Source organism: Osmerus eperlanus, chromosome 17 (genome assembly GCF_963692335.1).
Source record: "Osmerus eperlanus chromosome 17, fOsmEpe2.1, whole genome shotgun sequence".
NCBI lineage: Eukaryota > Metazoa > Chordata > Actinopteri > Osmeriformes > Osmeridae > Osmerus > Osmerus eperlanus.
Genome location: NC_085034.1, coordinates 14,574,866 through 14,719,044, shown reverse-complemented (window position 1 = coordinate 14,719,044; position 144,179 = coordinate 14,574,866). Strand labels below are relative to the sequence as shown.

General features: G+C 41.7%; 1 protein-coding gene across 1 annotated transcript; it reads right to left on the bottom strand.

Annotated features, from left to right (window-relative positions):
* Positions 1–30,429: 30,429 nt before the first annotated feature.
* On the bottom strand, positions 30,430–129,783 carry stk38l (serine/threonine kinase 38 like). Its single transcript, XM_062482875.1, has 14 exons — positions 129,515–129,783; positions 125,440–125,579; positions 115,575–115,626; positions 91,039–91,161; positions 90,656–90,739; positions 90,142–90,265; positions 74,860–75,014; positions 74,277–74,379; positions 57,566–57,627; positions 42,297–42,414; positions 41,244–41,367; positions 40,772–40,867; positions 31,197–31,288; positions 30,430–31,020 (listed from the first exon to the last, which is right to left on the bottom strand). The coding sequence occupies exons 2-14, from the start codon at positions 125,571–125,573 to the stop codon at positions 30,893–30,895; spliced, it is 1,395 nt and encodes a 464-aa protein (XP_062338859.1). The 5' UTR covers positions 125,574–125,579; positions 129,515–129,783; the 3' UTR covers positions 30,430–30,892.
* Between the last annotated feature and the right edge of the window lie 14,396 nt (positions 129,784–144,179).

Genomic DNA, 144,179 nt, shown 5'->3' with positions numbered 1-144,179 from the left:
GAAAGCAAACAATAGTCATTCACAGAGCTAGAAAGTAACAGGGTTACTTGCTAAGTATCGTAACAGGGTTAGGCACAACAGGATGTATAACACAGGCATTACCTGCTTATAAACCCATAATAAACTTCCAAGTATTTTATTAGCATTAAAGGATCAAATTGACCTAAAGTCTACCTATGACTCCTTGTTTCAACAAAGCATTAATAACTGGGACAATACCTTTCCCTACTTCTCTATTACTAGCATACTGAGGTACGGTTCTCAAGAGTCGTACTACAAACAATGATAACAACTGGGGTAGCATTCTTAATGCGCCCAATATGATAAGCGTGTGTGGACCACAGTAGCTCAGGCCCAGCTTCTAGCAAGGCCACATCTGCGGTCGCTAAAATCTCTGCATTCCACTGCTGGGGGATGTGTATGGGATTGCTAGGCCAAGTGTTCTTTATCCTAAGGAATAGATAAGAAAAAGTCAGTAGTGCATTTCATTTCGGTTCAGTTTGAACAACAAATTCCTTTCCAACAGATTTACTTGTTACTTACTTTTACATAGTTGAAAGAAATACATGTTCATCTTTCAAAGATCCATCTATCCACCCATAAGAGCTAACTGACAGTTGTGTCCACAGGAACCCCAGAAACTACCACTATCATCTCATTGATTTGGGTACTGTATACTGTTGAACTGGCTAACCTAGTAGCTCTGGGTCTTACTTGAAAAAGAGAAGCTCTCTGCCTCCCGTATTCTTGATTATTATTATTTTTGATGGTGGCTGTTTACTGTCTGAGTGTCCTTGAGCAGGCCACAGCAAGCTCTTCGTTCTGAAGAAAACGGGAGGGGTTGAGTGCAGTAGTATGGAGTATATGACTGAAGGGTACCGACTATTTCTGTATACTGTGACAATAGCCTGCCCTGTGGCGTATCTGTTTACAGAGTATGCACATATCCCTGTCTATCTCTTACTCCCCTTGCTGCCTGCCCCTGGCTCTCCTTTTTCCTTTAAACATATTATTTTCTTTCTGTAAGACATTCATTTGCAATGTCATTAATTTCTCAACTTTCTTTTCTGCATTCTCCTGCATCAATGTACAATTATGTTTGACATAATCCATAATCATATCAACAGTTTTGTTCTCCCAATGTAGAACCTGTTTCTTAACTTCTACCTGGAGTTCAGAAAGCAATCCACATATGAACACATGACAAAGTGGCATGGGGATGCAGCTGCTGTAAAACCAGAATGTTTTTCAAAAATCCTAGTAAGTCTTTCCAGATAATCTGTAGGATCCTCATCTTTTCTGTTTGCGATCATACACTTTGCTCCAGTCAAGCAACACCCTTCCAGTATTACTGCCATTAAACACCATCAGAAACCTATGCTTTAAGTTTTCTCAACATACCGGTCTGGAGTTCACCCTCTAAGCCTTGATTCAAATCAATAAAAGTAGGTATGTTGGCATTGATAGCTATATTTGCAAATCTCTTAGAAATGTTGCTGAGTCCTCTCATGTCAGGAAATCCCTTTCCTAGCTCCCTCAGCTCAGTCACTGACCATGGGCGATAAAGGTACATAGGCTGTCATACATCAGGACCTGGATATGCACACATAGGGTTCATTGATACCTGGGGGTTCAACTGACAGGCCTTCCTGGTTAACCTCACCCATCATGTTTTGCAGTGATATAAACCTTCTCTTGTAGGTTCTGTTCTGGCTGCACCTGACCCGCTGCTTCCCCTAATAATGCATTTTCCCTGTCTCTGGCTCTCCTCTGCATAGCCACAGCTATAGCAACAACATCATCTTCATTGTAGGTAAATAGGCTACAAATCTTTGGTAGACTCTCTTGTTTCCCTTGAGAATTAGCGCTACCTTCAGCCTGTTTCACAACTACTGACTTCTCACAATTAGTTTTGGCACTGTTAGTCTGTTCAAGCAACTTCATGTTAACATGTTCGAGCAATGTCTTGAGTTCCCTCACTTTATGACTTTGTTCAGTCTGATCATCTTTTCTCTGTCTCAAGACGCTCCGGGTCATTTCTTGCTTCTCTATCAGAATCCGTTTTAGCTTGATCTGATTGTATTTTCTCAAGATAGACAATGCCACGTCGTCTCGTAGCTTCAGTTAACCATATCATAAACATTGGCCAGCTGACAAATTGTTTACACGTCCGACTTGTTTCCTTGTCTTTCAAAACCGCTTTTAAACTCTCCTATATATATATATTTTTTTTACATCAAACGTTCACTCCAGCGGAAAACAATGTCTCAGGTCATGATTAATCCACGCATGCCATCTCTCAATGCTTGACACTGCTTGAATTCCATGTAAATCAAATCATATATCGGGCTGGACTAACAACGTCTCTATCGCTCCTGTACTGGAAGCTAGACCATACTGAATTACAAAGTATCTGTAACAAATCTCATAACGGTAGGCTCTTATGATTTACTGCAGCAAGAATCACACAGCACTTTAGAATATAGTCACAAAATCACATGGCACTATAAAACAGTCGCACAATCTCATAGCACTGTAAAACGGTCACAATATTGAAGAATAAAAGAACTACAATATCATGTGGTAGTGAACTACAAATATGGCCTTTTTCAAGCCAAACTATCCTCGCCCTCCGGCGCTCGATCATGGGACGCGCCTACAAAGACCCAACTCTTTGGGAACGCGCATACAATAATTTCCTCAACTCCATAAGTAACAAAATAACCACAATTCGTGCTTAAAAGGGACGAGTTAATTCATAAACTGCCAGTCTATATCTTTCCCTTAGTATTTGATTGTGTCCCTCGCTGATAATTAAATGCCAAGCTTGTCAGTTAAAAGCCTAACTGCCCCTTTACATTGTCAAAGTATCCCTAACTTGTTTAAAACCACTTTACCCTTAAAAGTTGGTCTCTCGCATAAAGCCTGTGACCCTGATACATTATGACCGCCCACCTACTGTGCTTGGTCTTAAGAAAAGCCCAAAACAAAACTTAATACAGTTACAATTCAAACCAAAATAAAAGTCCCACTAAGATCTCTGTTCAAAAGAGAAAAGCCCAACACAAAACTTAATACAGTTACAATTCAACTTAATACAATTCAAACCAACATAAGATGTCTGTTCAACTAAAGTTTTCAGCTGTAAACGTGCATTTTAAAAGAAAAGAAAGAAACACCTTCCTTGTTTGGTTCACCCCTGGTCTGCATCTGTAAAACCATACTCTCTGTTATCAGATCCTTTTCCCCAGATCAAGAGTATGGGACGTATTCTCTTAACAGATCCTTTGCCTCAGATCAAGAACACAGATTGTTTTACATACTTTTTCAATACTTCACACGACCAGAGTTCTTGTACGCTATCAGAGTTTGCCAACTCTGACCAAGACAAAGTAAAAATAGCAAGTCAATTAATGACCCAAATTTACTAAACCAAAACTCTAATATTATCTTCCTCCTGTTTAGGCCTAGCAGACTCTGGTCTGCTAAGACCAGGCTCCCAACTGAACGTCACAATAAAAGGTTCTTAAATTGTTTACGTTACCAGCATCGCAGAGGGACAGCAGGCGCACCAAGCATAAAGCAGTCCGTGAATGGGGTTTTGGAAAAGGATCCCCTTACCATTTAGTTTTGTGCACCACGGGTTCTGCTTTATACTGGTGCTGCCGTGGGTCTCTCCTGGATCTGGTTCTGCAATCCTGCCGACAACGCCAATTGATGAAGAAAGTGTTTTGTCCGTCTCTTCATAAACGGAGTGACTAAGTTCAGTTGAGTTCTGGATTTTAATAAGTATTATCAATCTGCAGATTGGGAGAGAAAACCAGACCTCTGACAATAAATGACCACACAACACCAGGCTTAGGTCTCAATCATGTCTCTCTCAGCTCTGAAAGCCGGAGGACCATCTTTTATAGGGCACAGGAATGTAAACATAGATAGTGACAGTCAGGCAGTAATGACGTTACAACAGTCTCAGAGGAAGAAATTCACAGCTCCCAACACATGACCACTCAGACTAGAGAGATCATAGTTGGCGCTCTCCTTGTAGTCATGACCAAGGACGTTTACCCAGTACTTTCTCCTGATCACGAACATCTATTAACCCTGACACATAGACACCATCTACTCTTATTAATAGCAAGCTTACATGAGAACATACTAACTAGTATCCAATGACTAGTTATATTGATTAGTGAATAATGTAAGCACACCGGAAATCGCAATTTCTTCCACAGTACCTTGGTTATAATCTGACACAGGAGGGAAAGTGTTTGGATGAAAACCGAAAAACAGCTGTCTTACAAGCACCAAAACCACAAACAAAAAAGCTAATTGTTGTTTTTAGGGGTAACTAATTTCTGTAGAAGTTGGATCTCGAATTATGTAGCTATTACCGCCCCAATAACTGTGCTGATTTATGAGTCACCGATGGCAGCGTCGGACCTTTTAAAATGGACACCAGAAGCGGATAACGCTTTTGTGGAGATAAAACGGGTTTTAGTGGGCTCAGCTGTATTGGGGTTGCCAGACTATACGAAACCATTTACCCAAATTGTTGATTGTAAAGATGGACACATGACTTCTGTCTTGACTTCTGTCAAACACATGGAACAAAGGAGAGACCACTGGCCTACTATTCTACGAAATTAGACTCTAGCAAGAGCACTGCCCCCGTGTGTACAAGCGGTAGTGGCAGCCTCTATGGCGGTTCATGGTAGTGCAACCATAGTACTATTTCACCCACTCACTCTAAGAGTACCTCATGCTGTGTCAGTGATCCTATTACAGAACAAGATTTCCTATCTATCGCCATCTAGACATTTATCTTGTATGACGGTATTATTGTCTCAGCCTCATTTGACAATTGAGAGATGTAACACACTTAATCCCTCCACTCTAGTGCCCGTAGCCACAGATGGAGATTCGCATGATTACCTCGCAAATATTTACGAGAAGGTGCTGCCAAGAGCTGACTTGAAAGACTATGATGATAGTGAAATCACAATGTATGTTGATGGGTCAAGTAGAAAGAAGCCTGATGGAACAAATGCTACTGGATATGCTGTAGTCACTCAAACCAAAGTTTTACAAGCTAAAGCACTTCCTTGAAATTACATTTACATTTATCAGATGCTCTTATCCAGAGCAACTTACAATAAGTACAGGGACATTCCCCCCGAGGCAAGTAGGGTGAAGTGCCTTGCCCAAGGACACAACGTCGTTTTGCACACCCAGGAATCGAACCAACAACCTTCTGATTAATAGCCCGACTCCCTAACCGCTCAGCCATCCGACCCCCCTATTTTTACTCAGCACAAGCTGCTGAATTGATTGCCCTAACAGAAGCGTGTAAACTTGCAAAAGGAAAAGTTGTGACTATTTATACCGATAGCCAGTACGCCTTCTCAACTGTGCATGTGTTTGCACAACAATGGAAAAATAGAGGTATGGTAACGTCAACAGGAAAAGACATAAACCACAAAGATCTAATACTCGCATTACTTGATGCTATCCAACTACCTCTGAAAGTAGCCATATGCAAATGTGCGGCGCATACGGGAAAAACAGACCCAATTTCCATAGGGTAATGCCAAAGCTGACGTCGCAGCTAAGGAAGCAGCTATGCAGGACATATTAACACTATCAGATACGCCGAGCTATGTAGATGAGACAGTGTGGAGAGATATGCAAGATGTGTTAAATGGTTAACAAACGGGGCAACCGTTACAAACGGGTTATACAAATGACAAGATGGCAAATTTATATTACCAAAGAATCTGTTTCGTTATGCGGCTGTATTGAGCCATGGATTGAATCATGTCTCAACAGGGGAGATGGTAGGACTGATAACGAAAGCATTTACAGCCTATGGGTTCATAAACTACAAAAAAAAAAAAAATGTTTAGCCTGCCCTATCTGTGCAAGACACAACACTCAAGGGAATGAGAGACCAAAGCAAGGACAATTTCCAAAACCTCAATATCCATTTCAATACATATGCATGGACTTTATTGAACTAAATAAGTGTGAAGGAAGGAAATATTGTTTAGTTATTATTGACATGTTTACAAAATAGATTGAAGTATTCCCGAGCTCGACACCAGATGCTTTAACAGTGGCTAAAGCATTAGTAAAGGACATTATTCCAAGGTTTGGGATACCGGAAAGAATATGTAGTGACAATGGGAGTCATTTTGTTAACAATAACATCACAATGATAGAAAACATTTAATCATTAACCTAAAAAATCATTGTGCTTATCACCCACAATCAGCAGGTCTAGTGGAAAGACATAATGGTATTTTGAAGAGTAAATTATGGAAGAGACAGGAAAGAATTGGATTTACTGTTTACCATTGGTTGTGTTAAATATGCGCATTACTAAAACATCAGCAGGACTAACACCATTTGAAATTATTTATGGAAGACCATATATAATACCACAACTTAAACCATTTACAAGGAATGATGAGGAGGCAGATCAGACACTTGCAGAATATATGAAGAAAATGCTAATAGGAAAAGAAGTTGCTTCTGCTAATTCTATTCCAGGTGATGCAGTGGATCAAACTTCTGGAGGAGTCAAACCAGGAGACTGGGTGCTGATTAAGGTCATTAACCCTCGTGCTGCCTTCGGGTCACATGACCCAAAGGTTCATAACGAACCATCGTTGTGTTTACCCAATTTTACCCAATACAAAAACAAATTAAAATAACTTTCTTTTAACCTTTGCAATGTGGGGGGTCTGAGACAGCCCAACGGTTAAAAGAAAATGCTTCACTTTGTCTTTGTATGCGGTAAATCTGTCGCAATACGACGGTGGGTCACAATGACTGATGGGTCAGAATGACCCGAAGATAACACAAGGGTTAAGAGAAAGAGCTGGTCAAGCCCCAGGTGGGAGGGACCGTATCAGGTACTACTCACCACACCCACTGCAGTCAAAATAGCAGAGAGGACGTCTTGGATACATTTGTCACATTGTAAGAAAGTAAGGGACATTGATATAGGACAGATGAGTTACTCACCATCGTCTCTTGAGGCACAAGTCTGACTACAAAGGGGAGTCTTTCTTTTATTGAAAGGCCCGTCTCAACCTCAGTGAAGTAACCAACGGCCAACAGAGACTTAGGGTGTGAACTAAAATAGGCTAAAAAGACAGCAGACAGTGAAAGGTAGAATCAAAATGTGGCATCCAGGTCCTTGTCCACAATACTGTGGTGGTCGTGATATATTATGTAGCCTACTCCTATTGTCAATCATAATAGGACTCATTCCATTATTATGGTATGAGATGGAGATTTCTCATAACCAGGAGACTACCATGCAACCCCCACAAACACACTACAATCACAATGTAAAACTATATCCTTATTGTTCCCTCAAGTTAAGAAAATGGATGTCCCACCATCAGTGACAGTATAAGCCAGCTAAGTGGCATGGCAGCTGTGCATTGACTCAACTACTCATGCCGTTTCATCTTTCCCCACACCTGATTTTAAGACCTTATCCAACCAACTCTCAGGGCAGGGTATCACCAGGTGGAGGCGTGCTAAGGTGCCAGGAGGAGCATTTGATCCTCATACTTATATAGATGCTATAAATGTACCACAAGCTGTTCCTAGTGAATATAAGGCAAGAAATCAGGTAGCGGCAGGCTTTGCATCCTTTCTACTCTGGTGGACAACTATTTAAACTATTTAAATGTTGATTGGATTAACTATATTTATTACAACCAACAGAGATTTGTCAACTATACTAGAGATGCTGTTAAAGGTATTGCAGAGTAACTGGGCCCCACTTCTCTGATGGTATGGCAGAACCGGATGGCTCTGCACATGTTGTTATCAGAGAGAGGAGGTGTCTGTAAGATGTTTGGCATACATTGCTGTACTTTTATCCCTAATAACACCTAATATCATCTCCTCACTGATGATCTCCTTTGCTGTAGCAGTGGCTATACTCATTACTTGTGGTTGTTGTTGTATACCATGCATTAGAGGCTTAATAACACGTTTGATTGACACAGCCCTTACCAGGACCATGTATCAGCAATTGCAGGACCGTGCTGATGATGACTATGACAAGATGAATGATCATGCTCATGACACCCATGATGATGCCTATGTATGAAATTCAAAGATGTTGAGTGAATTCACCATGATTCGTTTAATGAAAATCTGATGAAGTGTTAAACGATGATATTGCCGACAGGCTTGAAGAAGTACAAACATTTTTGTTGTATGTTATTGACAGTGATGGGCAGTAGTGTCGCTACTTGTAGCGACGCTACTAGCTTAACTACATTTGTCAGTAGCTTGGCGGTAACGTCGCTATTTACAAAACCAAGTAACTTTTCAGTAGCTAAGCTCTTTTATTGATCAAGTAGCGCAGTAGCGTCCTCGAAAGCTAATTTCTCCTGGACATTTCTGATGTTCATACATTTACATTACATTTAGTCATTTAACAGACGCTCTTATCCAGAGCGACTTACAGTAAGTACAGGGACATTCCCCCTGAGGCAAGTAGGGTGAAGTGCCTTGCCCAAGGACACAACGTCATTGGCACAGCCAGGAATCGAACCGGTAACCTTCAGATTACTAGCCCGACTCCCTAACCGCTCAGCCACCTGACTTCCCTTCAATTCATACAAAAGGTTGGTGGATTATTGACAAAGCACTGAAAAAGCATCTCACATATCCTGTTCTGCAGTTCACGTTACAACCGATTTCACGAGAGCTGAGTATAGCGAGGGCTGTCATCGTCTCATCTCCACTCACACAGCGCCTGCGCGGCCAGTCTGACTAGATAACAGCAATTGTGTATTAGCATTGTGGATTAGGCTATTGTTCAATAAATACATCTAAACATATTTTAGCCTTTATCTGACTGACAATTGTGTTGATCACTAAAATTGCATTGACTATGTATGCAGTTTTTTTTTAACTGAAAGTAGCTACTAATGTATCAAGCTACTTTTGACAGATTTTTGTAACTTAGCTTGCTACATTTTTATGAGTGGTAGCTTCTGTGTAGTGAAGCTGAATTTATTGTAGAGTAGCTAGTAGCTTAGCTCACTACACATATCAAGTAGCTTGCCCATCACTGGTTATTGATATATATCTTTGCATGATTATGTGATTTCTATAGTTTCATACTCTTGTTTTACGTTCTTATATTCTGTTACTTTTCTGTAGTAATTTCTTTGATTAAAGCTTGGCTTCAGGCTGGAATATGTCTGCTATAAAGTGCATAAGACGTCGAATGATCACTAGATTAAGTGATAACGGGTTTCGCCCTGTAGGGTTTTCCTGTTACGTCTGAATGCATTCTTGCCATTTGACTGGATGACTATTTCTTTTATGTTTTACTTCTTATTTACCATGGTTTGATGTTAGCACCTGTATGTTTCAGTATATTCAGGGGGGATCTGTCGGAGAAATTTAGAATGTAACATTATATTCTGAAAATACTGGTGTTTACCATTCCTTGCCAGCAGAGAACCCCTCCCCACATGACCTATAGATGACACTAGGCTTACGTAAACAAACTGACCTAGGTTGACCATTATCATACTAGAGGTGCAATAAATGTGTTTAACCTTACCTGTGTTTAGTGAATCATATGGTCAAGCCTAGGGTTAGGGAACTCTGTAACTTTCAACGGGCACGCGCACTCTACCTCTATAATTGTGTTTTCAATTTTGCACTACAGTGTGCTGTGAATGCTTGGTAGTGTGCAGCAAATGCTTAGTTGTGTGTACTGTTATGAATGGTATGTGTGTGTCATTTGAAAATATGGCTGTGTGAACCAAATGAAAACACAAGTTCCATTTTGTGAACAGGTAAGAGATTTGATGGCAAAGAGTCATCTTGCAAAGGGAGTGTCAGGTTTAGCATTTTGTGTGTGAGGTTTTCAGTTATGTGTGTGTAGTTTTGAGAAAGCCGTTATTGTTTTGAGAAACGTGTGTTAACAATTGTGAAAAACTGTAAAGACTGGTGGACATGGTCTTTCTGCTGGGAATTGTCAAAATGGTTTTGTGAGGATGGCTTACACATACAATTTTTGGGTGTTAGCAATCGAGAAAAACTTTAATTGGCTGCTCCTGATGTTGGTGGTAAGACCTGTGGCTGAATGTAAGTAGAACTGGATGCCACCTTCTCACAGAACCGATAATATCGGAGGGAGTCCAGGGTGTCTGTAGATTTTCCATTGTAGAGAATCACCATAGCTTTCTCTCCTGCTTCTACTACATCATCTGTAGAAGCTGAATGTTCGTAGAACACCTTGGCTTGCTCTCGAAACACGTCACTTTCTTTGAATTTCTTGAGCGATGCTCCCTTCCCGATGCCATGAAGGCGAGATGTAGTGTCACATCCCAGAACTGCGTGAAAGAAAAAGATATGCTTACATATGTCTGGGCCGAGCCGTTCTTTTGTAGCCTTGATGTTCCACATGAGTTGTGTTCTTCCTTTACTCACTACAGAGCAGTGGCGATTTCTTTAAGACGGCAAGGGAAGCTCAGCTTCCCCTAAAATGTAAAAAAATTAATGGTCAAATATTTACTATTGTGTTAACATTTTAAATGCGTTAGAACACGTTCATATCAAAGATGAGTTCTTTCAGTTCAATAACCAGTTCTCTTTGAACTGGCTTATATTGGTTGTGTCATATCATTTGAAACAAGTGAAATCAATTTTGAGTGGTTGTGTTTAGTCAATGACATGTTTTCTCTATTTGTGTTTACCAGTATGGATGACATGTGCATTAGAGTGCAGAATGTGTTTTGAGAATGAGAATGTGTGTAGAGTTTTGCTGAAAAGTCTAAGTGAGATCTGCAAATTGTGTTTTACCATGTGAAATTGTTTAAGGTATTGACAACAGACTGTATCGTATTTAAAGGCACGGGATCCTTGTGATAGGCTGATATCAACGAGGAAGATTTGACAGCGTTGATTGATAGACGGGAGCGCTAAGAAAGCACAACAGAGGATGTACTTCCTTCGGCAGCTGAAGAAATTCAACTTGCCAATGATGGTGCACTTCTACTTAGCCATCATTGAGTCCATCCTCACCTCACCCATCACCATCTGGTACGCTGCTGCCACTGCCAAGGACAAGAGCAGGCTGCAGCGTATCATCCGCACTGCTGAGAAGGTGATTGGCTGCAATCTTCCTCGAGTTGCACACCTCGAGGACCCTGAGGCGGGCGAGGAAGATTGTGGCCGACTCCTCCCACCATGGACACTCCCTGTTTCAGTCACTCCCCTCCGGCAGAAGGCTGCGGTCCATCAGGACCAATACCTCACGCCACAAAAACGGTTTCTTCCCTTCCGCTGTTGGCCTCTTCAATAAGGCCAAGGGTCCACACGGACTTTTATGACTAAATGTCCTTAAACACATAGCTTTTTGCACTGCATCACAAATTGTATCTTGTACCAATTGTATTTTTTGTAATATTTGTATTTTTATATTGTAACAACTTATATTTTATTTTATATTTATTGTACTTTTTACTTTAATACTAATTCCACTTAGTTACTGCTAGTTATGTACCCTTAGAAATAACTAGTCCTCATATTTAAATTTAAGATTCTCATATGTTTAATGTATGCACCTTCCTACCAAAGCAAATTCCTTGCAAACTTTCATGGAGAATAAAACCCATTCTGATTCTAATCGACCTGAAAGCCAGATGACAGCCCAACATAGGAAGAAGTAAGTAAGTAAGTAAGTAAGACTTTATTTATATAGCACATTTCATACAAGAATTGTAGCTCAAGGTGCTTTACATAAAATCAATAAAAACAATGATACAAGTGATAAAAGTAATAATTAAAATAGCAAATTATAAAAACAATAATATAACTAATAAAAGTAGTAAAACCCTTCTGAGATAAAATTACCTAAATGCTTCGGTAAAAAGGTAGGTTTTAAGCTGTCTTTTAAAAATGTCTAGCGTAATTGCTTCCCTAATATTTATGGGTAATTTGTTCCATAGTTTTGGGGCGTAATTGACAAAGGCCGAATCACCAATCTTCTTATGACTGCTTCTGGTGACCTCTAATAGGCCTGCATTTGATGATCGCAGTGTTCTAGCTGGTGTGTAGTTTATAAGGGAGTTAGCAATGTAGTTAGGTCCTTGTACGTGTAGAGCTTTGTATGTGAGGAAAAGGACCTTAAAGTAAATTCTGAAAGTAACGGGAGCCAGTGTAAAGTAGCTAGGACAGGACTATTTTTTGTATTTTTTGTATTTTTTGAAATATTTGTATTTTTATATTGTAAATTACGGCAACTTATATTTTATTGTATATTTTATTTAATTCTAATTCCACTTAGTACTGCTAGTTTATGTACCCTTAGTATAGATAGTCCACATATTTAAATTTTAGGTCCCTATATGTTTATTGTATGCACCTTTCTGCCAAAGCAAATTCCTTGTCTGTGCAAACTTTCATGGCGAATAAATCCCATTCTGATTCTGATTCTAATGTGTTCTCTCCTTTTAGTTTTGGTTAATAATCTAGCTGCAGAATTTTGAATGAGCTGTAGTCTTTCAGTGGTTTTCTTGGGAAGACCAGTGAAAAGTGTGTTACAGTAGTCCAGCCGGCTGGATATAAAAGCATGAATTAACTTCTCTGAATCATTTTGGTTTATGAAGTTCGTACCTTTGCTATATTCCTCAGGTGAAAGAAAGCTGTTTTGGTCACTTTATTAATGTGAGAGTTGAAATTCAGGATTGAGTCCAGGATTACACTGAGACTAGTCACCTCTGGTTTAAGACAGGGGGTTAAGTCTCCTAGATTCTTAGTAAGCATCTCTCTTTTGGATTTGGGGCCACATAGTAGGACTTCGATTTTGTCTTCATTTAATTTAAGAAAGTTATCATTCATCCATTTGTTTATTGCCAACAGGCAGTTGGTAATGGAATTGATGGCCGTTGCATCGTTGAGTTCAGTGGATATATATAGTTGTGTGTCATCCGCATAGCTATGGAAATCTATGTTATGTTCTCTGATTATGTCGCCGAGTGGTGACATATAAAGAGAAAAAAGTAATGGACCTAAGCAGCTTCCTTGAGCAACCCCGTAGCAGTTCTCATGTTTCTTGGACCTATGGTCTCCTAAACTAACATAAAACTTCCTTCCTGTGATATATGATTTCATCCAGTTCAATACACTATCCGTGAACCCAATAAGCTTTTCCAGTCTATTGATTAGGATGTTGTGATCAATGGTATCAAATGCTGCACTGAGATCTAACAGGATAAGGATAGAGACTTTATTTGCATCAGAGTTTAGTCTGAGGTCGCTAATTATTTTGGTGAGAGCAGTTTCAGTACTGTGATATTTCCTGAAACCTGACTGCGAGACTTCCAGGATGTTATTTTCTTCAAGAAAATAATTTAATTGGACTAAAACTGTCTTTTCCAGTACTTTACTAATAAATGGAAGGTTTGATATTGGTCTGTAATTTGCAAGTAGACTGTTATCCAATTTGGGTTTCTTTAATAGAGGCTTTACAACAGCTGTTATGAAGGCATCTGGGAAGACGCCAGTTCTAAGGGATGTTTTTATAATCTCTAGCACCGGACCTGAGACACTATCACACACTCGCTTAAAGAAAGTTGTGGGTATAGGATCAATATCTGAGGTTGTGGAGTTAGATTCGCTGACAATTTTGGAAAGTTCACTAAGTGTGATACAGGTAAATGTGCTCATGGTTATGTTGCAGAATCTACTGATGTCAGTTTCGACCCCGCTATTAATAATACTAGCTCTGATCAAAGTTATTTTGTTCTTGAAGAACAAAGCAAGCTCTTCACATTTAACTGCTGAGGATGGAGGTGGAGCAGGGACAGTTTTTAGCAGCTGGTCAATGGTGGAGAAAAGAACTCTGGAATTTCTGGCATTTTCTGTAATAATGTTGGAGAAATATTCTCTCCTTGCTAGACAGATGGTTTTGTTATAGGTGGTTAGTGTATCTTTGTAGATATTGTAGTGTATAGTGATCTTTGTTTTCCTCCATTTTCTCTCTGCTGCACGGCATTTTCTTTTCGTTTCACTAACATTTTTATTTCTCAGCCATGGGGAGGTTCTGCTTGTGCACTTCTTTTTGGTTTTCAGTGGTGCAACAGAGTCTAACACAGATAATAGTGTATCATTGAGGTTCTCTACCATTTCATTCAGAGAGCAATCATGGTTAGTCGGCTCATATAGAGCAAATTGTTCAGAAAATGTCATCATAGCTGTATCGTCTAAATATCTTCTATGGACTAAGAATTCTTTTTTGTTTTTTGTTAGGATAATTTCCACATTAAAAAGTATATAATGATGGTCTGAGAGGGGTAGATCAGTTATTGAAATATTATTGATATTTAGTCCAGTTGTTATCACTAGATCTAGTGTGTTTCCGTGCCGGTGTGTTGGGTCTGTTATGTGTTGAGTTAGATTGAAACTGTCGAGGAGATTTAAGAGCTCAATAGTTCTTGGGTTTTTTATTTACTTGGATATTTAAGTCTCCGTTTAAAATTACTATGTCATATCTAGTGACACAGTGATAATAGTTCAGAGAATTCTTGTATGAATATTGGCGAGTGCTTGGGTGGCCGATATATAATAACAAAAAGTATTGATTTGGTTTTGAGCTCTATAGCAAGATATTCATATGATGCGAATTCACCGAGCTCAGTGATTTTGAACATTAGTTTAGAGGAGAAAATAGCTGCGACTCCTCCACCTTTTTTTGATGTCCTAGAAACTTGGTGAAAGCTGTAATCGGGCGGACACGCTTCTATTAAAGTTGCTGTTGTCGTGTCATTGTTTAGCCAGGTTTCTGTTAGACAGATGCAGTCTAAGTAGTTTTCTTTGACCAGATCATTAACTAGAAATGTTTTGTTATCTTTGATCATTGAACAAGGACACATCTGCTTGTATGGTGCAGCGGTAATTCGGTTTTTATGTTATTTAGTTATCTATAAATTACAGTTTAACTTTGCAGCATTTTGGAAGAATTGTATTAAAGGGGTCATTTACTGATTTTTAAGTATTTCAAACTGTTCCTTAAGGTCTCTGAATAGAGTATGTAACATTGTTTGGGCTGAAAATGGCCCGGGTGCTGTTCTATGCGCCCTAATGCACCCTGTGCAGGGCTCGACAATACCGATGGCCCGGGGCCAGTAAAAAGTAACGTCGGGACAGTTAAACTAGCAACTCACTGGCCCGATCGGGCAATTCTCTAAATGTAATTCTCTAATCTCCAAGGAGTCAAGTGGCTGAGCGGTTAGGGAATCGGGCTAGTAATCTGAAGGTTGCCAGTTCGATTCCCAGCTGTGTCAAATGACGTTGTGTCCTTGGGCAAGGCACTTCACCCTACTTGCCTCGGGGGAATGTCCCTGTACTTACTGTAAGTCGCTCTGGATAAGAGCGTCTGCTAAATGACTAAAATGTAAATGTCTAAAATGTAATCTCGATACATTTTTTAACAACTGGCGCGAGACTGGCGCGAGACAATAAAGTGAAGATGGCAGCAAAGTAGAGCTACGTGCTCAAACGGAAGCAACTTTTTTATGGAACTAAGATGCACTGTGTCGTCTGTCGTATGTTCCCGTCGAAAGCGGACAAAAGTGGATATTTTTACAGAGGCACCGACAATTTTCGAAAACAATACCTGACCAGTCATGCTAGCAGACATTACCTGGTTTGCGTGACAGCTAAGCGGAAGGTTGACAATCCATCTTCCAGGCCGTTGACCATGCTGGTCAGAAATTTAAATGTAGATGCCCATCGTGTTATTGCACGACTTATAACAACGGCATATCACGTAATTAAGAGAGGCCAGCCGTTCGCCTCGTTCCCCCAGGCTATGAACTGCAGCAGAAGAATGATGTCGACTTGGGTACTTAGTATCATACTGATGAAATGCTATGGAAGCTTTTATATATTAGCATTGAGGGACCAGAGGTTTCAGCCAGACAGAGTTGTGCAGAGATGGCTGTCAGCAGGGAAGAGAGCGCGTCATGTTTGAGGTTAAAAGTCAATTGTTTTGCTGACTATTACCTTTTAATTTTGTATCACTAGAAATTTGATTTCATTCTTTTTATGTCCAGGATGTGTTTAATAAATGGTTAAACATGTTAACAGAATAACACAACTTATAAGTCTTTGGTTTTGTTGTAACAATGATAAATTACAACTTTTGGAGGGGGGGCCAAAAAAATGTAACGTTGAAACCTGCTGTGAAATAGCCCTATAGTAAAACTAGCGTTTTTCTCCCTTTTATGGTATGTTCATGAATATTTAGATGAGCTGCGCGCTGATTGGTTGGTTTACAACGAGTGAAGCTGCGGAGAAAAGACGCAACACGGCCAAGAGCACTCACTGAAACATCGAAGGTGGAGACTTGAAAAAAGAAACGTGCAAATAAATCTATTGTGTCTACACAACACTGTTTTCAACAGATTGACTAGACATTTGAAATTATAAAGTTAGTTGTTTCCAGTTTTGTTGTCGAAGCAAATGGGATCCACTTAGGTGGGCACATTACAGCTTAGCAACCAAACTATCATGATTCAACTCAGCTTCAGTTAGCTCTAGCTATCTTGCGGAAAAATAAAAAATTACCTGACAAAGATCTGGACAAACATGCATCGTGAATTGTAGATTTACATGACAACACAGGTTATTTATTCGAATGAAACAGTCAGGAACATGAAATAACGTTAGCCCCATTGCCAATAAACTAAATCATCAAACATTCTACCTATGCTAGATACAGGCAGGATACGTTAGCATTGCTAATAACTGTCCTCGGTGAAATGTTTCGAGCAAATGTGTAATTGAGGGTCGAACTGCACAGGGATCTTCTCATAAACAAACATCACAGCCCGTCGAGTGTTTGGTTTCTTGGGAAGACTGAAAAGTGTCAGCATTCCCTGTACAGCCTGGAACATTGCATTTACGACCGTAGTCCATTTTCAATATCCTTGAAAAACGTTCTTGTTTGTAATTCCGTGGAAGTACACAGAGCAGCGCGCAGCAAATTTTGGGGCGTGACAAAGGTACAGACCAGATCCAAAAAAGGTGTAGCCCCATTGTGACGTCACAAAGGTGGATTTTTTGAAACCGACTGTTTTACAGCAGCAGTTTCAAATTGTGAGATTTGCATAGGAAAGAGGTATCAATGGATTTTGAGGTTCACTGTATGTCCATTTTACCCACTGAACTGTCGTTATTCAACTATGACATGGTAAACTTGGTTTTGCAGTGAATGACCCATTTAACAAGCCATTGAACAGGCGTAACTAATAAAGTGGCCAGTGTGTGTATATGTTACTATCACGATGAAAGATTTGTTTATTTTACTAAACGAGATTAAAAGAACCCGAGTCAGTAAAATGATCTGAACTTCCCATCACTACTAGCCAGGCTAGCATATAGCAACCAACAACTCCAGTTGCTAGTTAATCTCTGTGGGTGCACACTCACAGTCGAAGTTCCACAAGCCTTATCAGTGCATACACACTTACCAGGGTGTATATACATATTTATTAATATATTTCCCTAGTAGTTTTGCTGCCGCATATGCACACGGTACATATTGCTGTGCCCTCTTCGCCCTCACTAGACAGAGACGGTCCAACATCACCACCAAATTTTGTTCATAGTAATACACTGTAGATTAAGGGGCATACTTTTGGTTGATTAGCCAATAAACCCCTTACATTTAAGGTTGTAAAATGTTTTGGGGTACACATTTATTGTACACAACATTGCAGTAAATAAGATAATACAAAATGAATCATGATTTATAATTTTTATTATTATAAAAAATGCTCCAACTTTGAGAGGTACCCATTTGAAGGATAGAACAGCAATTTAGATCACTTTTGTCACATTGTTCATTAGTTTATAATGACAACAATCCCTGTATTCTTAGGGCTGAAACCATAGTTTCTTGACTATTAAAAAAGCATTACATTGTTCATGCATACGCCACAATGGAGACCTTCAATACTTTATTTCGTATTGGCATTAGAACATACATTTTATTATAATGCCATAAAACACATTTTATTATAATACATGACCACAACACAGTACAATATTACAATGATCTTTGTTTAAAATACTCACAGAAATCACATTTCTTACCCTGATAAATATCATGTGATGGAGACTGGTAAATACAGTGAACATGCAGTGCATGTGAACATGCAGATGTTTTGATAGGTGCCTACAGATTTTACACTTAATTTGATCGATGCATTGGATATGCTTGACTCAACTACTTGCATGATGTTTTCTTAACATTGATTTTCAGGGATGAACTTCCTGCCAAAAGAAATGCCAGGTGGCATCTCAGAGCAGTTTGTTAAGCCAAGGAGCCACACCGGTTCTTTGGAGTTACAGTCGGACCATGAACAGATAATACTGATGCCATTGTATATAATTATACAGAGATTTTACATTAAATATCCAAATCAGTGCAATAATGTCTGTATGTGTGATGAAATGACAAAGAAGAGATCGCTAATTTGTGCCCCGGACTGTGTTCCATGCTCATTGCTGTATAATTGCATTCTGTTGTTGAAAATGGTGCCTGGAAATGCAATGTCTATAAAAAGTATTCACCCCCACCCCCCATGGACTTTATCATGTTTTAGTGTTTTACAAGACTGAATCACAATGGACCTGTTGTCCATTGTGATTCAGTGTTGTCCATTGTGATTCAGTGTTGTAAAACACTAAAAGAAAATACTCTTTAATGTATTTTTGTAATTTTTCAAGATAGATCTAAATTACTGACAAATGTTAATCACCAAAAATAGTATTGTAGCATTTGTGCCCCTTTACTTTGACACACCTAAATCTGCTACCAAGTCTGTTGAGAAGTCAAAATACGTTGAAAGGAGATCGATCACCTGTGTGAAATCAAGGTGTTCCAAGTAACTTAGTAAAAATCTTAAAAACTCCTGTATCTGGAATGTTCATTTTTTGGTCAGTTCGTTTGCTGACAAAAACTACATAATGAAGACAAAAGGAACATTCCAAGGTATCTGCAACAACGTTTTTCAAATGTAGCGATCAGGGAAAGGATACAAGAACATTTAACAAAGGCACTGAATATCCCTTGTAATACAGTTAAGTCAATAATAAACAAATGGAAAGATTATGGCACAACTGTGTATCTGCCTAGAGCAGACCTCACAAACTGAACGTTTGTGCGACAAGGGCATTAGTCAGGTAGCAGGGGTGTGTTCATGGAGTGACCTGGAATCTGATTGGCCACCCCAGGTGCCACCCCGCTATATTAACCTATGATCATTATCTGGCAGGACTTTTAATTCAAAATGTATGACGAGTAACCAACATTTCATTTATAGGTGCATTTCAGTCTTAAACCTGAGTGACAGTAATGCACCACAGTTGTTTCTAGCCTGCCAAAAACCCAGAGAAAGTTTTAGATTTTGAGCGGGGCGGTTATCGTTGAGTAACAGCTGCCAATAAATCAACAGAAGAAGAAAAGCTGTCGGTCAACCACATTTCAAGAAGTCTGTGGGGATTCCGGGCTACATTTGTTATGCCTGGTCTTATTTCGCTAATAGCTAGTAGACTTGATACGCATACTGTGCCAGCGGTTAAAAAGGTTTTAGCTGTAGTAAGCTAAGACGTTTGCCCTGTCTTTTTTGATTTCCATGATGTTTGCTAGCAAGCCTGTCTAACCCAAAGTGTATATCAAGCGTTAGTTTTGCATGTCACAGTCATTCATTTATACATAATTGAATTATTTGTGCAAGCTATACAATGATATGTGTCATGCGACTTTTACAGTATGATAATGAATCAGAACATTCAGGAATTATTCAAAAGAAAGAAATCCAAAACTGCAGAGCAGGACAAACCAGCAAGCAGTGCTAGCTAGTTAGAGGATAATGAGAGCCAGTCTGACACTTTAAGGGATGTACAGCAGTACACATGGATATGTCAGATCCTGGTAGTTCCAGATTTCCAGAATAATAGTGAGTACTTTACATTGTTAAAATCTATGGTTAATTTCCAGATTTGTTTCAAACTAAATTTGAAACAAGGCAATTATATATGTAAAAGTGCAATACTTATTATTTTGTATTACTCATATGGGTTGGGTAACATACCATTTAGCATACTTAGAATAAAGCAGATTTTATTATCATTAGTAGGATTGGGATACCTTTGATCCAAAAAATCAAGATAATTCTGATCCCAGCAGAAGGGTGGATTCAGGGTGGATTTCAGCAACAAAATGTAATAAAACTTGAAATTGGTCAAATAAAACTATATTTGTATCATGTAATTCATATACATGTATTTATATGTAAGAGCAGAAGTACAGATTATTCTGGCAGAAGAACAAATCACTCTTTCCCAACTTCAGCAAACCAAAGCCCAACTTGAAATCCGCCTCCTAAAAGTAGTTTCAAAAAGTTGTTCTCTCCACAACCGAAGAGTAACTTCTTCTTTAATTTAGTTATTTATTGGACATTTAGCCTTTTTCAGATTTTGAAACACATCTTCAAAATATTCACATTGTATTTGTGAAGAATGTATATTTTGTTTGTTTTCAATTGTTTGTGGGTCAGATGATGGCTCTGACTGTTTGGATTGTTTTATTTGACCTTTTTCTGTGTCTTTAAATCAAAACACTTAAAAGTGACCCAATGCTGGCATTGTTATACATAGTCTCATTTACAACACTGGGAATCCGGATTTGGTAATCTTCAAAAGTTTGTATCTGGATCAGGGTGATCCAATCCAATGTTGCTTTGAAAAACCAGTACAAAAGTAAGATGGATTACCTAATCCTGGATAGCAAAACATGGGATTTCAAAATTCAGATCATTCTGATCCAGATTTAACTACTGGCCCCAGAAGAACACCACCTCTTCAATGAAGCATTGTGGTGGCAGCATCATGCTGAGGGGATACGCCTCTGCAGCAGGGCCTGGGAGGCTTGTGAAGGTAGAGAGTAAAATGAATGCAGCAAAGTAAAGCACAGAAATCCAGGGGGAAAACCTGCTGCAGTCTGCAAGATGAACTGCGTCTTGAGAGAAGATTTGTTTTCCAGCAGGACAACAATCTGAAGCTCAAAGCTAAATCCACACAGGAATGGCCGGAGGCCTGTTCCATAAAGGCCGCTCAAAAAAGCTGGACTTAAAGCCCAAACCTGACTTGAATTAGCTTAACAAGTCAAGCGGGGCTAAAACGGTTCCATAAAGGCCAATTTCAGCTCACGCAATCCTACTAATTCAAGTCAGATTTAAGTAGTCAAGCTAATTGCGCGTGCACCCTATTCGTAAGCAGCCCGAGAGGTAGAACATGGATTTCATCGTTCCACCACAGCAAAAAGCAATGCACACGGCCACGTGACTTCGTCCAGAAAGAACCTTCCTTTTAAGCTCCGTCATCCACCACTTCATCAAAATAAAATTACACGCCATGATTGACGTGAACGATAGGCTATGTAGGTCGAGGTCCTTTTTTATAGACCTTACTTCATTGATTTAAAAAACAGACACCCTCTAAACACATTAAATTCAATTGACTTTTTTGACATTGTTTTATAAATAGCCTACTATTAATCAATACATTATCCAGTAGCCTAACTTTTTAACATGGTTTTTGTGTCGGGAAAATTAAGTCGGCTGGTTACGTTATTTTTTGGTCCCCTGGACAACGTTGCCGCGACGTTGTACCTTGGTCGGCTGGTTACGTTATTTTTAGACCCGTGGGCAACGTTGCCGCAACGTTGTACCTTGGTTGGCTGGTTACGTTATTTTTTGGTCCCATGGACAACGTTGCCGCGACGTTGTACCTTGGTCGGCTGGTTACCTTATTTTTACACCCGTGGACAAAGTTGCCGCGACGTCGTACTTTGGTTGGCTGGTTACGTTATTTTTTGGTCCCGTGGACAACGTTGCCGTGACGTTGTACCTTGGTCGGCTGGATACATTAATTTTGGTACCATGGGTTAAGTTGCTGTTAAGTCGCAGGACAACGGATCTTGAGTGCAATATAGTGGTTTATCCAGAGATGGAGAGATCACACTGGACTGCTCTCAGTTCTCACACTTTTGCAATGTAGCCATAGTCTACATGAATTTCAATCACACACAATATTAAATGTTGCAACCAGCACGTATAATTGTAGACAATGCATGTAATTCATGTGCAGCTCAGCCCCAGCATGTCATTGGTCATCAATGTTCTCATATGCAGAAACATAGCTTTAATAAATAAAAGACTGAATTTGGAATATAATTTAGTCTTTCATTCTTTACTATAAACATGTACAAAAGCAATTAATGTGTGATGTGTAACATGATTAAGCAAACATTCTTTGTATAGCACACCAAAGCTGTATGACACACAATGCAAATTTGTGCTCCAATAATTTTTGTAATACAAAATTGTTAAATGTGACCAAAAGGTAAGCGACTCTTAAGAGTTTCTTTTCCAAAGACAAGTCATGACAGAATATTACAATTCTTCCTTAGCAAACCTGCCCCTAAGTCTTCCCCTGAGCAACAACTTTGCGCATGCCCATTTCAACGCATCGCTGAAACTGGGGTTTCAGAAGAGATTTTGCAGGGGTTCAACACCGTCTTGTACGCATTGGATTTCAACTGGAAATGAGCTACTTCAAAGGTGAGTTTCTTTGCAGAAATAGTTTTAAATATATAAACATATTTTCAGAAATTGGATAGGGCATGCTAATAGGTATATGTTTTTAAATTTAGGCTATTTAGCCTGTTTATGTGCTATCAGATTCACATTGTTTATGTTAGGATTTCGCTAGCTACAGTACAGTAGAGGTTAAACCCTCCAGAAAGTTATGTTGAAATACTGAAAATGCATAGGCCTACATGTTATCAAAGTTTAGCGTCTCACAAATCACCCACAAAAGAATCAGTGAAAATAAACGTTCAGAACTGTTAAAAAACCTTGTCCCAAAATAGTTTATTTAGCCCGGAATTTTCAAAGACTGTGGAGCTAGCGTGGCTGATCACGTTTTAATCACAGTCGGTCATGGCATGCACAGCAATGGCGTCTATAAAAGTATCATGTCACTAATTTTTCCAATTTGTACATGACATCTGTTTTTGGATAAGTTTATTCGTTTTAACCTTTAGATGCGTGAGTTCTAAATATTTCCGACGCTTCCACCAGTTATTTTTCCAAAACGGCAGCTAGGTAGCTTTAATTAGCTTCCGTTACCTAGCAACCTAGCATAATACTCGTAGCAATGCTACTACCTGCTAGTGTTACTTGTCATCCTACTAATTGTAAATTTTGAAGCCATACTATAGCGTTTGTCATATAGTTTTTGTCTATCGGAAAATAATCGGTTGGAATGTTCAGAATCACACATGTGCGACGCTACGATGTGGGGCCCTGCTTTCGAACGATCACATATGTGCAATGCTAGCGTCACTGTGTCCAATCCCGACCAGTTTTTAGCTAACATTCTGATAAAATGCCACTTCATCGTATCACGTTTTCAGCTGATTTACTGACTTCACGTTAAGCTTTAACTTCTTACCTTTCAAGCTAAATATTGTTAAAAAAATTACAGTTAGCTTAGCCTTTACTAGAGCCGGTAAAATGACGCTGGCGCCGGTAAATTAGCCGTGCGCTACCCTTGTCCAAACCCGACCGCACTTCTAAACACTGGCCGCTGCTGTTTTTCCGGGGATATTAACTTGATCCAGGGTCACCAAACTGACCACCAATGCTGTCAACATATCCGGGGACGTAGTTATGTCCTCCACAATAAGATATCACGCTTCAACATCTCCAAACTATGCGATAAAATCTCAATTTGACTGTATACCACCACCTGCTGGATGTTTTGTTGAACTCTTCTCAAAGTTTGCTAGCTCCCATCCCTTCCTCCCCTCGACTACAGATCACGTCACACATGATCGTGTATTTTCATTGGCAAGACAAAGTAGTGTTAAGCTAGCGTTGAAATACACTCATATGCTAACCCATAGTAGCAGTACGATGACAACACAGACACACTTGTCAGAGTAAAGATCGTCGCCCAAGCGTCGCCCGAGTGTCGCCGAGTGGTCTTTCGGCCAAAGTAACTTTCCTATATTATTTAGACATGTAAACGTCCATATATGTTCAGCTAATCTAGAAGAACCACAGTGTATGCCAATCATGCTAACTCTCAGACACACTGAAGAGGTGCCAGTGATGGACCTACAGGTGGCCCAAACACAGGCTGAACTCCAAGACCTTGAGGAGCACCTTAAGGTGCTGGAGTTGCGAAAGAGAGTGGTAAGTGTTTGGAGATGCCATGAACTATGGCTTACACGCAGCGTTCAACGTTCACATTGGTGCTAACAATAAGTTCATGACTTCTAATTCCAGACGAGGTGATGAAGTGGAAGACGGGACTGGGAGAGAAAGCTGTGGAGCTCCTCATAGAGGAGACACTCAAACACACCCCGGCAGCCCATTCAAAACAAGCCAGGTGAATGAATCATGATTGCAGCTTCCATATCCAACCTTTCACATGGCTATGCGACAAAAATCTAGAATCACATCTTTTTTTGATGTGATTTTTTAATGACTTGTATAGCGCCTTTTTACACGTGCAATTATGTTGATAGAACACTAACTTATTTTGTGCTTCATTGTCAGGGCCAACAGACAGGACCTGTAGCGGGGACTGGCAGAAGATTTTAATTCACTGTTTGGCACTTTGTTTGAAATAAAATGACAATGTTACATGGAAATGCTGCCTTGTTTATGATTAGCTGGAGTTAGGCTACACATCACACAAACATAGTCCTCCTAAAGTTGGCTACCATGTAGCCTATTATACAAGAACAAGTAGCATTTTGGGCAAATGAGGTCTGCATATGAACCGCCCCAATGTAAGCAGTAGAATTGCGAAATATAGGTTACTTAGTTAACGTTGCAGTTACGGACTGGCAACGTCACAAAAGTACGTTGCTAGGAGGTCGCGGTTACGGACTGGCAACATCGGAAAATGACGTTGCCACGACGTCGCGGTTACGGACTGGCAACGTCAAAAGATTACGTTGCGGTTACATTCTGGCGTCCCACAGATGCACGGTCCCGCAACGTCGCCAAAGACGTTGCGGCAACGTATGTTTGGTCATCGAGTGACGTTGCGGCAACGTAAGGGCAACGTAACTGTGTTAGCTGGGCAAGCTGTACACCACACGGTGCAATGCTTCAAGCTAAAAACTTCCATGGTTCACACACCAGCGACAACAAATAAATAAGAATTCAAATATTAGTTTTACATGTTTACAATGTTTGGTAACTGTTTATTACTATTGTATGTTTGACCAATACACTATTATGTTTCTACTGCTACATTTAATTTATTTTAATACGTTTGATTACATTCTATTTTCGAATTTTGAATGCACAAGTGTTTTTTAAATGACAAATAAATAAGAATTCAGTACATTACATCTGTTATTTTGTCTTAGTTAGGAAAGCAAGAATGGATTAACGAACGGGCCTACCGGGCCCAGGGGCCCATGAGCTCAGGGGGCCCCTAAGCCAGAGCCTCTGCGTGACGTCGCTGTTATTAACTTTGTATTGATATGATATGAAACGATGCGCCGTAGCCGGTATATTCTAGGCTTAAGTCATTCATGTCAGTAGCAGGCTGCAGTTGCTGACGATACATTTATTTAGTTTCACTGCCAGTAACCCCTTAACCAATGGTATGTGCTTTGAGCTTAAGTTGTCATGAGTATCTGGCAGTTTTCAGAAATAAAATCGGTGATTGGACGGCAAAGATATTAAGGCGGGAACCATGGGAATTGTATTTCCCATATTTGAATGGTCCGGCAGGAAAGGGTCGAGTGATATTATAGCAGATACTTTTTAATAGAGGGACTTTGGTGATATGAATTCCCCCCCAAATTATTCGAGTTACTTGAGCAGTTCACAATAAGGTCAATCAATCTTGTGAAGAGCACAAGCAAAATGGACAACAGCCGTACACTAAGTGGAGCAGCTAAACGAAAGCTAAGGAAAGAAAAAGAAGCAAGGCAAGCAGATATTGTCAATCAAGTTCCTCGCATTTCAAGTTTTTTCCAAAACATTCAAAAGGATGAGAACAAGAACATTGCAGCAGATGTTCACAAGCCCAAGATGGGAGGTGGTGGTGAGGAGGAGGAACAGCCTGGTAGCAGCAATGCTAGTGCTGCACCACCGTGGCTACTGTTGGCACCGGCGGGTGATGCTGTACCACCGGCACAGAGGCCACTGTTGGTAGGTGAGGAGGAGGAGACCGGTGCTATAGAAGAGGGTCAACAACGCCAAAATGCGTCGACTCCGCCGACTGTTAGCATCATGGAGGATAAGATACAGCCTTCTGAAGGAGAGGAGGGGCAGGGCGAGGCTTGGTTTGAAGCTGTAACTGACCCAGCTTTGTGGAGGAACACTCACGGTGAGAGGGCCAAAACATTTCTTATAGATAGAGGAGTTAAAGTGTTCCACAATCGGCGTGTACATTATCCAGCCTCTATTAGGGACAGTGGGATTGGTGGCAAGACTCGAGTGTTGACAAATGAGCAGCTTACATGCAGACTGCCCAATGGCAAAGTGGTTGATAGACAGTGGATAACTTATTCCCCATCCACAGGAAATATTTACTGTTTTCCATGCAAGCTGTTTTCCTCAAAAAAATCTCAAGCATTCGTTACTGGCTACTGTGACTGGAAACACCCGTAGCGAATCTGCGAGCACGAGACAAGTGCAGAACATGTAGCCTGCATGCTTGCCCTGCATCAGAGAGCCACAAGTGCCACCGTGGATTCCGACCTTGTTAAGCAAATCAATGGAGAGAAGCAATATTGGAGAGAGGTGCTTAGGAGAGTGGTCTCTGTCATTAAGTTCCTGGGGGAGAGGGGCCTCGCATTTAGGGGTTCACCACTCAATGGCAACTACTTGGGCATCTTGGAATTGTTGTCACAATTTGACCCGTTCTTGGCAGCACATATTAGCAAGTTTGGACAGACGGGTAGGGGCAATGTTTCGTATTTATCCTCAACAATTTGCGAGGAGTTCGTAGAACTTATGGGACAGAAAACGAAACAAGCAATTATAAATGAATTACAAAACGCAAAATATTTCTCTGTAATAGTCGACTCTATTCCTGATCTATCCCATGTAGATCAGCTCACATTTATATTTCGATTTGTGAACCAAACGGGCCATGTAGTGGACCGCTTTCTAGGATTCGAGCCCATCACTAGTCACACTGGGGAAAGTTTAGCAGACTGTGTTGTCTCAATGGTGCACGATCTTGGCCTAGACTTGACAAACTGCCGCGGACAATCGTATGACAATGCCTCCAATATGTCTGGAAAATACAATGGATTGCAGGCGCATCTAAAGAAGAGGAATCCATTGATTCACTATGTCCCCTGCGCTGCCCATTCTTTAAATCTGGTCGGAGTCAACAGTATTGAAGCCTGTAGCAATGTAGTTGGCAAATATTTTGACTTGTTGCAGTCTCTATATACGTTCATCTCCGCCTCCACGCATCGCTGGGGAACAGTATTTGGAGATTCAAATGTGCGCATCAATCTCACTCTTAAATCTCTCTCCACTACACGCTGGAGCTGCCGTGCTGACTCAACAAAAGAACTTTGGGAAAATTACCATAATATACAAGAGAGGCTCAGGACTTTGTCTACGGATGACACAGAAAAATCATATAATTTGCGTCATGTTGTCTGCTCAACTCCGGTGTCGTTGTTTCATACGGACTGTTATTAAGTAGTGTTTTGCAAGCGTTTTTTTGTGTGTGTGTGTGTGGGGGGGGGGGGCCCAGGGGATCGGTATCGGGTATCGACAGATACACAAAGCCCAGGCATCGGTATCGGGACTGAAAAAGTCGGATCGGTGCATCCCAAGAAGAAACCCACCCAAATTAGCTTTGGTTAAACATGCATGGGAGGAAATTGCCACAATTGTTACAAATCAAGTTCACATACATAGACATTTCTCATGAACATCTTTTTAATCATTGACATGAAAGGAATGTAACACAGCCATACAATAAATCAAAACAATGTAACGCTTCACAGGAAGAAGACCCTGGCCTAGCCAGCAGTGTGCACGGGCCAAGCATGCCGCATGCGCCCTTAAAATAGCATCTGAATAATGTGGCGGAATTGTTTTTCTGAAATTGCAAAATAGCACCAAGGAACGTTTGTGCCGGAACACGCCTCCTTTTTTCGTTGAACCGCACCCGGGAGTGCAAAGTCATTCCCTGATTTACAGACGTGCGTCTGTGGAGGGAAAAGTCTGCTTTGCGTCGAGTGCAAACTAGGAATGATACTTGCGTCGTTGACAAAGTCAATTGCACTGGGTGCAAGATAGGGCCCACAGTCCCTATGCAACTTGAAGGTTGCACCAGTTTATAAAGAAAAATGGGGAAAAATTCTGTTTGTAGATCTGCAAAGCTGATACAGACTTAACCAAATAAACTCAAGTCTGTTATTGCTTTCAAAGGTGCCTCTAGTAAATACTGACTTGAAGGGGATGAATACTTATGCAAAATATTATTTTGTGTTTTAAATGTCATTAAATTGCATCAACATGTTGAGATTTATTTTCACTTTAACATTATGAGTCCTTATCTGCTAATCAGTGTAAAAACATCCTAATTAAATCCATTGTGATTCAGTGTTGTAAAACAATAAAACATGATAGAGTCCACGGGGGTGAATACTTTTTATAGGTATTATAAATTGTTAGTCCATTTAATGTTAGCATTCATAACACTGTCAAGACAATGTAGCAAACATGATAATGCCAGAATAGTCTAAATTTGCAGCCATCACTTTTCAACAAACTATTAAACATAAAATGTCTCAGTCTGTATTTTACTCACAGACAAAATTACTATAAATAGAAAAAGAGCCTTCTAAAGGGGCATTTTAAACATGGGATCACTTGCTCTGTGGTCTAATTGGGCTAGGATCGATTAGTTATTTACATATGTTTATTATTATTAATACTTGTTGTCAATGATACTCTCCTGGGGGGTATTCCAGAAAGTGGGTTTAACAAACTGTGAGCCTAACCCTGAACTCTGAGTTGATTTACTCTAAAATGGGAAACTCTGACTTAAATGGCAGGTGAATTCTGTATGTAGAACTGTGGAATTTAAAGTAATATAATGTTTTCCCAGTTACCAGTAAAGGAGCTGTACAAACTGCATCTCATGAAGCAAGTGCAAAAAAAACTGACCAAAAGATGGTGTACTTAGGGCAGATTAAGAAGTCTGATCTTGAAACTGATGTGCTCGAACACCAGTTACAGATGGGTGCATAGTCATAGGTGAATAATGTTAATTGTAGGAACAATATATAAATACTCATTGTTGGATTTCTATTTGTAGGCAATAAAGATTACCAAATAAAATTTCAATGATTTGTCTTCATTTTATTGCCAAAAAGCCTTTGGTCGGTTCTGAGTGCACGTCCACGGTGTGTAACATTAGCGATGTAAGGGCAGAGAATGTTGCGAAATAAGATGATTGAGTGTGACGGAAAACAGTAAAGTTCACTTATGTATTCATCAGGGAATTAAAGCACATCTAATCTCGGGTTTATAATCCTCTCCCAACATAAGGCTAAACAAATAAAATGTTGTTCGAGATCGGTCAACTGAACCAGGAGAGGACACCCCATGTCTGCCAACTGTATCAGGCTCAGAAAGTGGGAGGGGATAGGTAGAAATGCAAAGTTTGTTAAGGAAAACCTGTCAGCAAGTAGGTTAGGCTCACAGAGTCGGTTATCATGGACACTGACCCACAGGTTGCGTTACCTCTCTTTCTGGAATGGAAAACCCAGAGTTTGCCTCATCTCAGGGTTAACCAACTCAGGGTTTTCACTAAACCCGGTTTCTTGAATACCCCAGACCACCTAGTCAGTATCGTTTCAGCAGACAAAGACAAGTAAAGAGGGACTGTCTTAAAATGTCTTAAAAGTTGAGAATTCCGTTTGCAGAGTAAAACCTCTGTATGTTATTGTCACAAGTAAGCAATGAACACCTAAGCCAGGGGTCCCCAAACTTTTTTCTGCAAGGGCCAGATAATTTTTCTTTTCTCTAATGTGGGGTCTGGTCGGTCTGTAACAGAAAAGTACATGGGCCGGAGTGACGACCAGTATTATTGTGAAGATTTTATTATGATTTGAAATGTATTTATTATGCTAGATTAGTTTATTATTTTGTTATGCACCGTACATATCAAGGGATATATAGCCTATTAAAAGAGCAATATTAATATCGTAATGACCTTTTTTCATATTCATTGCTATTGAAATTAAAACATTGACTTACTTATGCATATTAATCAGTGGAAACTATTTATTTATTTTTCTGGCATTGTTCAGAGGGCCGGTCCAAATGCGTTGGGGGACCGTATTCAGCCCGCGGGCCGTAGTTTGGGGACCCCTGACCTAAGCTATATCAGCGTTAAAGCCTCTGCAGTTTACGGTCTAAGCATTCTACCTCTCTATATAGGCTTACACTTGTTGCTACATCCATCACACATCTCATCACATCCTCTCTCAAAGTGAGAACCCTAAAATGAAGTCAGTAACACTAGATAAACAGCCAGGAATAAATCAGTCTATGCAATTCAGACGATATGACTATGCCACTCTTGTGATTGCTGTTTGTTTTTGTTGATGTGTCATTCATATTGTTGTAGTTCTGGCATTGTGACTGCATCAGAGTGAAATTTGTCAACTATCCTTCGTAATAATCAAAAGGGCATTGTCACAGCCTTCTTCCCAAAGATGTCTCAAGTGTCTAACTGTCTACCATTGTCCATTTCAAGCCTTTCCTGAATTCATATAGGTGGGAATGGTGCCTCGTTGAGTCAGCCCTTCAAATCGCTTGTAGGTATAGTTCAGAAACACCCAATCCTTGGACTTGAAGTCTGGCTCCGTAACATTGGCAACTGAAAATACAAAAGTATGGTAAGGGGGCCACAGTGAACTAGGAAGAATGGTATGTACATGTTGATTCACAGATAATTCATACTTTCTGAACGGACAAAAAGTCCGCCTAAATGACAAAAAGGTTCAGAATGGTTATATGTTCCTGAATTTGAGCAATTTGTTGAAAATATCTTACCTGGTTGAAGGATGTCTGACTCTGGGAAGTCATCAAAGTTTGATGTGTCGTCAATGCTTTTGATTTCAATGGAGATGGCCGCTGGTCTTTCCCTGTTGGAGATAGGAGACATAATCTCACTTAATTTACCATATCCAGTTAACTCAAATTATTGGCATCCCTGGTAAAGATGAGCAAAAAGGGTTATAATTGAGCTCACTGTCACACTGAAAAATTGAATTATTCTGAGGTAAATAATTCAGTCATAAAAAAAATATTATATATATAAAAAAGTACCACAATTATTTGCACCATTGCATTTAATGCTTTGTACCTCCCTTTGCTAATAAAACAACCTTCACAGACAAGATGATTCTCCTGTAACATCTAGTAAGGTTGGAAAATATAGAGTAAGGAATCTGAAACCATTCCTCCTTACAGTATATCTCCAGATCATCCAAGTTCCTAGGTCCTCTCTTGTGCACTCTCCTCTTCAGTTCAGCCCACAGGGGTTCAATAGTATGTAGGTCAGGGGACTGAAATGGCCATGCAGAAGCTTGATTTTGTGTTAAGTTAACCATTTGTGACACAGTCCAATGAAAAGGGGCTGTTGTCAGCATTCCGTATTGTCCGGTAGAAGCCGAAAATGCAGAAAGAAGAAGCCAATATAATAAACAACATGCTTAGGATCACTAAATACTCATAATTTGTTCTTGTTTGACTAAGCTTCCAGTTGAGTTGTGGGCACGTCATGCGTGATGTGATTTGCATCACGGTGCAGCCGGTTTTTCCCATGGCTACTTATGCTGGCGCGGTGGTACTAGCTTTAGGCCGAATCCCAATACTCTGTCTTACCCCTAGCCCTTTAGTTTACCTCTAGCCCTTGTGTCTCGAAACTGAGGGTTAAGGGCTACATATACCTATGAAATGAGACACCAGTTGGTTACGTATATCGATGTTTCCAAAGAAAGTGGTGTTATGCACTGATATCAAACGAAATTTGTTTGAAATTCGCTGCTAATGGAGTTTAATTAAAACTGTAGACATTCATGGAGTCCATTCAAGGCTAATCAGAGAAATGCGGGACTGTTGTGCAAATCAGCAATATAACATTAGCGTAGCAAACTAGCGATTTTTAAAAACGTTTCAATTAAGAACATGGTTGCAAATACATATGTACAGGACTGTGTAGAGCACAAAACAAGACTGCCGAAAATATTACATTTATGGGACTCTGTCCGCCATTGGTGCAGGTAGCGCTGTATTCACATACCCCTTGATTTCAATTAAGCTCCCGAGCTCACTTGGTTTTAAGGGGTGTATACACCTTCGTCTTATCCCTAGCCCTCGATCAAAAAGAGTATTGGGACACCACTTACTCTCACGGGAACGCGCAAAACTAAGGGCTAGGGGTAAGGGGTAGGTGTAAGACAGAGTATTGGCATTTGGCCTTAATGTTTCGTATGTAGGCAGTGTTTGTCTGTACAAAGTACAATCCTATCCCCCCTCCTAATCAAGAGGTGAATCGGCAGATTTGGTCTCGAGTCAAGTAACCTTAAATATAATGTTTCACAAGTAGTTGTGTGAACTTTCAAGCATGCCTTCTGTGTGTTCGGCATACATTTTTGTCATAGCCTACGTTCGTTTTAGCCTACATCCACTGACTAAATAGAATGAATAGGCTCATCTCGGATATTGCATTGTGCACAGGATGAATTTTTCTTTGTTTGACCTGGTAAACCGTGAATACATCTTTCAGGCTGTTTTCGGAAGATGCGATTTGCACCAACAAGTTAACACATAACATGAACCATAATCGGGCCAGGCACAGTGCAATGTAGTCAGTAAAAAAATACTGGTTGTTAAAACACACATCTAGGATAAGTCAAGAAAACAGGATCCTGGAATTTGATCGAATGCGAATATTGTTTTCTTTCTTTTTTCTTCACTGCGGTGAAATAACCGGCTCTAGACGCTACTAATGATTAACACAAAACAACCACATTTGTCTTTAGGCGTGAAAAAGTCTATAATCTTTGAAGCTGAATATCTGGAATAGAGCTTTCATGGTTTATCAACATTCGTGTATCTTCTTCAACTATTTTCCGACAACCGCCCCTTTTCACCAGAGTGTTTCACATTTTGTATCGGTTCGGAAAGAAAATGATCCAGCCCTGACTCCATTTTAGTTTCCTGGCAGTGGCAGCAATATTCAGATGAAAGATCATCAATACATGAAAATGTCACTTTAGGAGGTTATTTAACATTAATATGAGTTCCTCTAGCCTGCCTTTGGTCCCCCAGTGGCTAGACATTTTGATAGGTGTAAACCAAGCCCTGGGTATTCTTCCCGCCTTTGAGTAAATGAAAGCTCACACGCTCCGAAAATGTTCCTCTTATGTCGTCATAAGAGGAAAGGTTACCTCCCCTTTCTCTGCTTTGCCTGCCCAGAGAATCTGGCCCGCAATGAGAAAATGAACTACGACCGTGCAAGTGCGATACCGATTTTTCCTCGAGAGACATGGCTTGCAAACGACCGAAGCATGGCAGTTAGCCCCACCTCTCTCCTCCTCATGGCATTTAAAGCTACAGACACAGAAATGTCCTAAGGCAAGCTCATTGTGGGACTGCTCGTAGTGGCTGTAATTCTGCAGCAAGGCTGAATTTCGGGAAACAGGCTTCAGATACAGTATTAGGGTACCACTAAGCCTATATAAAAGCATCCAAAAACAGCATGTCATGGGACCTTTAAGGGTACTTGACTCAAGACCAAATCTGCCGATTTACTACTTGGTGATTAGGAGGGGGGATTTGATATCGCACTTTGTAAAGACAAAGACAGCCTACCTATAAAACATTACAGCAATTATAGGCTGATCGATTCCTATGGGATTTGCACTAGAAAGATAGCCTACTGAATTGAGTTGGGAAATAGGGGTAGAGTTTGCCTCTGTTATGACATAATGTTCACTGTATTAACTGTCTTCCTAGTTGTTGTAGATAGGCCGCCAACTTGATTTATCGAATGCAAAATTTGTTTGCACACAATGCGATACTGCTCATGCGCAACCCAAGATCCACACTGGGGCCTGGGGTCCCAATGTTACAGTAATAAATACATTTCCAATACAAGTTACACCTGCCTCATATTCGCAATGGGCCTACTTGGACCATGCCCTGACAATAAATGAAGAACAATAAATGTTTTGCCAGGATAACTGGATCTATCAGACCTTTAAATGTTTATGATGTCCCTGTGTGTTTATACTTTTGACTCGGGACAACAACGTGATAATTGTCAGCCAACAATAGAATGTTGATCATGTCGGGCTACGCATTAATAGACCAACTGCAATCTAACCCTCAACGTGTGGGACACCCTATGTAATAAATTACATTTTGCTGAATGATTGAAGGGCTAGATAACAATTGTTGTAATGAAATAGTCACCGACTATCACTACCGAAATGAATAGATTGACAAAGGCCACTTCAGTTTACGACCTTGCCTTGGCTGCGTGTAAGAAGCGCCATCTAGCGATCATTAGGGGAAAATTGACCCCCTATCCGCGCTAAAAGTAGCCAGTTGAACCATGATGCAAATGAAATCATATCACATATGACGCGCCCACAACTCAACAGGAAGCTTAGGTAAACAAGAACAAATTAGGAGTATTTTGTGATCCTAAACATGCTGTTCATTATATTGAGTGACTTCTTCAACACTTTAACTTTTCTAATATGCAAGAAAAGGAAAACTGTAATAAAAATAAAAGTTCGTGCCACAAATATTTCTTACTCTTGTGATCAAAACATTGCTCTGAAGCTCAATTAGGAGGTTCTGTAAATATTTTTTTCCCCGGAAGTTTTGCCCCGCCCACTTTTTGTTTAAGCCACACCCATTCCGAGAACGGACACGGATACTGATCATTTAGTTGGTTAACAGATATAAAATCTATATATAAAATGTTTATAGTCGGGCCAGACATTTATAGACCAACAGCAGTCTAACCCGCAACGTGTGTGACATCTTAGGCTATAATAAATTACATTATGCTGAATGATTGAAGAGCTAGATGGGATCAGAAGTAGTGCACACCCAAACAGCGTCTCACAAATTCTGATCTCCATACCGCTCCATCTAACATAACACAAAGACAATTTCATACAGCTCCATCTAGCATTATAGATTGGAACTGGATAATCCAGTAGACACCAGGGGGGTATTCGTCGTAGCTCGCTAAGCGGTTTAGCAAGCTAATTTTCAGGCTAAGATAAAAAACGCCCCTCTTTTTGGTTCGTGGAAGCAACTTTCGATAAATCACCATAGTAACATATCAATTAGCACTAACCTGCTCCAGAGCAGGCTAACGTAAGTGTAGCTGGATAAGCTTGCCACACCCCCGGGAAATAACATGGCAGCTCCCTTTTTGAGAGACCCAGTTGACCAAGGAGCTATATTTTAGTTCGATTAGCTTTCCATACCAATAGAGTTCTTCGCGATTGCCAATATCCTTTATTTCACACGGATGAGTTCTTGTTTGAGCGATATCGATTCAGCCGACAAGGACTCATTTATTTGCAAGACCTTCTCGGGCCGTACATTGCAAATATCACACGCCGCAGCAAGCTTTATGCTTTATTATTTGCTTATGCTGCTGTATGTGAATATGTAACGCTATGGTTTACGAAATGTCTTGTCTTATCTGTTGTGCCTGTGCTTTTTATATGTTTCACTGTGGGAGAGTGGGAAACGTCATATCGATTCCTTTTTATGTCTTGACATGTGAAGAAATTGACAATAAAGCTACTTGACACTTTAACTGTGCTTCAGACTGCATAGCCTTGAGGTTTTTTGCGTCAGGTAGGCTGTAGGCTACATTTTTATACAGTATAGGCGATGCAGAAAACATTGGCAAAGCCGCAGCATGCGTTGCTGTAAGAAAAGTGTACTTGGCGCTTAACCAGCTGATGAATCAATTCATCATATTCCCTGGCCATGTCCCAGTCAATGAAATCAAAGAGGGATTTACACATAGGCCTACATGCATATACACATAGATAGTACATGATATAAGCGCAGTAGCCTACATATATCCTCATTGGCCTTGTTTTTATCTAGCCTACTTATTCTGAAAGAGTTGAGATCGTTATTTTCGCTAGCAAGATCTCATTCGATTATTAATTTCCATTAAGCCTACTGCCAGCAGGCACATTTCTTTAAATGTGATCTGATTGATTGGGGTAATGAGGCACTTAAGATGAGCCTATAAATTTCCCCAAAACTTTCGCATTTAGCTTATCGGCAATTTTTTGCCAAGCTGCTTGTCTTGTTCTGGCAGCGGTGGCGGTGTTTGACTTAGCCATGATAATATGCTTATTGCCTTCGTAGAGACTCATTATAATAGTTTGCTCGGATGGCGAGAATAGCCTATCACCGCTCTCTCTCTTTCGTCTTTTCCACCATTATACCGTTAGAAAATCACGGTTTTGGTGATCGACCTTTCCTGCCTTTTGAAGTAGGACGTGCACGTGCAATTTCCCTGATAAGTTTAGCCTGATTGAAATTAACCACATGATTTGGATGCGGATCAGCCGTTGAAGAACCGATATTTGCTGTTCTCACTCATCTCGCTAATGTTAACGGGCTAAAGGGACAATTGATTAACTTAGCTTCAACCCTTACGACGAACGGGGCCCAGCACTACTCAGCTGATACAACCAGAACTCTCAAGAACATCCTTCAACACACCATTTTATAGCACACAGTTCTAAAATGTCATGGGTCCATCCACAATCATAATACAGATATGCAGCTGTCCCATGACACTTCTGTTATTGGCTCACTCCTTAAAATAGTATCATTTCAGCTGTAACAATAGTTACCCCCAGACCTGGGCCCCGTTCGTCGTAAGGGTTGAAGCTAAGTTAATCAATTGTCCCTTTAGCCCGTTAACATTAGCGAGATGAGTGAGAACAGCAAATATCGGTTCGTCAACGGCTGATTGATCCGCATCCAAATCATGTGGTTAATTTCAATCAGGCTAAACTTATCAGGGAAATTGCACGTGCACGTCCTACTTCAAAAGGCAGGAAAGGTCGATCATCAAAACCGTGATTTTCTAACGGTATGATGGCGGAAAAGACGAAAGAGAGAGCGGTGATAGGCTATTCTCGCCATCCGAGCAAACTATTATAATGAGTCTCTAAGAAGACAATAAGCATATTATCATGGCTAAGTCAAACACCGCCACCGCTGCCAGAGCAAGACAAGCAGCTTAGCAAAAAATTGCCGATAAGCTAAATGCGAAGGTTTTGGGGAAATGTATAGGCTCATCTTAAGTGCCTCATTACCCCAATCAATCAGATCACATTTCTTTAAATGTGCCTGCTGGTATAGGCTTAATGGAAATTAATAATCGAATGAGATCTTGCTAGCGAAAATAATGATCTCAACTCTTTCAGAATAAGTAGGCTATATAAAAACAAGGCCAAAGAGTATCTAATTGATACGAATTCATAGACAACTAGAGAGGGTACAATTTCTGGGGAAATTGTAGGGTGTGCTTGCTTGCGTCGGTTGCACAGGGGTCCATTTTTGAATGACATTTTTACAACTGATATTTCTGTATACTTTATATAAAAATGCATACTTATTATTTATAAAGATTACATAGATTTAAAAGCATTTTTTTTTGCTGCTCATTTACAACTGAAAATACGAGTGAAGTGTAGAATGAAATAGATGTCTTATTTCACCTGCAAGAGGCAGCCTCATCGTTGAATCAAAACGAATAAATTTGGCAGACCGGTGTAAAAATTGACCTAATCTCTATGACTTAAACGTCCTTTTAAGTTTTTCCCTTCTCGTGATATTTTAAGGAATTTAGCCTACTCATATTGCATTCATTCATGAATAAAGAACCCCCTTTGAAGATTATTCTACGACGTTACCGGCAGTAGAAGATGGAATCGCGATTCAAACAGTACCATCTGCTAACTGAAAATATGCCCCCAAAAACGTAAATAAGCTTGACATTTATTTAGTGGAAAATCGCTTTCATAAAAAGCTCACTGGTAGTGATAATTGTCAGTAACAACGCCAAGTGCGATATAGCCCTGTGTGGAGAAGCTGCCCCGGTAAATTGTACTACTACGGTACAGTACTAGACTACTGCTGTGTTCGTCTTGGTAGCGATTGCGTTGGTTGAATTGGATTTAACGTTCCGTTGTACGGTTTAGGCTGAAATTAATTATTTTCATGAACAGATTGACAAAGTTTAGGCTGTGGCAATGAAGTTAAGGTTAGCAGTTAGATAGACTTTTGATTTAAGTAAGGGGAGTGCCGAACATGTTCTGTCGCCGTTTGACTTCCTACAGCTGTGTAGATGTTTTTGTAGTGTCTCGCGTAGGCTACAGAGTTGCAGTGAGCAACACTGGTTTGAAACCACAGGTAATGATAATTTCACCAACAAATTGTTTACTTGTAATGTAATGTCATAATAAATCCTACAACGAAAATGTATTTGTGAGGAATGTTTATTTTAACGATTGAAAACAGATGCATCATAGACCACTGTAGTATGTGTTGCCCGGGCAACAGAGGCTAATGTCATGATGCTAATACTTCAGTGACATAGTAGACTACTGTTTCCGAAAGTAGATGTACTTCCTTAATAAAATCAGCTTATATTGTACATTACACGTCACAATTGTGTGTCATATCAGAAAGTAAAATTAGTAAATAGTTATCACCCTGGCCTCTTTGCTTGTGGCGTTTCTGAAGCTGCCTTGCAGTAAAGCAGTTAGCTTAGCTATCTCCCAGAAGTTAACGAGCTGCTAAACTAATGTTCTGCTAGAGGTAGTCACGCGAGTTTTCGTGACGTTAGTGACGTAAGTAGCGTCATTGACTGTGGCTAGCAAGTTAGCCACCGTTAGCTTCACTTTTCGCCACAAAAACTTAATTTCCACTTAAACCATGCAACGGAACGTAAATCCCAATAGAAGCAACTCAATGGCTACCAAGACGAAACTTTTGACACCTAGGTTGTGTATGTAGGCCAAATATTGACTGAGTTTTAGGGGGGCAAAAAGACATAATAATAATAATATATATGTGAGAGAACAAAGGTTGTGCCCTTGCCGAAGGCAAAGCACACCCAATTATGAGGATATGTAGGCTACTGTGCTTATATCATGTACTATATATGTGTATATGCAAGTAGGCCTATGTGTAAATCCCTCTTTGATTTCATTGACTGGGACATGGCCAGGGAATATGATGAATTGATTCATCAGCTGGTTAAGCGCCAAGTACACTTTTCTTACAGCAACGCATGCTGCGGCTTTGCCAATGTTTTCTGCATCACCTATACTGTATAAAAATGTAGCCTACAGCCTACCTGACGCAAAAAACCTCAAGGCTATGCAGTCTGAAGCACAGTTAAAGTGTCAAGTAGCTTTATTGTCAATTTCTTCACATGTCAAGACATAAAAAGGAATCGATATGACGTTTCCCACTCTCCCACAGTGAAACATATAAAAAGCACAGGCACAACAGATAAGACAAGACATTTCGTAAAACATAGCGTTACATATTCACATACAGCAGCATAAGCTAATAATAAAGCATAAAGCTTGCTGCGGCGTGTGATATTTGCAATGTACGGCCCGAGAAGGTCTTGCAAATAAATTAGTCCTTGTCGGCTGAATCAATATCGCTCAAACAAGAACTCATCCGTGTGAAATAAAGGATATTGGCAATCGCGAAGAACTCTATTGGTATGGAAAGCTAATCGAACTAAAATATAGCTCCTTGGTCAACTGGGTCTCTCAAAAAGGGAGTTGCCATGTTATTTTCCGGGGGTGTGGCAAGCTTATCCAGCTACACTTACGTTAGCCTGCTCTGGAGCAGGTTAGTGCTAATTGATATTTTACTATGGTGATTTATCGAAAGTTGCTTCCACGAACCAAAAAGAGGGGCGTTTTTTATCTTAGCCTGAAAATTAGCTCGCTAAACCGCTTAGCAAGCTACGACGAATAACCCCCTGCTGTCTCTAATCACCTTCCCCAGGTAATATACTCATGCCGCAAGTCTCTCAAAGTCAGGGAGTCAAAACTCCAGATGACCTCTACCCCAAATGGACAGCTGTCCTTTTACAGGCATCAGCAAACTCAAAAGTAATCTACCACAAACAAACCCCCAACTTCTCTAGTCATAAGCAACACTTCAGACTCAACTTAATCATTCCCCCTCCTGTAAGCAACAAAAGTTTTCATAGCATGTGTCTCTTTAACATCAAACATAGAAGCCTAAAAATCAAATCACATTTAAACCACATACATTTTTACATACAGCCGAAATGTCTACATGTGCATGATGTTTGATTTACAGTAGAACAACATAGCTACAATGTTTTAACTGGTGAAAGTGATGTTTGCTAGAACAAAACCTTGTTTGTGCACAGTAGTATTAGGGTTGTAGTGGTCTTTTGAATTTAATATATTATCAAGCTTTTCGCAAACTGTAACTCATCACAGAACTCCTGGAGATACAATTTGAGCACACACAACAAATAAAGCACTTAATACACAAACCTGATGTGCTCCCAGTCTACCGGCTCAAAGAATGCGTGGCTTTTTATCTCCTCAACACTCATCGCACCAATTCGGTTTTCAGCATCATTACAATACCTGTAATGGTAAGGGAATTAAAAATAATACATTGTATTTATGTAGCACCTTTCTCACACTCAGTGATGCTTTACAGAGGCATATACAAAAAGTAAATAATAAAAAGTAAATATAAAATAAAGATGAACTATGTAAAAACACCTCATGCACTACCACATGAAGACAACATTAAAATGCAATTCAGTACACTGAAATACAGCTTGTCAAATAACCCTAAACTATAAATCGCTAATCATTATGGATAGGTTTTTATACACAATAATCTAGAAGAACCCCTATCACTGATATACTTTAGGAACACTCACAAAGACATGATCATTTACAATTACCGTTAAAATGAGCTTCATAAATACAGTCCATTAACTATTTTACAAACCTGAGAATCAAATCCTTAGCCCTCTCTGATATGGGCACCTCAGGTGGGAAGACAAGAGTCTCCTTCCAGTTCATTACCTTCCTATAAGTCTCTTGTGGTGTCTCAGAGCAGAACGGGGGATACCCTATAGAGTCAGGTAAAATAATGTTTGGGTTAAAAAAATACTTATTCAGGAGTTTAGGTGAACAAATCTCCTGAGTAGATTCATGCCACTACAAAACAAAGTAACTGTATGTCAAATTTCAACATCTCACATTAACATATCATGAAAAATATACTTTGTATTGTAAAACAAGAAGCTGGTAGGGGGGAGAATAGGATAAGGGAGGTAGGAGGTCTATAGAATGTTCACCTTTGGAACCAGCAGAGCATGTTAGATGGGAGATACGCTGTCCCCAAATCTCATTCATGTATTCTAAATATCTAATGATTTAGTCATGAGACAATCAAGTAACTGTAACACATTGCAGCCTGCATTCCTTATTGACATCAAGTTCATAACTTTTCATTATCAGCTTTTTACATTAATCAACAAAGGCCAAGAATACTCTGATGCTGTCTCACATACAGAATGCAGATGCAGGGAGATTTAGGGTAATGAGTAAAAGTTGTACATCCCTAAAAACAATGACGATTAAATACATTTAATTCAGCCAAATTCATCCAAAGCCTCTGAGTCCAAGGGTAAAATCTCCACACCAGCATTATCCATGCTCACATTTTACAAATTAAAGCAAAACCATGCATAGGCAGGTGCGTTAACAATGGCAAGATCCTCACATTTTGTATAAAACTGAAAGGCTAATCTCATATTGAGATTTTATCACTAAAAAAGTTGTCTGAGTGATGGAACCGTTTTGAACCTGTTTTTTGATCGTCCACTTGGAGCTTCCCAGTTTACAGTAGGTACAGAATGGGGTTTAAAAATATGCCTATTCAAGTTGACATTGTCCATTGTTATAACTGCAGACACGAAGCTTGCGCTCCAATATGCAGCCAAATGTAAGCAAATGTGTTTTTCTATTAAATTATACAACGCTCACATATATGTACCTATAAGCATTTCATACATAATGACTCCCAGGGACCACCAGTCACACAGTTTATTGTATCCAGTCTGTATGAAGACCTCTGGGGCGATGTAGTCTGGAGTTCCTACAGTAGAGTAAGCCTGGATGAAAGAAATCAATATGAGGTTAAAACAAAAACTTACGAGATTCAAACATTAACTTATCATGTGTCTTATTTGTAGTGTATTCTTGGAACTTAATTCATCCATCTTAACCCTTTGATACACAAGCTATGCAAACACCTTCTAATGCAGAACATGGGTCTAAAATGACCCGCATTCATTTCCTATGATATTTCATGTCTGGCTGAGTGTTTCTTTGCTATATCTTTTGAAATCAATTAATTTCATTATTTAATATTCAAATTATATAAGTATCTTGTTTTTGATTACCACAAATGATTATTTAAATTTTTGTCTTTCTTACTTTCTGAGCATCTTTTTTGTTGTTGTTACTACATCAACTTTACAGACATGGGTCAATTTTTTAAAATAACAAAACAACAGTAGAAACACTTTTTTGTGAATGCTATTTAACCCGTTAAGGAGTAGCGTTGCACATATGTGATCTTTCAAATGCGGGTCTCACAGCGTAACGTCGCATATATGTGATTTCGAACATTCCAACTGGATATTTTCCGATGGACAAAAACTATGCCACAAACGCTTTAGTATGGCTTCAAAATGTACTAATGAGAAGGCTAACAAGTAACACTAGCATGGTAGTAGCATCGCTACAAGTATTATGCTAGCTAACTTATGAAAATCAAATTCCTGTTGTCTTTCTAGGCTAAACAAAATGTCCCTATTTTCCTTTCCTTTAATTATATATATATAACCTTTATTTAACCAGGAAGTCCCATTGAGATTAAAATCTCTTTTTTGAGGGAGACCTGGCCAAGACATGCAGCAGCATAAAAAACACAGAGTTACAGACAGAAAAACACAGAACAAGACAAGTTAAAATAAACTAAAAGCTAAGAGCTAAGAAACAGTGACGTAGAGTTAATTTAAGAAACACTTACATATTAGGGAACCTGCCTCTATTTCTTTCATTCGAGATTTAAAAGTAGTCAGTGATATTAGTTCCCTGAGCTTTAAAACATTCTGCAACATATTCCATGATGAGGGGGCAGAGTACCCAAAAGCCCTTTTTCCCATTTCCGTTCTGGCATTTGGAACAGTGAGCATAAAAAAGTCCAGAGATCGCAAAGAATATTGTCCGACACTTCTCTGGTTGATGCAAACACACAGGTAGTTAGGGAGCAGACCAAGGATTGCCTTATAAATAAGGGTGTACCAATGAGAGAGCCTACGGGTGGCCAAAGCAGGCCATCCTACCCGAGAGTATAACTCACAATGGTGAGTCAGAGCCTTACAGTTTGTAATGAACCGCAGCGAAGCATGGTAAGCTGCGTCCACCCTACGAAGACAGTTAGCAGAGGCGTGCATATAAAGAAGATCACCATAGTCCAACACAGGTAAAAAAGTAGCAGCAACTAATCGCTTTTTTACATTACTGGAAAAGCACAGCTTATTTCGAAAATAAAAACCCAGTTTTAACCTCAACTTTTTCACCAGGTACTGTACATGTGGCTGAAAGGTGAGGGAGTCATCAATCAGAATACCCAGATATTTATAAGAGTCAACGACCTCTATTTCACTCCCTTCAAGAGTGACCACCGAAGGGATATTCTGCGGCCTACTCCAACTGTTTGAAAACAACATAAGTTTAGTCTTATCTGTATTTAAAACAAGTTTCAGTCGAAAAAGGGTATCTTGAACAACATTAAAAGCATTTTGCAGGAGATCGATTGCCTGCACGAGAGTTGACGCACAGCAATATATCACAGTGTCATCCGCATAGAAGTGACAGTTAGCGTCCACCACATTATGGCCCAGATTATTTATATAAATAGTAAATAAAAGTGGACCTAATACCGATCCTTGTGGCACCCCTTTACAGACGGTAGCAATATCAGAGGATAGACCCTCATATCGGATGCACTGAGACCTATTCTCAATGTAACTCGTGAACCAAGCGACCGCTTGTTCCGAGAGTCCTGAGTTGAGGAGCCTCAGCCTTAAAACATCCTGGTAAACTGTGTCAAATGCTTTGGAGAGATCAATAAACAGTGACGCACAATGTTGCTTCTTATCAAGAGCAACACAAATGTCATTGACCACTTTCAATGCAGCTGTAATAGTGCTATGTTTTTTCCTAAAGCCTGACTGGTAGGGTGATAAAATGGCATTGCTGTACAAGAACTCCTTAAGCTGCTTGCTCACAAGAGTTTCACAAATTTTAGCAAGTACAGATAAGTTAGATATTGGCCTATAGTTATTTAAAATAGCTGGGTCACCACCTTTAAACAGTGGAAGAACAAAGGCAGATTTCCATTTCATTGGTATTTCGTTGTTTTTCATTGTCAGATAAAAAATATATGTAAGTGGCTCTGCAACAAAATCAGCAGCCAATTTCAAAAAGTAAGGGTCTATACAATCAGGCCCTGAAGGTTTCCTATGATCTAGGCTTTTTAAGGCTTTATGAACTTCCTGCACAGGAAGTGGTGTAAAATTAAAAGGCTGACCAGTATAAACTGGAACCTCAGTACAAGGTTTCACAGACCTTGGACTACAAGAGTCAAACAGAGAGCCAGAAGAAATGAAGTGCGTGTTGAAACAATTCAGTATCTCCATTTTGTCATGAACAGCGACAGAGTCCTTCATAACAAAAACAGGTAAAACGTGTGAGTTCTTACTCACAGAGAGGGATTTTATAGTTTTCCAGAATCTCCTCGGATCATTTAAATTTTCAGTAGTAATAGACAAATAATATTCAGATTTTGCTTTCTTGATAAAAGAGGAACATGTGTTTTTAGTTTCCTAAACACAAGCCAGTCAGTGGCAGAACCTGTTGTTCTTGCCTTAGCCCAAGCTAGGTTTCGCTCATGAATACTGTCTGCTAGATCAGCGGAGAACCAGGGATTTTCCCGTCCCTGTACTCTGTACTTCCTAAAAGGGGCGTGTATATTTATGATTTGTGTAAAACCATCATTAAAAAAAGACCAGGCAGTTTCCACATCAGGGATTAGCTCTATCCTCCTCCAATTAAAATTAAACAAATCATGATAAAACCCTTGTTCATTAAAATGTTTAAGATTCCTCTTATAAATGATACGTGGTTTTAATTTAGGGACCTTAGTGTTCCTGCTAGCAGCAACAACACAATGATCACTTAAGTCATTACAGAAAACACCAACAGCTGAGAATTTATGAGGAACATTAGTTAAAATCAAGTCAATTAATGTTGACTTGTCAAGGCACTTAGGATTTGGCCGAGTTGGTGAATTTACTAACTGGGTAAGATGAACAGAATCACAAAAAGATTTAAAATCATTAGCCACGGGCATAAGCCAGTCCCAGTTAAGATCTCCAGCTAAAACAATTTCACCATAATTTAGTCGGGATATAAGGTGTATCAGCGACTGTAATGCCTCGTTTGAAGCGGATGGAGGCCTATAACACCCAACAACGGCCATTCAAAGGCCCTTCGAAATTTCAACATCCACTGCAAGAAACTCTAACTGCTTGCAAATCGATTTAGACAGAACCACCTTGACAACAAATTTTGATTTCACATAACAGGCAACTCCTCCACCTTTCTTTGCCCTGTCAGCACGATAAACATTGTAACCATCCAAGTTAATGTCATCATCAATAATTGATTTTGTAAGCCATGTTTCGGATATCACAATGACGTCAGCATCTAATGATTTGACCCATATTCTAAACATATCCATTTTTGGTAACAAGCTTCGCACATTTAATTGCATAATATGTAGACCAGGCAAGGATATGAAGTCAGCTGGCGTCTGAATACACTGCAGCTCAGGGCCAGGGTTAGGCTGCACATTACCAGATATAAGCAATAATAAAACAATCAACAATCTCTGTTTAGCAACATTACATGTCAATTCCTTAGACGTTTCATATCCGAAGTCCGAACTAGCCCTCTCACAGCACACCAAGTAGTTATTTAAAGCCAGAAGGTTTTGGAGGCGGGGTAGGTCTCTGAGCATACTCCTTGAAAAGTTTGTATCCTGCGCTAACTGCTTTGGGGTTTGTACGGTGTGTACTACAGCCATGAAACAAGTGCCTCCATTAGCAATGTCCGACGGGCAGTAGACGTTGTTTGATGCACTCACCCAGGTACGATCGCTTGCTCCCAAGCCCCACAAACACAGCGCACAAAGTAGCGCCATGAGAAGCGCCATTGTCTCTATCCAGAGAAAGAGAGAGAGGCGAATGCGTGTCTGTGTGCTCGCGCACACGCAGCAAGCCGCACGCAGAGGAGCTGGAGCGTAGAGAGGTGAGGAGGAGATGCGGTGGCGTAGTCCGGCGTGAGACGCCAGGCAGGTGACGGTGCAGTAAGCTCTTGAGACCGGGAAAGAGAGATTTTCCGTGGATTGGAGCAGTGTATCCCGATTAGATGATCCAGGAAGCCCCCTATTCCTCAATTAAGGTGTGCAAAAGCGCTACGTATATACTTTGCTTTCAAGTTCGGTATGAAAAGTTTAAGTAAAAATTAAAAGACTTAAAAAAACAAAACAGACAACACTGAGTACTGACGAGGACATGGACTAACATGCTGCCATCTTGGATTCGCCGAATTGCGAATGACTTTGTTAATGGCATTAGTTCATTAACAAAACTAAATTCACTGAAGTGATCATACAGCCTCCTACCTCTAGTGCACATTAGTCCAAGCGGTTAATGAAGATGTTCAGTTCCCTCAAGTGGGAACTGAACATCAGCTCCCTCACCAAAAAAGCACAACAGAGGATGTACTTCCTACGGCAGCTGAAGAAATTCAACCTGCCAAAGACAATGATGGTGCACTTCTACACAGCCATCATTGAGTCCATCCTCACCTCTTCCATCACCATCTGGTACGCTGCTGCCACTGCCAAGGACAAGAGCAGACTGCAGCGTATCATCCGCACTGCTGAGAAGGTGATCGGCTGCAATCTGCCTACCCTCGAGGACCTGCACACCTCGAGGACTGAGGCGTGCGAGGAAGATTGTGGCCGACCCCTCCCACCCTGGTCACTCCCTGTTCCAGCTACTCCCCTCTGGCAGAAGGCTGCGGTCCATCAGGATCAAAACCTCACGCCATAAGAACAGTTTCTTTCCATCTGCTACTGGCCTCTTCAACAAGGCCAAGGACTCCCATTGACATTCATTCACTTATTTAACTATTACAAGTCCATCTAATGGCAATTACAGTATGCACAAGCCACCTTACCTCAGTATCCGTTTGCACTATGTTGACCACTCACGCTGCTCATTCTTATTGTTATTTTTATATATATTTTATTTTATATTTAAATTGTTGTATTCTTAGATTGTTTAGTTCTTAGAAATAGTTAAACTTTTGTACTTAATTTAAGATTCGTATATGTTTAGTGTTTTGCACCTCCCTGCCACAGTAAATTCCGTGTTTGTATAACATACATGGCGAATAAACCGAATTCTGATTCTGATTGTGCAAGCTCAACATGGCTGAAAAAGATCCATTGCAAAACTGGCTGATATTTTTTTGGGGGGAAATGTCGAAATGCTTATCCAAACAACGTCAAACGCGGCACCGCACTCCATTGGATTATAAAATGGACACCTGCAAAATATGAACTTTGCAGAGTGCCCCGTTCTCGAGATAATCAAAATAAAAAAAATACACAGATACACTGTTCCTGGTAGCTCTCCAGGAACAGGGTTGGAGACCCCTGGTGTAAAACTATGATAGATTGGTGTGGTGATTGTTATTTCTCTTTATGTTAACTTTAATGTTGATTTCAGTTACTGTTTTTCCTTCCTGAAAGATAATTGGTAGCTTGGCAGCACCAGAGATCCTGAGCCTCCCAAGCCCTCACATCACCAGGGACAGAAGCCCAAGACGCTGCGTGGCCAGACTGGGCGCTGTCCTTTAAAAAGATTTCACGCTTCCCCCTTAATAAATGAGCCATACGGCTGCAACTGGTTTGACAATCAGTGCCTGGGCCACAAAAGCTGAGCTGGGAGGGAGGCGATCGTCGAGACAACGCCTCGAGAGGGAAGGACAGTTTGGCTGCAACACAAGTATCACCAGCCGACCCGGGTGGAGACTCCCCGGAAGTTTTTATTTTGTTAATCTAAACACGTGAGTGAAATTCACGTCGTTTTTGTCTGAGTCTCCTGAATTGTGTGTGTTCAGCAGTGTCTCCAACAGGATTTAGTGAGACTATGGGAGGGTGAACCTCAGACCATCTAGGGGGTTTTGGGGGCATGCTCCCCCAGGAGAAGATTTGGTACATTTTAAAGTTAAACCCATCAATCTAGTGCACTCTGAGAGCTAAATTGAGAGGCTATCTATGAAGAACTTTGTGCTAGTGTAAAAAATAAGGTCAATCACATTGGTTGAACATGAATAGTGAAGACACAGAAAAAATTATACTACCATTTAGGATTCCATCCTTATTTACAGCGTTTGACATAAACAAAATAATGATTTCCTACATATGCCAACTTTTGAAACTGCTCTGATCTACTTCCCCTTTCTCTGCTTTCGAACTCACTTGCTGTCCCTCTCACAGGGCCAGACTGGGCGCTGTCCTTTAAAAAGATTTCCCGCTTCCCCCTTAATAAATGAACCATACGGCTGCGACTGGTTTGACAAATGAAACATCCGAAAGAAATCTAAAAGGCTAATATTTTGGATATTGATTGGATAGGGTAAACATAGGCATATGGTAATTTTCCCGCTTGTCTTCCTGGCATAACGTTGCCTATTCTTTTCTTTTTTTACAGTAAAATAAAATAAAAAATATACTGCTGTGGACGTTGTTTTCTCAATGTGTTTACTGTGTTAATGGACTGAGGATGGGAGTAGGATATGGTATTCGGTTTCGGATTTGGTAGAATCTTAACCAGTGGATTCGGTATTCGGCCGAACCCCAAAAATCTGGATTCGGTGCATCCCTAGTTTTAGGTGAATCAATTTGATCCATGTTCGATGTGATGCTTGAGAAAAGCGTGCACATGCAAGTATCTCAACTTCTTGAATTTGGATAAAATTATTCTGATTATGGGCAATAGAACTGGGGTCTCATTTATAAAGCTTGCGTACGCACAAAACGGGGCTGAAAATGTGCGTACGCCACTTTCCACGCAAAGGTTGTGACTTATAAAAAACAAACTTGACGGGAGAATGTGCGGTCCTCCACGCAAACTCTGACCCTCCCGTAGGCCTACGCACATTTTGGAAACAGTTGGAATTGGCGACGCAGATGACCGTAGTGTAGTCAGACTGCAGAAAGTAAATGTGGGAAGAACGATTACTCGTAATATTTATATATTTTGTTTTCCTCACACACTTTTTTCACTCGATTTCATCATTATTATGAAGATTTAATCCAGCAGTATTATTTTAGCTTGTACTGAGCGATAATTGTTCCATAAACACCTTGTACAATCAACTCAAATTTTAAATTAAAATTCAGCGCTGTCTCACCATCATATTGTCCACTACTGGAGTGCAGGAGGGGGAAATGCCCGACTGCATGGAATGCAGATAACATCACATATCCTACCTTTAAATAACTGCAGAATACAGTGTATAACTAAATATATTTATTTAATACTGTGCATATATCATCATATGTCAAAAACTGGAAATACAGTCGTTAAGCTCCCGTGCAATCGCTACATTCCACGTCATCAGTCCAGACTTTAATAGATTACTGTTCATAACAAAACGCTTTTGTTTTCAAATTGTATCTCGACTCGCGGTATCACTGGCACAGTTGACGCCACTCGCACAGTTTTTGTAATTGGTGATCTACCGGCCACCACATTTTCTGAGTTTTCGGGCTCCACCAATAGGCTAACAGTGTCTGAGAAGTTGTCATGCGCTATGATTCACCGTAAAGAACAATCGCATGCCAGGGTCATGATGAGATACTAGATTAGCATTCATGAGGTGCTTTGCATTGACTATTTATGGTTAAAAATGGGCGTGTTCAGGGCGGGGTACAATGCTGATTCACGTACGCACACTTGTGGGTAATCTGTGATTTATAAAGGGAATATTGCGTACAGGTGTGCGTAGGCACGGTTTTATAAATCTTAATTTTTGTGTGCGTACGCCATTTTAGGCTTTTGGGCGTACGTACACTTTTAGTAAGAATCCTACGCACAGTTTTATAAATGAGACCCCTGGTCTTTATGGAACCGCTTTATCCCCAACTGATTATTATGGTTCATTCCAGTACTTGAATTCCTGTTTTAGATTTTTGTTGCAGACATTATGGCCACAGATCACATACCTGCCCTGTATATTATGGCTCACCCTCTTTTCTACCCCGAGACCAAGGGGAGGGGGGAGGAGTAACACTAACACACACTTCTTCCTATTGCAAGGGTGTGAGTTATGTTTATAATTTGTAGGGGGGAAATTGTTTTCTGACTGCACATAATCTGATTTATTTAGATTTCAAAACATGACTATAGTCAAACTTTATCCTCTTGACTAAAATACCTATTTGTTACGGTTTGCTGTACTCTACAAAATCATTACAATAACTGTAAATAAATAATGATTTACTCTTCCAGTTATATCAAGGTGGTGCCCAGTTAGAAATTTAATCATTTGCATTATTAATTAAATTTAAAGTATCCTGGGTTTGATGCGATGCTGGATAGGGACCTCCACAGTTTATGCAAGCCGCACAGTGCGCGAGCGAAATTTTTTGTGCATTCATTTGAGCGAAAAATAGTTTTTTGAGCTTTATGTAAAATAAACATAGACGTTTTCCAATTGGTAAAACTTTGTATTGTCTAGTGAAGGTGATGCCTTTATCATTTCTGGCTCCAAATTGTCGACAGGGGAAGCAGAAACATGCATCTAGCTTGGCTGAGTACAATAACTTCGAGAACAAGTGAGTTGCAAGAGATTCGAGGTTGAATTCACTTTTATCTGTAAACGTAGAGGCGGAGCTCTAACCTACGTTGCCTAATTATCAACCAGAAAATCACTGGGGAATAAAAAAAAAAAAGAAGCATATTACTGAAAACACTAACAGACTTTTTCATAGCTTCGGCACCAATTATCTTCAGATCAAGCCTCACAAACGTTTTCACATGGTTTTTGATTTTCAAAACAGTTTTTCCGGTAAAGCTGATCAAAGTCGGCGATGAAGCAGCCAAAACAGGAAGTGAGACAATATCTCAGGAAATATTTGCTGATTTGACATCAAACGTGGTACAGGTGCTCGGGACCCTGTTCCAAAGAGGTCCACAAAAGGTTGTGTCATCTAACCGCTAGGGTGCGATCCCGTGTCTGACACATGTTCAATTGTGATACCAGCTGAATTGATGAGGCCGCCATTTTGAATGAATGAATAAAACGTTTTTGGTGAATATCAAATTTTCACCAAATTTGGCACAGATTATCTTCAGATCACAAATCTGAAAACCGCTTGCCACAGGAGAAACTGCTTATATTTTTACCCAGTAACTGAATCCAGCCAAAGCCGACAAGCTTTTCGAAACCGTTTGTCTGGTACAGCCAATCGAAATCGGCAGCAGAGCCGCCAAACAGAAAGTTGTGTTGTATCTCAGCAAATCTTTGATGGATTCACGCCAAACTTGCTGCGTGTACTCGGAACCCTCTTCTGAGGATGTCGAAAGTTTCTTGTGGGTCATTGTATTTGTTAGTATTATTATTATTATTATTATTATTGGTGGCCAAGCAGCGAAGCTGCGGAGCCACTTAAGTGTTTCTACCTTTTCTTATTATTGGGTGTGCTTTGCCTTCGGCAAGGGCACAACCTTTGTTCTCGCACATATATATTTATTATTATTATTATTTCTTTTCCCACCCCTAAGGATCCGTCAATATTTGGACTACATAGACAACGTCAGTGTCAAAAGTTTCGTCTTGGTAGCGATTGAGTTGCTTGTATTTTTATTTACGTTCCGTTGCATGGTTTAAGTTGAAATGGCGTTTTTGTGGCGAAAAGTGAAGCTAACGGTGGCTAACTTGCTAGCCACAGTCACTGACATGACGTTACTAACGTCACGAAAACACGCGTGACTACCTATAGCAGAACATTAGTTTAGCAGCTCGTTAACTTCTGGGAGATAGCTAGGCTAACTATAGCTTTTCTGCAAGGCAGCTGCAGAAACGCCACAAGCAAAGAGGCCAGGGTGATAACTATTTACTCATTTTACTTTGTGATGTGAAACACAATTGTGAAATGTAATGTACAAAATTAGCTGATATTATTAAGGAAGTAGGCCCACATCTACTTTCGGAAACGGTAGTCTACTATTTCACTGAAGCATTAGCATCATGACATTAGCCTCTGAAAATAATTCATTTCAGCCTAAACCGTACAATGGAACGTTACATCGAATTCAACCAACGCAATCGCTACCAAGACGAACACAGCAGTAGTCTAGTATTGTACTGTAGTAGTAAAATTTACCGGGGCAGCTTCTCCACACAGGGCTATATCGCATTTTGCATCGTTACTGACAATGATTGCTACCAGTCAGCTTTTTATGAATGAGCGATTTTCCACTAAATAAATGTCAAGCTTATTTACGTTTTTGGGGGCATATTTTCAGTTAGCAGATGGTACTGTTTGAATCGCGATTCCATCTGAGATAGGCTAGCTACTGCCAGTAACGTCGTTGTTAGAATAAGCTTCAAAGGGGGTTCTTTATTAATGAATGAATGCAATATGAGTAGGCTAAATGCCTGAAAATATCATGAGAAGGAAAAAACTTAAAAGGACGTTTAAGTCATAAAGATTAGGTCCCTTTTTACACCGGTCTGCCAAATATATTCGTTTTGATTGAACTATGAGGCTGCTAGTGCTATAGCCTATCACTATACCCTCTTTCAGGGGAAATGAGAAGACTTTTTCATTCTACACTTCACTCATAGTATTTTGAGTTGTAAATGAGCAGCACAAAAAATATGCTTTTAAATCTATGTAATCTTTATAAATAATAAGTAGGCTATGCTTTTTTAATAAAATATACAGAAATATCAGTTGTAAAAATGTCATTAAAAAACTGACTCCTCTGCAACCGACGCAAGCAAGCACACCCTACAATTTCCCCAGAAATTGTACCCTCTCTAGTTATTATTATGTCTAAACTTCCGCCTCTTGGTGTCTATGGCAGCCCCTAGAACCGTATAGTCAGAAGTTGTGAAATTTGGCACACTCTTTGGGGCCAGTCCCCTCATCAATTTCACCAAGTTTCATGTCTCCCATTCAAACCCTCTAGCGCCACCAATGGGTCAAAGTTGAAGGTGTGTTTACACGTTACTTTTGAACCACATGCCTCATTTTCCAAAATGAGGCATCGTTGTATTCCCTGGATCAAGACGAGTCATACCCAGTTATTTAGATTTTCAGCCATTTTGAATTTGAAGGAAAAATGTTTTTTCGCTACCTCTCCTCCAATTCTTGTTCAATCATCTTCAGAATTGCTGGAGATGATCTTCAGACCGAGCCTAACAAAAGTTATCATATGGACTTTTGATTTTCAGCAACTGAGCCGGCAAAAGGGAAGTGAGGTCATATCTCAGCAAATCTTTGCTGCATTGACACCAAAGTTAATACAGGGTTTCGGAACTGTGTTCTAAAGAGGTCCACAAAAGGTCATATCATTTAACCTCTAGGGGGCGCTGCAATAAACAAAGATCTGTTTCAGCCAATAACTGTTGGTTTGTTTGCCTTAAAAGGTCCCATGGCATGAAAATTTCACTTCATGAGGTTATTTAACATTAATATGAGTTCCCCTAGCCTGCCTTTGGTCCCCCTGTGGCTAGAAACGTTGTAAGTGTAAACCAAGCCCTGGGTATTCTTCTCCGCCTTTGAGAAAATGAAAGCTCAAATGGTCCGATCTGGAATTTCCCCCTTATGTCGTCATAAGGGGAAAGGTTACCTCCCCTTTCTTTGCTTTGCCCGCCAATGAGAAAATGGGCTATGATGTGCGAGCGTGATATTGATTTTTCCTCGAGAGACATCATGGCTTGCAAATGACTGAAGCATGGCAGTTCACCCAGCCCCAGACACAGACATGGCACGTCCTAAGAAAAGCTCATTGTGGGACTGCTTGTAGTGGCTGTAATTCTGCACCAAGACTGAATTTCGGGAAAGAGACTTCAGATACAGTATTAGGGGACCAGTAAGGCCTATATAAAATCATTCAAAAACAGCATGTCATGGGACCTTTAATTAAGTGATTGCTTTGTCTGGTGACATCTTGGGAGATCTCATCGGTGACACATGTCAACTTGCGATACCAGCCGAATTGTTTGCGACTACCATTTTAAATTCATGAATAAAATTCTTATTTTTTTGTGAGACTAAGCCTTACAAAAGTTATCACATGGTTTTAGATTTTCTAAACCATTTGTACGGTATAGCCAAATCAAAGTCGGCAACAAAGCCTCCAAAAAGGAAGCAAGGTAATTTCTCAGCAGATCTTTGCTGCATTGACCCCATCCTTGGTATATGGACTCGGGACCCTGTTCTAAAGACGTCCAAAACAGTTTGTGCATTTGACCTCTAGGGGGTGCTGCAATAAACAAAGATTTGGCACGGGTCATCTACAGACCAACCCTCACAAATGTTATCACACGGTTTTTAGATTTTCGAAACCGTTTGTACGCTACAATCAAAATTGGCAGCAGTGCCGCCAAACAGGAAGTTGGGTCGTATCTCAGCAAATCTTTGATGGATTCACACTGAACTTGCTATGTGTATTCGGAACCCTGTTCCGTGGATGTCTAAAATGTTTTTTAGTCTATAACCTGCTTGGCCCCCTCATTGCTGCTTGCAGCTATATTTAAAGAAGAGGGTTTGTCAGGGCAGAGCTGTGACGTGCCGGTGGTCATGCCAGCATGCGGGCTGTCACATACCCCCACCCGTGGAAGAAGCCGAACTGTGTCGCAGAAGGATTCACTCTTTCAGTTAGTTTTTTTTGTGGATGGTAAGCAGTTGTGAACTTCTGTGCAAGGTTCTATGTTTTAGAGGTCGCTTCAAAGACATTGGAGGCAAACTGGGACCCTTGATCGGACAAGATGTAGTCTGGAACACCCCATTGAGTCAGGATCTCTTTGACAAGTACCTGAGACACAGATTCAGCTGTGGCCTTCCAAAGGGCAAAGAGCTCCTCCCATTTGGAGTAGTCACCGCAAAGACCAGCAGGTAGGCTTTTAGGTTGGAACTGCGTGGAAATGGACCCATCAGGTCCACACCCAGCATCTACCAAGGCCTGGTGACAATGGTGTGCTGCAGTTTTCCGGCATTCTTCCTTCCCTCAGGCTTGTATACTTGGCACACAGGGCAGTTCTTGACAAAATCCCTGCAACCTCTTTTAAGTCTTGAACCTACCCAGATGTCCAGTGATGGGGTCTTCGTAAAACATGCGCAGCATCTGGGAACGAAGCAGACTGGGACTGTATACCTGATGGATGTTTTTGTCTGGTAGCTGTATACTTTGTCTTCAATAATGGCCTGTTTAGTGGTCGGATTGAGGAGTTTGACTCCCATTTCCAGAAGGGACTGATACAACTCCTTAACTTCTGTAACTTGCTGTGTTTTCCATCACGGCCCGTATAAGATTCAAGACTCTGGTACTGACCTTCCGAGCGGTGAACGGGACTGCACCCAACTACATCAAGTCTCTCCTCCAGCCTTACACCCCCACCCGCCACCTACGGTCTTCTTCTGACAACCGTCTGGTGGTCCCACCGCTTAAGAGCGCCCGGTCCCAACACAAGCTCTTCTCCTGTCTGGCCCCCCAATGGTGGAATCAACTCCCCACCTCCATCAGGGACGCTGACTGTCTCCCCACCTTTAAGAAAAGGCTCAAGACACACTTGTTCCGGGAGTACAACGGCACTTAGGAATGCTTGGCTGGACCTGATGTTAGTTTCCTCCAGAATCACAATGACTCGTATTGAGAGACTTGTTGCTCTTGTTGGTTAGTTGTAATGGTTTCAAATTCTTGTACTCACTGTGAAATATTTTACTGTTGATTGTTTGTTTTTTCTACAGGTACACTCTTGCACTCTTGTGGGGAGTTTCATGTTGTTCAATTGTAACTTGTTTAACTGCATGCTCTTATGGTTCTTCCCTTTGGCACTTATTTGGTTTTCCACAATGTATGCTTCATGTTTTGGCTGCTTGCAATGTTTGGGGCTATCTCGTTGTTATGATCAGTGACCTATGCTCTTTTGTAAAGCTCTCTCTTGGAAGTCGCTTTGGATAAAAGCGTCTGCTAAATGCATAAATGTAAATGTTTTCCATAAGACGTTGTCCGTAAAAGGCAAGTCACCTCTCGTGAGTCTTGTATTGTGGACTGCATAGAGGCATATGTAGGATGGATGGTACATGGATCCTTTGCCTGAGCTCTGGACGATGCACTGTGCTGTGTTGTATTTTCCATTCCGATACTCCACAGCAACGGTAAAATCCTGAAGCCGGAGAGCACGTTGGATGAGCCGAGTGCTGGGTTTGCTCGTCTTGAAGACCCAAACCAAAGAATGGTCTGTCACCACAGTGAAATGTCATCCCTCTTGGTAGTTTCTCCAGGTACATTCTCCAATATTCAAATAAATCCGCCATATTGTCTTTATTTCTTATTCATGAAGATGCCTTTATCAGACGTATCGCAAACACGTGAAGCCCGATTTCAAGTCAATCGGACCTACAGTTTACGAAGCGAAGATTTGTAAAAATGTTGACACATTCTCATTGTACAGAAAAATCCAAGATGGCAACAGCTATGGGTTCCATGGTTATTTTGTTCCGCATGAGAATTAAGATGGATATACAGATTTTCAGGCCTTCTGGACTTGGGGCAGAGGAAAAAAATCACACACACTTGGAATCTGCAAAGGTGCCTGTAACTACTTTACCAGCAATAAAATATTTGTAACTGTGTTAATCACTGCATAAGTGCTTATATTAGGCTTGGTAATGTTTCAATAATGTATTCATTATGTTTTATATAACTCAACTGACTGTTTTTATGTTTTAAATAACAACAATTTACTAATGCTTCAAATTGTGTTTTTCATTCTACATCAAATAAATCATCTTTGGCTCTCAGAAACATAATGTATCTACCCTCCCACCCCCAACCACCCCGCTCAAAAAATCTCCCCATTGCTACGTATTCTTACCAGTTGTCTCCGGTTTTTCTTCCATGTCTCTGCTTTCCTCTTGGAGTTCATGTTTTGGAAGGCTGTAAAGTAGGGAAGCTGATTAGTTCTTGCACCACCCAACAATGTCATAACTTCCTGGAAATTTAATAATGCCGGTATTCTGTTGATTCTTCTTTGTCAGAACTTGTCTGATTTTCTTACCATAGCACAAAATTTAATTTATTAGTGTGTTTGCTGCAAGCAAAAACACTATTGTTATTCTGCATACTTATTGTGAGAATGCTGTTAAGCATTCTCATTATTGTTTTCCTGTTTCTCTTTATTGTTGGAATGCTGCTTCACCAAGTATTGTTCTTTGAATCTTTATTGGGTGTGCTTTGCCTTCGGCAAGGGCACAACCTTTGTTCTCTCACATATATATTATTATTCTTATTTTTATTTATTTTTGCCCCCCTAAATCTTCGTCAATATTTGGCCTACATAGACAACCTAGGTGTCAAAAGTTTCGTCTTGGTAGCGATTGAGTTGCTTGTATTTTTATTTACGTTCCGTTGCATGGTTTAGGCTCAAGTTAAGTTTTTGTGGCGAAAAGTGAAGCTAACGGTGGCTAATTTGCTAGCCACAGTCACTGACGTTACTAACGTCACTACGTCACTAACGTCACGAAAACACGTGTGCAGAACATTCGTTTCGCATCTGTTAACTTGGGGGATAGCTAGGCTAACTATAGTTTACTGCAAGGCAGCTGCAGAAACGCCACAAGCAAAGAGGCCAGGGTGATAACTATTTACTCATTTTACTTTGTGATGTGAAACACTATTGTGAAATGCAATGTACAATATTAGCTGATATTATTAAGGAAGTAGGCCCACATCTACTTTCGGAAACGGTAGTCTACTATTTCACTGAAGCATTAGCATGACATTAGCCTCTGTTGCCCGGGCAACACATACTACAGTGGTCTATGATGCATCTGTTTTCAATCGTTAAAATAAACATTCCTCACAAATACATTTTCGTTGTAGGATTTATTGTTGTTATACATTACATTACAAGTAAATGATTTGTTGGTGAAATTATCATTACCTGTGGTTTCAAACCAGTGTTGCTCACTGCAACGCTGTAGCTTAGCTACGCGAGACACACTACAAAAACATCTACACAGCTGTTTAGGAAGTCAAACGGAGACAGAACATGTTCGGCACTCCCCTTACTTAAATCAAAAGTCTAGGTAGGTGAAACTATCTTACTACTAACCTGAACTTCATTGCCACAGCCTAAACTTTGTCAATCTGTTCATGAAAATAATTAATTTCAGCCTAAACCGTACAACGGAACGTTAAATCGAATTCAACCAACGCAATCGCTACCAAGACGAACACAGCAGTAGTCTAGTTGTTAAATCATTTTCTGCTCCTGCAAATCGTTTTCTGCTCCTGAAAATCGTTTTCTGCTCCTGCTAATCGTTTTCTGCGACTGCAAATCTTTTTCTGCAACTGCAAATTATTATTGACCCTAATTTGACTCCATACTTTTTTAGCATTGTCAGCTATCCCCATTCAGGTTTTCAGCATTCTCACTGCTGTTTCGCAGGAGCAGCCGTTTCTAGTTATTGGGTGTGCTTTGCCTTCGGCAAGGGCACAACCTTTGTTCTCTCACATACATATTTATTGGGTGTGCTCAAGCCTTCGGCGAGAGCACAACCTTTGTTCTCTCACATATATATATTATTATTTTAATTTATTTTTGCCCCCCTAAATCTTCGTCAATATTTGGCCTACATAGACAACCTAGGTGTCAAAAGTTTTGTCTTGGTAGCGATTGAGTTGCTTGTATTTTTATTTATGAATTGCATATTGCATTCATGAATGAATGCAATATGAGTAGGCTAAATGCCTTAAAATATCACGAGAAGGGAAAAACTTAAAAGGACGTTTACGTCATAGAGATTAGGTCAATTTTTACACCGGTCTGCCAAATTTATTCGTTTTGATTCAACGATGAGGATGCCTTTTGCAGGGGAAATGAAAAGATCTATTTCATTCTACACTTCACTCGTATTTTCAGTTGTAAATGAGCAGCAAAAAAAAAATGCTTTTAAATCTATGTAATCTTTATAAATAATAAGTATGAATTTTTATATAAAATATACAGAAATATCAGTTTTAAAAATGTCATTCAAAAACGGACCCCTGTGCAACCGACGCAAGCAAGCACACCCTACAATTTCCCCAGAAATTGTACCCTCTCTAGTTATTATTATTTTTATTATTATTTATTTTTGCCCCCCTAAGCCTCAGTCAATATTTGGACTACATAGACAATCTAGATGTCAAAAGTTTCGTCTTGGTAGCGATTGAGTTGCTTGTATTTTTATTTACACTCCGTTGCACAGATTAGGAGGTTACAACGTTTTTGTGGCAAAAAGTGTCTTCTATCAACAAAGGGTACCAGTGCTAGCCTACGTCACTACGTCAGAACGACGCATAGATACAACGTGATAGAGACGTTCTAGCACGCAAATTGTAGCTTGGATTATGAGTGAAAAATGCCAACCCCCAAAATTACCAACCATTGGGTTTTGTTGAGAAAGCAATTTCGAGTGGAACTGCCATCTCGGATTTTTTATTTAGGTCGTGAAAGTCTTTGTAATTTGAGCGAGTGCGGGTCGCCCGTGAGACTGCCTAGGCAGCAGCCATGCAAGCGTCATAGTAGTTTAGTATTTTCGGAATTTTATAGTTCGGTCAATTCTACACCAAAAAACAGAAGGAGGGTAATGTTATGACGATATGACTATTGTGAAGACAGCCAGATGGTGAGATTTCAATGTAGGTTGCTGTAAAAACTTTGATTGGTTTGCTACGTGAGAGCCCTGTCAGCCTCCGTTGACGATTGCGTCAGCTGTTGTCGATCTCTGATGAGTATTTTCTTAATTTCATACCAGGGTCAATTCTACATCAAAAATCAGAAGGAGGGCAGTGTTTTAAAGATATGGCGATTGCGAAGATAGCCAGCCGGTCAGCATATTTTTGTGATTTGTGTAAAACTTGGAATTTGAGTGACACCGCGGCTGGTTTTGACGTTAGCCTCAGTCAGACTCGGCTCGCCCACTGGCAGTGTGTAGTACTGTCTTCAATGCCACAGCTAAACTTTACGTCAAAAGAAACGTTCTCATTTCCGGCGCTTTCAAACAATCAGTGAAATGTGGAGCAACAGCAGCTAGCTTGACTCTAGCAAACTTATTTTGAATTAGCCATTTCCCCCTACATTAATGTCAAACTTATTTACGTTTTGGGGGGCATATTTTCAGTTAGCAGACGGTACTGTTTGAATCGCGATTCCATCTGAAATATAGACTACTGCCAGTGACAACGTTGTTACAGTACCTTGTTTCAAAGGGGGTTCGCAGCTGTTTCAAAGGGTGTTCTTAATGAAATATGCAATATGAGTAGGGTAAATGCTTGAAAATATCACTAGAAGGGAAAAACTTAGGACGGACCCACCTGCAACCGACGCAAGCAAGCACACCCTACAATTTCCCCAGAAATTGTATCCTCTCTAGTTTTTATTTCCTCTTCCGACCACTTTTTTTGCTCGCCTACTCCTTTTACACTGTTTAAGCTAGAAACACCGTTCAAACTTTATTTGATAAAGTCTGAACTGCTCTAGTGTGCTATTACTTTTCTCATTGATAACTTTTACAGTTTTTAAGGTATTAAAGTTAAAAGTGCTAAAAAAAAAAGAATGGGTTTCAATGGTTCAGAATGTTCAAGTCAAATTCAATTGTGACGTCATGCACTGACAGAACTGTTTCTCACCACGTCAAATTTTGACACTGTTTAACACTTTCCTGCCTGAATATGCATAGTTTTTCAAATAATAGACCTGAAATGTTTATACCATTTAGACAAGAAGTAGGGCTTTCTAATGATATAAATATTTGTATGATTATGTTCATACAAATCATCCTTTATCAAGACTATTTCACAGAGCCATTCTGACAAAAATCTTCTCCGTCTGCATTACTTACGTATGAAATGTGCGTACATTTGTCGTGAATTCAGAACAGCACAGATTTAAGATAGACTATTTTGTTTAAAAGTTATGACCACTGAAGTGATGAGTGGGATAACGCAATTCCAATCTAGCGCGATGGCTCTCCATAACTAAAAACTGTTCTACTTTTTTCCACAATCGACCAAATTGGCCAAACAAGGTATGTACAGTGAGCTTAAAGTGTACATAATCTAGCTAGATAATTTTTCTTTAAGCAAGTTTCACAAAAATCTGCAAAGATCGAGGTTCAACACTGTCATAGCCGACCGTCATGAACAGCCAAACCGGGGTCACGAAAGGTTTACTGCAGCTGGCGTTACTAAGAACAAAGGCTTCGTAACTGAAACGTTTTTACTTTTAGTTGACGATATTGAACACAGATGTTAAGAAACTTGTCCTTACTCTAAACATCTCCGTTTTCAATTTGAAGCAGTAAATCTAACAGTAGGAATTCTCCCACGACATCCGCTCGCTCCGCTTTGACAAATATGTTTTCTCAGTCCACCATACAATAAACGAGCTAATTTTCGAGCACTTTCAATACAAGATACAGGCCATGTTAGATATATATACATAATTGTGTGGGCAATGTAGAACAGCAGACAGATTTGAAATATGATCTTTTGTTTTAAAGTTATGGCCATTCTGGTGACGAGTGCTTACAACGCTAGCTACGACTGTCATCATAGCTGCCATAGAACCGAAACCAGGTCACATAGCTAGCTACGTCTATCGTTCGTTACCTACAAACAAATGCTTCGTAACAGTATTTACTTTTTATCGTCGATAACGACAACAGAGGTTAAGGAACTTGTCTGTAATCAAAATATCGTCTCCGTTTTCAATTTGAAGCAGTAGATCTAGCTTACTGTAGGAAATCTCCCATTGAATCCTGATACTGAAACCTAGGTTAGAAATGTTGACAATCACCAACGGTTGTTACGTTACAAGAAACAAGGAACCAATCCGATTGGCCAACGCTCTTCACTGTTCCACTGTTCAAACTTTTTTCTGTTTCTACATCTTCCATCCATCCATCCATCATCTTCCGCTTATCCGGGGGTCGGGTCGCGGGGGCAGCAACCTAAGCAGGGAGGCCCAGACTTCCCTCTCCCCGGCCACTTCCACCAGCTCTTCCTGGGGGACCCTGAGGCTTTCCCAGGCCAGCCGAGAGACATAGTCCCTCCAGCGTGTCCTGGGTCTTCCCCAGGGCCTCTTCCCAGTGGGACGTGTCCAGAACACCTCACCAGGGAGGCGTTCAGGAGGCATCCTTATCAGATGCCCGAGCCACCTCAACTGGCCCCTCTCGACGCGGAGGAGCAGCGGTTCTACTCTGTGCCCCTCCCGGATGACCGAGCTTCTCACCTTATCTCTAAGGGAGAGCCCGGACACCCTGCGGAGAAAACTCATTTCGGCTGCTTGTATTCGCGATCTTGTTCTTTCGGTCACTACCCACAGTTCGTGACCATAGGTGAGGGTAGGAACGTAGATCGACTGGTAAATAGAGAGCTTCGCCTTTCGACTCAGCTCAGCCCGCATCACTGCGGACGCCGCACCGATCCGCCTGTCGATCTCACGCTCCATCCTTCCCTCACTCGTGAACGAGACACTTGAACTCCTCTGCTTGGGACAAGATCTCCTCCCCGACCCGGAGATTGCACTCCACCCTTTTCCGGTCGATAACCATGGCCTCAGATTTGGAGGTGCTGATTCCCATCCCAGCCGCTTCGCATTGGGTTGGGAACTGCTCCAGTGAGAGCTGAAGGTAACGGCCCGATGAAGCCAACAGGACCACATCATCTGCAAAAAGCAGCGACCCGATCCTGAGGTCACCAAACCGGACCCCCTCAACGCCCTGGCTGCGCCTAGAAATTCTGTCCATATAAGTTATGAACAGAATCGGTGACAAAGGCGGAGTCCAACCCTCACCGGGAATAAGTTTGACTTACTACCGGCAATGCGGACCAAACTCTGGCCCCGGTCGAACAGGGACCGAACAGCCCCGATCAGGTACCCCGTACTCCCGGAGCACCCCCCACATGAGCCCCCGAGGGACACGGTCGAACACCTTTTCCAAATCCACAAAACATGTGTAGACTGGTTGGGCGAACTCCCATGCACCCTACAGGACCCTGCCAAGGGTGTAGAGCTGGTCCACAGTTCCACAGCCAGGACGAAAACCACATTGCTCCTCTTGAATCCGAGGTTCGACAATCCGACGGACCCTCCTCTCCAGAACCCCTGAATACTTTCCCAGGGAGGCTGAGGAGTGTGATCCCCCTAAAGTTGGAGCACACCCTCCGGTCCCCCTTTTTAAAGAGGGGAACCACCACCCCGGTCTGCCAGTCCAGAGGCACTGTCCCCGATGTCCACGCGATGTTGCAGAGTCGTGTCAACCAAGAGAGCCCTACAACATCCAGAGCCTGAAGAAAATTAAAATGCAAATAGGATGATTGATTACTAATTTCATTTATGAGTCAAATAATGCAGCCACATTCTTAAAATGCAAATGCGTTTCTGGAAATGCATTTTCATTTGAATTTTGGTAACAATTTGCTTCCATACCGCAGTACCAAGCGGACCATCACTACTGACTACTAACCTGAACTTCATTGCCACAGCCTAAACTTTGTCATTCTATTCATGAAAATAATTAATTTCAGCCTAAACCGTACAACGGAACGTTAAATCCAATTCAACCAACGCAATCGCTACCAAGACGAACACAGCAGTAGTCTAGTACTGTACTGTAGTAGTAGAATTTACCGGGGCAGCTTCTCCATACAGGGCTATATGGCATTTTGCGTTGTTACTGACAATGATCGCTACCAGTGAGCTTTTTATGAATGAGCGATTTTCCACTAAATAAATGTCAAGCTTATTTATGTTTTTGGGGGCATATTTTCAGTTAGCAGATGGTACTGTTTGAATCGCGATTCCATCTTCTACTGCCGGTAACGTCGTAGAATAATCTTCAAAGGGGGTTCTTTATTAATGAATGAATGCAATATGAGTAGGCTAAATGCCTGAAAATATCACGAGAAGGGAAAACTTAAAAGGACGTTTAAGTCATAGAGATTAGGTCCATTTTTACACCGGTCTGCCAAATGTATTCGTTTTGATTCAGCTATGAGGCTGCCTCTTGCAGGGGAAATGAGAAGACATCATATTTCATTCTACACTTCACTCGTATTTTCAGTTGTAAATGAGCAGCAAAAAAAAGATGCTTTTAAATCTATGTAATCTTTATAAATAATAAGTAGGCCCTATGCATTTTTATATAAAATACAGAAATATCAGTTGTAAAAATGTCATTAAAAAACGGACCCCTGTGCAACCGACGCAAGCAAGCACACCCTACAATTTCCCCAGAAATTGTACCCTCTCTAGTTATATATATTACGTATCTAGCAATCCATCCTACTACATTGATCTTTGACGGTTTGGTTGGTTGAGGGGCAGTTCTATGGGCATATGTGAAGCCCTCTGTGACATTGCTTGTAAAAAGGGCTATGCAAATACATTTTGATTTGATCCTACCACATCGAAAAATCCTGGTAGTTCACAAACTACAGACCCATCAGATTGTGATACCAGTCTAAAATAAACAGGTAGGATGATTTTACAGATTGTCAAAAATTACACAATATTGATGTTGATGTGTGGCCAGTGTGGAGATATCATCTCTCCACCTAGTGCTGGGTCTTCCCCGAGGCCTCCTCCCAGCTGGACATGCATGGAACACCTCTCTAAGGAGGCGCCCAGGGGGCATCCTTACCAGATGCCAAAACCACCTCAACTGGCTCCTTTCGACGCAATGGAGAAGTGGCTCTACTACAAGCTCCTCAAGGGTGAATGAGTTCCTCACCCCATTTCTAAGGGAGACGCCAGCCACCCTCCTGAGGAAACCCGTTTTGGCGTCTTGTACTCGTAACCTAGTATTTGTGGTCGTTTCAAAATTACGCAATATTGATGTGCGGATGCACAGTAAACCCTGGTAGGACAATCTGGTTTGTAGGATGATTATCAGTAAGATACATTTAACAAAAAACCCTGTCAACAGAACCCCCCCCCCTCACATACCAATGCTGATTGGTTGTTGTGCAAGAATCGTCCATTAGACCAGAGTGGATCTTAGATTCGACACCATCAGAAGATGACAAAAGCTACAGAAAAAAACATTATACAAGCAAGTGATGAACCTTGAAAGGTCCTTTTTCATCTGAGCCAAGGACTGGTAACAGGAGCTGTCTTTGTTGATCTCTCTGCCGCATATGATACTGTGAACCATCGCCTCAATGACGACGATCTTTGTGTAACATCTCAAGAGAACTTGTTCAAAGCAGTAGAAGCAAACCTCACCACAGCCCTAGATGAGTTACTCCTCTATTACGAGCACAACCACCTACATGCCAACCCTGCAAAGACCCAAGTCTGCTCCTTCCATCTCAGGAACCGTGAAGCCAACAGACCAATTAACATCAAATGGTCTGGAACACCACTCGAGCACTGTACCCACCCTGTCTACCTTGGAGTAACCCTGGACCGTACCCTCTCCTTTAAGGAACACATCAAAAACACAAAATCCTAAGTCGGTTCCCGAAACAACATCCTACGGAAACTGACCAACTCCAAATGGGGAGGCACAGCACACACATTAAAATCTACTGCTCTGGCCCTGTGCTGTTCCTCTGCGGAATATGCATGTCCTATTTGGGAAAGGTCAACCCATGCCAAGAAACTTGACCCAGCACTGAACAACACCTGCCGCCTGAACACTCGCTGCTTGAAACCCACCAACATAAGCAACCAGCACCTCCTCACTGGCATTGCCCCTGCTGACATTAGATGGGAATTTGCCAGTCGAGTCGAGAAAACAAAAGATACTAGCGATGAACACCATCCCCTACATGGATGTCACCCTCCGGCCCAACGGCTAAAGCCAAGAAAAAGCTTTCTCAGCCATGCCCAACCCCTAACAAAGTCTCGGGATGAAACCAGAATCGAACTCTGGATGGAAAAGCTTGAGAATGACCCTCCTCCAACTGGCATGGGAATACCCCTACTGAAAACCTACCCCCTGGCTCAGAAACATCATGGGCTCAATAGAAAACACTCAACCGCCTCAGAACGAGAACAGGACGATCCAAAGATGCTCTGGTCAGATGGCGCTTCAAGACTGGCCCAACCACCTGTGAATGTGGAGAAGCAGACCATAATGTAGTACTGCCTTGTCTGCCCTCTACTACCCAACCATTGCAGCTCAAAAGACCTTGCAATATTCAACCAAAATGCAAAGGACTGTGTAAAGAGAACATAACATAGATTTCCATAGCTATGCAGATGACACACAACTATATATATCCACTGAACCCAACGATGCAACGGCCATCAATTCCATTACCAACTGCCTGTTGGCAATAAACAAATGGATGAATGATAACTTTCTTAAATTAAATGAAGACAAAACCGAAGTCCTACTATGTGGCCCCAAATCCAAAAGAGAGATGCTTATTAAGAATCTTGGATTCGGGCTAGTAATCCGAAGGTTGCCAGTTCGATTCCCGGTCATGCCAACTGACGTTGTGTCCTTGGGCAAGGCACTTCACCCTACTTGCCTCGGGGGAATGTCCCTGTACTTACTGTAAGTCGCTCTGGATAAGAGCGTCTGCTAAATGACTAAATGTAATGTAAATGTTAACCCCCTGTCTTAAACCAGAGGTGACGAGTCTCGGTGTAATCCTGGACTCAGATTTGAATTTCAACTCTCACATTAATAAAGTGACCAAAACAGCTTTCTTTCACCTGAGGAATATAGCAAAGGTACGACCATTCATAAACCAAAATGATGCAGAGAAGTTAATTCATGCTTTTATATCCAGCCGGCTGGACTACTGTAACGCACTTTTCACTGGTCTTCCCAAGAAAACCACTGAAAGACTACAGCTCATTCAAAATTCTGCAGCTAGATTATTAACCAAAACTAAAAGGAGAGAACACATTAGTCCTGTCCTAGCTACTTTACACTGGCTCCCTGTTACCTTCAGAATTGACTTTAAGGTCCTTTTCCTCACATACAAAGCTCTACACGGACAAGGACCTAGCTACATTGCTAACTCCTTTATAAACTACACACCAGCTAGAACACTGCGATCATCAAATGCAGGCCTATTAGAGGTCACCAGAAGCAGTCATAAGAAGATTGGTGATTCGGCCTTTGTCAATTACGCCCCAAAACTATGGAACAAATTACCCATAAATATTAGGGAAGCAAACACTCTAGACATTTTTAAAAGACAGCTTAAAACCTACCTTTTTACTGAAGCATTTAAGTAATTTTATCTCAAAAGGGTTTTCCTACTTGTTTTCTCTCTTGAACAGATATCTTATTGGGATTTTTATTTTTGTTTGAATTGTTTATCACTTGTATTATTGTTTTTATTGATTTTATTTAAAGCACCTTGAGCTACAATTCTTGTATGAAATGTGCTATATAAATAAAGTCTTACTTACTTACTTACTAAAGCAATGGGAAACTGCCATATGACTATCACACTTCAGTGAAATGAAAAGAAGATCTGAGCCAACAGTTATTCTTATAGAATTAAGTGTCCCATTGCCTCACTTAATCTTATGATATTTCTGCATTCTGAAAAATGTTGACCCATGGATTAATCACATCATCAATGTTCTAGTTTTAAAGGGAGCCTGACCAAAAAAGTATTACATTAAAAAAATATATATATATTGGTCAAACTATTACATTATTGGGTTCTATTTAGTGGTGGGCATAGATTTTTTTTTTAATCTAGATTAATCTCAATGTAATCTTGGCGTTAATCTAGATTAATCTAAATTAAAATGGCTCATTTGAATTCCGCCGAAGGCATTCAGAATATGTGTGCTACCCAAATAATGACTAAAAGTAAATCTTTGAGAACGGGTTTCTCAAGCCAGGTGGCGCATTAGACCAGGAGCTCATCTCCTGTTTCCAAAATGCATCACAAACTGCTTGAGAAAGCTGTTCTACTATGATAATTGGTGATGAAATTATTTATTAATTATGTTCATTAAGATGTACTTAATACTTATGTACTTTATTAAATGTTTATTAGATTAGTTAGCTTGGCTGATAGAGCTGTGCTGACGGGCCTGCCTCGGTTGCACTCAAACATCGTAGCTTGACGACGACTCTTCCCCTGCGCTACATCAGTGCTTGGCCCGGCATCTTTCGCATTAGCTAAGGGATGCTTTGCGTTTAGGTGGTATTTGAGACTGGAAGAACTCCTACAGTAAACTAATTCCGCATAGCACAAGGTGCAAAAAACCTTAGTCTTGTCGAGGTTTCCATTGGGAAGCTTCTTAAAAAGACATTTTCCCTGAAGCAAACCAGGCGGCTTTATAGCTGCATCCATGTTAGCACGTCACGTTTGATGTGATAATTTCATACACAAGGCATACACACAGGTTCGAAGACTCGTTCTCGCCCCCTACAGTGCAATTCGGCTAGGTATACATCCGCGCTAAAATATCAAGGTGAAAGTCATCATAGCTTGGGTAGTATAGACCCAGCTCCCAACCCAACTTTGAGAATAGATTAACGGCGATAATTTTTTTTATCGCCCGATAAGAGTGCGTTAACGCCGATAACGGCCCACCACTAGTTTTATTACATTTTAGATCACGTTAATTTGATCACAATTTCAGGGGTTATAACATTTTCAGAAAATCTTATAATGGTTACATGAATTCTACAGTATTAACCTAATTGGAGTTTGTGCACACGGGTCAAACCGCTTCCAAGTTCGATAAAATATATTACTGCACATCCACATCAATTATCAGTAAACACGTAAATTCATTAACATAACAACATTCCCTGATCTATTCTGAAAACAAAGAGTCCACTTTATATTGTCTTGCTGTTAGTTAGCTGGCCAGCATCTCATCCGAAGGATGAGCAGTGCTGACTGACAAAGCTGGCATAATACAGTTTGAATCAGCTTTTTTCAAAGGTTTTTCATTATGGATGGTTACTAGTTCTTCGAGTTACATATGCAGCATATGCAAACTCTTGTACATTTCCCTATTTCTCTAGTTCATTGACAGAATGTGCGTTATTGTTGGAATGCTGCTTCAGCTTCTATTTCTTCCGTGACACCTTTCAGCACCTTCAAATCTTCAGCTATTAAAACCGTTCAGCTATCAAAAAATTCAGCAGTTTCAGGCCATGGGTGCTGACTTTGCAGCTTTGTACCTCTTATGCTTGAATTAATATAAATTAATATTCCTAATATTTTTAACATGGGTTTCCAATGGAGTTTTCGTTCAAATGCTCTCAAGTATTGTTCTTTGAATCTTTATTCAACTTATTTATCTTCTATTTCTTCCGTGACACCTTTCAGCACCTTCAAATCTTCAGCTATTAAAACCGTTCAGCTATCAAAAAATTCAGCAGTTTCAGGCCATGGGTGCTATGACTTTTCAGCTTTGTACCTCTTATGCTTGAATTAATATAAATCAATATTCATAATATTTTTAACATGGGTTTCCAATGGAGTTTTCTTTCAAATCCTCTCAAACTTCTTTAAACTTCTTCAACTTCCAAATCCTTCTTCTTCCTCAATCTTTCAGCTAGAGCCACCATTTAAACTTTAAAATGTTGACAAAACCCTAAACTATTTTTAAATAATTCAGCTTTTTGATATCTATTCAACTTTTTTCAATATCACTGATTATGTTTCATGACTTTTTCAAGCCGTTTCTGAGATTTACATGGGTGTTTACGTGAAACCCTAGAGTGCAGACTGAAACGCTTAGAGTGGAGGGCAGCTTCGCATGTCGTTGAAAAAATATTTATAGTTTGCCAGCATTGCCACAATTTTCGCTCTTCATGCTTCGTTTTTGGATCAATAGATAGCTAATTTTGTGCTGGTCGTAGACAGTTGTCTGTTGAATCCAACAGACGTACACATTTGTTCAGAGCCCCACGAAAGCGAGACAAAGTCCAACTCTCGCCCCATAGAGACCAATGCAAATCTGGTGACAAAATCGTCAGAGAAAGCAAAAAGAACAAGATTTTGAAACTGCCGGTAGAGTCGTATTTCTGACCGCACAGAAATATAAAGGACATCTCTGGTTTCGGCAGAGTCTTGGGTCTCGGAAAATATCCTTATTTTTTGGATTGGACGTATAGTTTTGCGTCTAGGTCAACTTGACCATCATCCTTCTGCAACAAAGTGTCGCCGTGTCTTCCTGTATCGGCCCTACTGTATGTTTCATTCCATCAACACATTGAATCCTAGTAAGAAAGCCGAGTAAACACACTCAATGCACACATCTGCTACTGCTATTACTATCCCAACTATAATTTCAGCTGATAAGACTATAATATTCTTTTTTTGACTAGCTAGCCTCGGACTACTTCTTCTTCTGTTTAACAGTTCAGCTTTCAGCTTCTCCCGCATTGTATTTCAGCTCTTAGCGTTGTTAGATGATGCAGTTCAGTTTCCACACTGCCTCTTTTGTGTGACTCACACATTTCTTGACATTCATTTCAGCTTGCGGGTATTTTCTCATTTCTGTATTTTCTGCAATTTAAGAAAAATAATTTCATCTTTCAGTATTCCAACGCATTTTCAGCAGGAAATGCCTTTCTAGTTCAAGCATCTTCTTCTTCTATTTCTTCCGTGGCACCTTTCAGCGCCTTCAAATCTTCAGCTATTAAAACCGTTCAGCTATCATAAAATTCAGCAGTTTCAGGCCATGGGTGCTATGACGTTTCAGCTTTGTACCTCTTATGCTTGAATTAATATCAATATTCATAATATTTTTAACATGGTTTTCCAATGGAGTTTTCTTTCAAATCCTCTCAAACTTCTTAAAACTTATTCAACTTCCAAATCCTTCTTCTTCCTCAATCTTTCAGCTGGAGCCACCATTTAAACTTTAAAATGTTGACAAAATCCCAAACAATTTTTTTTAAATTCATCTTTTTGATATCTATTCAACTTTTTTCTATATCACTGATTATGTTTCATGAGTTTTTCAAACCGTTTCTGAGATTTACATGGGTTTCTATGTAGAGAGCTAGAGTGAGGCATTGGAATGTTGCGCAAATTCAGAGTGACAGCAGAGTCCGAAACTGTTTTTTTTTTTAAATGGCACTTTTGCCCTCACGGCCACAATATTAACTTTTCAAGCTTCATTTTGGATCAAAACGATGCCGTGCTTGTGCTGGTCGGACTCATATGGGTATGGAAACCCACAGTTATTTACTTTTTGCGTGAGGAGCCCGAGAGTGAGACAAAGTCTGTCTCAAGCCCCATAGAGACTAATGCAAATGTTTGGACAAATTCGTCAGAGAAAGCAAAAAGAACAAGATTTTGAAACTGCCGGTAGAGTCGTATTTCTGACCGCACAGACATATAAAGGACATCTCTGGTTTCGGCAGAGTCTTGAGTCTCGGAAAATATCCTTATTTTTTTGGATTGGACGTATAGTTTTGCATCTAGGTTAACTTGTTTGAGGTGTGGATTCTAGCTACATTTCTGTTATTCTCTACCCTCAGCGCGTTAGCAATCATAGCTGCACCATCACCGTGGCAACGACAGACACGCACCACTCAGTCTCTCACACAGGTGATTTGTATTAGCTGATTAGTGGAGTCACAAGACAGAGCTATTCAGTCAACTCGTCTCATTAAAAGACTAAGAGCACTATAATTTCAGCTACTAAAACGAATATACTACGTCTACTACTTCTACAGTTTAACAGTTCAGCTTTCAGCTTCTCCCGCATTGTAGGCTATTTAAGCTCTTAGCTTTGTTAGATGATGCAGTTCAGCTTCCACACTGCCTCTTGAAATTCTACTATTTCTTTGATTGCTTCACAACGTTCAAACTTATTCTCCCGCATTGTATTTAAGCACTTAGCTTTGTTAGATGATGCAGTTTAGCTTCCACACTGCCTCTTTTGTGTGACTCACATTTTTAAAATTCATTTCAACTTTCAGCTTGCGGGTATTTTCTAATTCAGTAGCCTATTTTCAGCAATTTAAAAACAAATAATTCATCTTTCAGCATTCCAACGCATTTTCTGCAGGAAATGCACTTTCTAGTTGTCTACATTTCCCTATTTCTAATCAAATATAATCATTTACGGAATAAGCTGGTTAGTGCCCGTGATGTAGCCAGTGATTAGGATGTCGGTGTCGGATGTCACATTGATTCGGTGACATACAGGCACACACACATACACACAGATTTCTGAACTTGAGATACGTTCCTTAGAAAAGTCTAATTTTTTGCAGTTTCTACATTAACAATAGTGTCCATCGTCATCGTCAACCGCTTATTTGGAGGCGGGTCATAGGGGGAGCAGCTCCAGCAGGGGGCCCCAGACTTTCCTATCCCAAACAACATTAACCAGCACTGACTGGGGGAACCCGAGGCAAAGCAGCTGACCTTGCTCTACTCCGAGCTCCTCAAGGATGACTGAGCTCCTCACCCTATTTCCCTCCTGAGGAAACCCATTTTGGCGTCTTGTACTCGCAACATAGTTCTTTTATAGGTGAGGTTTGGGACGAAAATTGACCGTAGATCGAGAGCTTTGCCTTCCGGCTCAGCTCTCTTTTCGCTGCGATAGAGCGAATGCAATACCACCCCCGCTGCCCCGATTCTCCGTCCAACCTCCCGCTCCCTTCTCCCCTTACTCGCGAACAAGACCCCGAGTTACTTGAAATCCTTCACTTGGTTTAAGAACTCATTCCCTAACCGGAGTAAGCACTCTATCGGTTTCCTGCTGAGAACCATGGCCTCAGATTTAGAGGTGCTGATCCTCATCCCAGCTGCTTCACACTCAACTGCGAAACGAGTGTTGAAGGTCACGGACCGATGATGACAGGAAGACCACATCATGCGCAAAAAGAAGCGATGAAATCCCCAGCCCACTGAACCGCAACCCTTCCCCACCCCGACTACGCCTCGATATCCTGTCCATGAATATGATAAAAAGGATTGGTGAAAAAGAGTAGCCCTGGCGGAGGCCAACCCCCACACGGCCAAACTCGACTTCATGCCAAGGATCCGGACACAGCTCTGGCTTTGGGTGTACAGGGATAGGTGTACAGGAATAGTGTTTACACTGAATTACAGTTTTTCTCAATCGCTTCAACACAATTACAATTCCCTTTAACCTCATTATCTTAACAGCACCTCAAAACCCCACACCAATAAAATAATTGGTCACTACCCTATGACTGGTTGCTAGTTCTTCTAGTTAGATAGAATGTGAGTTCTCTTATACATTTCTCTAGTTAAACAGACAGAACTTATGTTATCTTGTACATTTCCCTTTTTCTAATCAAATAGCGTAACAATTTGCTGAATAACCTAGTCAATTATTCACTCAATTCAAAAAGGCCCACTCTTGGAATGGCAGAGACAACGTGCATTTCGGTATTGGCCGAACCTCGGGGACCCCCTGCCTTGCCTGTTCAAAAGCTGCATCTTTGATGGGTGGGGGGGTGTAAGGGAAAATCTTGCCCGGGGCACCAAATGTGCTAGGACCGCCACTGATCATCCCCCTGAATCATCATGCAGTGCTTTAAGTATGTGATAATTGGATGAATTCTGTTCAGTCTTTTGTAAGACATTTGTAAATGATAACTTACAGAAGTCACTTGGTGGGTTATGTGTGAGGTTCCTGTAGAACTCTGTGCGGTGTGCCTTCTTCAGTCCTGTGCACAGGCCAAAATCTGACAGCTTTACATGTCCCTATAGACAGATGTTTATCACAAGTAGTGTTAAAAATTATGACAATTTAAGATTTTTTATAGATGTTATATAACGAGTGCAGTGCAATTCACTGTTAACCTAATGGGAGTTTCTGCACACGGGTCAAACCGATTCCAAATTTGATAATATATATTACTGCATATCCACATCAATTATAAGTAAACACATAAATTCATTAACATAACAAAATCCACTGATCTATTCTGAAAACAAAGAGTCCACTTTATATTGTCTTGCTGTTAGTTAGCTAGCCAGCATAATTATTATTATGCGATTATTATTATATAATAATCTCAAACATGGATGACCTGTGTTAATGTTTACATCTGTTACTGAATATGATACGTATATAGATTTTGTTCTGTCAGTCTTGTTTGTTGCCGATCTCACCTGTACAATGAGGCCTTTGTCAGGCTTTATATTACTTTTTCCATCTACATGTTTACATTGTACCCTTACCCGAGAGTCCAGGAGCAGGTTGTCAGGTTTGATGTCTCGATGGATAAAGCCCAGCTGGTGGATTGAATCGATGGCCAAAACAGTCTCTGCAATGTAGAACTGGGTAGCCTCCTCAGACAGGGTGTCTTTCTTCATCAGCAATGTCATCATATCACCTAGGATAACAGGCCTCATTTTTATTACAAAACAATTATATAAATGTCTTTATGTGGGCGATTTAGCAAGTAGTTGTGATTTATCAAACACATTCTGGCAACACTTTACAATAACTATCATGCAAAGCAACACCTGTAGCAACAACATTGTAGTTACATAAGAACTGCCATGTAGGTACACTTCATTACTGGTTTAGTGGTACAAGTAATAATAAGTGGTATGGGGTACATTGGGTTTTCCAGGGAAAGTTGATGTTAAAATAGATTTTGATTTGCTAACACAACATTCAACAGCCCATTTATCATCATCCACTTAACCTTCAAACCCCTGCCCCATTCCCTTGTTTCCGGTCCGCCTGCAGGATTGCCGCACTGACGAGAGCTCCGCGAGTACCTAGCATTTTGTTTGTTATGTTAGTGTTCGTAATTTGTTTTGTCCATGTTACATTGTCGCTCATTCAGTACGACCGGCAGACACTTCTGGATATTAGGTTGTCAGTTGGCAAGGATTATTTTACAAACTTAAATTCCACTTTCCGGAGTACGAGCTCGGACTGCAGCGAGCCTTTTGTTGTTCCGCCGCTGTGCTTACCTTACATTTACATTTATGCATTTAGCAGACGCTTTTATTCAAAGCGACTTCCAAGAGAGAGCTTTACAAAAGAGCATAGGTCACTGATCATAACAACGAGATAGCCCCAAACATTGCGAGCAGCCAAAACATGAAGTATACATTGTGGAAAACCAAATAAGTGCCAAAGGGAAGAACCATAAGAGCATGCAGTTAAACAAGTTACAATTGAACAACATGAAACTCCCCACAAGAGTGCAAGAGTGTACCTGTAGAAAAAACTAATCAACAGTAAAAATATTTCACAGCGAGTACAAGAATTTGAAACCGTTACAACTAACCAACAAGAGCAACAAGTCTCTCAATACGAGTCATTGTGATCCTGGAGGAAACTAACATCAGGTCGAGCCAAGCATTCCTAAGTGCCGTTGTACTCCCGGAACAAGTGCGTCTTGAGCCTTTTCTTGAAGGTGGGGAGACAGTCAGTGTCCCTGATGGAGGTGGGGAGTTGATTCCACCATTGGGGGGCCAGACAGGAGAAGAGCTTGTGTTGGGACCGGGCACTCTTGAGCGGTGGGACCACCAGACGGTTGTCAGAAGAAGACCGTAGGTGGTGGGGGGGGGGGGGGGGGGTGTAAGGCTGGAGGAGAGACTTGATGTAGTCGGGTGCAGTCCCGTTCACCGCTCGGAAGGTCAGTACCAGAGTCTTGAATCTGATACGGGCCGTGATGGGAAGCCAGTGGAGGGAGATGAGGAGCGGGGTAACATGGGAGCGTCTGGGTAGATTGAAGACCAGACGGGCCGCCGTGTTCTGAATCCTCTGGAGAGGGCGGGTTGCGCATGCTGGGAGACCGGGGAGCAGCGAGTTGCAGTAGTCCAACTTTGAGAGGACAAGTGCTTGGACTAGCAGCTGGGTGGAATGCTCAGATAGGTATCTCCTGATCTTCCGGATGTTGTAGAGGCTGAATCTACACGACCGGGAGACCGCAGCAATGTGGGCTGTGAGGGAGAGCTCGTCATCCATGGTCACCCCGAGGTTCCTGGCAGAGGATGAAGGGGTCACCGTCGCCGATCCCAGGGTGATTGAGAGATCGTGGGAGATGGAGGGTTTGGCCGGGATGATGAGGAGTTCTGTTTTGGCGAGGTTCAGCTGGAGGTGGTGCTCGGTCATCCAGGCGGAGATGTCTGTGAGGCAGGCCTCGATCCTAGCTGAGATCCCCGGATCAGTCGGGGGGAACGACAGGTACAGCTGCGTGTCGTCAGCATAGCAGTGGTAGGAGAAGCAATGGGAGGTGATGATTGGTCCAAGCGAGGTGGTGTAGAGGGAGAAGAGGAGGGGTCCAAGGACGGATCCCTGTGGGACACCAGTGGAGAGCTGGCGGGGGCCTGACACTTTGCCTCCCCAGGAGACCTGGTAGGATCTTCCCGAGGTAGGATGAGATCCACTGAAGTGCAGTGCCAGTGATGCCCATCTCAGAAAGTCTGGCCAGCAGGATTTGATGGTTAACCGTATCAAACGCTGCAGAAAGGTCCAGCAGAATGATGACGGATGACCTCAAAGCCGCTCTGGCAGACTGGAGGGCCGTGGTGACTGACAGGAGGGCAGTTTCTGTGGAGTGGCCAGTCTTGAAGCCCGATTGGTTGGGGTCAAGCAGGTTGTTCTGAGAGAGGAAGTTTGACAGTTGGTTAGATACAGCGCGTTGTTTTAGAAAAGAAGGGTAGTAGTGATACCGGTCTGTAGTTCTGGAGGACAGCTGGGTTACTGGAGGGTTTTTTGAGTAGAGGGCTAACTCTGGCCTGTTTGAAGGCAGAGGGGAAAGTGCCGGAAGTAAGAGAAGAGTTAAGGACATGGAGAAGAAAAGTTATGATGGAGGGAGAGATGGTTTGAAAGAGAGGGGAGGGGACTGGATCAAGGGGACAGGAGGTGGGAGCGATGAGAGAGAATGAGGTCAGAGATCTCTGCCTCGGACAGGGGAGAGAAAGCGTTTAGACATTTAGTTGGGTCAGTCATAGAGGGTGAGTGGGTAGGAAAGGAGGAAAGGCCTTCAAGGCGGAGGAAGAAGAAACGAGGCCAACATGCTGGAATTCTCGTCGGAACTCGAAACGGTGCTTCAAACCTGCTTTTCCAACCATCCTACTTGCTAACGTTCAGTCCATCGACAACAAAATGGATGAACTTATTGCTTGTGTCAAATTCCAATGGGACATCAGGAACTGCTGTGTACTGGCGTTCGTCGAGACTTGGCTGTCTCCGGAGATCTACGGTTACACCGTCGGGATTCAACATATACTGCCAGGACAGGACAGCTGATTCAGGCAAGTGCAGGGGCGGAGGGGTCTGTGTTACGGTTAACTTTCTATGGGCCACGGATGTAGCGGTACTAGCATCTCACTGCTCTCCGGTCCTTGAGCTGCTAACTTTAAAAATCGGACCCTTCTACCTGCCTCAGGAGTGCACTGTGGTCGTCATGAGTGCAGTCTACATCCACCCCAGGCAGATAAGGCCGCTGCTTTGGATGAACTGCATGGGATTATCAATGGTCTGGAAAATATGCACCCAGAGGCAGCCTTCATTGTTGTAGGTGATTTCAACAGAGCCAACATGAAGAAGGTCCTGCCCAAATACTATCAGCACACTGACTTCTTCACACATGTAGACCAGCCCCTCGACCATTGATATACAGCATTCAAGGGCAGATACAAACCCCTCCCCCGTCCTGCTTTTGGGGAAGGCTGATCACATCTCCATTCTTCTCCTCCCCTCATATAGACAAAAGCTAAAACAGGTCAGACCAGTTGCGAGGTCAGTCCACCTATGGAGTGACGAGAGTGTGACGACCCTCCAGGACTGCTTCGATACCACTGACTGGCTGATATTTAGAGAGGCAGCAGATGGGGACATTAATGAATACACGGACACTGTTTCCAGCTACATTCAACACTGCATCGATGACGTCGTCCCCAAGAAGGCTGTGCGGTCTTTCCCTAAGCAGAAGCCCTAGGTTGATGCCACGGTCCGGGCCAACCTGAGAGCCCGGTCTGTCGCCTTTAACTCTGGGGACCCTGATCGTTACAAGGAGGCCAAATACGACCTTCTTAACCCTTGTGTTATCTTCGGGTCATTGTGACCCTTCAGTCATTGTGACCCCCCCACGTGTTGCGACAACTTTACCTCATACAAAAATAAAGTGAAGCATTTTCTTTTAACCTTCGTGCTGTGGGGGGTAGGAGACAGCCCGACGGTTAAAAGAAAATGCTATTTATTTGTTTTTATATTGGGTAAAGTTGTCGCAGCACAACGATGGGTCGTTGTGAACCTTCGGGTCATTGTGACCTGAAGGCAGCACAAGGGTTAAGGCCATCAAAGCAGCAAAAAGGGCTTACAGGACCATGGTGGAGTCCAGCTACCATGGCTCTGACCCCAGGCGCATGTGGAGTGGACTTAAAGCCATTACAGACTACAAAGGGAGAGGCTAGAGTGAGACCCAGTCCTCTGTCCTATTGCCAGACGAGTTGATTGCCTTCTACGCTTGCTTTAAGAGGGACAGTGACCCCCCTGCAGTGGAGCTACCTGAAGGCCTAGCCAGTGGTGTGCCTACACTAACTAACTGTAGCTGAGGTGAGGCATTGCTTCAAAAAGATCAACCCTCGCAAGGCACCTGGCCCAGACGGCATATCAGGTAAAACCCTCTGGGGCTGCGCTGACCAGCTAGCAGGGGTCTTCAATGACATCTTCAACCTCTCCCTCAGCCTGTCTGTACTCCCCACCTGCTTCAAGAGGACCACCATTGTCCCTGTGCCAAAGAACCCCAAGGTCACCTGCATGAATGACTATCGCCCGATAGCACTGACCTCTGTCATCATGAAGTACTTAGAGCGGCTAGTCAAATCATTCATCTGCTCCTCACTGCCTCCCACCCTTGACCCTATGCAGTTTGCATACCGGTCCAACAGGTCTACAGACGATGCCCTCGCCCTGACCATGCACACCACTCTCTCCCACCTGGACAAAGGGAATATGTATGTGAGGATGCTGTTCATTGACTACAGCTCAGCATTCAACACCATCATCCCCTCCAGACTGGTCTCCAAGCTTGTGGACCTGGGACTAATCACCTCCCTATGCAAGTGGATCTTCCACTTCCTGACGGGGCACAGGTGGCCTCTACCCTACGTAGTGTGGTCCGGTCTGCTGAGTTCATCATCGGCAGGAAGCTCCCAGCCCTACAGGACATTTAGTCATTTAGCAGACGCTCTTATCCAGAGTGACTTACAGTAAGTACAGGGACATTCCCCTGAGGCAAGTAGGGTGAAGTGCCTTGCCCAAGGACACGTCATTTTGCACGACCGGGAATCGAACCAGCGACCTTCTGATTACTAGCCCAATTCTCTAACCGCTCAGCCACCTGACTCCCAACCAGTCCCCCTAGGACACCTACCACACGCAATGCCTCATGAAAGCTGGCAGGATTTTAAGAGACTGTTACCACCCATCCTTCAGTCTTTCAGTCTTCTGGCAGGCGATACCGAAGCATTCGGTCTCGCACACGCAGACTGGACAACAGTTTCCTTCCAAGGGCCATCAGGCTTCTAAATTGACATCGATATGGACACTGATACACTTCTCACTAGTCACTTTACACACTGTCACTTTCCGCTACTGGTTGCACTATCAGCAATATTGCACTATTGTACTACACTTGCCTTAGGTTAGTATAGGTTTATAAGGTTAGTATAGGTTATTATGTGCATTATTTGTATTTAGAGGTTTAGTATACTGTATTGAATATTGTATATTATTTGTATATTAGGTTTACTATATTTTAGATTATCTTCTATTATCTGTGTACTTATATGTTATGTTATGCCAGGTTGCTTTGCTTTGTCTTGTCCTAAGAATTTCAGTGCCCAGTCTGATCCTGTGTTGTTCTGTGCATCTGACAATAAAAGACTTGAACCTGAACTTAAACATTCTATGCCTTTATACAAATAAACACATAATGTATTTACAAAGCAAGTCCTATGCACCCACAATGTTTTTAAATATAGGTATTGCTATGTAAATACAAGGTAATTAATGTAACTGTAACGCTGAGTCAACAGACAAAACACGGTACTACACATCCTTCTCCTACCCCTGACAAGAGAAAGGGGTTTCCCGCCTTTTCTTATCTCCCAGGAGAAGCTTTAAAGCTTCTGGCCCAGCATGGGGTCAGAAGGTAGACCAAAATGGTCTTAAAGTATGGAGACAAAGGAGTCTGAGGAAAACCAACCTTTAATGGATTTATAAACATTCCCCAAGGACTACACGACTTATGAACAGTATTTCATTTGACAATTTGTCTGTGTTTGATTTAGCTTACAAATGATTTAACCTAACTCTCGTTAGGATTATAGTTACCGCTAGGCTGTCCACCACTGTTCTAACGAGGCCTATCTCTCTCTCCCTTCCCCCTACCCACGCGCTCTTCACACAGCCAGTGTTTCCTGCTTTCATTATGGTGTACTGTGCTATTCAAACTCGAGACTCATTTTAATTATATGTGCATTCACTTTGGAAAATTGCTAACAATTAACAAAATAATATACAAATGACAAAAAACAAACAAACATGAAATTAAAAATCTCAGACTCAGATTTTCCTGCATGCAAAACTTTAAAAAAAAAGTTTCACCTGGCTAATACCATCTGTAATGATAGGTGAAATATGACCCACAACCACTAGGTGGATGCACCTGTGGCTGTTTGCATAAATAGAGCATCTATGATCTAGAGCAGTCGTTCTCAAAGTGTGGTCCGCTGACCACTGGTGGTCCGCCACTGCCCCTGTAGTGGTCCACGACGGCCACAAGTAAATTATTGCGACATTTCTAACATACAACTCAGAACGAAGAGAACACAGTCAGTAGTAGCCTAATCTATTAAAGTAGGCTACACATGTTCCGCATTCTGACACCGCAGCCTCTGCACGGGTTGTACCATGTGAGGGAGTTCTCCCCTCCCAAATAGAGTTGGTTGGGTCCATAACCCGTCTTTTCCAAAACCTTTTCTCAGATAGGCTACCGATAGCTGGGCCGGGCGGCCCTACCGTAACGATACGCGTCAGGGAGGATGGATGGGATGGATGGATGGCATGCAGCTGTAAAGAGTTCCAGAGTTTCGCAGAAGAACATGACTGAAATTCTAATGGGGCGTAGGCTACGCAGCACGATTCCATACACTGCAAGACGACAACAGAAAAGAGTAAAACAGAAACAAAGGCTTCTACAAAAGAGACAAAAAGAAAACTATGACAAGGGCATAAGAAGCTTGGAACCACTGGCAAGACATGACACAGTGAGGATTCAAGATCTAACACGGAGTACGAGAGCAGCTGTTCTGGAAGAAGTAAACCCAAGGTCAAGACAATGAGAATGCCATGCTTGTTTTATGTGCTCACCACGTTTGTATCAAATAAAAAGTACTTGTTCAACAAGTCAGTTGTTGCTTGAGTAAGTAACATTACACCTTCCTTACAATAAAATAACTTGCATGCATACATCAGTGTTAGACCCAGAGAACAGAGACACGGTCTTGAAAATATTTTTGTAAGTAGTACAATTTTTCAGAACATTGCAATAGACTGAAAGGAGAGACATTTGATCAATGTATTTCTAATACAGTATGAAAAGTGTGTTGTTAGTGTTAACTGGTTGACACCAGATTGATGCACCACTGTGTAGGACTGTATTGGCAGATACCTGAATGATCAAACCCCTTTGGTCTCTGGTCACTCAGACATTTGTCTGGGACAGTCATTCATTTGCACCAAAAGGAATGTAATGTTAACTGACAATCACACCTAGCACACACCACTGGAGGTGGTCTCAACAGTTGAAGAGGAAGGTGAACTGTGGATGACTCAGAAATTCTGTTCATCAGTGTCAGTTTGGGGCCTTGTTAATAAGGCTAGTAGCGGAAGGAAAAAAAACTGTTCTTGTGGCGTGAGGTTTTGGTCCTGATAGACCGCAGCCTTCTGCCGGAGGGGAGTGGTTGAAACACAGTGTACCAGGGTGGGAGGAATCGGCCACAATCTTCCTTGCTCCATCATTGTCTTTGACAGGTAGAATTTCTTCAGCTGCCGCAGGAAGTACATCCTCTGTTGTACTTTCTTTGTGAGGGAGCTGACGTTCAGTTCCCACTTGAGGTCCTGGGAGAGGATAGTCCCCAGGAAGCGGAACGACTCCACAGTGTTGACTGGGGAGTCGCACAGGGTGATGGGGGTGAGTGGGGCTGTATTCTTTCTATAGTCCACAACCATCTCCACTGTCTTAAGAGCATTGAGCTCTAGGTTGTTCTGGCTACACCAGGTCACTAGGTTGTCAGCTTCCCACCTGTAGTCTGACTAATCTCAACCAGAGATGAGCCCAATGAGGGTGGTGTCGTCCGCAAACTTCAGGAGTTTGACGGACAGGTGACTGGAGGTGCAGCTGTTGGTGTATAGGGAGAAGAGCAGAGGGGAAAGGACGCAGTCCTGAGGGGATCCGGTGCTGATGGACCGGGAGTCAGAGACTTGTGTTCCCAGCTTAACGCACTGCTTCCTGTCAGACAGGAAGTCTGTGATCCACCTGCAGGTGGAGTCGGGCACGTTCAGCTGGGAGAGCTTGTCCTGAAGCAGGGAGGGGATGATTGTTGAAGGCAGAGCTGAAGTCCACAAACAGGACCCTGGCATAGGATGCTGGGGAGTCCAGGTGCTGTAGGGTGAAGTGGAGGGCCATGTTAACTGCGTCGTCCACAGACCTGTTAGCTCTGTAGGCAAACTGCAGGGGGTCCAGGAAAGGGTCTGTGATGGATTTGAGGTGTGCCAGCACCAGGCGCTCGAAAGACTTCATTACCACAGAGGTCAGGGCGATGGGTCTGTAGTCATTAAGTCCTTTTGGCCGTGGCTTTTTAGGCACAGGGATGATGGTGGAGGACTTCAGACAGGCTGGCACATGGCATGTCTCCAGGGAGGTGGTGAAGATGTTGGTGAACACCGGAGACAGCTGGTCAGCGCACTGCTTCAGGGTGGCAGGAGAAACAGAGTCCGGCCCAGCTGCTTTGTGGGGGTTCTGCCTCTTGAACAGTCTGTTGACTTTTCTCTCCTGAATGGAGAGAGTCATCACTGTGGTGAGGGGGGGGGGGGGGGGGGGGGGAGTCCACTTGGGTGGGAAGGGGTAGTTCAGGAGAGTCTGTCTTTCAAATCTGCAGTAGAACTCGCTCAGGTCTTTGGCCAGGCGTGAGCCGTTAGTGGTGTGGGGGGCTCTGGGCTTGTAGTTGGGTGATCTGCCTGAGCCCCCTCCAGACAGAAGCAGAGTCCAGGGTTTCCCGCTTTAACTTTTCAGTTAAGGCGGCCGCCTAAGCAACACCATTTTTTTAAATGTATTTATTTATTTTTTAAATAAAGATATCCGCTGTGTCCTGTTTTCTCCCTTCCATTCCAAACCGTGACCAACACCAGTCTCCCGTCTAAGCAGAACGCATTGGAGAAAAAACGTACACATTCTTGCCCCCCCCCCCCGCCAGCAAACCCCACCCTACCACCTTAACTAACACATTTTCTGCGGGAAACCCTGGAGTCGTTAGCAGAGAACTGTTGTTTTAGTCTCTTTGAGTACAATCGTTTAGCCTCTCTCACCGCTTTGCTAAACATGTACTTTGACTCCTTGAATCTGTCTCTATCCCCACTCCTAAAAGCTTCCTCCTTCTCCAGCCGTAACCTTATGAGTTTGCAGAGACCCAGGGCTTGTTGTTGAAATTCACCCTGGTGCATGTTGGAATACAGCAGTCCTCACAGAAGCTGATGTACGACGTCACAGTCACTGTGAGTTCATCCAGACTATTGGAAGCAGTCATGAACATATCCCAGTCAGTACAGTCCAAGCACGCCCGCAGATACTCGATAGCCTCAGTGGTCCACTGTTTTGATGTCCTCACAGTAGGTTTACAGAGCTTCAACTTCTGCCTGTATGCAGGAATCAGATGGACCATGCATGGTCAGAGTGACCCAGTGCTGCTCGAGGGACGGCGTGGTAGGCATTACTGACCGTACTGTAGCAGTGATCACACCAGCCACTGGTAATGTAAAAAAAAAACAAATACCACCTCTTTTTGTTTTGCCGGTGAGTGCTGTTTCCCGATCAGCTCTCACAAGTTGAAAGCCTGGCAGTTGTAAGGCGGTATCCGGGATCAAATCACACAGCCATGTCTCCGTGAAGCACAAAACAGAAGATGAAAGAAAGTCAGTTTTTTGCCATCAGTAGCTGAAGGGCGTCCATTTTGTTGCACAGTGAACGTTCGTTGGAGAGGAAAAAACTTGGAAACACCGTACGGATCCCGCGTCTGCGTATCCGAACAAGAGCTCCCGCACGTTTTCCCCTTCGGCTGTGTTTCGCTGCTTGGGCAAAGCCTAGCGCGGCTTTCACTAATTCTGCCAATGGGAGCAGAAAAGTGGGAAATAAATCCACAGGAGTTGTTTCCTTGATGTTTAGAAGTCCGTCTCTTGTTAGAGAACTCCAAAAATCCTGGCAGAACACTGAATTAACTGACAATACAAGCCAAAACAGGGCACACAGACCGACCGAGGCAGCCATCATCTGCGCCATCATGTAAATATAGTTTTAACAGCTTTTAATGTCATGTTTGATATGTTTGGGTTTCTTATTTTATGTATCACATTCTAGTAATACGTTTAGCGTTATAGAATGTATATACAGAGGGTTTACAGAGATTGTGCATGCAGAGGTCTAAAATGTGTTGACATTCCCTTGTCTTGCAAAGGCATCACATTTGGTCTACTACAGCCTTGAGTAAACCGGTGATGGTCCAATATGAATTTGTATACGTTAGTCAATCTTTCTCTCTTAAGGGTAGAGGAATGTTTGTGCAGGAACAAGCAGCACCAGTATCTATGAGCATATCACATAACCGGCCTCTGAGGTTGATTTTCCCCTTTTGCGTATTTGAATGCATTTTTCCATCGTTGATCTCATGCATTCTCTTAGTTAGTTGCGAGACTGTGTTCTTAACAAAGTGCATCTCTGAATCATCTCCATGCTCTTTTGGTGCAGTTGGCTTAATAGAGGTGTCATTTTGCTCTCTTAAATGTACTTAATTCAGGTCCAAGTTGTGAGATTGCTACATTCCTACTGTATTACTCCGGTGTTTAGTTTTTGATGCAGTTCAGTTGTGGTCAGGTTGTTAGTTGCTGTGCCAGTTCCAGTAGCATATGCACAGTACATATGGTTTCCATATGTACTGTGCAATGTACAAGTCCATCCATGGGTTCCTATGTTGGTTTGTGTGAATGAGTGTGGGTATTGTGGATCAGTATGTACCTTTTGTGTGTTTTAGAGGTGATGGGAAATGTTTTAGCTAAACTCAGAATGGATCCTGACCTGTAAATGTAGACTGGTTGAACTTGTATGTTATTTAATTTCAGCTGTTTAATTTGTGTTTTGTTTATTTTGGACCCAAAAACACAGTTTTGCTTTAATTGACATTTTAATCTATGCTAGATGTTTACATTTGTCTACCTCATTTATCAAAAGGGAGTTCACTTATTTTTTCTATTGAGTGAAACAGTCCAGGAGACTGGAGACCTGTACCATTTTCATTGTTAACCAAGTGCTGTGTTTCAAGTGTGTTCTGCAACAGGACAAGGACTTAAGGCCGAATTATACTACTCCGACTCCGTTACGGACAGACAATCGAAGTTGGACAGATTCGTTGAATTTATAGTACTCCGAAGGCTTTGGGTGCTGAAAACAATTCACCGCCAGAAAAGTAGGTGGAGCAACACTGCCACATGACGTATTTGTGTGTGGAACCAATTGCTGACCAATCACGGCCAATGGGTATCCATACGGACTAGCGGACGGATAGTCAGGAAAATCAGGAGGTGCACGTAGAGCTCTCCGAGGGGCTCGGAGAGGGCGTTCCACATCGGAGAGGGCGTTCCCTCCGTGAAAACGGAGTAGTATATTTCGACCTTTAAGTAGCAGGAATATGCTAACCAAGGGCACATATAGATATATGCCAATAGACAATGGTTCTTCCAAGTGATCCTCTGAGCAAATACCTATGATCCACAAGTGATCCTCTGATCAAACAGCCATGATCAATGGAATCTCAATGCTGACCTGTCTGCAATCAAATTCTTCTCTCCTGTGGGTGCAGGTTATCACACAAACACTGCAGATTTTTTCTTTCGCTTTGTGTCCAGAGGGAGGATTGTAAGGCTGGGTTTCACCCTGCCCCCCACCTCTTATATGCTAAAATCTGGAGCTGCTGGATGGAGTTGCTACTTGATGGGTGTAATAGAATTTTGGGTTGTATGTAAAATGAATGTGTTTTAATTGTGGTTGAATTGTAAGCTCTTTTGTTCATTGTTAAGGAACATCCTGTGACTAGCTTACATTTTACAGAAAAGGAGTTAGATCAAGAGGGGGTTAAGTATTTAGAGAAATGTTTGTTTGACCTAAGGGGGTAGTTTGACCAGGGAGGGAAATCCAGAGACACAAAGTTTGGGTGACTTAAGAGTTACGAGTTTTTGGGAATGTGTTAAAGAGAAGATGCTAGATTACCTTTTCCTGTTAAGACATCCATTGTTGAGAAGAGTGTGTTCAATGTTTATATTGATTGGTTGTTGTTTACAGACCAGATGCTTGACAATTCCAGGGCACTCCTTTAAATATCAAAGCTGAAGATAGGTAGGGCATCAGAACTTGTGAGACGCTGTTCGGGCATGCTCTACTTCTGATCATCGGATTCATGGACAGGTGGTTTTGTGTTATTGTCTTATGTTTGTGTGTCGATGATGGTTACGTTGGTTTACGTTGTTATATTATAATGCACTTCAAATAAACATTAACTTTATAATTCACCCCACTCAGTTTAACGATTGATTCTCTTAAAAATTCCACAACATGGGTCTCACACCTCATTGTGTTACTTACTGTTGCATTGCTAGTCATATGTTCAGGGTTCTAAATGAACAAAAACTGTTAATAAAAACTCACTAGCCAGTTTGGCCGGTGATACATGAGGCATTACATGAATGATACATAAGGCTCTGTTCTCGGCATGGTTCTCGGTAATTTATCCCCCTGGCCTGGCAGTACTTCCTAAGTTTCCCATGAACACTGTGCCGTAATGCTACGTGATAACATTTTATACGCCCATTGGCTGCGCGCAGTTGAAGTGAAACCGGCGCGAGAAACCGTGGAAACGAACTGAGCGTCCACCAGAAAACACAAGGAAGAAGTAAAACGAAGTATAGCGGATCATAGGAGGTATAGGACATAGGAGGTATTAAGAGCTAGCTAGAGTAGTAAAGTAAAAAGTTAACTTAATGCGGCGGTGGTTAGGACAAACTTATGGGGGCGAGAAGAGGAACGAGGCAGGGGATGAGGATATTGATAGCACTAGAGAAACGAAGAAAAGAAAATGTAATGCCAAATGGCTGATGGGTCGGGAATGGCTTGTGTTTGACAATGAAAATGTTGTCATGTTTTGTAAGGATTGCCGCATGTAGTCTACGCCGTCTTCTGTAATGTAAATACTGTTCTTAATAAAGAGTATATTAGGTCAGTTTAATTAATGCCTGCTTAGGACAAAACGTTACTGTAAATGCATGGGCAGGAGTCAATCTCATGACGCGAATGGACGTTTTAGCCATTTACAATAAATCGTGTCCTTACTTAGTCACGTGTTGGTGATTTCACATACCCTTGCATCATACTTCTGTGCTTCATTTTACTTAATTTTCTGTGTTTTTCATGCCAACAATGTTAATAAAATGATCAAATGCATTGAGTGAAACTCATTGTTCTTATTTTCACCGGAAAGAATTTGTCTAGTGGAAATTCTGATTGGCTGGTGATCAAAAAAGTTAATTTAGAACCCTGCATATGTTGATAAGAAAGGGTCAATATATAAAAAAGTTAATTTAGAACCCTGCATATGTTGATAAGAAAGGGTCAATATGTTGCCTACAGATAATAGTTAGGTATACAGGGAATTGTGAAGCATTGTTCTCTAGGTTATTGATGTCCAGAGGCCGTTTGTTCAGAAGTGATCTGATCGGATTACGGCTTTTGGATTGGATCAAATCATGAAAATTGGTTGTAAAAAAAAAAAAAAAAAAAAAGGATTCTGAAATTGGATTAGATCACGTAATCCAATCTTGGTTTTGATGTGGATCAAAACCAATATGTGTTGTTCAAAACTTTTTAGTAGTATTGGGATACCTTTGATCCAAAAAATCAAGATCATTCTGATCCCAGCAGAAGGGTGGATTCAGGGTGGATTTCAGCAACAACATGTAATAAAACTTGAAATTGGTCAAATAAAACATAGTTTGTATGTAATTCAAATACATTTATGTAAGAGCAGAAGTACAGATTCTTCTGGCAGAAGAACAAATCACTCTTTCCCATCTTCAGCAAACCAAAGCCCAACTTAAGATCTGTCTCCTAAAAGTAGTTTCAAAAAGTTGGTCTCTCCACAACCGAAGACTAACTTTGAAAGTTCTTTAATTGAGTTATTTATTCGACATTTAGCCTTTTTCAGATTTTGAAACACATCTTCAAAATATTCACATTGTATTTGTGAAGAATGTATATTTTGTTTGTTTTCAATTGTTGTGGGTCAGATGATGGCTCTGACTGTTTGGATTGTATTCTTTTACCTTTTTCTGTGTCTTCAAATCAAAACACTTGAAAGTGACCCAATGCTGGCTATTGAACCTGTTCTTTACTTGGCTAGCCTACTACATTGGCCATAGTCCGATTTACAACACTGGGAATCCGAATTTTGTAATCTTGAAAAGTGTGCATCTGTATCAGGGTGATCAAATCCAACGTTGCTTTGAAAACCCAGTACAAATGTAAAATGGATTACCTGATCCTGGATAGCAAAACATGGGATTTCAAAATTCAGATAATTCTTATTAAACTTTTTGAACAACTGGCCCCTGAGGGCTTCTCCTCAGCTCTGGCTTCTCTTACTCCTTCTCTTCCTCTACCCTCTAAACTGGGGTACTTTTCTTCGGATTTGTCAATTCCGTATACCATTTTGCGCCTTAACGACCGAAAGCTTGACGGACCTTCTTGAATTAGTGACCGATAACTACAGTAGGATTGGTCAAAGCCGTTTTGGGGCGTGGCTTTTGCGAAAGGTCAATTTCTAGATTTCCGGTGGTGTTTCAGGCTAAAGCGGTGTTAATTCAAGGTGGTCAGTTCTGCCACTAAATTCAACCAAAAGGTAGAGTATCCCTACTACAACTAGAGAGGGTACAATTTCTGGGGAAATTGTGAGGTGTGCTTGCATTGGTTGCAGTGCTGTAAATTTAAGTTTGAAATTTAACTATATTTGTGTTACTTTGACACTGCAAATTTTACTGTGTAGCTGGCTGACTAACTTGCCAGGATAATCAAAAGACAGGATATTTCTCCTTTCAGTGACTCTCTACGGCCCACTCTTACCATCACTATAAAATGACAAAAAGGTTTTTACAAAGTATTTTAAACTGCCAACCTCCGGGTAGGAATTCCATGATTAGGTAGAGGTTCCTCTTGTCCTGAAAGCTGTAAAACATCTTCACTACCCATGCTCCATCTGCCTCTACCAAGATGTCCCTCTCTGCACGAATGTGAGCCACCTAGAGTGAGCATATAGCGCTGTATGAGTTATACATAAGCAAGCAGAAAAACAAAGTGAAAAACATTTGCAATTGTTGAACGAAAAGATTTTGAAAGGTTTACAACATTAACATTTGTTTGAACTGAAAAACATGCAAAACATGCTATGATTGTATATCCGGAACTGCAACTTTTGTATTTTGTTATCAAGAATAAATGTTGCATGCGATTCAACCCCTTTCATACAACCTATGAACACAAAGGAAACACAGGTCAGCAGTGATTGGGAACCGCTGTTAACACACAACTGTTGACGAGAATTCACTATGAATATGTTTCTGTTGAGAGGCAATTGAAGAGGCTCACTCAGAGCTACAATAATCTGACGGAACCCAGACACATGCACATACCTGCTCCTTCTCCAACATATCTGCTTTTCTCAAAATTTTCATAGCGTAGATATGTCCTGTGTCTTTTTTCTGTACCAAGCGGACCTAGGAACATATGCAAACCTACTATTAGGTGTCTACACTCTTTGCCCTAAGTGACAATACCAACCTACTCACAATTCATTTCAACACAACAAATCCAATATTTAAAAAACTGATATTGGAATTATTATAAAATATTCTACCTCTTCCAATCTTCCTATAAAAAACTGCATTTACTGCATTAAACATTTAGTGTCAATCAATAACAATTTAATAAATATAGCTGGAAATGAGTCCCACCCCAACTGTGAATACAGATGACCAACAGGAAACTACAATAATAAAAGGGTGAAAACACGCACTTCTCCAAAGGCACCTCTCCCAATGACTTTAAGAGACTCAAAGTCATCAAGGCCCAGTCGGGTCCTCTTCAACCGAAGGAACTCAGTCTCCTTACGGGCATGTTGAGAGCGACGCATCACTTTCTGCAAAGACAGATGGACACTGATTGTATTTCTAATGTCATCCAACAGGGGTGGAAAAAGAAACATCAGGCAAAGAGTGTTGATGTAGAAAAATAAAATAAAAAATATATATACACATACAGGGACATGTACAGACATTTGGAGGGGCTATTGCTCTAACATGAAAAAAGCCCCCCCCCCCCCCCCCTTTTCTCATACAAGCTCAAAAAAGCAAAACCATCCCATCCCTGAACCTTTCTCTTCTCTACAGAGCGCACAATAATGTAACAGACAGGACATAACGTAGCTACGTTAGCCTGCTGCTGCTACGTAGGCTATTACCAGGCCCAAACATACTACGCGGGCGCAGAATTACGATGAGAACATGCAGATTTTCAAGTAGAACGCATTTGTCTGAGGCAAAATGTTAATAAACTTCTCAACTCATTACGTCTCTATTATTAAAACGTTAGCCAAAAAATGCTAAGAATTGAAAAGGAAACACATCGACCAAAATGACAGCAAGAGACAGGGCCAGGGAGTTTTCAGGCGATCTTTATGAGGATGGATCAATACTTTTTTGCAAAGTTTGTCAACATTCAATCGACCATATTCGGCGTCAAACTGTTGTGGAACATCTTCGGTCGCTCCGACATAAGAACAGGAAGGCTAGCGGAATTCCACAGATTTTCAGTCTGAATAACCGCAGAAAATTTGAAATAATACCCATATTACATTTGGGCCTGGCTATAACTTAGATTTGGTTCATGTAACGTAGCAGTATAAAGCAAGGTAGCGCGACATGATGCAAACGTTACAAGCTAATGCTGCACATTATTTGAGACACAAGTGGACATATATTTTTGTACTATTCACAGGGCATTTGTCAATAGGTGCGTTCGACATGGACTGCGGCATTATACATCATTGGAAAGCTACGATTCTTGTGCTTGTAGATATGTAAACCATTTCAAGATTGAGTCACAACAAGTTTAGTCAACGTCTTTGTCCAGTCACCACTTTGGTGTTGTTTACAAAGCCAAACGTCTCTACTTACCCTCAAAGGTTCCGTGTCGTCCAGGTATGCAAACAACACATCAAAACTTGATCTGCGTACATTCATAAAAGTGCAGACTGTAAGCTTTCAAATTATGTATCACATATGGACTCTGAAGACCGGGAGTACAACGGTACTTAGGAATGGTTCGCTTGACCCGATGTTAGTTTCCTCAAGGATCACAATGACTCTTGCTTAGAGACTCTTGTGGTTAGTGGTAACTGATTTAAATTTGTGTACTCGCTGGGATATATTGTTTTTATTATTGTTGCTTGCTTTTTCCACAGGTACACTTGCACTTATAGCAGTTCATGTTGTTTAATTGTAACTTGTTTAACTACATGCTCTTATGGTTCTTCCCTTTGGCACTTACTTTGGTTGTTCACAATGTGTGCTTCATGTTTTGGCTACTCGCAATGTTTTTGTGGATATCTTGATATTTATGAGAAGTTTATTGGAGGGATATTGCACCTTTGTATTGCACTTTCTATGTCAAAACTATGCAGTGTTTGAATGCTCTAAACAGAATTTCGTTGTTTTTCTATGACAATGACAAATAAAAAAATATTGAATTGAATATTGATTTTGAATAACAATAGAATACAATAGTAAAATGCTTTGTAAAGCTGACAAATGTAACTAATAAATGCACTTTTGCATATTCACACTGACAAAACAAATCATTATATGGACTTTGATAGTTTGTAACAATTTGGCTAATGATAACCCCTTTATGAACATCATATGGTAGGCCTAAGAGGTAGATACAAACTTGGATCATTGAATTGACAATGGCCGGGTTTCCCAGATTCGATCGTTCTTAAGGACTTAAGAAGGCTCTTAAGAAGGGTTCGGCTAAGAAGGAGCGCTAAGATAGGGGTGTTTCCCAGACGCGTTCTTAACTGCCTTCTTAAGATCCCGCCAAAGAAGCTTCTTAAGAAGCTCTTAGAGGGAGCTGCCCACCGCCGTGGTGCTGAAACTAAGTCAATCGATGCCAGGCAAATCGATCACCCACCACTTTATCAGCGCATAAATCACACACAACACCCTGTTTCTCTTCTTTTTTTTAAATAAACTTATTTTCCTTTTCAACCATGTGTTCTGTGGATCATTTTGCGTCATTTCCTAGCTTTCAAGCCCTATAGCCTACATGATAGTTGGTATGGGTTGTGTGATGGTAGTGGGTTTAATGTTGGGAGTAGGGGGGTGGCACCCTATGTTGAAGGCAGCGTAATGTTTCCTCCCAATCCAGCAAGGATCCACCAGGGAGGGATTGTGGATTGGGATCAGTGTGCCATCCACGACACCAATCACCCGGGGGATCCCAGCCATGGCATGAAATCCACGGTGGACCTGGCGGACCTCGTCCCGTATGGTGGGCATTCTGATGTGTGTCCGGGCATGGTGCAGGAGGATCGGTGTCACGGCTGCCACACTCCGTGAAACCGATGCCTTGCTGAGGCCGGTGCCGTCCCCAACCACCTCCAGGAAGCTCCCCACTGCGTAAAAACGCAGCGCGGCCAGGAGCTGCACCTCCGGGCTGAGGGCAAAATTGCATCGGGTTGCCCTCTGACGAGGCGTTGGATCTCCACACGGGGAAGCCGGTACTTGGACTGGACAGCCCGGTCCGACAGCACATTCAGTGGGGAGAAGTGCTGACGCACATAGGCATTTATATAAACTGTCTGGCTTCGCGCACGGCGACGCTGTTGATTAGCAGCGAGAATATGCCGTATTGCAGCCATGGTGTCTCACACGCGTGGACTTCAGCAACGCCTTTATATAGACTAGCAGGTGGAGCCTCTCTTGATGAGGTTCCAGCCGAGTTCAATTACACCTGTCAGTTTCCCTGATATCTGTGAAATACCACAGGGTTGTTGATGTTTTTATAGCTAATGTAAACTCATATGCATATGCCGAATGTGTGTGAAAACGTAATGAGTGATAGTAATGATGATTCATTTTATTTATGTGCTACAGGAACACATGGGCAATTATTTATTTTTATATCTTTATTTTTCTTCTTATGCTATTATTTTTCTTGTTCTGCAGCTGTGGGCGCACATTTATCATCACGCATGGTTTTAGTATTCCTTTGAGTGTCAGATATAACTTTCCCTGATGCAGCTGCAGTGAGCGTTTGGTCGCTAAGAAGGCTGTTAAGAGTGGGTCAGGCTGATCTTACATTTCCTTCTTAGTGAAAGATCTTCTTAAGCTAAGAACGACTCTGGGAAACACGTCCTTCTTTCACAGCGCTCTTAGAACGCTCCTAAGAAGCTCTTAGCGCTTAAGAGCTTCTTAACGAATCTGGGAAACCCGGCCAATAGCCTTTCTGAGACTTCAAGAACAATAAATACTATAGTCAACAGGTATGTCTAGAGCAGTGGTTCTCAACTGGTCTAATCTCAGGACCCACATTTGTCATTGGTCATTAAATCACGACCCCAAAATAATTTAATTTACGAACCATTATCATTTATTACAATTGAATTCGGGCGGCACGGTATGAGCTTACGCACCATTCAAAATAAAACTGTACCATTGGACGTTTGGTCACTTTTAAAATAAAAGTTAGACTTTTTGACAGAGCCGAAGCACGTCTCTCCACCTTTCCTCTCCACACCAGCTTGCATCCCACTATTGGGTTGAGACCCACCAGTTGAGAAACACAGGTCTAGAGCTCACTGTGTAGTTGAGTGGCTACACAGTTTGGGCGGTTGCACAGTTGCTTGGTATATACAGTATATGTGCATTATTTACAATGACTGGAAGGGTTCGAATGATGGCATAGCAAGAGTTGGATATGCTACAAAATATTAATGAAATGGAAGCAAAGGGCATACAATGTCATGAATTGGAGGCAGATGAGAAAAAGGACCTGATTCAGGATCAGAAAGACTCTGAAATTGAGTGTGACTCACTTCAAAGGGTTGAAAAAGATGGCATAGTTTTTTTTGCTGGCAACACCTGGGTTAGAGCACGAGAGAGCAATATAATGAGAGAAACCCCAGGGCCCAGGGTATGCCAAGGAAAAACTGCATTTAGCAGTTTAGTGTGTTTGATTGACACAGTTATGTGGCAAAATATTCTAAAATACTGGGTCTTGTTTATTTGAGAAGTATTACAGGGAGTAAACGCATGAAACGCACGGAGAGGGAAATCCTCGTCGGAGAGGGGGCGTTCCCTGTGTCTGTCTCCGTAAAAACGAAGAAGTATAAATCGGCCTTTACACACTGCTGGGAGGAATTGAAAACACCATTGTACAAAAAAGGTTTTCATGAACCATTGACTCTAACATGTCCCTGAATTTTAGATATGTTCCACCTCATGAGTTTGACATGTAAATCATAAAAAATGCAAATATTACAGGATGTTTATTTTATATTTACATTTTACATGAATTGCATTTTGAGCATCTTACTAGTGGTCACAGTATACAAATAGTAGTACTGTTAGTCAACAACACAAATTCATTACTGTAAATTGTAATTTGGGGAACAAAGGCTAAGTAAAAAAAGGAAATAAACAAAGAATTTTCACTTGGGTAACAGGGCTTGATTACCCTACAGTACTGTTCACTCTGGGTCAGCATCCTGTCTCCGACCAGGGTCAGGCCAGAGATTTTTATCAACATCACAGGCAATGTTTTCTCTAGCCAAACAGTAGGGAAAAATACCATTGAATGCCTGAGCCATCCCTGACAAGACTCCACAGCAATGTCCCCACAAGCTTCTTCCATGGCTTGAAGAAGGTTGTTCTGTACATAGGGATTTCTGTCATAGTGTGGCCAAATCTCATTTGAGATTGTTGTTCTTCTTCCTCTGCCTCTTCTTCTCCCTCTCCCTCTGATATTTGCATCCATGATTTCAAAGTACAGGTGAGCTTACCTTTTTATTCATTCCAAACCCCTGATTGCTTGTTGAGTATTTTTGCTTGTTCCACTATTTTGAATTAAAAAAATAAATAATAATAACCTGAGATGAAAATGAACAAAATAAAGGCTGTGCAGCATGAATGCATACATCTTCAACAGTTTCACATTATTTTGACGCTCCTAGTTCATGTTGTTGAACAGCTATTGACTTTTGAAATTTGTAATTTGTTGATGGCCCCTAAACATACGCGTTGTTTAGGCAGCCAAAAGCATTAGCTAAGCGGCCGGTCGTAGTGGTGCTAAACACCGGTTAAAATAACACAATACTGGGCTTCCGAATATCTGTTGAATATCGAACTTCAAACTAACTTTACCACGGTCATCTTTGTTGTTGCTTTCTCAAAGTTTTCACGAGTTAACGTTATTAACCTCAATTCTACAGGAAAACTAACATTGCAACTCCGTTAGCCCTGCACTTTTCTAATTATTCTTAGTCATTAATAGATAATTTGCTTAACACCTTATTCCTCCGGTGTGGTCTGCTGTCCGTGCCGATGATTGCTTCCTTGAGTTTGAGCCTTCCATGGTCAGTTTGCGCCTTCCTTGTGTTCAAATGAAAGCAACTTCGGTCGGCGGTGTTGGTAGGGTGGATGGAGTCGTCTCGTGCTGCATTCACTTGCAGTCGGATATTAGAAATTCTCTCTCGCAAATGTCTGATGAGCCACAACTTTTCTTTGATTTCAAAGCTGCCAACTGGGGTGGCAAGGCTATTTTTAGGGTGGCAGTTGCCACCCCATGCCACCCCGGTAGATCCGCCCCTGGCTGGTGGAAAGGTGCATAGGCCAGGATTCCCCAATTAGATTTCCAAAACGGCCAAATTTGGTCAGGCATGCCCAGCCAAGGGCCAACATGTTTTTTTTTTTTTTGTGTGTGGGTGTCAGTTTTATGCACGGATGTTACTTCTATTATGATTTTATAACTATTTTATAAATGTATCACTATTAGTAGTGGTGTTGGGAGTCACTCAAGAGAAAAATATACTCTTGAAACAAAATTAGTCCAAAACCAACAATTTCATTATGAAATGCCCCTGGAGAATATTCTGTGCAAACAGTCAGCAAACAAAAAGTCCAGCAAACACAACAAACAGCTGTTCCATGTCGGTTCGGTCACAGGACGAGTCTATTGCTAGTGAGAATGCTTTGTTTTCCTCAAATCTGTGAGTAGACTGGAAAAACACTCCTCCGCTAAATCTTTGACTCTTCTGGTTGCCGTGTTAGCCGTCAGCGGCACTTGCTTCAACAGCTCAACAACCTTGTTTTGGATTTTCTCATAATGGTTTAAAACTGCGGCAGCCATGTCGATTGCACATTGTTTAACTCGGCATCAGCGAATGGCTTTTTAGCTCTTGCCAGCTTCCAAGAAACGAGGCAGCTGTTGCACTCTCGTGACGATGTTGTTTTACACATAGTTAAAACCGAGTGCTTGTACGATGTTAACATGCTTGCCATTTTTTTTTGCGCTGGTCAGATTTTTCTGGGTAGTTTGCATTAAAACTGGCAGCATGAATAGAGTTAAAGCTGTCAGCGTGGGCCAGACATTTGGCTCTTGCGGGCTGGATGTGGCCCGCGGGCCGCTAATTGGGGTTGGCTGGCATAGGCCATAGGTCAGCACATGAGCAGCTGAATCAACATTTTCACTGTAAATCAGACATGGGTTGTTCACAATGTTGTTTCTGTTAAAGATCATAAATAAAATGTGACAAACACGCATATATCAAATGTACTAAACCCAGGTGTAAAACGCAAGTAAAAAGAACTATGGAGTTTGATAGAGAATCAAAGTTATCCAGGTAAGAATCGTTGGTTTCTGAGTTTTCTGTATAAAATACAGAGAGCTATAAAATGCAGTGAATGAAGTGCAATGCAAATACTGAAGCCAACTTACTGATCTCATTTACCCACAAAATTATAAGGCAAGCCCAAGCGCCTCAAAATAGCAAACAGGTACCACATGCGCCAACAGCCTGAAATGTTTGCTCACATGGACAGGAGGTTGGTTTCTGTTCTATTTATGCTTTCCCATAGCACCTGGGGGGGGGGGGGGGGGGGGGTATTTCAGGTAGCGGGTTTAGTGAAAACTCTGAGTTGGTTAACCCTGAAAAGTGGCATACTTCGGGTTTCCCGTTCCAGAAAGAGAGGTAACGAAACCTTTTGGTAAGTTTCCATGGTAACTTACTCCGTGAAACTAACCTGCTTGCTAGCAGGTTTTCCATGCCAAACTCTGCGTTTCTACCTATCCCCTCCCACTTTCTGAGCCTGATAGCATTGGCAGACATGAGATATCCTTTCCTGGTTCAGCCAACCGATCTCAAACAAAATTTAATTCTCTAAGTTATACGCCGGGAGAGGATTTTAAGACTGCGATTCGAGGTGCTTTAATTCCCTGATGAATACCTAGGTTAACGTTACCGTTTCCCGTCACAATCTGTAATTTATTTTAGCAACATTCTCAGCCCTTAGGCCTACATCGCTGTTATTCGACGCAGACGTGCACTCAGAACTGACCAAATGCTTTTTGGCACTGAAATAAAGACAAATAATTGAAATTGTATTTGGTCTTCTTCATTGCCTACAAATAGAAATCTAACAATGAGTATGTTTATCGGCTATTGTTCCTACAATTTACATGATTCACCTGTGACCATGTACCGTCCTGTAACTGGTGTTTCAGCAAATCTATTTCAAGATTGTAGGGGGTCAATATTGACCAAACAACCAAAACTAATTCCCCTATGGTTTGAAAGAAGATGGGAAACTGAACAGTGTATCAACATTAACAAAATAATACCAATACCTACCAATGGAATTCCAGTTATTTGACTCTATGGGTTAAATCAGAGCAAGAATGGTCAAAGTAAGGTTAAATATATATATATATATATATATATATATATATATATATATATATATATATATATATATATATATATATATATATATATATAATCATTTAATCATATTGCAAATGAATGAAATCAATGAAGGTTAACTCTTACTTACTCTACCATGATTATTGTAAACCAGAGATAGAAAGCAAGAGGTGAGGAAGAAGGAGTACGACAAGCCAGAGCTGAGGAGTAGGTCTCAGGAGATCAAGAATCCACAGATGCTTCACAATTCCTTTTATACCCAAGAACAACTAATCACACCACAATTTTGACCTTTACTTATCAACATGACTAGCAATGCTACAGTAAGTTACACAATGACGTGTGAGAGCCATTAGGTTGAGACTCCATCCAGTAACTCCATATTTTACCATATGAGAGGTGGGGGCAGGTTGATAGCCTTACAAGATCAGCCTTTATTCTTCTGCCCTAAGTAGATCATCTCTTGGTCAAAATAGAAATTCAGCAAATTCAACAATTAATATTCATATAGGCTATTGTTCCTACAATTAACATCACCTGTGACCATGCATTCTTCTGTAACTGGTGTTCCACTAAATCTTTTTCAAGATTAGCCTTTATTCTTCTACCCTAAGTAGGCCTACACCATCTCTTGGTCAGTTTTTGGCACTTTCTTCATGAGTTTGTACAACTCATTTACTTGTAACTGGGAATGCATGAGATTGCTGTGTAGCAGAGCCAACAGACAAACCACGTACCATCACACCTTTCCCCTACCCCCGACAAGGAGAAATGGGGTTTTCCCCCTTGTCCTTATCTCCAGAGCAGGAGCTTCAAAGCTTCTGGCCCAGCATGGGGTCAGAAGGTAGACCAAAATGGCCTTACAGTATGGAGACAAAGGATTTTAAGGAAGAACTAACTTTTCTGGATTTACAAACATATTCTCAAGGACTACATGGCTCATGGACACTATTTCAATGACAGTTGATGTGTTATAATGTATGCTTTCCCTTTAATGCTGTGTTGATATAATTTGATGTTTTAATGTAACTTCCTTTCCTGTTATGATAAATCAGTCAATCTTGATATCAAAAGGATTCTAATCTACAAACTAAACCATTTATTAATGTTGTATTGTTATATTTTGAAGTATAAGCAATACATGGACATTTGAAATAGCTTAACTCTGAAAAGTTATCAACCACTTCACACCCATACGTCAATCTCAGGATGGACGCCCAGGTGGGAGAAACTGACCAATCAAAGAGTTCACCTCCAAAAGGATACCCCCTTTCGCAAGGATTATAAAACCTCGACGCACAAGCAATCCTTGCGCGTCGACCTATCCTTCTCAATCAGCAACTCACTGGACCGCTAGGAACTTGAACGAAAGATTTCTTTGCTCTAACCGTTTGACAACAACGAACGGAACTTTGACTCTTCTTCTTCAAACTGACAACAGTAACTGCGATATTGCTACATTTCTTACTTCTGAACATTGGCATATTGTGATTTAATTTGTTACGTTTGATTTTAGTTTGCAAATGATTTAACCTAACTTTCGTTAGGATTAGTTAACATACTCTCCCATTGTTCTCCAGAAGCCCATCTCTTCCTTCCCCCTCCCCACGCGTTCTCAACCTACCATCTTGCACCAACCCTCATCATAGTTTAGGACCTACTGTATACAGTTCAACTCAACTCTCGACTAACCTATAACTTCTCTGGTATTTGTTCATTATAATTACATTTCCTTAAATAAATCATTGTTTATAATACTCGCGTTATCCCTCACGTTATCTGATCTGCTCTACTTTCATAGAATTCACTAAAGATTAGACTGATTATTACGAAGGCTATTATTCAATAAGGTTTCCTCTGTCCCTTTAACAAATAAGAGGTGGTGCCCCTAAGAACTACATACTTAATTATAAATTAAGTATTGCTAATCTTAAACGAGCAAACCCTGCTACAACTGCATCCATGCTCTGTTCAACAGGATCGGAATGTGCACATCGTTTTTTTATATTCATTATTCTCATAATGTCAGTGTAACTGACAATTCCACACAAGCCTGTAAATAAAAGTACATGGGGAGAGAATTACCATTAGCTACCATACATAATTCTCTGCATCCATTTCTGCGGCAACACTCAATGGCCGGGTTTCCCAGATTCGATCGTTCTTAAGGACTTAAGAAGGCTCTTAAGAAGGGGTCGGCTAAGAAGGAGCGCTAAGATAGGAGTGTTTCCCAGACGCGTTCTTAACTGCCTTCTTAAGATCCCGCCAAAGAAGCTTCTTAAGAAGCTCTTAGTGGGAGCTGTCCACCGCCGTGGTGTTGAAACTAAATCAATCTGGACAGCCCGGTCCGACAGCACATTCAGTGGGGAGAAGTGCTGACGCACATAGGCATTTATATAAACTGTCTGGCTTCGCGCACGGCGACGCTGTTGATTAGCAGCAAGAATATGCTGTATTGCAGCCATGGTGTCTCACACACGTGGACTTCAGCAACGCCTTTATATAGACTAGCAGGTGGAGCCTCTCTTGATGAGGTTCCAGCCGAGTTCAATTACACATGTCAGTTTCCCTGATATCAGTGAAATACCACAGGGTTGTTGATGTTTTTATAGGTAATGTAAACTCATATGCAGATGCCGAATGTGTGTGAAAACGTAATGAGTGATAGTAATGATGATTCATTTTATTTACGTGCTACAGGAACACATGGGCAATTATTTATTTTTATATCGTTATTTTTCTTATTATGCTATTATTTTTCTTGTTCTGCAGCTGTGGGCGCACATTTATCATCACGCATGGTTTTAGTATTCCTTTGAGTGTCAGATATAAATTTCCCTGACGCGGCTGCAGTGAGCGTTTGGTCGCTAAGAAGGCTGTTAAGAGTGGGTCAGGCTGATCTTACATTTCCTTCTTAGTGAAAGATCTTCTTAAGCTAAGAACGACTCTGGGAAACACGTCCTTCTTTCACAGCGCTCTTAGAACGCTCCTAAGAAGCTCTTAGCGCTTAAGAGCTTCTTAACGAATCTGGGAAACCCGGCCAATGTCTCTTCGTCATCTTACAGTTTTTTACAGTCGCAAGGACACATTTCTCAATACTTAAGTCATGTTTTCAAAACTCTTCACACAGTGAGCACAAAAGAAGTATATGTGGGCTAAACTGTGGATCATTTAGCATTGTTTTGGCACAAAATGCATTCAATGGCTACATCTTTCAAATTACATTCATTCTTTTCTCACTTCGACACAACAACTGCCAAAACTCTATGTACCTACAGGCCAATTTTCACATGCTTACATACTTTTTTCAAAACTGTTAAACTTCAGTTCAGAACAATCATACGAATCCTGGCTTACTGGTATACCAACCAAGGTATGCAGGTCAAATGGGGAAACAGCTTATCCTCACCCTTCAGTGTAGGCAATGGGGTACGGCAGGGGGGGTTTCTGTCTCCAGCCCTGTTCAACCTATACATGGACAACCTGTCGAAGCAGTTGGGGAAGTGTAAGACAGGTTGTCTGATAGGGAACACTCTCAAACCATCTGATGTACGCAGACGATTTGGCTATTATGTCCCCCAGTACTGTTGGGTTCCAGCAGCTGTTGGATATATGCTCCGAGTATGGGGTCGAGTTTGACGTACAGTACAATGCAAAAAAGAGTTTTGTATTGATATGTAGGACCAAGGAAGATCAGAAGCTACACTTTCCAATGTTTTACCTGTCAGGGCAATCCCTCTGTGTATCCAACTGTACGAAATATCTTGGGCACATCATCACTGACAAGATGGAAGATGATGCTGACATGTACAGGCAGAGACGAATGTTGTATGTCCAGGCAAACATGGTCAGGAAGTTCCACTATTGTTCTGATGATGTGAAAGTGAGCTTGTTTCGTGCTTATTGCACCCCCATGTATGCAGCCCCATTATGGGGCAGCTACAAAAAGAAAACCCTGCGCAAACTTCAGGTAGCATACAATGACTGTCTGAGGATACTGCTGAAAAAGCCCAGGTGTAGCAGTGCTAGTAAGCTCTTTGTTGACTCAGGGCTAAGCACTTTACAGGCTCTATTGAAGAACCTGATGTTTAAGTTTATGTCTCGACTTGATGAGTCACAAAACTGTATTATAATGATGCTCACGAGTCCCAGGTGCAGCTCGGTCAGATATCAATCATATCTGTGGAAACATTGGTATGGGTGCCTTTTAAGACTCTCATGAATAAGAGTATGTTTGTATGTGTTTATGTATCTGTTTTTTTTCTTTCTTCTTTATGGTGTATGTCTTGCTATTGGGCCTAGAGCCTGTAATAAAGTTTAATAATAATAATAACATAATACAAAACTGAATAAGACAGAAATTTGCTACATTTCTACAGTAATATTGTAATGAAATATATTCCGAATCAAAAAATTAAATGCTATAAAATGATCTCTACGGAAGAGTTGTGCTAGGTGTGAGGAAAGGGATGCAGAGAGAAGAAATCAGCCAACATTTGTATGGGACAATGTGGCATTTCACCACTCCCGTGCAGTCACCGAGTGGTTTGCAGCCCATCCCAGAATGGTGTCACTTTTATTCCCACCTTACTCTCCATTCCTCAACCTCATAGAATAATTATTTTCCTCATGGAGGTGGAAGGTTTACTGTATGACCACCATCCACATGATCAAATGTCCCTCCAGGACGCAATGAATGCTGGATGCCTGGACATTGCCAGGGATGGATGAGGCATTCCAGAAGATTCGTTCCTAGGTGTATTGCCCTAGATGACATAAGATGTGATGTGGATGAGAACCTATGGCCAAATGCAGAAGATTACAGTAGCATTCCTATTATATCTGTATCAGTGGTTGGTGTGTATACAAATTATTGTATTCTGGAATTAGTGAGAAAAAAATAGAAAGAGATACAACATATTGAAGCATACTGCATCATGTCTGATTCATTCCAGTAAAATATATTGCAGTTGTAATGAAATGATGTTGTGTTGGTAATGGTTTGACGTGATTATTGTAGGGGGGAGGGATCTAAGGGAAGAGCTGGGGGTGTTAATTAATGAGCGACACCTGGTCAGTGATAATCAGTGAGGGAACAGGGATAAAGGACCAGGACAGCAACAGATGAGCGGTCTGGGAAGCGGCGCTAGATTGCTCACGTCGAGCTGCACTCAAGGAGACAGGGTGGGTGCCGTTCGCACGCTGTTTAGAGCTGCCGGCGGTGAAGATAGGCTAGTGGGGTGACTGATAGCTAAGGCGGGGAAAATAGGAGTGCATTTGCTGCTTCTCAGCTAGAGGTTTCCCGCTGACGTCACTCGCGGGGACCTACGAGCGCTGGATCGGTGGCTGCGGTCTCTCCCCTTACCGGCCAGTGCCCAAACTCAGACCCAGGAGGAGGGTCTTGTCACTCGGGCGAGTTAAGTTTTTAACCCTTACTTCTGTGTGTGTGTGTGTGTGTGTGTGCGCGTGTGTGTGGTTTTAACCGAACGGCAGTACCAGTTTATGATCCGGGGTGGGAGGGTGAACGAGGGGCGGTGGCTTCAGGTGTAACCCGGCTGGCATCTTGTGTGCCTATTGCAGTGCCGTGAGAGTGTGTGCGGTGCCCTACGGGGGTGGTGTGTGGAAACCTATTGGTTGCGGTGGTTTGCAGTGTTGTGTGACCTGCCTGAGTTCAACGGGGCCTTGGGGGTAGTCGGTTAGTTGGGTGGCATATCGAAGCTTTCTGGGACCTTTAGTAGTCTGTCCCTATCCGGCATAACTGGTAGTAGCCGCATGAATTTGACTACTTGTATAAACCCTGAATAAAGACTGAACCTTTTCCAAGGCCGTGGTGCAGCTTCTGTTTGTGCGCATTCTCCTGGCCGAAATTATCTGGCTACATTCTAGGTTCATTACATTGGTGGCAGAGGTGGGATTCTCTGAATTTCCATAATTGAATTGACCTAGACACTGTTGTAAAAATGTCAGTCGGGGAAGAGAATGCGCAAAATAGGGAGCCTAGAGCTACAGCTAGGCCAGTGTTCATGCCAGAGACATTTACTGGCGTAGGCCGTGAGTGTTCTGACTGGTCAGAACAGTTCGATCTGGCGGCAGATGTCAATAATTGGGATGAGCCCTTGAAGTTAAAATTTATGTCTCTGCTACTTTCTGGGCGTGCCAGAGACATTTATAGTGGTTTGCCTGGTGATGCCAAAGAGAACTATGCATTGTTGAAAGCAGCTATGGCGAGATGCTTTGAGCCCTGTGACAGTAATGACTGGAGTAGGGCTAGCTTCACGGCCCGACGCCGTATGCATAACGAGACAGCTAGGGAATTTGGTAATGCTCTACGGCGTCTTGCCACTAAAGCTTACCCCACAGCCGATAACCATACCCAGGATATGTTGGCGAGAGATCAGTTCCTTACCCATTTTGCTACTGGTGACTTTCGTATTAGCCTGCGCAGTGCAAAACCTACAACGTTAGAAAATGCTATTGATCTTGCTTCTGAAATGGAGCTTCTTAGGAACCTGGAGCAAACCCATCTGATGCCCGATGCTAAAGTTAGGGGAGTGGCGGAGCACAAACCGAAAAATGAGGAACAAATGGAAGTGCTGCTAGGGGTGGTGGAACAATTGAGGCAGGAAGTAAAACATCTTCGTACAGCAGTGACTAATCTCCAACAGTCTAGTAAAAATTCCACTTCAACGATGTTTTCTAGGGAGTCAGGACGCGATTCCCGGAACAATGTTGAACCACAAGGTCCCTTTACTCAAGCAAGGGGGGCGGGCGATGGCTGTTGGGAGTGTGGGTGTACCAGACACATAAAACGAAACTGCCCATATTTGCAGGGAAACGACAGGGGGCAGGTATCGTAGGCCCACTGCCTGCCCCCAGGCGCATCAGTACATATGCGGCCTCTGCAAGCGACAATGGTGGCTCCGGATACATCACAGCGAGAATAGGTGCGTCAGACTCCCTTCTTTTGGTAGATAGTGGAGCTACATTATCCGTCATCCCAAAACAACTTTGGCTCAAAATCACTAAGGGGGGGTCAGAACTGTCTGGACATCATGGCGATGTTGCTGCGGCTAATGGGGGGAGGATGAGGATCTTGGGGAAATGGCAAACAGTCAGGATATTCTCTTGGGTTTTGACTTTTTGAGTAAATATGGGATGATAGTGGATTTTGGTAAAAATGAGTGCCGAATAATGGGTAAAATGTTGCCCCTGATCACCCCGGCAGATATGGATAAGCCCCGGACCATGATCATCCCCGAGGACACAGTAATTCCTCCACATAGTGAGACAATCATTCCTGGCAAGGTGGATAATTCCTTTGGGCCCAGCTGTGAGGGTATGTTGGAACCATCGGACACATTCTCAAACCAATGTGACGTAATGGTAGCTCGGGTGGTCTGTAGAGTGGAAATGGGGAAGCTGCCAATTAGAGTCATTAATGTAACCAAGGATGCCATTACATTGAAGGGGGGTATGAGGGTGGGCACTTTGCATACTGACATCGAGGTGGGCTGTAAGGGGGAACATTTAGGTATGGGAGAGGAGGAGGATTGCTTAAATGAGCCATGGACTGTGGACAAGCTCATAACTCATTTTGGGTTGCACCAGAAAAGTTTAGCCCCATCTGACTTAACAGATATCCGTGACTTGTTACAGAGGAATATGCCTGTGTTTAGTGAGGGGGAGGGTGACTTGGGGAGGACTCACCTTACGCTACACCAGATTGATACAGGGGATGCAAAGCCTGTGAAGTTGCCGCCCCGTCGTGTTCCCATCCATCTACAGCAAGAGGTGGCTGACCATTTAAAACAAATGTTGGCAAATGACATTATTCAGCCCTCTCATAGTCCGTGGGCCGCACCAGTGGTTCTGGTACGCAAGCGCGGGGGCGGCCTCCGGTTTTGTGTTGATTATCGCAAACTAAATGATTTGACCCGGAAGGATGCGTATCCATTGCCACGTATTGACGATGCCCTTGACAGTCTGAATAAAGCCTGCTGATTCTCTACACTTGATTTAGCCAGTGGTTACTGGCAAGTAGAGATGGATCCGAAAGATAGACCGAAGACCGCATTTACCACCCGGCAAGGGTTGTTTGAATTTAATGTCCTCAGTTTTGGCCTTTGTAATAGTCCTAGTACATTTCAGCGACTAATGGATCTGGTGCTGGCAGACCTTCAGTGGACCACCTGTCTGGTGTACCTGGACGATATTATTATTTTTGGGCGTACATTTCAGGAGCACTTAGGCCGCCTGGACGTGGTTTTAACCAAGCTACGCCAGGCTAACCTTAAAGTTAAGCCCACAAAGTGTAAATTGTTTGCAAGTCAGGTACAGTACTTGGGGCATATAATTTCATCCGAGGGTGTGAAAGCAGATCCGGAAAAAGTAGAGGCGGTGCGTCAGTGGCCGGTGCCGAAAAATCAGACAGAGGTGAGGAGCTTTGTGGGCTTGGCCTCTTATTATAGGAGGTTCATGCAGGGGTTTGCGGAGATTGCTCGCCCTCTGCACCAGCTCACTGAGAAAGGCAGGCGCTTTAAATGGACAGAGGTGTGCCAAACAGCCTTTGAACAACTGAAACTGAGTTTGATGTCAGCCCCGGTTCTCGCATACCCAGATCCCTCCAAAACATTTGTTCTGGATACGGATGCTAGCGATGCAGGTATTGGGGCTGTGTTGTCACAAGAAGAGGGGGGGTGTGAACATGTGATTGCATACGCCAGTAGGGCTCTAACAAAACAGGAGAGAAAATATGCAACAACAAAGAAGGAGTTGTTGAGTATGGTTACTTTCATCAAGCACTTTAAACACTATTTGCTGGGTAAGGAGTTTGTCCTGCGGACAGATCATAACTCCTTGAGGTGGCTGCATAATTTCCAAGGGCTGGAGGGACAATTAGCCAGGTGGGTGGAGCAGCTTACTAGCTTCCAGTATAAAATTGTACATCGTCCTGGACGAGGGCATACCAATGCGGATGCCCTCTCTAGGCTGCCTGCTTACCTGTTAACTTCAGTGGTCTCTCAGCCAGCCGTACAGACACAAGGGGGGCCAGTGATAGCGGCGGTACAAAACATAACTCCTAATGCAAACACGGGGTGGGAAGGGGATGAATTGGCTCAGGCTCAGAGAGAGGATGCCGAGCTACAGAAGATCATTGCTGTAAAGTCTGAGGGAACAAATTGTTTGCAACCACCGGCTGATCTGCAGAAGTATGCACCGGTGTGGGCTCAGATACAAATGCAGGGACCCCGATTGGTGAGGTTTCCCCCATCAAATTCAGATGCCGCAAACCAGGTCCAGATTGTTATTCCCAGCCCTATGGTACCAAAAGTCTTAAAACAGTTGCATAACGATGCTACTGGTGGGCACCTGGGAATACAAAAATTACAAGCGAAAGTAAAGGACCGTTTCTATTGGCCGGGTTGGTTTGGGGATGTGGAACAGTGGTGTCGGGAGTGTAGGGACTGTGGGTCACGAAAAGCTGCGGGAAAACAGTGGCGTGCACCGCTTCAAGCGGTGGTAACGTCAAGGCCGTATGAGCGTGTAGCATTGGACATCTTAGGACCCCTCCCTGGAACCCCCAGAGAAAACAAATACATTGTAGTTATTGGGGACTACTTCTCAAAATGGACTGAGGCGTTTCCTATTCCTAATCAGGAAGCTGAAACGGTGGCGAAATTGTTGGTCGAACAGTGGGTGTGCCGCTTTGGAGCCCCCCGCACCATTCATACTGATCAGGGCCGTAACTTTGAATCTAGGTTGTTTAGAGAAGTGTGCCAGTTGCTGAGCATTCATAAGACCAGAACTTCACCTTATCACCCTCAATCGGACGGAATGATTGAGAGGTTTAACAGAACACTGGGGTCAATGTTGTCTCTCTTTGTAGATAATAACCAATCTAACTGGGATATCCTGTTGCCTTATGTGATGATGGCTTATAGGAGCAGCGTTCACTCGAGTACAGGGTTTACACCATACAAAGTTGTTTTTGGGAAAGAGATAGTCCTGCCGGTGGACGTTATGCTTGACCTTGGCAATGGGGAAAAATGCTCTTCGGCGTCAGAATATGTGGTTAGATTGTTGGAGACACTGTCTACAGTGGTAGATGCGGTAAAAACCCATCAGTTAAGAGCCTCCAGGAAGCAGAAGGAAGATTATGATTTCAGAGCACAGTTCCAGTATTATTCCGAAGGGGAATTGGTATGGGTCCGTGGTACAGCTAGGAAAAAGGGGCTTTGTCCGAAATTACAACGAAGGTTTAAAGGTCCTTATAAGATCATGGAAAGGATAACGGAGGTTCTGTATAGACTAACGCCAGTGGAGGGGGGGGCAGAAACGGTGGTGCACTTCAGACTCAAACCATGTCTTTCTTCTGTGACAGAGGCTACCAACCAAGGGTGTGCAGCGAGACCACTGACAGCTGCCATAATCCCTAATGAGACCTGTCCGCGATCTCCATCCTCTACGACTGGTCGAGAGGGCGAGGTGGTAGTGCCAGGAGCCAGAGCCGGGGTGCCCCCAGCCAGACCTACAGAGGGGCCAAGCAGTGGTGCGGGAAGCTGCGCTGTCTCAGTTGAATTACAACGGCAAGGTGACCGGCACGCTCAAGCTACACAGGACCAAGGTGATCAAGAACCTTTACACACGGGGACCATGCAGACACCCACGACTAACCAGACTGCGACGGAGGAGACGCGCCAAGGCGTACCTCTACTCGAAGCGACACGCCATGGGCGACCAAGGAGGCCGCCAGGATGGTCTCGGGACTATGAGATGTTTTGATTGAGACTCGAGGGCGAGTCTGCTTTATGGACGGGGGGAGTGTAATGAAATGATGTTGTGTTGGTAATGGTTTGACGTGATTATTGTAGGGGGGAGGGATCTAAGGGAAGAGCTGGGGGTGTTAATTAATGAGCGACACCTGGTCAGTGATAATCAGTGAGGGAACAGGGATAAAGGACCAGGACAGCAACAGATGAGCGGTCTGGGAAGCGGCGCTAGATTGCTCACGTCGAGCTGCACTCAAGGAGACAGGGTGGGTGCCGTTCGCACGCTGTTTAGAGCTGCCGGCGGTGAAGATAGGCTAGTGGGGTGACTGATAGCTAAGGCGGGGAAAATAGGAGTGCATTTGCTGCTTCTCAGCTAGAGGTTTCCCGCTGACGTCACTCGCGGGGACCTACGAGCGCTGGATCGGTGGCTGCGGTCTCTCCCCTTACTGGCCAGTGCCCAAACTCAGACCCCGGGGGAGGGTCTTGTCACTCGGGCGAGTTAAGTTTTTAACCCTTACTTCTGTGTGCGCGTGTGTGTGGTTTTAACCGAACGGCAGTACCAGTTTATGATCCGGGGTGGGAGGGTGAACGAGGGGCGGTGGCTTCAGGTGTAACCCGGCTGGCGTCTTGTGTGCCTATTGCAGTGCCGTGAGAGTGTGTGCGGTGCCCTACGGGGGTGGTGTGTGGAAACCTATTGGTTGCGGTGGTTTGCAGTGTTGTGTGACCTGCCTGAGTTCAACGGGGCCTTGGGGGTAGTCGGTTAGTTGGGTGGCATATCGAAGCTTTCTGGGACCTTTAGTAGTCTGTCCCTATCCGGCATAACTGGTAGTAGCTGCATGAATTTGACTACTTGTATAAACCCTGAATAAAGACTGAACCTTTTCCAAGGCCGTGGTGCAGCTTCTGTTTGTGCGCATTCTCCTGGCCGAAATTATCTGGCTACATTCTAGGTTCATTACACAGTGAATTCTAAACAGTAGAGAGGTGTCCTTGTTTTACATAAGAAAACATTGTATAATGCTACCTGCTGTTAGTGATTTTTAGGTCATTGTTTTGTGGGTGACAAAGTATGTTTGTTGGATGTCAACCTTTGCTAGTGTTATGGAAGAATGAGTTGATTTGAGACATGGATGAAGTGATTTGGTAGTTTTAGTGCATTTTGAATGTGAAATTAACTGCTGTGCCGAGCTGAAAGTTGGTTGTCTGTAATGTCTCTTCGTCATCTTTTTCATCATCATCATCCTTTGATGAAAAGCATTCTGTTGGGGGTAACTGCTACTACAAGTTGAAATAGGCACCAATTGATATTTACTTCGTATCATGTGGAATATGATTAAAACCAAGGTGACGTCGAGGCTACAATCACAAGCATATAGCCTAAGCAAAATATGTCTTACCTGTTCGTAGTATGTTTTTATATTTAATATAACATTGAACATGCTATTTTATTAAGTCCACCACTTTTTCTCCTGTAATATTAACGGACATGTTCAATGTATGGACTGGCTATTACATTCAAATGTATGCATTGACTTTGCAGTTTGTCTCCCATGCCAATTGTATACGCTGCTACAGCCGTGTTTCTTTTTTTCTGGAATATGTGCTCAGATTGACCATAAACAGGAAATAAAACTTATATCTGAAGTGTGGTGAAGTAGTACAATGTTTTTTGTCGCCGGGTGCCATGGTGGATCCTAGTATCGGAGCTCCATTGATGTTGGTTTTTAATAATTCTCATGCCCGCGCTTAACTCAGAGTTGACGTACTCCGAGTTGAGTTAACAAATTCAAATCAGCTTTTCTGGAACCGAGTTTTCTGAGTTTCCCATTTTAGAGTAACTCAACTCAGAGTTCAGAGTTAGGCTCAGAGTTTGTTAAACCCGCTACCTGGAATACCCCCCTGGTGGTTAAGATTGTCAGGGCATCTCAAAATCCTGGCATGGATTGCTTTGGATTCCATTAACATCATGGATTCCATGGGACAAAGTCCCACCTTTCAAAAGAGTAGTTTTCAAGTTATGTTAAAAAAAATGTTTTTGTCTAAAGCAGGTTAGTAGACTACATCACCATAAATGTGTTGTATTCACATTGAGCATACTGACATTTTGTAAATATGTCTTATTTGCACTGAGCACCCACTTGAGTTTAGTGCTGAAAGGTGAGTCGTTTTTGGTGGGACATTTCAAACTGAACATAACCTCCATTTAAGGCGAAGGTTTCAGGATTTCAAAGAAAACAAAACATTGAGGTAATACAGAAAATTCCTTGTTTGTGTGAACTTGGTGAGTAAAGCCCATTGTGATTCTGAAAACTCTTAAAATATTCACTCTCTGTACATGAGATAAAGAATAAGAAATACATTTTTAGGTCAGTGTGTTTCATTGAGTTTGTATATTTAACATGTACAGTACAAAACTCAGTGTAACATTTTCAAGCCTTTGGGTCTTAAATTTCCATATATTGATACAAACCATAATGCTTCGTGTTAAGAGAGTCTGACAATCATGTGTATCAGTTTTGGTGGAATTTGGAAGTAGTTTCTGATTAGTATGTTTTTGTATGGAGCTCAGCTTTTGATATACAGAGTGGACTGACTTCAACATTTCTACTAGGTTGCAATGTACAAAAGTTTAATCACAGTATAGTGGAAAAAGTATAGCTTTTGTCTTTGTTTTTTTTTATGGATTTCAGATCCTTTTAAGTTGAACTGTGTAACACAGAACCAACAGACAAACCAATGTACCAGTCACACCCATCTCCTACCCCCAACAAGAGAAGGGGGTTGATCACTTCCTTATCTTCCAAGAGAAGCTTCAAAGGGTCCTACAACCTTCTTGCTCAGAATGGAGTCAGAAGGTAGTGCACATGGCCCTACAGTATTCAGTTCTTCAGTAGACAACAGAGTCTGAGGAGAACTGACTTTTCATGGATTTATAAATATTTCCCAAGGACTACACGACTCATGGACACTATTTCAATGACAGTAGTTGATGTGTTATAATGTGTGCTTTTCTCATAGTTTAGAATGTTGTCTTAAATGATGTTTGATCATAACTTCCCTTCAGGTAGAGTTAAGTCAGTCAATCTTGATATCCAAATAATTGTATCTAACAAAACCATTTATGAATGTTGTATTGTTATATTTTGAAGTATAAGCAATGCATGAACATTTCAAGCCCTGAACCCAAAGTTACCAGACATTTCACACTTATTCATGAATCCCAGGACGACGCCCATCTTGAGTAACTGACCAATGGACAAATTCACCTTACATTACATTTACATTTAGTCATTTAGTCATTTAGCAGACGCTCTTATCCAGAGCGACATACAGTAAGTACAGGGACATTCCCCCGAGGCAAGTAGGGTGAAGTGCCTTGCCCAAGGACACAACGTCATTTGGCACGGACGGGAATCTAACTGGGAATCGAACGGGAATCGAACTGGCAACCTTCAGATTACTAGCCCAGTTCCTTCACCGCTCAGCCACCTTCACCTTCCCTTCCCCCTACCCATGCGCTCTTCACATATCCATTGTGTATCCCAGTGTTCAGTTTACTATTCAAATCCAAGACAAACCCATAACTTCTCTGGTATTGTTCATGATATAATAACATTTTCTTAAAGAAATCATTGTGTATAATACTCACATTGTCCCTCATGTTATCTGATCTGCTCTACTTTTAAAGAATCCATTACTTAAGATTAGACTGATTATTACATATTAGACCAAGGTTTCCTCTGCCCATTTAAACAAATTCTGAGGTGGTGTCTCGTGATACTTTATTATAAATTAAGCATTTCTATCTTAAACGAGCAAAACCCGCTACAACTGTTTGCTATAGCGCCACCATGAGGTATTTTAGGTCCATACTTCTAAGGACATCATTTGGTTAGGGTTTGGAGATACCTGCCAAAGGGCAAAGACATTGACTGCCCAGGGGCTGAGTTGGTCAGAAGGAAAAAGGTAAAATAATAATATGTAGGAAAGCAATAGGGTTGCCGCAGCTGCTTGGACCCATGATAAGTGATAATAAAACATTTAAAACTAAGAACAGACAAAGTGGCAAATGTGGAATATTTTTTAAGCAGCATAGAATGTCTACACCAGGGTTCTCCAATCCTGGTCCTCGAGGGCCGCTGTCCGGCATGTTTTAGATGTTTCCCTGCTCCAGCACACCTGATGCAAATTGGGGATTAGGATTAGGGAACCCTGGTCTACACTCTGCAGAAACTGAATAAAATAACATGAAAGATATACCTCCATTTACTCATTGTAACCCCTAAGCTAAAACAAAATCTACATATGGTGTGTATATAGCAGATGGTGTCAAAGCAAAGGTAGAAATTATTTCAGTTAATAAGGTTTGGGAATACAGTTTTAAGCAACAACCTTTTCAATTTGAGCCTACTTGACTGGAGCTAGTGAGATATATCACATTTGTGTAACATACAGTAGGGTCCAAAAAGTCTGAGATCACATGAAATATTTAATGGGGGAACTGAAGACTGACAAAGCCTGTGACATCATCACAAGAAGCTCTTTGGAACATTGTCAAATCATGCAGGGACAACATCGAGTCCATTTGAATGAATGAGCGCTGTCAAATAAAATGAAATGAAAACCTGAAACCTAGCAAAAACTAAGATATTCATGTAAAAAATATATATATATTTAATTTCTCAATGAAATTGTTAAGTTGATATCATTTGTATTGACAAAGGTTGACCATACTGGTATACCAGATATATTATCATTCTTAATGCCTGTGTTAGAGAAATTAAGGATGTAACCTTTATACTGCATGAAAAGAACACTGTGTGGAAATATTTCCTACCTAATAATGTGTTATGAAAACTGCTCTGGCGTGCAAAATAGATATGAAACACTCAAGGTCTTCCTCTCCGTTTCATCCACAACCAGTGATAAACAATGTTAGTTCCTTTAACTAAATATCACCTCGTAGGAAGAATACTATCATCAGCTAGACAGCTGCTATGCAGGATAAGATAATTCTCACCAATGTATAAATAATCTAGCCTGGCTCTGCCCTCCTACGTACTTCCGCTCAATTTTCATTTTGCTTCTGTACTAGGTCTGGGATTTCAGTGTATTCGTCATTTTTTGGAAACAACATTTTTGGAAACAACATCAGCGAACAGAGGGAGTGGCTGAGAACGATGACGTTGATGTTGTGCGCTAGTTTGAGTTGTAGTTCAGTAATGGCAGCAGAGAAAAATGCGAGCGAAGCTATTCGGTCCGTTGTGGCAACACTGCCGAATATCCAGAGCAAGAACAATCCTTGCTGAGTTTTGTTGGTGGCCATGATTTTGTAGCCTTCCTCCCCACGGGGTTCGGGAAAAGTTTGATTTTCCAGCTACGGCAGCTAGCTCCGTTACAGTAGTGGTGAAGGAGTTGGTTGAGGCGAACGTTAGCGATTGGTTATGGCAGATCAGAGTGGCTCTGGGCAGATCCAATAGTTTTAAACTTCAACAGAGTACCCGCCTTCAAGGAAGTTAACGCTTGTCAATGGAGCGATCGCAAGCTCTCTGTACAAATGAAATGTACGAGAGTCTGGTTAGGACCAGGCTATAAATAATCACGCATGTAGACTAGATTTTAGACAACTCTGTACCACCATAGACTTGTCTCCTTGCTGCAAGAATAAACCGTCAATCTACTTTGACTCCAGCGACTCTGTGCATTTCTTGAGGAATTATTCTAACAACTTGTACCTTGGGACATCTGATAAGTTCAACTGTATTAACTCATAGAAGGAACTGAACAGTCAATGGTACCTACCTCTTCGTCTGGCAATCCCTCTTCATCCATTACCTTTTCAAGCTTTTTCTGCCTGAAAAAAGAAGGTTCATAGAGTGTAGGTTAACACCTCCAACGAAAAAAGAAAGAAAAGTTGTTATCCTTGACAAGCTAGCTTTCTGGCTTCATCAACATTGATACATGAACAAATAATCATTGTGAGCCGCAGTGGTGGGGCGCTATGTGGCCAGGACATAATCACACCTGTAGGTAATTAAGTCTGCACAAGTGGTTGCCCCTCCCAGGCCCTTTATAAAGCTTCCCAGAGAGAGCGAGCACAGGAGCACTACAAACTTGTCCTTGCATTTGACTCAACATCATGGTTACTAGGATTTCTACATTTGTTACATAGCGTTGTTAGCGATTGCTAGCTAAGGTTAGTTTGCTAGCAGTACATAACATTTCACTGGGTCTTGCAGCTGTTTGATTTACTACATTAGCAAGTCACTGTATTTCCAAGCCCTAATAGTGTGACTGAGACTACACAGTAAATAATTCTTCTTTCAAGTAATAAGCCCACGTTCAAGTGTTGAGCATTAAATTAGCTGCACGGTCTGTAGAGATCTTGGGACAAAGCCACTTTTTTTGTTCTAAAACCGGGCTATAAGCCGCTTTGAAATATAAGCCGTACAACCACAAGAAAACTGTAAAATCGGGGTACAAGCCGAGGCTTTATTTCCGAAAAATACGGTAAACACTTATTGCTAGATAGGAATGAACAACAACACTCTGTGATGTAAAAAGGAAAAACAAAAACTTTATTGATCAGAAGTCTGGTCGATGTCTGTCTTTTCCAGAAACTGGAAATGTATGCAGGGCTTGAAATTACATTTACATTTAGTCATTTAGCAGACGCTCTTATCCAGAGCGACTTACAGTAAGTACAGGGACATTCCCCCGAGGCAAGTAGGGTGAAGTGCCTTGCCCAAGGACACAACGTCATTTGGCACGGCTGGGAATCGAACTGGCAACCTTCAGATTACTAGCCCGACTCCCTCACCACTCAGCCATCTGACTCCCATCCCCATGACTCCCCATGAAATTGCGACCATTTTGTTCGCATAATCCCCCGAAAATGAATATATTTGGGAGCATTTGTGATACGATTTGGTGAAAAGACGCCTTTGTTGGACAAGGTAATTTCTCAATTTGTTACAGATTATGAAAGTGCAGATTGTAAACTTTCAAATGATTTGTCATACATTGAAATCCGAAGATCTGAAGATCTGAATGTTGGTAAACCTGGAATGCTCTGACAGACTCTAGACCTTTTCACGCCTTCACAGGGTGTGATTGTTTTTGTGTTGATCATTAGAAGCACCGAGCGCCGGTCATTTGACCGCAATGAAGAGAAGAAAAAAAATCTTGCACTCGATCAAATTCCAGGATCCTGATTTCTTGACTTATCCTAGGTATGTGTGTTTTATCTTTATTTTCAATAAACTCAAGTTGAAATCTATTTTCCTCCTGTTACTGTCAAATTTCTGCCGGCTGAGCATTCTGCCATTTTTTACCTGCCTTTCAAGGCTGCAATTGGCTTTTCATTCAACAGATGTCGCAAGGGCTCCCTTGCAAAAGTATGTAATTCTGTAAAAGATTATAACCTAAATAAGGCACAGGCATACGGAGGTAAGTTTTCTGCCGAGTTGAGAGCTGTCTTGAGTTATACAGAATTACCATATTTTTCTGAAAATAAGCCGCATTTTCTATAAACCGCACCCAAACAGAATGGGAGCTTTGTGTTTGTAAATCGGATTATAAACCGCACTGGAATATATGCCACACTTGATACGGGAACAATAATACCAAGCAATGCACGAGTATAGGCAGTACCGTTGCCGTTGTGTAACACTTCGAAAACGAAAGTAAGTGCGTAATGTATGTTTTCTATTGCCCGGGAATTAACTCATACTCATACCGGTCCCCAAAGCATAAGTTATTTTTCCGAAATGGAAGCTAGCTTGTTTTAATTAGCTTCCGGGCTACGTTAGCTAGCATAATACTCGTAGCAATGCTACTACCATGCTAGCAGACATCCAAACCTGCAAAAACGAATTTCGAGGAGGTGGCACCTTTTCCGTGGCACCTTTCAGCGCCTTCAAATCTTCAGCTATTAAAACCGTTCAGCTATCAAAAAATTCAGCAGTTTCAGGCCATGGGTGCTATGACTTTTCAGCTTTGTACCTCTTATGCTTGAATTAATATAAATCAATATTCATAATATTTTTTACATGGGTTTCCAATGGAGTTTTCTTTCAAATCCTCTCAAACTTCTTTAAACTTCTTCAACTTCCAAATCCTTCTTCTTCCTCAATCTTTCAGCTAGAGCCACCATTTAAACTTTAAAATGTTGACAAAACCCTAAACTATTTTTAAAGAATTCAGCTTTTTGATATCTATTCAACTTTTTTCAATATCACTGATTATGTTTCATGACTTTTTCAAGCCGTTTCTGAGATTTACATGGGTGTTTACGTGAAACTCTAGAGTGCAGACTGAAACGCTTAGAGTGGAGGGCAGCTTCGGATGTCGTTGAAAAAATATTTCTAGTTTGCCAGCATTGCCACAATTTTCGGATCAATAGATAGCTAATTTTGTGCTGGTCGTAGACAGTTGTCTGTTGAATCCAACAGACGTACACATTTGTTCAGAGCCCCACGAAAGCGAGACAAAGTCCAACTCTCGCCCCATAGAGACCAATGCAAATCTGGTGACAAAATCGTCAGAGAAAGCAAAAAGAACAAGATTTTGAAACTGCCGGTAGAGTCGTATTTCTGACCGCACAGAAATATGAAGGACATCTCTGGTTCCGGCAGAGTCTTGGGTCTCGGAAAATATCCTTATTTTTTGGATTGGATGTATAGTTTTGCGTCTAGGTCAACTTGTTTGAGGTGTGGATTCTAGCTACCTTTCTCTTATTCTCTGCCCACAGCGCGTTAGCAATCATAGCTGCACCATCACCGTAACGACAGACACGCGCCACTTAGTCTCTCACACAGGTGATTGGTAGGTTTACTTGACCATGAGAAACCCGATTACTTTTTGGATTGGACGTATAGTTTTGCGTCTAGGTCAACTTGTTTGAGGTGTGGATGCTAGGTAAATGTTCGTTTTTCTCTCTGCCTAGCTCGTTAGCCATCACAGCTGCGCCATCACCGTGGCAACCAAACAAACACGCACCAGGAAAGCAAAAGGAACACGTTTTCGAAACTGCAGGTAGTCGTATTTCTGACTGCACAGACATATAAAGAATATCTCTGGTTTAGGCAGAGTCTTGGGTCTCGGAAAATATCCTTATTTTTTGGATTGGACGTATAGTTTTGCGTCTAGGTTAACTTGTTTGAGGTGTGGATTCTAGCTACATTTCTGTTATTCTCTGCCCTCAGCGCGTTAGCAATCATAGCTACACCATCACCGTGGCAACGACAGACACGCACCACTCAGTCTCTCACACAGGTGATTGGTGCGTTTACTTGACCATGAGAAACCCGATAACTAGCAATTGTCGGTTTATGCCAATAATACGATTACTCCGTTTACATGTGTAATTAGTTATGCGATTACTCAATAAACGTGTCTACATGATTCTTTTTATTAATCGTTGTATGCTCCACGGACAAAACTTGCACCATCATCCTTCTGCAACAAAGTGTCGCCGTGTCTTCCTGTATCGGCCCTACTGCTGTATGTTTCATTCAATCAACACATTGAATCCTACTAAGAAAGCCGAGTAAACGCACTCAATGATAGGCTACAGCTATTACTACCACAACTATAATTTCAGCTGTTAAAACTATAATATTCTTGTTATGACTAGCTAGCCTACTTCTTCTCTTTAACAGTTAAGCTTTCAGCTGCTCCCGCATTGTAGGCTATTTAAGCTCTTAGCTTTGTTAGATGATGCAGTTCAGCTTTTACACTCCCTCTTTTGTGTGAATCACACATTTTTAAAATTAATTTCAGCTTTCAGCTTGCGGGTATTTTCTCATTTCTGTATTTTCAGCCATTTAAAAAAAATAATTTCAGATTTCAGCATTCCAACGCATTTTCAGCAGGAAATGCCTTTTCTAGTTCAACTTCTTATTCTTCTTATTCTATTTCTTCCGTGGCACGTTTCAGCGCCTTCAAATCTTCAGCTATTAAAACCGTTCAGCTATCAAAAAATTCAGCAGTTTCAGGCCATTCCTGCTATGACTTTTCAGCTTTGTACCTCTTATGCTTGAATTAATATAAATCAATATTCATAATATTTTTAACATGGGTTTCCAATGGAGTTTTCTTTCAAATCCTCTCAAACTTCTTTAAACTTCTTCAACTTCCAAATCCTTATTTTTCCTCAATCTTTCAGCTAGAGCCACCATTTAAACTTTAAAATTTAGACAAAACCCTAAACTATTTTTAAATAATTCATCTTTTTGATATCTATTCAACTTTTTTCAATATCACTGATTATGTTTCATGACTTTGTCAAGCCGTTTCTGAGATTTACATGGGTGTGTACGTGAAACCCTAGACTGCAGACTGAAACTCTTAGAGTGGAGGGCAGCTTCGCATGTCGTTGAAAAAATATTTATAGTTTGCCAGCATTGCCACAATTTTCGCTCTTCATGCTTCATTTTTGGATCAATAGATAGCAAATTTTGTGCTGGTCGTAGACAGTTGTCTGTTGAATCCAACAGACGTACATATTTGTTCAGAGCCCTACGAAAGCGAGACAAAGTCCAACTCTCGCCCCATAGAGACCAATGCAAATCTGGTGACAAAATCGTCAGAGAAAGCAAAAAGAACCAGATTTTGAAACTGCCCATAGAGTCGTATTTCTGACCGCACAGACATATAAAGGACCTCTCTGGTTTCGGCAGTCTTGGGTCTCGGAAAATATCCTTATTTTTTGGATTGGACGTATAGTTTTGCGTCTAGGTTAACTTGTTTGAGGTGTGGATTCTAGCTACATTTCTGTTATTCTCTGCTCTCAGTGCGTTAGCAATCATAGCTGCACCATCACTGTGGCAACGACAAACACGCACCATGAACGTTTTTGAAACTGCCAAAGGAGTTGTATTTCTGACCGCACAGACACATAAAGGATATCTATGGTTTCGGCAGAGTCTTGGAATGAAATATACGTAATTATGTGGGCAATGACAGCGGACAGATTCGATACTTGATCTTTTGTTAGTTATGGCCATTTTAGTGACGCTACTGTCATCATGGCTGCTAATAGAACGGCGAAACCAGGTCACATACGGTCTAATAACTATCAGTCATTACCTAGCTACAAACAAATGCTTCGTAACTGAAGAGTATTTAGTTTTTATTGGCGATATTGACAACAGAGGTTAAGGAACTTGTCTTTAATCAAAAGATGGTCTCCGTTTTCAATTTGAAGCACTAGATCTAGCTTATGTAGGAAATTTTCCATTGCATCCTCTCTAGCTTCACGCCTTCGGTTATTATTCAAGCCTACGGTACAGTCTGTAAAAATACCACTTTGACACACTTGCAAGAAATGATCCCCTGGTTAGATGTAGCATGATCTTATTATTTAAGTATAAAAAACTCACCAAGGACAACGACAACATTGGCAACACTGCACTATGAATTATTATTTTGATTTCATCTTAAATTAAGTGTCTGAACAGGACTGGGTGTGCAGGCACACATGATTAGTTTCTCCTCCGTCTTGAACCTGAAACCTAGATTCTAGGTTAGAAATGTTGCCAGTCTGTTGCCAATGACCAACGGTTGCTACGTTTTTCCAGCAAGTTCAAGTCATTCCAGTGTTATCCTTTTACCTTCAAATTCGTTCAACCCAGACTTCAGCAACTGGTTTTCTGCTAAATTTTCACATTTTCCTGCAGCTCATCTTTCTGAAATTTTGCCCTTATTGTTTTGCATTTTTCTTCTTCTTTTCTTCTCTTCTGTTTTCTGCCTTCATCTTGCTCCAGGTCCTTTCAAAAATACCTTTCACAGCAGTACCTTCCAACTGCCAGTACTTTTGCATTTTTCTTCTCTTTTCTGTACTTTTCTGCCTTCATCTGGCTGCAGGTCCTTTCTAACATACATTTCAGGCCTTTTGAAACTCCAGCAAATAATTTTCAGCTAAATTTTCAAATTCTTCAGAATTATTTCTCATTTTTCTTTCTTCTCTTTTCTGTAGTTTTATACCTTCGTCCAGCTCCAGCCCCTTTCAAAAATACCTTTCGGGCGCTTCAGCTTATAACTTTCTACTAAATGTTCTGCTTTTTCAGCATGGTCAGCTATCCCCATTCAGGTTTTCAGCATTCTCACTGCTGTTTCGCAGGAACAGCCGTTTCTAGTTATTGTTTATTTTCGCCCCCCTAAGGATCAGTCAATATTTGGACTACATAGACAACGCCTGTGTCAAGGGGACACAGGCGTTGGGGGGAGTCAGGTGGCTGAGCGGTTAGGGAAGCGGACTAGTAATCAGAAGGTTGCCAGTTCGATTCCCGGCTGTGCCAAATGACGTTGTGTCCTTGGGCAAGGCACTTCACCCTACTTGCCTCGGGGGGAATGTCCCTGTACTTACTGTAAGTCGCTCTGGATAAGAGCGTCTGCTAAATGACAAAATGTAAATGTCAAAATGTTTGTCTTGGTCTCGATTGCGTTGCTTGTATTTTTATTTACGTTCCGTTGCACGGTTTAGGAGGTTACAACGTTTTTGTGGCAAAAAAGTGCCTTTAGTCGACGAAGGGTACTCAGTGCTAACTACGTCACCACGTCAGCACACGTTAGCAACGACGCATGAATTGATGTGCTGTTGCACAGCGAGTATCGTATCGTGCCGTGGTGTACTACTACCAAAGAACTTATATTGACTCTTTGCTACTACTAGCAGCATCATACATGTACATTTAAGCAAATCAAGTCTTGCATGTACAGTAAGTAATGTCACATTAAAGAATGTATGTAAAGTTTAAATTCAAGCTTGTGTGGTGCGTCGCTGGCTTCAGCGCCACGCCTAAACTTTATGTCAAAACAAACATTCTCATTTCCGGCGCTTTCAAACAATCCCCTCACTCAGTGAAGTTTGGCTAGCCACCGCAACTAGCTTGCTCGTAGCAAACTTCTTTTGAATTAGCCATTTCTCCCTAAATAGATGTAAAGCTTATTTACGTTTTTGGGGGCATATTTTCAGTTAGCAGATGGTACTGTTTGAATCGCGATTCCATCTGAAATACTGCTGGTGACAACGTTGTTACAGTAGCTTGTTTCAAAGGGGGTTCGCTTGTTTCAAAGGGGGTTCTTGAGTAGGCTAAATGCTTGAAAATATCCCTAGATGGGAAAAAACTTAGGGGGACGGACCCACCTGCAAGCAAGCACACCCTACAATTTCCACAGAAATTGTACCCTCTCTAGTTATTCTTGTTTATTTTCGCCCCCCTAAGGATCAGTCAATATTTGGCCTACATAGACAACCTAGGTGTCAAAAGTTTCGTCTTGGTAGCGATTGAGTTGCTTCTATTGGGATTTACGTTCCGTTGCATGGTTTAGGCTCAAGTTAAGTTTTTGTGGCGAAAAGTGAAGCTAACGGTGGCCAATTTTCTAGCCACAGTCACTAACGTCACGAAAACACGCGTGACTACCTGTAGCAGAACATTCGTTTCGCATCTGTTAACTTGGGGGATAGCTAGGCTAACTATAGATTTACTGCAAGGCAGCTGCAGAAACGCCACAAGCAAAGAGGCCAGGGTGATAACTATTTACTCATTTTACTTTGTGATGTGACACACAATTGTGATGTGTAATGTACAATATAAGCTGATATTATTAAGGAAGTACATCTACTTTCGGAAACAGTAGTCTACTATTTCACTGAAGTATTAGCATCATGACATTAGCCTCTGTTGCCCGGGGAACACATAGTACAGTGGTCTATGATGAATCTGTTTTCAATGGTTAAAATAAACATTCCTCACAAATACATTTTCGTTGTAGGATTTATTATGACATTACATTACAATTAAACGATTTGTGGGTGAAATTATCATTACCTGTGGTTTCAAACCAGTGTAGCTCACTGCAACGCTGTAGCCTACACAAGACACTACAAAAACATCTACACAGCTGTTTAGGAAGTCAAACGGCGACAGAACATGTTCGGCACTCCCCTTACTTAAATCAAAAGTCTATCTAACTACTAGCCTGAACTTCATTGCCACAGCCTAAACTTTGTCAATATGTTCATGAAAATAATTAATTTCAGCCTAAACCGTACAACGGAACGTTAAATCCAATTCAACCAACGCAATCGCTACCAAGACGAACACGGCAGTAGTCTAGTACTGTACCGTAGTAGTAGAATTTACCGGGGCAGCTTCTCCACACAGGGCTATATCGCATTTTGCGTTGTTACTGACAATGATCGCTACCAGTGAGCTTTTTATGAATGAGCGATTTTCCACTAAATAAATGTCAAGCTTATTTACGTTTTTGGGGGCATATTTTCAGTTAGCAGATGGTACTGTTTGGTCCATCTTCTACTGCCGGTAACGTCATAGAATAATCTTCAAAGGGGTTCTTTATTAATGAATGAATGCAATGAGTAGGCTAAATGCCTGAAAATATCACGAGAAGGGAAAAACTTAAAAGGACGTTTAAGTCATAGAGATTAGGTCCATTTTTACACCGGCCTGCCAAATGTATTCGTTTTGATTCAACGATGAGGCTGCCTCTTGCAGGGAAAATGAGAAGACATCTATTTCATTCTACACTTCACTCGCATTTTCAGTTCTAAATGAGCAGCAAAAAAAAAAAATGCTTTTAAATCTATGTAATCTTTATAAATAATAAGTATGCATTTTTATATAAAATATACAGAAATATCAGTTGTAAAAATGTCATTAAAAAACGGACCCCTGTGCAACCGACGCAAGCAAGCACACCCTACAATTTCTCCAGAAATTGTACCCTCTAGTTATATTGAGTGATTTCTTCAAAAAAATTACTTTCGTAATACGCAATCACATTTGTGCGGTCACAAGATGTTACTTGTGACCCCCCTTCCAAAATATAGGGGAAAATAATCTAGTTTCCTTCTCTTAATTTTTTTCCACTGTATTTTGTCTCTTTCGGCTCAGTAAATCGTTAAAATGTCATGTTGAAAATAATACTTTTTACTAAATGCTGATTGGTTAGTTGGGTGGTATAAAAGTCAAGGACAGCAGCGAGAGAGGCATTTTACATTTTTTGTTTTAAAATACATTAGCATTCCTACATTTATTTTAGTTTTGTTTAGTTTAGCTTTTTGAGAGAGGGGGCAGTTAGTGTTGTTGGATTGTAGGCTGTTGCATTTGAGGAGAAATTTGCTTCCGTATCATTAACGCACACAGCTGAAGCAGCACTCATGTCAGGTTCGCTAGCTTGCTCTGTTCACCTCAATGGTTTTTTAAGACGTTCTTTAATGTCATCCATCATCGTTTTGTGGTTCTTTTTTAAGTATCGGTTCAGGCACCGGTACCATTTTAAAAGTATCGATTTTGCACTGGTATCGTAAAAACCGAAACGATATCCATCCCTTGTTCTATGGGTGTATGTGAAGCCCTCTGTAATTTTGCTTGTAAAAAGGGCTACACAAATCCATTTTATTTGATTCGATTGTTGTTCACGGTTTCTTTTTTAGAGATTGTTTGTCAATACGTTTTTAACAATGTGCTGAACAACATGAAGCAAGATAATGGCACGTCAAACTACATACTTTAACTTTATATTCATACTATCAATTAAAATTGTAATATTAAAGTTGCTTTTGTAATCATACTAATTGTTTACACACATAATATTAACATGACAATAGCAAATAACGATATCCCATATTGCCACTTACCTCATCTCACGTTCCTCATGTTGGGTTAACAGAGTGCTATAGAAGTTCTCAAGTGTCAGCTTGGCCACAGTTACCCTCTCTCGGGTGTGGTTGCTCATGGGAAGGGTAGCTGCCGTCCCTCCCGTCATGGCCATACTATCCTGTTGTTAAAAAATAAATATGGGTTAAGGGCTGTCCGAATAATAATGACAAATATGACAATCATAACTTTAATGATATATTGTTTGTTGGGTGTCTACCTAGATCACACCAGATTGTTATCATTATGGTAATTTATCACCTACTAGTTTTGCAACGGTTCCAGGTTCCAGATTAAAATATATCTACAAGCAAGGGGTGTTGTTAGGGACATTTCGACAGTGAAATAAAGTGAGACAGGATAAAGTAAATATCTTCAAATGTTAATAAGTGTTGTGTCTGGGTTTTAATGTGCTAGATTTTCCACATATTTCATAAGAAACCAAGCTAACAACCACAGACTGTAGCACATAAACGTCTTTGTGCCTGTGAGAAATGTCTTGTGTACTGGATAGTTCAGTGGCAGCATCCTGTGTTAACCTTTCTCCATTTTTACAAGATGTAGCCTATCTAGTTTCAGCTAGCAAACAAATGCCCAACATATACAAACACACACACACCTATTCTGCAAGGAATATCATTTCCAATAGAATCATTAGAAGAAAAAAAACTTTCTGTAAACAAAATAACACAACTAGAGACAGACAATGCTTTCAACAATTAACTTTCAATACTTGACAATAATTAATAACAAAATAAGACCAACAAGACAAATACCAACATCGGTAAGATTATTGTTATGATTCACCTGGTTAGCTAAATCCCCTATGCTCACTGTCAGGCTAGGTCAGGCTACATTACTTGACCAGTTAAGCAGTCACGTTTATCACCATAAGTTGATGTAAAGATGTATGTTCAATAATAACCCTGGATATAGAACGCACTCATTTATTACTGGCATCTCTGGGTCTTTCAGTATTTGTTATTTCATCAAAGGGTACAGCTAGACCGAGTTGGTCATCTGAAAGGAAAAACTGTGTCCATGCAGCCGAGTTGCTAAAACCCAACAGCAATAGGCCTAGTTAGGATTATTATTACCAAGAGTCCATGGACACTCACATATCTTGATATGCTGACTGGACATAACATAGGCTACTTAAAAATGCTATAGACCCCAGAATTTATTTTTAGTTGGCTTTATTTAGCAACAAAACCTAATACGGGTATTTGTACAAGTCAACAGCCAACTTAAAGTTCAGAAATAATTTCCTTGCCACTTTCATATTTGAAATATTGAAATATTTGTGGCCAAGCAGCCATAGCAAACGGTGCTTGCAAGCGAAAATCAGAAATGTCCAGGGACGTCTTTGCATTACGCCCCACCAGATGTCGCTGTGGAGCAGCGTGCAATATGATCAGTATATATCTATATATTTTTTATCTGTATTTTTTCTTCTTTAATCTGTAATTATTTTTAATTAACATTGTTGCACGTTTATTACATATGACAAAGCTAACCCTGTCCGATACATTCCAATAATGTCTGTAGTCCTAGGTACCTGGTGATTAAATGTACTTCTCCGTGCTGTTTCACTAGCATGGGGCCGGTCCCTCTGCATTTGTTTTGATAAAGTGAGCAATTGGAAAAACACTGCACAGGTACAACACACTTTCAATAATGAGCTGTGGGGCACAATCATGTTGGCTAGCTGGATGGATGCTGTACCAAAGCCTTTTCTATATAGATTATATAGATTTGAATGTCATCTGATGCCAATAAATGAATGAGAGCATATTTGGTTGTTTTTATGTTCTCCCATGCTGACGTTGTTTGTATGTAATGTGGTGGGGGTGGCAACTATGCACTGTTAGCTGTAATGTAATGTCAATAATTCCACCCTGCTCCAACACACCTGATTCAAACGACCATTCATTTGCATCAGGTGTGTTGGAGCAGGGAAACATCTAAAACATGCAGGGCAGGGAGGCCCGAGGACCAGGATTGGGAACCCCTGCCGTAGAAGATCCGTGTGCAGTTCGACCCTCAATAGAGCTCCGGGAGTTGACGTCACGCAATCCCAGCATGCACCGGTCATCGCCATTTTGGCAGGAAAGTGGAGAGCCAAGTGGAGCACCAGAGTGTACATACATATATACTTACATACATATTATACATAGTTTAATTTGATGCCTATTTCAATAAACGTTGATTCAACATGGTGGATAGCTGCTGTGCGCTGTGATGCCTGAACCATCGGGGAAAAGATAAAGGGAGAGCATTTTATAGGATTCTTAAGATTCAGAGAGGAGAACCCCATAATTCCTGACAACTACCCATGGCTTCAACTGAGGATCATTCAGTCTCTTGGAATGACTTATCTGTAATAAATATGTAATGGCATTTTTGGGATGAAAAGTGCACTGATATAATGTACGTTAGCCAACGTCAATAGCTAACAGTTGACGAACGTTACAGACTAGCTAACGCTAGCTAGCTATACAAGTTATAAAACTGACTGCATTAACTTTACACATAGCAATTTGTAGCCGGTAGACTTCAAAGCTGAATATTCATCACTAAACCAGCTGATTGCGTCCATTTATATCCCTCCAGGCTTTTGTAGGCTTTCAAAGACTCTAGAGTAGGACGAATGAAAGTTGATAGAGTTGTAAATATCTGGATACAGAAGGTCAGGGAAGCCTTCCGTTTCACTCGTAAAGGTCGTAATAATAACTCCGGGAGCATTATATGGATCACTAATGTTTAATCAATCACGTTTTGCTTTATAGCTGCCTATGTTTTTGGAATTAAAGTGCGCAGTGAACTCGAACAGGTTGAAATCCGTGCTGGCGCCGTTCATTTTTGCCACTACTTTCCTGCCAAAATGGCGACGTAAACAGTAAAGTCACGTGACGTCCGGAGCTCTATTACACATTTTCTCGAACCATTTCACAGAGGACAGTTTTGAACACCTGGGACAATGTAAAGCAGGATTTGAGGACAGAGCAAGCCTACCCAAAAAAGAAAATATCTCCGAAAAATTATGCACCGGGTGCACATCGCAAAGTAAATAAATTAAAAAGACGGGAAAAGATGCCTATCCATATTTTTCTAGGCCTACCCAAAAAGATTATTCAGGCTACGCCCCTGTTTCAAACACTCCATGTTACGTTACTACCAGATTGCACCAAATTGAAGATTTAAACTGCTAAAAGAAAAAAGAAAAGATGTAACCCCCCCCCCAAATGTCTCATTTCCCCCCCTACTAAAGTGGGCTAGAACCAGGCCTGTTGCAAACAACGAAAATGCAGTCTGCAAATTAGAAATGGTTGGTAAGATAAAATGTGGAAGATAACATTTATTTGACAATAATAAATAGGAAATATATTTTCTTAATTTCTCCAGTACCGGAAACAGAACAGATAGCATCAGACCTTATTGATAACATTTTTTCTTAATTTAGCACCAGGGCCAGTTTGACCGGGTTTCGGTACCCATCCCTAGTCATATCCCTCTCTCCGCGTTAGGTTATGTGCATTTGTGATTTAATGTGGTGCGTTTGTGTTCGGAATCATTGAGCAAGTAGGTAGGCTATGTAGTTTCTAGTTTCATTGACGATTTGGATGATGCCGATACAGAGTTTATTGTGCCCCACCTGGGATTCAGTGCCAGAGACGCCACTGGAAATGTCGTATCATATTTAGCTCAGTGCAGAATTGACTGTAGATCTTTCTGAACTTAACCTGTTAGGCTATATATTGCATGGCTTTAAATTGATATGTATGTTGTGTACTGTACTATAGTTTGAAGGCATCAGAAATGTAGGCTGGCATACAATATTTCCACTTATCCCTGCTATCCGCAGGCTGTCAGTGCATCGTGATGACAGATCAGTACTAGCAGATCGTCGTCTCAGAGAGGTTATTTCGCATTTCATTGTGCATTACAAACAGATACATTAGTTTGACCTATTTCGGAGTCTCAAAAACGTAGGCTTACAGTGTAAAACCTTAATATCCGACTGACAAATCCTCAAAATGAATTCTGGTAGCTTACCTCCGGGTCCTGCTCCAGAGTCAATGATGGCTAGCTGCCCAGCCCACCTTCAAATGGTTTATAACTATCTGACAAAAGATATTGGAGATTGTGACCCCGCTACAAACGACCGGAGGTGATCACTAAGCTATACCGCTTGCTAACCTACAGAATATTTGTTGTGAATGCAGGCTATTCATTTGCATTAACTGCATTCGACGCGTCCCAATGTTGATTAGAACGCACAGTTTCCTAGGGCGAACGATGCGCATAACATTCGCATAGCTCATTTTAAACAAGCATGATTCACAAGCGGGCGGAAGCCACGACGTTGCAGTCAAGGGCGGATAAATGAAACCTTTTTATTTTCTTTTTTATGGTTCAATGTCTTTTTATTAGCAGATTTATATTACAATAGAAAAAGTACAAACATTGGATAAGAAACACCAAGAACAAGTGGTGGGATACAGAATGAAAACGAAATAAAAATATTTACAATTTATAGAAACATTGTTCTATAACACGGGATGTTATCAAATATTTTTATTGGAGAAGATTTTTTTGAAGTGATAATAATAGTAGCCTAAACGTACAACACTACAATTTGGTCATACCAGAGAATGGGGAGAACTATGGAGGATTATAGGGGCCAAAACTAAATAAATAAATAATTGAATGGTTAAATACTTTGATAAATAAATAATTATATAACACAAAGCTTAAAGAAATGACTAATTATATAATGTAATGCCTAATTGACATACAAAGTATATAAATTACAAATTAAATGAGACACTAAATATATAAATGTTATTTGTGTGTATATAGATTTACGTTTTCATGTGTTCACATTTATTTATTTATCCTTTCATTTATCCACGGTGTAACTTGTTGCAGCAAAATAAATCTTTTGTCCCACCTCAAAAGCCAGGGGGCGGGTTAAAGCCTCTGATTGGTGAATGAACAGTATTACACACCAGGCAGGCTCAACCAGTCGATCAAGCTCTCTTCGATCCAGAGGGATCCTCTATTGTCTCACTCTGCAGCCTATGGGTGTGCGATACTGCAAAATGTGGTATTGATCCGATACCAAGGAGTAAATACAGGGCCAGTATTGCCAATACCAACACCGATACGTTTTACTTAGAAAAGCAGTTTATCTACTTTCGTGTCAGGGAAAGCAATGCCTCATAATTTATGAAGTGAATGAATATGACATTTGAATGAAAATTGAAAATGTTCATGATAATTGAATGATTTTTCCTTTAATTAATTGTTCATGGTTGTTCATAATTGTTTATGATCATAATAAAACACAGGACAAAGAGTTTTGTCAAAAATTCTGTTAGTAAAGTGTGCTGCTGAGTCGTTACTGCACGTACACGCCGGCAACAACTCACAGCCTAGCAGGGGAGGGGCAAAGTGAGCTTGAGCGAAGTTAGAGGAGTGGTGTTTGCACAAACACTACGATGTAAAGGGAGTTGTTTACTGAATGTAGAGAACATAAATTGAAACTTATGTATTGATCTTATCACGCCAGTATCAATCAATAGGCTACTGATGCCAACGTTGGCATTGATACTATCGATAGCCTACTTGAGATCGATTCGCCCACCCCTATGCTGTACCATCTCGCAGAGGATCGTGAACACATTTTCATTGACGTCTGTGTCAGTCAGGGCAGATATCATTGCTATAATATCAGCGAAGCTCTAAATATGATGCAAAAAATGTGAATTGGCAGTTGCCTGCATCTCTTTAGCTACCTCCAACCTTTCGACCACTGTAGCATGCAATATTTTATTAATTGAATCCGCACTAGGTACTGCCATCTTGAATTAGTCAAAAGTAGTCGATTCAAGTTGACCCACCAATCAGAGGCTTTAACCCGCCCCTGACTTGGTGACTCGTGACAAAAGATTTATTTTGCTGCAGCAAACACCATGGATAAATGTAAATATAAATAAATAAATGTGAACACATGAAAATGTAAATGTATATATATACACACAAATACATGTAACATTTATATATTTAGTTTATTTTTATTAAATGGGAGTCAGGTGGCTGAGCGGTTAGGGAATCGGGCTAGTAATCAGAAGGTTGCTGCTTCGATCCCCGGCTCTGCCAAATGATGTTGTGTCCTTGGGCAAGGCATTTCACCCTACCTGCCTTGGGGGAATGTCCCTGTACTTACTGTAAGTCGCTCTGGGTAATAGCGTCTGCTAAATGTAATGTAATTTATATATTTTGTATGTCAATAAGGCATTAAATTATATAATTAGTCATTTATTTAAGCTTTGTGTCATATAATTATGTATTTATCCAAGTATTTAACCATTCAATTATGTATGTATTTATTTATTTAGTTTTGGCCCCTATAATCCTCCATAGAGAACTGAAGGTTAAAATCCACTTTTCTCAGGATATCATTTTTGGTCTTGTAATTTGAATGTTGAATTCGAAAGGGGAGGCAAAAAAATATTTTTTAAAGTCGCTTTTTTGTCTTGAAAAGCTTTTTAAAATGTCAATGACTTCAAACAAATCGTCAACCAGAGATACTGCTTTGCGGCAAGCTCTAGTCACTTCCTTTTTCTCTTGAGGCATCGACAACTCAGCTGACAGGTTAGGCTCTCCCTGTCGATACACATGCTAGAAAGAGTTTTGGCTTGCTAATGTTGTTGCTAATGTTGCTAATGCTCTGACGTTCTGGTTCCGCTTCGGATGCCAACAAGCGGAATCTCTGGTCGTAGTCAGTCCTTCACTAACCAATCAGCATTCATTAGCAGAATGCTAGCGTGTTACATTTACATTTATTCATTTAGCAGATGCTTTTATCCAAAGCGACTTCCAAGAGAGAGCTTTACAAAGTGCATAGGTCACTGATCATAACAACAAGATAGCCACAAAACATTGCGAGTAGCCAAAACATGAAGCACACATTGTGAACAACCAAAGTAGGTGCCAAAGGGAAGAACCATAAGAGCATGTAGTTAAACAAGTTACAATTAAACAACATGAACTGCTATAAGTGCAAGTGTACCTGTGGAAAAAACAAGCAACAACAATAAAAACAATATATCACAGCGAGTACAAAAAATCTAAATCAGTTACCACTAACCACAAGAGCAACAAGTCTCTGAGCAAGAGTCATTGTGATCCTTGAGGAAACTAACATCGGGTCAAGCGAACCATTCCTAAGTACCGTTGTACTCCCGGAACAAGTGCGTCTTGAGCCTTTTCTTAAAGGTGGAGAGACAGTCAGTGTCTCTGATGGAGGTGGGGAGTTGATTCCACCACTGGGGGGCCAGACAGGAGAAGAGCTTGTGTTGGGACCGGGCGGTCTTGAGCGGTGGGACCACAAGGCGGTTGTCTGAAGAAGACCGTAGGTGACGGGTGGGGGTGTAAGGCTGCAGGAGAGACTTGATGTAGACGGGTGCAGTCCCGTTCACTGCTCGGAAGGTCAATACCAGGGTCTTGAATCTGATACGGGCCATGATAGGTAGCCAGTGGAGAGAGATGAGGAGCGGGGTAACATGGGAGCGTCTGGGTAGATTGTAGACCAGGCGGGCCGCTGCGTTCTGAATCCTCTTATGGGCAACAACGACTCACCTTGTAAGAAATCGAAAGGACATAAGTACTAGTTCATTCAACTTTCGACCTATAATCTATATTGAACATGCAAAAACTACAATCAAATCTGAGATTTCTCAGGCGAAAGATAAAAATGTAGCCGTTTAGCTCCATAGACTCCCATTCATTTTGAACTCGCTCGCGATCACCCCCAGTGGAACTCTGGTGAAACTGCTACCAAATTCGGTACAATGAAGCTTAAAGGGGTAATTGATTGCAGAACCGAATTTACCTTGTCACAGTTGAATAACGACAGTTCAGTGGGTAAAATGGACATACAGTGAACCTCAAAGTCCATTGACACCTCTTTCCTATGCAAAAAATGTAGCTGTAAAATGGTCGGTTTCGAAAAAGCCACCGAACTGACAGTCAATCACCCCTTTACTAGGGAGTCGACAGGCTCTCCGTAGACGGGCTCTGATAGGGCTCTCCAGAGCCATATAAAAAGAGAGTTGCGACACGCTTTGGTCTTGCCGACACGTGATCGCGTGGTTCAAGTAGCTCGCTGTAGTTCCAAAAGACCCACTGCTGTCAACTTGTTTGAATGGTTTTCAATGGGACAGACAGCAGCACCATCTCGAACACTAAGAACGTACTTAAGTTCTTGAGAAAAACGTGCTTGCCAAGCGTCCTTGCGAGAACGGTCTTGCAAGATAAAGAATATATTGTGCTTATTAAAGTTATGCATTGTGCTTATTAAAGTTATGAACTTAGAAGTGTGCTCAGGCTTAAACATAGGGTCTCACACTGAGTGTGGGAAGCAGGCTGTTCTTTGTGTCTCTATCTCTTCATTTTCAGAAACAACCTTGAAACTGGGTGGAGATGGCACCCGAACAGGTGGGACGCGCGTAGGCAAGAACAACTCCTTGACGCACGAGAGAACAAGATGAACCCTTTTTGATACTTATGTTTCAATTGCACTGTATAAATATATGCTGGGGAGGGACAGATAGGGAGTTGGACTTCGTGAACCAGCCCAAACTCTGTTGCGGGTAGGGAAACGTAGACAACCCCAGAGCTCTGTACTTGTTGATTTCCAACTGCTGCATTAAAGCTGATATTATCGGACCTCTGCGACTCCAGACCACTCTTTCTAGAACACAGATTTGTGTTATTGAATACCATCATTACATATTGGAATAGACACAAAGACATTGAATCCTTCAAAGATCGCAAGGAAGGAGAATGAATTGAGATGCGGGTTTTCTTGGCTATTGTGCAATACCCTGGACTCGCAGCAGTATGACAACACTGGCATTATCAGCGCAACATTTTATAAACTTTTGCTGTATAGCGCTTGTGTATTGCCAGTGATGGGCAGTAGTGTCGCTACTTGTAGCGACGCTACTAGCTTAACTACATTTGTCAGTAACTTGGCGGTAACGTCGCTATTTACTAAACCTAGTAACTTTTCAGTAGCTAAGCTCTTTTATTGATCAAGTAGCGCAGTAGCGTCTGTTTGTATGTACAATAAAGCACGCGGAGTCGTAGTATGCACTACAGCATGGAGTTTACTGAACTGCCGTAACAAGTCATGTCACTGCATTGCACGAGACTGGTTCCGGTCCAAAAGCATTACATGGACAAGCCACCGCTAGGTGGCAGTTAACCCAATAACATCTCCCCTTTTAACAGTTTCTTACTAGTCAAGCCCAGTGATAAACTTTTATACAAGCCCAGGCACGAAAATAAAACTTAGGTAATATGTTCAATCCCCACCAGGGCTTTAACTAGCCCTATAACATATTTGCATAAGCATAACACAATGCAACAACCTACAATTATTATTATTATTTTTTTTTTTTGTGTAACAGGTGTAGTGTAGTGTAGTGTGTGAAAGTTAACAGTTCACAGGTTGAGTCTCTCTGGGGGTTTGGCGAGCCTGCCACTCCTTGTGTAGCTCACTGGTCGCACCGGAGTCTCTGCGGGATTCAGATGTGCCTGACCAGCGGCCTGAGTGGGTTGAAGAGTTGTAGGGCTCAGTGGCGTGCTGCTGGGCACTGGTGTGTCCTCTTGAGCGGGTGCACTGTCCCTGCTGGACGTGCTGCTGGGCGCCATGCTTTCAGGCTGCCCATAGATCTGAGGTGGAACGGGCTCCGCTGGCCGCAGGTCTATTCGATTGCGGCGGTATGTGGTGCCATCTATCTCTACCAGATATGAGCGCGGTGCCACCTGCTGGATACATATGCCGCGGCGCCACCTTCCCGTTCTATCACCTGGAAGAGGCTTCATCCTGACGCTCTGCCCAATCCGTAACTCTGGGAGGTCTTTGGCAGATCTATCGTAGTAGTGTTTAGCAACTTGTCTTTTGTGCTGAATTTTCTCTTTCACATCTGGAACAACACATGGCTCAAGCAATTCATGAGTGACTGGTAGAGGTGTCTTAAGCCTGCGCGCCATGAGCCGCTGTGCTGGGCTGCTATCCATGCCCACTGTCGGTGTGTTCCTCCAGAGCAGGATGGCTCTCCATGCATCTTCCCCGGCTCTCGAAGCACGCTTACAGATGCTTTTTGCGATCTTCACAGCCGATTCGGCCTTGCCATTCGCCTTTGGGTGGCGTGGGGATGAGGTGACGTGCTCGAATCCCCATTGTAGGGCAAACTGACCGAAACAGCCACAGTCGAACTGTGGGCCACAGTCTGTGATTACACGATCAGGTTGACCATATCTGGCGAATTGGGCCTTGCACCTTTTGATTGTCGTTTCCGCGGATAGGTCCACGATAAGCAAAAAATCCTTCCCTGCATAGTTAAACAAGTCCATGCTTACGATTTGCCAAGGCCGCTTAGGAAGTGGGTGTGACATCATTGTCTCTTTTTGCTGGTCGTGAGCAAACTCATTGCATGTAGCACATTGGCCCACAAAGTCCTTGATTTCACCTTGCATGTTGGGCCAGAAGAGTGTCTGTAGCAGGCCTCTGCGCCTATATGGCTCCAATGAATACGGCGCAGCATTTCTGAACGCAGCTTCTTGGGAATGATGACCCTGTCACTTTTGAAAAGCACCCCATTTTGCACGCTAATTTCATCCCTGAAAGTCCAGTACTCTCTGATAGCGACAGCCGTTTCCCCTCTCTGGTCTGGCCAGCCCTCCAGAACTGCTGAAGTCAGAAGCTGAAGGTGCTCATCCGTCTCTGTGTATTGTTTGATTTTGGCCAAGCGCTGGCTTGTAACATTAAGGTATTCAGCTTGGTCTATCAGTTCAGCTTCCAGTTGTCCCTGCTGTGTTACCGAGCATACTGACTGCCGTATGTAAAGCTGGTCTGAGTTGTGTGGGGGCGTTGTGTCTCTGCTCAGTGTGTCACTTAGATACATCTCTGGGCCAGGTTTATATACCACATTCAGGCAGTAGCCCTGAAGAGTGAGCAGCATGCTTTGGAGTCGCTTTGGAGCACTGAGGAGGGGCTTGTTAAAGATAGTAATGAGTGGTTTGTGGTCTGTTTCTGCAGTCACATCACCTCTGCCATAGAGGTAATAATGAAATCGTTGACAAGCAAACACTATGCTCAGGCACTCCTTCTCGATTTGAGCGTAGTTGCGCTCTGCCAGCGTAAGTGCCCGGGAGGCGAATGCCACTGGTTGTCCATCTTGCAAGAGACAGCATCCCAAACCGTTTTGGCTCGCGTCACTCTGTATGTTGACATCATAATATTTCAAAACTGGTGCTGCCGACACTAAACGCTTGATTTTAGCCACTGCCGCATCATGTTTTGGAAGCCAGTGCCATGGTACTTCCTTGTCCATGAGACGACGCAATGGTTCGCACACCTCAGAGAGGCGTGGCATGAATTTGGAAAGGTATGTGATAAACCCTATAAACCTCTGCACTCCTTTGACATCTTCTGGTGCTGGCATGTCCTGAACTGCCCTCACCTTCTCGGGGTCCGGCCTGAGGCCCTCCACTGAAAGCACGTGGCCATGGAAGCGCACCTCTTGAACTTTAAATTGCAGCTTCTTTAGACTAAGCCTCAGACTGACTTCCTTGCAGCGCTCCATGAGTGCAAGGAGTTTCGTGTCGTGGTCCCTGTTGGCCTTGTCGTTCGAGTCACCACAGCCCACAATCAATACGTCGTCTGCAATTGGCTCCACCCCATCTAGGCCAGCCAATAGCTCATGTTGTTTTCTCTGATAGACTTCTGGCGAGACTGAGATGCCAAAAGGAAGTTTAAGCCAGCGTTTGCGGCCCCACGGAGTCCAGAACGTGGTGAGTAAGCTGCTCTCCCTGTCAAGCTTGCATTGAAGGAAGTCCTCACGCGCGTCCACCAGTGAGAATATGCGGGCCTTGGGTAGTTTGTAGAGTACATCATCCAGCGTAGGCATGATGTAGTGAGATCTTTTGAGCGCTTTGTTTAGTGGCCTTGGGTCAATACAGGTTCGAATCTTATCAGGCTTCTTAACAATCACCATATTACTAATCCAATCAGTAGGCTCTATTACCGAGGTTAGGTGGCCCTCTCTTTCATGTCTATCCAATTCTGCTTTCACAGCTGCTTTGAGGGCTATTGGGACATTGCATGGCGGGCACTGGACAGGTGTGATGGTCTCATCCAACTCAAAGTGGACATCACCTGGGAGTGACTCAATGGGTGCATTGAAAACTTCATTATATCTGCTGATAAGCTGCTGCTTAGTTAGAGACCCTGGAGGCATGCAATCGACTTTGTGCAGCTCCTCAGGTATAGTGAAGTGCATGAGACCCAGGCATTCACACGTTGAGCCAGACAACAGAGGGTATTGGTTTGTATCCACTATCTCAAAGTCTAACGGGTAAGTAAGCCCCTTTATTGTGCAGTGTGTTCTGAACAGTCCGAGTGAAGTCATGGCCTCACCTGAGTATAGTTTCAGTCTGGTGTGGCTTGGTGCCATTTTCCCTTTTGGTTCCACCCTCATCTTTACTTTGAGGCTCATCACATTGCAAGTGGCACCCGAGTCCAACTGGTACGTTTGCCTGACACCATTCATTTTTAGGTTCACAAACCATTTCTTTCCTTGTGTCCTGTCTGTTGAAGACGCTGAAGTCATGTATAAGTACGCCTCTGCCTCCTCATCATCCTGTACTGTTTCTGCAACAGTGTCCACAGCATTTAAGCGAGACTGTCCCGACTTTTTTTTTAGACAGACGCTAGCAAAGTGATTGGGCGTTCCACAGAAGCGACATGTCTTACCAGATGCAGGGCATGCATCCCTCCCTGGTTTGTGCTGGTGTCCGCAATATTTGCAGTTTCTGTCACCCTCTCTAGCTCGCGGTTTGGTGAACTTGTTTCCATTTCGCATAGGCTGTCTAGAGTCAGTTGCGTGAATTGTATCGTCAGATTTATGGGCCAGAGCCTTCATGCGCACATCTGTGAGTTTGGCAGCACGACACATATCAACAGCTGAGGCAAGCGTGAGGTCTTTCTCTCTTAGCAGACGGCGGCGTGTTCCTTCATCTGCTATTCCGAGGACTAGCCTGTCCCTTATGAGTTCTTCCTTTAGCTCTCCATAATTGCAAGTAGCAGCCTTTTCTCGCAGCCTAGTCACAAATACATCTATCACTTCCCCATCTTCTTGTTTCAGGCTTCCAAAGACAAAACGCTCGAATATAATATTTTTCGCGGGCTTGAAATACTTCCCTAGTGCATCCAGAATGGTCAGTACGTGCTTCTGCTGGTCTACAGTCAAATGCAGATTGTGCTTGTAAATATGCTTACATTCACTGCCCATGACCCTCCTCAGTGTCGCTGCCTGTGCCTCTTTATCTTTCATTCCGGACGCCAATATGTAATCCTGGAAATCTTCCTTGAACGTATCCCAGTTGGCTGCTAGGTCGCTGGAGAGTTTCATCTCTGCTGGTGGTGGAATTGTGTTCGCTATGGTCGTCATCTTTGGGTTAGCACTAGCACGTGTCGTCTGTTTTCTAGCCGCCTAGAATCCAGCCCATAAAAACTTTGACATTCGCGTCAGTAGTCATTAACTATCCTAGTTCACTTCTGACACCATGTTTGTATGTACAATAAAGCACGCGGAGTCGTAGTATGCACTACAGCATGGAGTTTACTGAACTGCCGTAACAAGTCATGTCGCATTGCACGAGACTGGTTCCGGTCCAAAAGCATTACATGGACAAGCCACTGGCGGTTAACCCAATAACAGCGTCCTCGAAAGCTCATTTCTCCTGGACATTTCTGATGTTCATACATAAGGTTGGTGGATTATTGTGTTGACAAAGCACTGAAAAAGCATCTCACATATCCCGTTCTGCAGTTCACGTTACAACCGATTTCACAAGAGCTGAGTATAGCGAGGGCTGTCATCATCTCATCTCCACTCACACAGCGCCTGCGCGGCCAGTCTGACTAGATAACAGCAATTGTGTATTAGCATTGTGGATTAGGCTATTGTTCAATAAATACATCTAAACATATTTTAGCCTTTATCTGACTGACAATTGTGTTGATCACTAAAATTGCATTGACTATGTATGCAGTTTTCTTTTAACTGAAAGTAGCTACTAATGTATCAAGCTACTTTTGACAGATTTGTGTAACTTAGCTTGCTACATTTTTATGAGTGGTAGCTTCTGTGTAGTGAAGCTGAATTTATTGTAGAGTAGCTAGTAGCTTAGCTCACTACACATATCAAGTAGCTTGCCCATCACTGTGTATTGCATTTGTGTTAAATATAGGCTCATACTTATAAAGTTCAAAAACAAACTCAAAATGTGTGTTTGTCATTTCACTCATTTGATAGGATTATGATAAAATGTTATTAACTTTAAAGATCCTGTAAAGTCAATTCCATGATTTGCTTCTCAGTACATTATATACGTGTGAAATGAGTTCCTGAAAGCATGTGCAAAGCGCTACAACTTTGTTGCACCGAAATGTGTAGTTAGACCGTAGAACAGTTTCTCTTCCGTTTTCAGATCAGGTTTTAATGGGCGGGGCCAAAAAGTTACCCATCTACGTCATTTCGACCCATCTACGTCAGATCACTGACTGTTGTACTGTTATTGTAGCCTACATCAGCTAGCTAGCTTGCTAGCTTCAGGATGTCTCCCTCCACCCGCAACTGCATCTTCCCTGGATGCAAAAACTTCAGCTGTGCTGCAACACTATTTAATTTCCCTATTGATGAGGAAAGAAAAATAGGTGGATTGATTTTGTGAAGAGCCACGCTGATGGAAAGCTTCGGATAAACAGCCGCCTCTGCAATGGATACGAGAGTCTGCTAAATGACTAAATGCAGTGACCATTTCACAGCGGATAGTTTTAACATGGACCAGAGACAGACGGGTTTCGCGGACACACGGCTTCTCTTGCAGCGCGGAGCCGTACCGAGCATCGCCCTCCCAGCCGTTCCTCCAGTTGCACCTGGACAATCCACCACCGCCAGCAGTTCATCACTCTGTTCTGTGTGCTTGTTATAATTATACTAGATAACTTTTCCAGAGGTATCTCTGCTATGAGTTAGTGCAAACCGCTAAATTGATATTAGGCTACTCGGTGTAGAATGATGGTATGGGGGTCAGATTGCTGAGCGGTTAGGGAGTTGGGCTATTAATCAGAAGGTTGTTGGTTCGTTTCCCGGCCATGCCCCTGTACTTGTCCGTGCCCCCTGTACATGTCCCTGTACTTACTGTAAGTCGCTCTGGATAAGAGCGTCTGCTAAATGACTAAATGTAAATGTATGGTATAATGTGTTAGAAGTAGCCTAGTTGGAGAGATCCCTGTCTCTGGTGTCCATTTTTACTGTTACAGCTCAGGGGAACATTTCATTTATATGCATCTGTATGTTTCACTCATTGAACAAATAAATTCTAATTATATACGGTTTTGTTCGGCTTGACGTAGCGTCCATTATCTGAGTCGTAGGTAGGCAGCGAGGGGCGGAGCTTCAGCTCCTTCAGGCGACACGCCCCCCCAGTCTCAAGCAGAGAAGACTGCAGATTTTTTCATGATTTCAAAGCCTAATTTAACATACTTGTCTGTGTTAATTTTTCATTCAAATTTGGATGGGTAGTTAATAACACATTATTCTGTGGTGTGGCGAACTTAAAACTAGTTTTCAGGTCCACTTTACAGGATCTTTAAAAGTGGTATGATGCCCCCATGTGAAATGTCTTGTCTGTACCTCTCACTCCCTCTATATATATATGTGTGTACCTCCTATCTATCTTATCTAATCTGTTGCATATCTTTTTCCTCATATTTTTCCCGCTAGTGCCTTGTGAATTTCACAAGGACATTCACAAGCTACCAGCGGGAAAAGGCTGAGGTAAAAGATAGTTAACACAAACAATTTGACGTGTAAAATATAGACAAACTAAATATATATATATATATATGACTAGAGTCAGACAATTATGGAGATAAACAGAAGGGCACTGGTAGCAGTGGCTATAGGGTCACTTTACTCTTAGGGTCACTTTAGTCTCTTTGGTCTCTTTAGGACACTTTTTTACTTGGAAGCTTCCAAGTAAAGAAGGCAGCTGAGCTCAGGCACCTGATCCAGAGGAGGAGGGCCAGAATGAGACGGAGGAGGATGGCGAGGCTTTGTCAAATGCCATCACTTATCTTTCTCAATGTAAGTGGTCGAATAATAACAAAACCATTTACTTAAGTTAAAAACCTAAGTTTCTAAGTAAGTAAATGCCTTACTAGTTTCAAATGGCCAATTCCACAGGCAAATTCATAAAGTTGTAAAGGTTTGAATGATCTTGGACTAAATATTACACAGAAATACCAATGACCATTAACCACTTCACAATGAGTTAAGGTGTTAATATTATCAGTAGTATTATCAGTTATACACATTTATAAACAACACAATGTGGGATAATGGTCTAAAACCTTTTATTGAACATAATTGTAAACTTTTATCTCTCATTTTATTTTATAAATAGGATGGAACTCCACAGAACTATGCTCAAATAAATGAACAAGTGCCCATCCTCAAGATAGGCTTCTCGGATGAAGACACCAAACCAGTCTTCAGGCTCGCCAGGCCACCATCCAGCTGCTGGTCCAGGTCTTGCCGAGAAAGAAAAGGCATGGTTGGAGCCACGAGATGGAAGTGTTCATGTTTGTTTACTGGCTTGCATGTGGTGCTTCATACCGTGTGACATCCGATGCCTTTTCTATGCCAGTGGCCAAAGTGTGCAAAGCTGTACACCACATGGTAGAAGAAATGATGACAATCCTCCACCGCATCATCCATTTCCCCAAGGCCGATGAGATGGAGGGGGTGGGGGCAGGTTTTGCTCACCTGGCCGGCCATGAAGCCTTCTGCTTCGCTGCAGGAGCCATTAATGGGTGCCACATCAGAATCAGTCCACCTGCTATGCCACAAAAGAAGAGTTACTTGAACCGCAAGCTTTTTCCCTCAGTTATCCTGCAGGGCATTTGTGACAGCCGCGGAAAGTTCATTGACGTGTACATTGGCAACACAGGTTCTTTCCACGATGCCCTTGTCCTGCGGAGATCTCCAATGTTTAAGGAGTCCCTTCATCCCCTGGCTGGTTATTTCCTCCTTGGAGATGGTGGATATCCATGCCTGCAGCATCCTGTGGCTGTCATCACCCCGTTTCGACAGCCTATTAGCTGGTAGGGATATTTACTGGACCTAAATTCAAAGTTGCCAACACATGCACCAACACATAAATAACACAGTAAATAACAACACTACCAAATAATGTAACTGTATAACATTTCTACACCATTATGTATACCACAAGGACGTGTTGAGGCCCGGTTCAACAGCCACCATGCCAAAGCGAGGTGCATAATTGAGCGCAATTACGGCATGCTGAAAACTCGCTGGAGATCCATCTTTCTGAGGGCTCTGGAAGTGCGTCCTCTGTTTGTCCCCAAGGTGGTTGCTTCCTGCTGCATTCTCCACAACCTTTTTTTTCTCTCTATGGACGATATCATGGAGGTGGACCATCCTCAACATGAGGAAGAGTGTGACAATCCAGAGGACTGTGCAGATGAGCAGGAAGTGTCTAGCAAAAAACTCTGGGCTAGACCGGCTGCACATCTTTCTGCTCCTACAGAACTGCATGCATATCTGCAGGAGCATGATTACATTTAGGGGATAAAAACACAAGACTGTGCTAGGTAGGGTGAGGGTTAAACTTTGAATGTGTAATCTTTTCTATTATTTATATAGTCTATTTAATTATTGTTTCTTTACATTAAATGTAAATTTGTGTATTTACTAGTGCTGTCAGTTAAACACGTTATTAACGGCGTTAACTCAAACCCATTTTTACGGCGTACATTTTTTTATCGCAAGATTAACGTTCTTTTTGGCCTAGCAAACTTTGTAGTTTTTTTCACATGCTGTTGCAACGACTACTGACGCAACTACAACACCACACCGGATCTAGCTAGACCGGAAACAAAACAACAGGCACGCCGCACACACTTGTTTGGGCTTGCAAGCCGGTGTTGTACCGAATTCCCACTCCCCCGCAGAATCCCACTCCCCTACGCGTGAACGCGCACTGCCTTCCTAGCGTATTGCCATGTGTAGATTGGCAAACCGAGGCGATTTTTACAATGTTAAGCCTAGGTTTCCTCGTCTTAGGCTTTGAGGAAACTGTCAGTAGAAACGGCTTCTTTGTAAATTTGCTCCGACTTTTCGATAACCTAGCGAGTCCAGGGTATTGCGCAATAGCCAAGAAAACCCGCATCTCAATTCATTCTCCGTCCTTGCGGTCTTGCAAGACCATTCTCGCAAGGACACTTGCAAGAACTTTCTTTAAAAGATTGTACTTGCGCTCTTACCGTTCTTCGGTTTGATAAACAGCCTGTGTTTGAAAATATCCAATTTATTCCTAGCTCCCATGATCCATTTCCTGAATTATGAGCGCGACTTCCGGAGCCGGCGATTGCCATAGTAACGGTCATAAACAGTCACACTAATTCTCTTTCAGCGCTTGGGAAATAAAACATGTGGGAACACAGCCTGTACACCTCAAACGGAACAATGTGATCATACCTCTGCCTTCTACTATCGAGGGATGGGAGCACGACTTGAAAAAGTGGCCTCAGATAACGTAGACTAGCATA

Excerpts from the sequence above, each read along its gene's own strand:
- stk38l (XM_062482875.1), bottom strand. The coding sequence starts at position 125,573 with ATGGCCATGACGGGAGGGACGGCAGCTACCCTTCCCATGAGCAACCAC. Across the intron at positions 91,162-115,574 it reads AGGGATTGCCAGACGAAGAG|AAAGTGATGCGTCGCTCTCA; the intron begins GTAGGTACCATT and ends CTGTCTTTGCAG. Across the intron at positions 41,368-42,296 it reads TATGTATGAAATGCTTATAG|GGTATCCCCCGTTCTGCTCT; the intron begins GTACATATATGT and ends CTGACTCTATAG.